Source organism: Nyctereutes procyonoides, unplaced genomic scaffold (assembly GCF_905146905.1).
Source record: "Nyctereutes procyonoides isolate TBG_1078 unplaced genomic scaffold, NYPRO_anot_genome, whole genome shotgun sequence".
NCBI lineage: Eukaryota > Metazoa > Chordata > Mammalia > Carnivora > Canidae > Nyctereutes > Nyctereutes procyonoides.
Window position 1 is genome coordinate 52,383,525 of NW_026575131.1, and position 118,669 is coordinate 52,502,193.

At 55.1% G+C, this 118,669-nt stretch overlaps 8 protein-coding genes and 1 non-coding gene across 29 annotated transcripts; 6 read left to right on the forward strand and 3 right to left on the reverse strand.

Moving 5' to 3' along the window:
- Positions 1 to 3,797: 3,797 nt before the first annotated feature.
- TEX45 (testis expressed 45) lies at positions 3,798 to 10,169 on the forward strand. The gene is made up of 9 exons (XM_055344354.1): positions 3,798 to 3,879; positions 5,481 to 6,054; positions 7,444 to 7,550; positions 7,637 to 7,737; positions 7,992 to 8,104; positions 8,197 to 8,306; positions 8,674 to 8,875; positions 9,370 to 9,455; positions 9,941 to 10,169. Exons 1-9 carry the CDS (start codon positions 3,865 to 3,867, stop codon positions 10,166 to 10,168), a joined length of 1,536 nt encoding a protein of 511 aa, XP_055200329.1. The 5' UTR covers positions 3,798 to 3,864; the 3' UTR covers position 10,169.
- A 6,967-nt stretch (positions 10,170 to 17,136) lies between these two features.
- Positions 17,137 to 22,103, forward strand: ZNF358 (zinc finger protein 358). Of its 8 annotated transcripts, XM_055343348.1 has the most exons (4): positions 18,275 to 18,292; positions 19,067 to 19,180; positions 19,942 to 20,050; positions 20,287 to 22,103. In XM_055343348.1, the coding sequence occupies exons 3-4, from the start codon at positions 19,978 to 19,980 to the stop codon at positions 22,023 to 22,025; spliced, it is 1,812 nt and encodes a 603-aa protein (XP_055199323.1). In that variant the 5' UTR covers positions 18,275 to 18,292; positions 19,067 to 19,180; positions 19,942 to 19,977; the 3' UTR covers positions 22,026 to 22,103. The 8 variants fall into 8 exon arrangements, with proteins under 8 accessions (XP_055199319.1, XP_055199326.1, XP_055199325.1 ...); XM_055343344.1 differs by lacking the exons at positions 18,275 to 18,292; positions 19,067 to 19,180 and adding an exon at positions 17,137 to 17,301; XM_055343351.1 differs by lacking the exons at positions 18,275 to 18,292; positions 19,067 to 19,180 and adding an exon at positions 17,425 to 17,815.
- Positions 22,104 to 22,705: 602 nt separating this feature from the next.
- LOC129522614 (small nucleolar RNA U13) lies at positions 22,706 to 22,808 on the reverse strand. The gene has a single exon (XR_008666922.1). It is a non-coding gene; the product is annotated as a small nucleolar RNA U13 (small nucleolar RNA).
- A 1,504-nt stretch (positions 22,809 to 24,312) lies between these two features.
- MCOLN1 (mucolipin TRP cation channel 1) lies at positions 24,313 to 33,261 on the forward strand. Of its 6 annotated transcripts, none has more exons than XM_055343154.1 (15): positions 24,313 to 24,470; positions 26,713 to 26,909; positions 27,605 to 27,772; positions 27,860 to 28,025; positions 28,422 to 28,530; positions 28,761 to 28,857; positions 29,275 to 29,374; positions 29,608 to 29,714; positions 29,817 to 29,966; positions 30,112 to 30,213; positions 30,632 to 30,754; positions 30,972 to 31,244; positions 32,403 to 32,514; positions 32,781 to 32,911; positions 33,032 to 33,261. In XM_055343154.1, the coding sequence occupies exons 1-15, from the start codon at positions 24,440 to 24,442 to the stop codon at positions 33,134 to 33,136; spliced, it is 1,971 nt and encodes a 656-aa protein (XP_055199129.1). In that variant the 5' UTR covers positions 24,313 to 24,439; the 3' UTR covers positions 33,137 to 33,261. The 6 variants fall into 6 exon arrangements, with proteins under 6 accessions (XP_055199129.1, XP_055199131.1, XP_055199132.1 ...); XM_055343156.1 differs by having other exon boundaries at positions 31,029 to 31,244; XM_055343157.1 differs by lacking the exon at positions 32,403 to 32,514 and having other exon boundaries at positions 33,032 to 33,210.
- A 169-nt stretch (positions 33,262 to 33,430) lies between these two features.
- On the forward strand, positions 33,431 to 55,011 carry PNPLA6 (patatin like phospholipase domain containing 6). 3 transcript variants are annotated; one of them, XM_055343151.1, is made up of 36 exons: positions 33,431 to 33,655; positions 34,479 to 34,543; positions 34,639 to 34,709; positions 35,038 to 35,125; positions 35,265 to 35,347; positions 35,514 to 35,611; positions 37,638 to 37,778; positions 37,868 to 38,027; positions 38,378 to 38,458; positions 38,676 to 38,804; positions 39,190 to 39,270; positions 39,359 to 39,521; positions 39,766 to 39,849; positions 40,136 to 40,245; positions 40,370 to 40,537; positions 40,623 to 40,700; positions 44,810 to 45,015; positions 45,244 to 45,375; positions 45,456 to 45,579; positions 46,020 to 46,133; positions 46,441 to 46,516; positions 48,173 to 48,313; positions 48,479 to 48,542; positions 48,816 to 48,984; positions 49,123 to 49,305; positions 49,464 to 49,582; positions 49,792 to 49,948; positions 50,167 to 50,283; positions 50,371 to 50,440; positions 50,878 to 50,994; positions 52,569 to 52,694; positions 52,823 to 53,124; positions 53,958 to 54,074; positions 54,284 to 54,383; positions 54,499 to 54,608; positions 54,719 to 55,011. In XM_055343151.1, the coding sequence occupies exons 1-36, from the start codon at positions 33,594 to 33,596 to the stop codon at positions 54,791 to 54,793; spliced, it is 4,281 nt and encodes a 1,426-aa protein (XP_055199126.1). In that variant the 5' UTR covers positions 33,431 to 33,593; the 3' UTR covers positions 54,794 to 55,011. The 3 variants fall into 3 exon arrangements, with proteins under 3 accessions (XP_055199126.1, XP_055199127.1, XP_055199128.1); XM_055343153.1 differs by having other exon boundaries at positions 33,461 to 33,480; XM_055343152.1 differs by lacking the exon at positions 52,569 to 52,694.
- Positions 55,012 to 82,327: 27,316 nt separating this feature from the next.
- On the forward strand, positions 82,328 to 97,870 carry CAMSAP3 (calmodulin regulated spectrin associated protein family member 3). 3 transcript variants are annotated; one of them, XM_055343828.1, is made up of 18 exons: positions 82,328 to 82,561; positions 88,092 to 88,345; positions 89,359 to 89,481; positions 89,561 to 89,656; positions 90,775 to 90,822; positions 91,074 to 91,212; positions 91,798 to 91,937; positions 92,022 to 92,115; positions 92,189 to 92,243; positions 92,409 to 92,482; positions 92,745 to 92,814; positions 92,911 to 94,366; positions 95,537 to 95,676; positions 95,759 to 96,066; positions 96,532 to 96,631; positions 96,919 to 97,031; positions 97,107 to 97,225; positions 97,317 to 97,870. In XM_055343828.1, exons 1-18 carry the CDS (start codon positions 82,414 to 82,416, stop codon positions 97,620 to 97,622), a joined length of 3,783 nt encoding a protein of 1,260 aa, XP_055199803.1. In that variant the 5' UTR covers positions 82,328 to 82,413; the 3' UTR covers positions 97,623 to 97,870. The 3 variants fall into 3 exon arrangements, with proteins under 3 accessions (XP_055199803.1, XP_055199805.1, XP_055199804.1); XM_055343830.1 differs by having other exon boundaries at positions 92,962 to 94,366; XM_055343829.1 differs by lacking the exon at positions 90,775 to 90,822.
- A 1,084-nt stretch (positions 97,871 to 98,954) lies between these two features.
- On the reverse strand, positions 98,955 to 112,023 carry XAB2 (XPA binding protein 2). The gene is made up of 19 exons (XM_055344828.1): positions 111,935 to 112,023; positions 106,641 to 106,789; positions 106,240 to 106,363; positions 105,801 to 105,998; positions 104,909 to 105,043; positions 104,660 to 104,824; positions 103,304 to 103,448; positions 102,823 to 102,974; positions 102,608 to 102,727; positions 102,348 to 102,479; positions 102,104 to 102,235; positions 101,899 to 102,012; positions 100,563 to 100,725; positions 100,293 to 100,483; positions 100,035 to 100,157; positions 99,781 to 99,952; positions 99,401 to 99,530; positions 99,174 to 99,283; positions 98,955 to 99,084 (listed from the first exon to the last, which is right to left on the reverse strand). Exons 1-19 carry the CDS (start codon positions 111,983 to 111,985, stop codon positions 99,023 to 99,025), a joined length of 2,568 nt encoding a protein of 855 aa, XP_055200803.1. The 5' UTR covers positions 111,986 to 112,023; the 3' UTR covers positions 98,955 to 99,022.
- Positions 112,024 to 112,242: 219 nt separating this feature from the next.
- Positions 112,243 to 113,773, forward strand: LOC129521379 (protein PET100 homolog, mitochondrial). The gene is made up of 4 exons (XM_055342731.1): positions 112,243 to 112,330; positions 113,025 to 113,111; positions 113,285 to 113,317; positions 113,645 to 113,773. The coding sequence occupies exons 1-4, from the start codon at positions 112,304 to 112,306 to the stop codon at positions 113,726 to 113,728; spliced, it is 231 nt and encodes a 76-aa protein (XP_055198706.1). The 5' UTR covers positions 112,243 to 112,303; the 3' UTR covers positions 113,729 to 113,773.
- A 55-nt stretch (positions 113,774 to 113,828) lies between these two features.
- PCP2 (Purkinje cell protein 2) lies at positions 113,829 to 116,808 on the reverse strand. Of its 5 annotated transcripts, none has more exons than XM_055342728.1 (4): positions 115,647 to 116,808; positions 114,999 to 115,113; positions 114,590 to 114,714; positions 113,829 to 113,959 (listed from the first exon to the last, which is right to left on the reverse strand). In XM_055342728.1, exons 1-4 carry the CDS (start codon positions 115,695 to 115,697, stop codon positions 113,840 to 113,842), a joined length of 411 nt encoding a protein of 136 aa, XP_055198703.1. In that variant the 5' UTR covers positions 115,698 to 116,808; the 3' UTR covers positions 113,829 to 113,839. The 5 variants fall into 5 exon arrangements, with proteins under 5 accessions (XP_055198703.1, XP_055198702.1, XP_055198701.1 ...); XM_055342727.1 differs by having other exon boundaries at positions 114,981 to 115,113; XM_055342726.1 differs by having other exon boundaries at positions 114,590 to 114,717; positions 114,981 to 115,113.
- Positions 116,809 to 118,669: the final 1,861 nt, after the last annotated feature.

The following is a 118,669-nucleotide window of genomic DNA, read 5'->3' on the forward strand; positions in this document are numbered from 1 at the left end:
CAGCTCAGCGGGAAGTCTGCTTCTCCCACTCCTGCTCGCCCTGCCCGTGAGTGGTGCCCTCTCTGTCAAATAGATAAATAAAATGTTTAAAAAGTCAAGTGAGATTTTTCAAGAAGTTAACATGACCCGTTCCCTTTTTTTTTTTTCCTTCCAAATCGTAAAATTCACATATGAGGCACCTTTCTAAGATGTACGGTGCAATGACATTTAGGACACCTGCAGGTAAGAACATCACCCCTTGCTAGCTTCAAAACATTTTCATCATCCTCGGAGAAGACCCTGTAACTCTGGCAAGCAGTAAATCTAGTCCTTCCTACCCGACCCCCATCTGCTTTGTCTCTGTGGGTTTACCTATTCTGGATATTTCATATAACGGGGATACTGCAATATGTGACCATTTGTGTCTGGCTTCTTTCGCTTAGCATCGTTTCTTTTTCTTTTTTCTTTTTTTTTTTTTAAGATTTTATTTATTTATTCATGAGAGATACACAGAGAGACTGGCAGAGACACAGGCAGAAGGAGAACCAGGCTCCCTGTGGGGAGCTGATGCAGGTCTTGATCCCAGGACCCCAGGATCACGACCTGAGTCAAAGGCAGATGCTCAACCACTGAGCCACCTGGGTGCCCCTAGCATCATGTTTCTGACGTTCATCCACATTGCAGCTTATATCAATACTTCATTTTTTTTGCAGCTGGATAATATTCCCTTGTATGGACCTACCGCATCTCGTTTATCCATTCAGCCATTGATGGATCCTTGGGCCGTTTCCACATTTTGGAGACTGAATGATGCTGCTATGAACATGGGTCTGTGTGTATCTTCCTTCAACTTCAGTTCCTTTGGGTAAACACCCAGGAGTGGAATGACTGAGTCATACAGTGGCTCTGTGTTTGATTTTTTGAGGAACTACCAGACTGTTTTCCACATTGGCTGCACCACTTTACATTCCCACCAGCAATGCTCAACATTCTCCACATTCTTGACACTTTTTTTTAAGTTTTTCATTTATTTATTTATTTGAGAGAGAGAGAGGGAGCAAGGGGGAGCAGCAGGTGGAGAGGGAGCAGCAGGCTCCCCCTGCTGAGCAGAGAATCTGACACAGGGCTTGATCCCAGGACCCCAGAATCATGACCTGAACTGAAGGCAGATGTTCAACCGACCGAGCCACCCAGGTGCCCCTCTTGCCAACACTTTTATTTTGCTTCGTTACTATTATTATGGCCATCCTGCTGGGTGGATATCTCCTATTGCCTTGCTTTTTATTTCCCTCATGACTAATGATGTTGACTGCTTGCCTTTTGGAAAATATTTCCCCTTTATTTCAACTTATATGACTCTTAGTGTCTCACTCCCTTCTTTCCAACCACACTGCCTTCCTCCTGGTCCTTAAAGTTATAGTACACTCCTGCCCCCAGGGCCTTTGCATTGGCTGTACCCTCTGCCTAGAATCTCTCCCTCCAGATTGCCACATGGCTCCCTCCCTCACCTCTTCCTCCTGTTTACTGGAACATCATCTTCTCATGGGACCGCCCCATCACACCCTCCTGGGCACTTCCCACATTTCCTGCTGCCTTATTTTTCTCCTTAGCTTGGAATATTATCTAACATTAACTATATTGCTTCTTTATCTACTTGCCTAGTTGTCTCTCATCAGAATGTGAGGACTTTGATATGTCTTGGTCACAGCTATGTTCCCACAGCCTGGCACAAGACAAGTTCTCAAGTTCTCAATCAGTGCCGTAGCCGGCAGAGCTCAGCTCCTCACCGAAAGCTCTGTGCTCACACTCCATCCGCACTATCCTGAGAAACCATCCACTCCTCCGACTTCCCTGGGCCCCTCGCCACTGGCCTCTCCCTCATGCCTCTTTAAATCGTGACCTGACTCCTAACCTACCTGCCCCCTGGACACTTTCCCTGCAAATCCCACCAACCCCATCCCCACCCTCAGCATGTCCCAGTGGACTTAAGCATCATCCTCAAACATCTTTCTCTCCCGTGTTCCCATCTCAGGGCAGCCCTGTCAGTCACTGAGCCACCCAGTCACAGATCTGGGCATGGTGCTCACCTCTTTGTCTCACCGTGCACCAAAATGTCGAATCTATCCACTACCTCCTGGCCCACAGCCCCTTCCATAGGCAGCCCGCTTCCTCTCTCCAAGTCCAGGACCCCAAACTCTGCCTCCCCCGGGTCTGCCTTCCTGACAACATCTCAAGAGACTCTTTAACCCCCACATCTGACCACAGCCCTCCTTGCTTAAGACTTGGGCACAGTTGTCTGTGTGCCCCCACCCCCTAACTAGGGACACTGTTCCTGCAGCAGAAAAAAGTCCAAGCCGAGCCCAAGGCCTGCAAAGGGAATGGGGGTCTTGGGCTGAAGAGCCTGCTGCTGCCGCAGGAGTGGCTAGATCCCTTCTTTTGAGCCCACGCTGCCCCTGACAGCTTGGTTAACAGCACAGCGCCTTTCTGCGTGACCACTGAGGGCCAGGTCCTGTGCCAGGCACCGAGCATGCAGCAGTGAGTCTTGCAAGCCCTGCCCAGCCCTCACAGTGTCCTCCGCCATCTGGTTAGGGTTGAACTTGACCTTTGAGAGAGAGACAGGAGCTAGCCTGGCGTTCCCAGCTGGCCCTGTTGTTGCTAGGAGCTGGCCTGGCAGTCCCAGCTAAGCCCTGGTGTTCTCCTGTTGGACATAAATAATTTTGCAGAATGCCAGCGGTGGTCAAGGCCGCTCCGTGACCGCGGTGGAACAAGACAAAACAAGCTCGCCCCGTAATCACGTCTGAATGCGGGCAAAACATGAGCACTGTCCAAACCACAGCAGCAACTGGACATTCAGTTTTCCTGGATAGTCTGACTGTTGTTCTTTTTACCAATGGCAGCTTTATTCTTACTTCATTCCTGAGACTTTCTGATAAAAATGAAGATCTTCGTGGCACCTGGGTGGCTCAGTGGTTGAGCAACTGCCTTCAGCTCAGGTCGTGATCCCGGGTCCTGGGATCAAGTTCCACATCAGGCCCCCTGCAGGGAGCCTGCTTCTCCCTCTGCCAATGTCTCTGTCTCTCTCTGTGTCTCTCATTAATAAATAAATAAACTCTAAAAAAAAAAAAAAAGGTACCTTGGAGATCTGTGAGCCTTAGAATGACATTAATCATTGTAGTGACCCAAAGACCAAAGACACTGGCTAGTCCTGTGTGGGAAATGTGAGGGAGCAGACAAGCAGGAAAACTTTGGAAAATGATAATAGTGAATACCAGCAGCCTGCGGCTTCAAATCTTCACTGCTGCTTTTTTTTTAATTCTATTTATTTATTCATGAGAGACACAGAGAGAGAGACACAGGCAGAGGGAGAAGCAGGCTCCATGCAGGGACCCGATGTGGGACTCGATCCCGGGACTTGATCCCAAGACTCGGGGATCAGGCCCCGGACTGAAGGTGGCGCTAAACCCCTGAGCCACCAGGCTGCCCCTCAATGCTGCTTTCTTTTTCTTTTTCTTTTTTCTTTTTCTTTTCTTTTTTTTTTTTTCAATGCTGCTTTCTGAAGTGGTTGCCATTCTCAGCCCCGTTTTCTAGATGACAAAACTGAGGCTCGGGGAAGTCTAGTCGCTTGCCAAGCTCTCCTGAGCTCTCAGGACGCAGGATCCCCTGGCCTCCCTCCAGATCTTCCTCCCAGCTGCCCTCAGGATTGCTGGGGGACCATTGTGACAGCACCATCTGAGGACAGCTCTTTGGTCACAATGGGCAGTTCTGGACCACAGCGGGACGCAGCCTTGGAAGGAACATGTGAGCATCCTCTGGGAGACTGGAGACAGAAGGAGTCTCAGGGTCAGGCCGGAGGCCAAGCGCATTTTCTAGGACTCATAAGTCCCCATGCCACCCCTTGAGGTAAGTAGCATGTGCTCATCCCTGCTATGGAAGCTGAAGTTCACAGGAGCCCAATCACTTATTCCAAGGTGACCTAGCTAGTAACTTCAGTTGTCAGATTCCCCATAAACTATTTGAGGACTTCTCAATGCTCAACTATTTTATTTTTTTTTTTAAGATTTTATTTATGAGAGACACAGAGAGAGAGAGAGAGGCAGAGACACAGGCAGAGGGAGAAGCAGGCTCCATGCAGGGAGCCTGATGTGAGCCTGATGTGGGACTTGATCCCGGGTCTCCAGGGTGAGGCCCTGGGCTGAAGGCGGCGCTAAACCGCTGAGCCACCCGGGCTGCCCCTGCTCAACTATTTTAGGTGCCAAAATGATCAGAAAAGCAAACACAGGTGCTGAAAAACTGTGGTGTTGTTAAAATGCTTGATGCCTGTTTTCTAAAGAGGTCAACATGAGCTAGTTGTGAGCTGATGGGATCCGGGCAGGGCTGGGCCGGCTCCCGGGATGCTGGTGGCACCCTAGGGGCTGGTCTCTGAGGCACTGGGAGGAGAGACTCCTCTGCTCTGACCAAAGGCAAGAAAGGCCCAGTCAGCTAAGCGGGCTCCTGGCAGCCGGGAGCTGGAGATGAGCGAAGTGCAGCGAGAGGTGTCTCAGCCTCAGAGAGTTTGAGGACTGGAAGAGATCCAGGAGAACAACTGCAGAGGGCAGGAGGGCCCATGAGGAAGTGTGTGGCAGAGATGGGACAGTGGCCAGGACTGAGCAGACATAGAGGGGAGAGCCATGGCCTTGACCCCTAAGTGAGGGTGAGGAGAGGGGGCTCCTGTAGCAGACAAACTAAAAAAACAATGGTTAATTCTCTCGGGCCCTTTTTTTTTTTTTCTTAAGATTTTATTTGTTCATGAGAGACACACAGAGAGGGGCAGAGACACAGGCAGAGGGAGAAGCAGGCTCCCTGCAGGGAGCCCGGTGGGGGTCTCAACCTCAGGACCCCGGGATCATGCCCTGTGCCAAAGGCAGACGCTCAACCACTGAGCCACCCGGGTGTCCCGTGTCTCAGCCCTTCCTGATGCTCATTTTGTAGTGGCCTCGAGAGGGGCCTTTGCACCTGCTGTTCCTTCTGCCTGGAATGCTGTTCCCTCAGGCACCCAGAAGCTCCTCTCCCCCCTTTCACAGCTCTTTGCTCCTCATTTCAGTGACACTATCCCATTTAAACCGGCAACCCTCCCACCCTCACCCCCCATCCTCCTACCCTGTGTCATGCTTTTACCCGCAGCACTTAGCCCCTTCTCCTAACTCTGCAATTTATGGGTGTGCACTTATTCAGTGTTGTCTGTTACCTCCACGCCCCATTATGAACCCCCAAGGGCACGGATCTCGGTCCGTTTTGTTATCTGACGGTCCCCCCTTCCAGGGGGCACACAGTAAGCGTCAATGAATGATGATACGCCTGCTTTTCCCCGGGCGGGGGGCAGGCACCGGGGCTGCGCCTGCTTTGTACGGCGTCCCCGGCGCTCCGCCGAGTGCCCCGCGCCTGGCACACTGCGAGGAGTCAAAGGCAGCATTGTCCTCGGGCGGCCGGGCCCTGGCTCACTCCCGGACCTCCGCCCCTCGCAGGTGGCGCCCTGTCCCGCGATGGCCGCGGTCGCCCCGCTGCCCTGCCCGCTGTCCCGGCGGGCCTTCCTCAAGGCCTCGCACTTTGCACTGGGGCCCGACCCGCGGCTGCACGCGGGCGCCATGCAATCCACGTCGCATCGGGACTTCCCGGCCCACCCGGGCGTCACCGGCGCGCCGCGGTGCCAGCAGCCGCCGCGAGGGTCCCTCTTGCCCCAGGACGCGCGCTCGCGGGGCGCCGAGCTCCGGTCCGAGACGCACTGCGCGTTCGCGCCCCCGCCGCCGTGCACGCGCCCCGAGACGCGGGAGCGCACCCCCGCCCTGCAGGGCAGCGGCCTGCGCGTGCACCCGTCCGCGCGCGTCCGCACCGGCGCCTCCACCGTGCGCGCCGACTTCGGCTGGCCCGAGGCGCCGGCGCGCGCCCGCGAGCAGATCCACGGCGCGCGTCTCATCTTCGACCGCGACTCGGTGGCGCCCGGCGACCCGGCCAAGCTGCGCATCCCGCCCACCACCTACCAGGACTTCTACGCGCTCCGCGCCCCGTGCCCGCAGCCCCGCGCGCCCTGCTGCCACCTCGGTGAGCGCGCCCCGGGCGCCGGCGCGATGTGGCAGCCCAGTGGTGGTGGTGGGGGGGATTCCGCGCCCTCCCCCAGGGGACGCGTGGCTAGATCTGGAGATTGTTTGTTTTTCTCTTAAGATTTTATGTATTTATTCATGAGAGAGGCAGAGACACAGGCAGAGGGAGAAGCGGGCTCCCTGTGGGGAGCCGTATGCCCGGACACTAACCCGGGACCCCGGAATCACAGCCTGAGTCAAAGGCAGATGCTCAACCGCTGAGCCACCCAGGTGCCCCTGGAGATCGCTTTGGTTGTCAAGGGGTGCCACTAGCAAGGAGTGAATGGAGGCCGAGGATGCTGGAAAACGTCCTACCGTGCACAGGACAGCTCCCCCTAGGCCAGGATTATCCAGCCCCAAAGGTCAATAGTACCCAGCCCAAGAAAACCTGGAACCTCCCTGAGCCTCGGTTTCTATATCCATCGAATGGCATAAGCTCCTGGATTTTTCTCAAGGGCCTGTGCCATGAGCAGAAGCCATGAATGGTGGTTTGGAATCAGACAAATCTAAGTCACCCCCACCCCAGCCCTGCCACCCTAGTAGATACGTGACTCTGAGCAAGTCGACCTCTCCAAGCCTGGATTTTCCTCATCTGCAAAATGGGTGCAACAATAGCACCCCACTTCATAGGAGCTGGGGAAGCCAAAAGAACCCAGAGTGCATGATGCACCTGGCATAGAGTGAGCACTCAAAAAAAAAAAAAAAAAAAAAGAGTAACTGCCACTTGTTGGATTTTCCAATTCTATCACTCTAAGGGACTGCTGGTGGACGTCACTAGTCCAAAGTCCCTCCAAGCTGGACTCAGGGATAGTCAGATCTGGGTTTGACTCGGTTCTGGTTTTGAATTTTCGTGACTTCTGGCAAGTCATTTGGCTTCTCTGAGGCTGTAAAGTGGGGAGAATAAGATGAACCCTGCAGATGAGGCTTGAAGCGCTTACCCTAGATTCCTAGTCCAATACTTGGTAGCTATTCTTGTATCATCCTTTGTATTATTTTTGGTGTTTTCTTTTTTTTAATGTTTTTAAAGATTTTCTTTATTTATTTGAAAGAAGATGCATACACATGAGTGGGGTGGAGGGCCAAGGGAGAGGGAGAAGCCAACACCCCGAGGAGCAGGGAGCCTCATGTGGGGCTTGATCCCAGATCCCTGGGATCATGATCTGAGCCAAAGGCAGATGCTTAACCCATTGAGCCACCCAGGAGCCCCTATTTTTGGTGTTTTCCACACAGCCCTCAGGCGAGGCTAGTCAGGGCGGCCCAGCTCCCCTTTCCAGGCAGGGAGTTGCATCCTAGTGGGCCTGGAGCTGCAGGGGCTCAGTGTCCTTTTCTGCTCATTCTTGTTCCTTCTCAGGGGGCCTGAACCCCCTCAGGTGGGACCACAGGAGACAGGACAATGGGACCTCCTACCAGAGACACTTCCAGGCTCTGCCGAGCCCACCTGCCTTGATGTGTAAGAGGGTAAATCGAGGTGGGGCTGGTGCTGCTGGGGAGGGCAGCAGGAGGGGCTGGCTGGTGTTGCCCTTTCCACCTCTGTCTGCCCCCAGGCCTCTTCCAGTGTGGAATTGGGAGACTTCAAGATTGGCTATGGGCCCATGTGTTCAGAGCAGAAACAAGCCTACAGACCTCAGGGTCTGCCCCCAGACAGGTAAAAAGGGATGGTGGCCTTCTACCAGGACAGGGCAAAGGGCTCTCAGTGACATGTGGAGTGTGCCGCCCAAGGCTCTAGGGCCAGTACTCTACCTCTGAGACCTCCATCCCCTACCAGCAAGGCTCTCTACTGTGTCAGGTCACCCACCATTAGCACCCCACGGCTTGGCCTTTGGGAAGTCTGCCCCTCTCCCATTTCCTCCGAGTTGCAAGGGCCCAGATCAGATGAATCCCATCCCCTCTTATCTGCAGGTATGACAAGGCTCAGGCCATAGCCCACATCCACCATGTGAATATTTGTCCTGGAGATGGCCTGTTCCGTGACAGGACCACCAAGGCTGAACACTTCTATGCCCGAGAGCCAGGTGAGCCTACTGTCCGTCCCACCACCCTCCCCTTGCCCCCTTCCCCACAGTGGCCTCCCAGGTCTGCTCAGCACCCGCTCTGCCACTGGCAGAGCGTTTTGTTCTTCACCATGACCAGACTCCAGCATCGCACATCCTGGAAGGAAACTGGTGCCCTGGTCCGGGCAGCCTCACCACCTCCATGCACTCTTTCCATGGCCAGGTCAGCAGGAAGGGGGAGGGAGACACCCCCCACCCCCCAGGCCCAGGCTCAGGCTCACCAGGTAAAAGGGTTTCCCCGGCAGTACCAATAGCAAGTGCAAAGGCCTTGAGGTGAGACTGAGCTTGACGTGTGTGTGTGGGGGGGGGGATCTCCTGGATCTATCTGCCGGTCTAGGGTTAAGGCACTCAACCACTCGGAGCCTCAGTGGCTCTGTCTGCAAAATGAGATACATAGCCTGCTCCCAGCGCCAGCGATGTGGGCCCCAGAGAGGGTGTGAGCTATCCAAGGCCGCAGGGCGCTGGCCTCTTCTCTCCCCGGGGGTTTTGGGAGACCCCGGGAGCTCCCCACATGCCACGTGGTCCTACAGCTGCCGGTGACCAAGCCACCCAGCCGCCACGTGCCTCACGATAAACTGAAGAGCCACGTGTGCCTCGGGGACTCCTCGCTGCTCGGGCAGTTCCTCCAGACCTCCATGGGCTCGGACTATTGCCCCCCCGAGAAGGCACAGAAGTCGCAGAAGGCGCCCAGTCTCCACTTGCTGCAGAGCAGCCTGCCCCAGGGCACCTACGGTGCGCGGGTTGCGGGGGGCGGGAGGGGGGGGCTCCCTTCCCGGCGCAGCTCTAGCCCCGCCCCGGCCGGCTTCGCCCCGCCCACTGCCCGACCCTGGCTCCGCCTCCTGAAGTGCCCGACCCTGGCTCCGCTTGGTGGGTGGGTCGCGATCGCAACTCTGCCCCTGGACGATCCGCCCCTTCGAGGACTTGACTCCCCCTTATCCCCCCACCTCCACCGAGGCATCACCCCCGGCCCTCTCCCGACTCTAAGCCCCGCTTTTCCATCAGACTCTGGCCCCGCCCCCTGGCCCTGGCCCCGCCCTCCAGCCAGTGCTTGCCACGCCCCCGGCCCCCCTCCTCCCCGCCTCCTTCTCCATCCTCCCCGCCAACTTCAGCGCGGGCTCTGGCTTCGCCAAGTCCTACCCCATCCCTAATCTCGCGCGTTCCCGCCCAGGGGCCAAGCCTCTCCTCCCTCCGCCCCTCAGCTCGACTACTCCCACCCAAATCTCCAGAAACAGATTTTTTAACCACGAACCAGAAGATGCTGAAGCCTCACAGAACAGCTCCGGCCTCCGTGACTGAGGACATGCTACAGCGGGTGAGGGCGGGGGAGGGGTATCTCCCTGACCCGGTGACCCCCCCCCACATCAGTGCAGCTTTATCTCAGGATGATAATACCATCTCCTCAGGCCCAGAATTAGTGTCAAGTCCGCTCAGGGTCTCTCTAGGGTGACCCCGGGCACAGGGTCATCTTAATGTCAGGGTCAGGGTCAGCTCAAGGACATCTTCGTATCACCAGCCACAGTTATTATACCCCCAGCTGAGGGTTAGCTCCCCGTTGCCTAGGGTCACCGGGGTCCTGAGGTCCTGCCGGGTGTCCCGGGTTTCTCTCCAGCTTCTCATCCAGCTCCTGGGTCAGCCAAAACTAGGCTCCAAACAGCCCACCTCCTCAGAACCCAATCATCAGCCTTTGTGCTCCCAGGATCCTATGGGGGGGACGATGTATGGGTCATATGGGGTGGGCCCAGGTAGGCCAGCCAAGCTCCAAGCTGTCTTGCCAGGCTGCCCACTCTGACTTCACAGTGCAAGTATGGCCACATTGAGCCCCCGCTGGGTGGACAGCGCTTCTTCTCAACCCAATACGAGGATGAGTTTGTCTCCAAGTTCCAGGGCCCAGCAGTGTTGAGATTGGTCAATCTTCAGGACAGCCATGTGCCTCTGGGCTCCCCTCGCCCCTGGGGCTGTGGGGCTGGGAACATAGACCCTCGGGCCCCCAAGACCCCTACCTACCCATGCCCTAGTCAGCAATAAACACTGCTTTGACAATATCCCACCCCTCCCCATCAGTCAGCCATGAAAGAGGATGCTTGGTGGGATGGGAGCTGTGCAGGAGAGAGTGATTCCATCAAACCACCCTGAACGGACACTTCTGTGGACCCAGAAGATCGCCCCACTCTGGGCGAGGAGGCCATCCCAGCTTGTGCAAAGGCCTGGTGATTGGACTCAATGTAAGGTGTTCAGGTGCACCAACAAGTATGAATGATGTGGAGGGAGTAGAATGTTGAACAGGGCAATGTGGTGAAGGGCTGAGAACACAGGCTGAATGGACAGAGTCCAAATCTTAACTCCTCTGTCCTGGACAGTAGTCTCGGGCAAGTCACTTAACCCCCCTGAGCCTCATCTATAAGGTGGAAATGAATGTTATAAATGAGAAATGTACACACTTGGTGTGTGTGGCTGGGGTCAAGGAGGAAGAGCACTTCCCTTCTGAACATGAAGGTACGGAGGAAAAGAGGAAGATGAGGGTATGGGAAGGAGCTTTCTATCGTTGAGAGAGTCGGGGGAGGGCTCAGAGGAGGGAGACTGAAGGGGTGGAGAAGCTGAGAGTGACCCAGAAATCTCTCCACCATTGTGGGTGAAGATTGGAAGGTCAGTGGTTTACTTGCTGGGTGGGTAACCGGTCTCCAGGTCAGAGCTGGGTCCAGGGACGAATCAATAAAAGCCATCAGATATGATCAAGTTCAAGGGAGTAGATGTCCAGCCAGGGATGAAATGAAAAGGTTGGAAAAGGGACGCCTGCCTGGGTGGCTCAGCGGTTGGGCGTCTGCCTTCCACCCAGCGCGTGGTCCCAGGGTTCCCGGATCGAGTCCCACATTGGGCTCCCTTCATGGAGCCTGCTTCTCTCCCTGCCTGTGTCTCTGCCTCTCTCTCTCTTTTTTTTTCTCTCTCTCTGTCTTTCATGAGTGGGTAAATAGAATCTTAAAAAGAGGGGGGGGGGGAATCCCTGGGTGGCTCAGCGGTTTAGTGCCTACCTTTGGTCCAGGGCGTGGTCCTGAGGTCCCGGGATCGAGTCCCACCTTGGGCTCCTTGCATGGGGCCTGCTTCCCCCTCTGCTTGTCTCTACCCACCCACCCCCTCTCTCTCATGAATAAATAAATCTGAAAGAAGGAAGGAAGGAAGGAAGGAAGGAAGGAAGGAAGGAAGGAAGGAAGGAAGGAAGGAAGGAAAAAGGAAAGGAAAGAAAGGAAAGGAAAGGAAAGGAAGGTTGGAAAGGAGGAAGAGGGGGTGGAGCCCTGAAGCCCATCAGGGACAAGGTTTGACAATCCTACCACGGTACCTTGGACAGCGCCCCCCCCCCCCCCGCCCCCGCCCCTTGAAGGTCTGGGGTGTGGTGAGATTGGGCCTGTCTGGGATAAAATGAGCCTTGGTGGCCATGCCCAGGGTCCGCTTCTGAAGGCTGTAGAGAATCTGGTTTCGGGGAATGAACATGGCTCCCTGACCCTGTAGTCAGACCTTCAAAGACCAAGACCTCCAATCCAATGAGCCACTAAGAGCCAAGCTCAAGCCTGGCCAGGAGTACTTTCCCCATGGGCAGCAATTCTGTAGAGCCCGGTTGTCATCTCCACAGAACAGGAGTCCAGCTTTGGGTCCCACAGTAAGATGGCCCTTTGGGTGCACTCATAGTATCTATGCAAGTATCTTCTAGCCGCAGAGGACCCCTCGTGTTTGCTTCCGCTAAAGATGTACATGACACACTTCTGAATTGCCTCCTGATAAACCAGGATTTCTCAACCCCGTACTATTGACATTTTCGATGGGATCCATCTTTATTGTCAGAGGCTCTTATGTGTGTTGTAGGATGTTTAGCATCATCCCTGACCTCTACCCACTACAGGCCAGTAGCATTCTCCTTTTAGCCCAGCCAATGATGACAACCAAAAATATCTCCAGGCATTGCCAAATGTCCCCTGGGTAGGGGTGATGGGGTGGTGGTGCAGAGAAAACAGTGGCCCTGGTTGAGAACTATGGCAATAAACCCATCCTGCAATTATCCCCAGGACAAAATCAGGCTCTCCTGATGAAGCTGGTCTGTTGACCAGATGAGTACTAACAAAAAGGTTTTTCTGGGCAGCCCGAGTGGCTCAGCGGTTTAGTGCCACCTTTGGTCCAGGGCGTGATCCTGGGGACCCAGGATCGAGTCCTACATTGGGCTCCCCGCAAGGAGCCTGCTTCTCCCTGTCTGTGTCTCTGCCTCTCTCTCTCTGTCTCTCATGAATAAACAAAATATTTTTTTTTAAAGAGTTTTTCCTTCATGCCTTGCCTGCCAGGAAGCTCAGAAAGCTTACATCAGTGTTCATTTCCATGTAGCTCTGGTTGCACGATTGTTTGTGCTCCTGCCTGGTTCTTGGAATGGTTTAAAGCAACCCAGACACCAGATGAAAGATAATGGGTAAGAGTTACAAGGAGACAGATTTCCATACAAATTGAAGCATTTTCTAACAATGGAACTGACTAACCCCGGGATGGGTAGCTAGAAAAGAACGGGAGCTTTACTAGAAATATTTTCAGTGTAGAAAGATGCTTCATCATGATTTGGGACGTGTTTTATGGATTTATGTTTCTCCCTCTGTATATTCCATTCACCCTTCCCCATGCCAAAAAAGCATTTCTTATCAACTACAAACCCCAAAAGGTTTATAAAATAAGATAAATAAAGTAGGTAGGATTGAACATGGGAGAACGGATTAATTTTTAAGAAAAATAGTGCAGCACTGAGGGGGGCACTTGATGGGATGAGCACTGGGTGTTATTCTGTATGTTGGCAAATTGAACACCAATAAAAAATAAATTTATTATTATTTTTAAAAAAAGAAAAATAGTGCATCACGGAGCAGCAGAATTCAGACCTGCCACTTCGCTGTCTTTTTGTCCCTCGGCAATGATGTCATGTTGTACCCTCACTTTCCTCGTGTGTCAAGTGGGTTGGCCATAGTTCTTCATAAAACGGGTACAAGATTTAAATAAAATATGCACATACCATTCTTAGAACAGGGCCTAGCATTTGGCTGCAGCGTGAAGACGGCTGCAGTACCCATATTTTTTTTTTAACATCTTAGTCATTTTTGTTGCAAGTGACAGAAACCCAGTTTGGTCTAGCTCAAGTAGAAAGGAATTTTATTGACTTTGTTGGAAAGGAAACCACAAGCCCAAAATGGTGTAACCTGGGCCAGGCTCAGTCACCAAACCAGGGATTAATACCTAACCTTATCGCAGTTTCAACCGCCCCAAGAAATGTCTTTTTTTTTTTTTTAAGATTTTATTTATTCATGAGAGACAGAAAGAGAGAGGCAGAGACACAGGCAGAGGGAGAAGCAGGCTCCATGCAAGAGCCCGTCGTGGAACTCAATCTCAGGTCTCCAGGATCACACCCCAGGCTGAAGGTGGCACTAAGCTGCTGGGCCACTGGGGCTGCCCCAGAAATGTTAAGTCTTAATTACCAATCGGGAATTTTTTGACAAGCACAAAGGTAATCTGTAACATGGACCTTCACCAGGGACAAAAGGTGAGGCAATCGATTTAATAAAATCCCCCCTGCCTTCCCCTAAGGGCAAGTGACTGTAACAATCCTTTGGCTTATAACTTTCTTTCCCTAACCCCCTTCCTATAAAAACCTTCCACATTGTACAACTCCTTGGAGTGTCCCTCTATGTGTTAGAAGGGATGCTGCCCAATTCATGAATCTTTTTAAGATTTTATTAGAGGGACGCCTTGGTGGCTCAGTGGTTGAACATCTGCCTTCGGCTTGGGTCGTGATCCCAGGGTCCTGGGATCGAGTCCCACGTCGGGCTCCCTGCAAGGAGCCTGCTTCTCCCTCTGCCTGTGTCTCTGCCCCCTTCTCTCTGTGTCTCACATGAATAAATAAATAATTTTTAAAAAGATTTTATTAGAGAACGAGGGGTGGTGGTGGAGGGAGAGCAGAGAGAGGGGGAGAAGCAGGCTGCCTGCTGAGCAGGAAGCTGAAAGTGGGACTTGATTGATCCCAGGACCCTGGGATCATGACCTGAGCTGAAGGCAGCTGCTTAACCAACTGAACCACCTGAGCGTCCCTCATGAATTATCTAATAAAGCCAATTAGACCTTCAAATTTATTTGGATGAATTTGCTTTTTACAATTTAGAAATAAGAAAATCCAGAAGCTCCCCGTCACCTCGCAATCCTATTATCCCTCTAAATGGTGGCAAAAGAGGATGCTAGCAACCCTCTAGATTAAAGCCTTAAAGAAAGAGGGGAGGTCTTGCCCTCAACTCCTCTTTTGGAATTTTTTTTTTGTTGTTAAAGATTTTATTTATTCATGAGAGACACACAGAGAGAGGCAGAGGGAGAAGGAGGCTCCCTGTGGGGAGCCCAGCGTGGGACTTGATCTCAGGACCCCGGGATCATGATCTGAGCCAAAGGCAGAAGGTCAACCACTGAGCCACCCAGGCATCCCCTCTTGTTGGAATTTAAAGGACATTTGAGTCACATGCCCAGCCCCGAGCCAATCACTGTGCCCAGGCGGATAGAATGCTATGATTGGATGGCCCAGCTCACAGGCCCACCCCTGGGTGACTTGGTTCCCCAAGCGCTACCACCACGTTTGAGCCTGGAGCCCAACCTTGCTGGACCCTGTCTCCTAGCAACAGACCAGCGTCTGCCTCTCCCCTTAGCATCTATATTGCCCCAGGTTACCACGCGGAGGGTGGAAAGGTAGCTAATAGGCACTTCCCAAAGGAGGGTAATTGCACGTTTATAGACAGGGAGTGCTCAGTGTTGCAAAATAGCCTGAGGCATCGAGTGGCCCCTGGTTCTCCGATAATCCCAGTCTTATCTTCCACGTTATTACTAATTTCCTCCTCTGGCTTGGGGCCGAGAATTCAACTCTGGCAGTCTCACAAAACCAAGGGGATGCTAGTCTCTGCTGCAAGAAGTGTATAGAGGCAGCTGGCGGCGTCTAAGGAGACCCTGCTGGAGGCTTTGTGAAGGCACCCACATATTTCAACACCCTGATATTTTTCTCAAATAGTTTTCTCAAGAGACATGTGACTAGAGTCCCAAAATAAAATAAGCAAGATTTTTTTTTAAGGATTTTATTTATTCTAGGGAGAGAGGAGAGAGAGAGGGAGCGGGGGAGGAGCAGAGGGAGAGAGATAAGCAGACTCCATGCTGAGCATGGAGCCTGAAGTAGGGTTCAATCTCAGGACCCTGAGATCATGACCTGAGCTGAAACCAAGAGTGGATGCTTAACTTTAACCAACCGAGCCACCCAGGCACTCCCAAATAGGCAAGATTTCAATCAGCTTATTTTTCTTCCACATAACAGGAATTTCTTGTTTCTCTTCTTAGGGCAGATTGTATGCACGGCAATAAATCTAGGGAGTCCCATTCAGTTTATAGTGAATATCTTGTCTGCGGTGGCCTCGTCCCTCTACCTCACCTTTGCTCCACCAATTCCACATTTTAGGTAGTCCCCTCAATATCCTTCCCTTTCCAGGTACTAATTCTAAATTAGTCAAGACTATCATGGATTCAAGGAACAGATACCCACTAAAACCAGCTCAATGCCCAGGAAATTTGTTGGCTCATGGTATTGGAAAAAATGAGGGCTTCTGGCTTCAGGTATGGCTATATCCAGGAGCTCAGCCAATATAGACAGAACTTTCTCTTCAACTCTCACCTGCACATCCTGGTATAGATTGGCTTCAATCTGTAGACTGTTCTTCCTGACATCTGGGGTTGGGGGGGAACTGTAGGTAGGATGAGGTCCTATCTACAGTTTCTAATCCTGGAGGAAGAATGAGACCCTCCAATATCATATCCTCCAACCTAATGGTTGTTGCCAGGAGATGGGATTCTCTGAGTGGTAAATTTAGTGATTGAGTGATACTGTGGGGCTGTGTTAGATTGGAGTAATGGAGAAGAATCCACAGAGGGATATAAGCAAGGTGCTGATAGAGCTACTTAGCAGACAGGGGTGCCTGGGTGGCTCAGTCAATGAAGCATCTGACCCTTTATTTCAGCCCAGGTCATGCTCAGGGTCATGAGATGGAACCCCACATTGAGCCCTGAGTAGGGTTCTGTGCTCAGTGGGGAGTCCACTTGAGAGTCTCTCTGTCTCTGCCCTCCCCACCCTCTAAAATAATAAATAAATCTTAAAAAAAAAAAAAAGATAGCAGACAGAAAAAAACAGCTGTCATTACAAGTATTATTTATTATGGAATCTTCCAGGAGGTGGTAAGATGAGGAACCAGTGACATAATCCAATTTCAGTTTCAGACCTCTCAGATCTGCCGTGGGCTTTTCCACAGAAAGGTGGAAAGCCAGTTTCAGACCTTGACTTCGGTACAGATCTAGAAGGTTCAGGAAAGAAAAGGGAAGAGACCTGGAGGCCTAATTTGCTTGAGGCTGTATTCAAGGGTAGTTGGTGTCAGAATTCACCAAAGACCATCAGAAATATACCTGTAAGTAAAAAAAAAAAAAAAAAAAAAAAAAAAAAAAGTTTTTTAGCTTGGTCCAGCAGGGAAGATCATAGGCCAGGAAGCGTGGGTGCCTCCATAAGAGGCTGTTGGAGAACAGGTGGGCACCACATAGGATTCAGGCATGTGCTGGGTAGTTTTATTTTTTTATTTTTTATTTATTTATGATAGTCACAGAGAGAGAGAGAGGCAGAGACACAGGCAGAGGGAGAAGCAGGCTCCATGCACCGGAAGCCCGACGTGGGATTCGATCCCGGGTCTCCAGGATCGCGCCCTGGGCCAAAGGCAGGCACCAAACCGCTGCGCCACCCAGGGATCCCCGCTGGGTAGTTTTAAAGAGAATTGCAAAGAGAAGAAGCAATTCTAGGTTGGTGCTGTTGGGAAGCAGGGAGCAGACTGGTGACTGGGTATTTGGATGATTTTTTTAAAAAATATTTTTATTTATTCATCAGAGACACAGAGAGGGAGGCAGAGACATAGGCAGAGGGAGAAGCAGGCTCCATGCAGGGCGCCTGATGTGGGACTTGATCCCGGGACTTCAGGACCACGACCTGAGCCGATGGCAGGCGCTCAACTGCTGAACCACCCAGGCTTCCCTATTTGGATGATTTTTATCTCAGAAGTGGGAGGATGGACGCGGAGCTGTCATTGGTAAGAAGCAGTAGTGGTTGTGTTAGTCTGGGAGACGAGGGCGTGTATTCGTTTCTGTGGTTGCAGAGTGTCCTTGTCTGTCGCTTGGTTCAGACGTGGTCACAGAGCGGCCTTGTGTGATCATTGTTTATACTCTGTGACCAGTGTTTATGCTCAGTGAAGAACATCAGGGCCCAGCTGCCAGCTGCCGGGGCTGGTGTTCGCTCCCTCTTTGCGGGGACCTGGGTCTCCAGGTAAAGTCTGCCCGGAGTCCTGCCCGGCTGTGTGGCCTAGGCCTCTCCAGAGATCGTCACTCCGGTGGGCAGCAGACACAGGCAGTCCACCAGTGACAGCAGTGAGTGACCCACCAGCCCGGTAGGAGGAGGAGGAGAACACTCAGGGACACTGCTCCCAACCCTTTTCCGTGGGGCGTCTTACAGGGAGCCGCCGGGCCAGCAAAGACTAACAACTTTGCGAACTGCAGGGCTCCTCGGGGCCGTGGCTTTGCTGATGAGCACGGCCAGCGACACAGAAGGTCTGGTCTTTCCGAACAAAGATTCGAGCCAGAGGCAGGGACAGAGACGGAGACGCAGGGGCAGGGGCAGAGGCGGGAAAAGTGACAGCAACTGAGGCCGAGAGGCCGAGGCGGGGAGGGCCGCAGGGACAGCGGGACCGGGGCGGAGGGGCGGAGGGGCCGAGAGGCCGAGAGGGAGGGCGAGGCGCGGCGGGCCGGCGCCCGGGCGCAGACAAAGGCGCGGCGGCGAGCGGGGCGGCCGGGCCGGGACAAAGGCCGGGCCGGGGGGCGGGGGCAGCGATGGCGACGGCCGCGGCGGGCGCGGGCGAACTACAAGTCCCAGCAGCTCCCGCTGCGGCCCTCGGCCGGCCCCTCTCGCTCCCCGGGAGCGCCTGGCGGGGCCGCTGGGCCGAGGGGGCCGCCGGCGGGGCTGGCGGGCGGGGGGCTTCCTGCGGGCCCCGGGGGCGCGGCGGGCCGGGCAGGGGCGAGGGGCGCCGGGTGAGTGTCCCCGCGAGCGGGCCGGGCGGGCGGGGGCCGGGGCCGGGGCGGCGGCGGGGGCGGGCGCGGGGCGCGGCCCGGGGCGACCTCTGTCCGCCGCTCCCCCCACGCCACCCCCCGCCCGCGCGCCGCCCGCCCGGCCCGGGAGCGCGGGGTCGCGGGCGGGAGGGGAGGGCGAGGGGCCCCCCGCGGCCCGCGGGCCTAGCGCGCCCTTAACGCCGCCGCGTCCCCGGGGGGAGGGCCCAGCCCGAGCTGGGCGCCTGAAATCGGGAGGTGTTGCGGGGGGCGGGGGGGCACCCCTCAGCTGGGGGGGCGGGAGCTGAGGACGCCCCCTCCCCTGGAGGCGATCCAGACCCCCTCCATCCCAGGAACCCTGGAAGACCCCCGAAGTATTGTTGTCCCCACCCTCCAGCCTGAGGTCGGGAGTTCAGGAGGCCCTTCCTCAGGAGGGGGATCCAGGGGCTCCCTCTGGCCCCCTGGAGCCCAGGTATTGTTCCCCTCACTCTCCAGTCTTGGGGCCCAGAGTTCTGGAAGCCCTTTCCCAGGAGGTGATCCAGGGGTCCACGTACCCCCCACCCCCAGGAACTCCGTCCTCCTCCCGTCTTCAGCTAAGAGGTGGGAATTTGCAAGGCCACTTCTCAGAAGGCAATCTAAAGGCGTCCCTGGCCCCCAGGAACCCAGGAAGGGACCCAGGCATTGTTCCCCCAAACCCTCCAAATGTGGTGTCTGGGTCCAGGAGGTGATCTAAGAACTCCACCCTCTCCGTTTGCTTAGCCACTTCCAGCTGTGGGATTGTGGTTGGAGATGTCCCTCCCCCCTCGGACAGATCTGTTTGCTCCCCACCCCCAGCCTTGGGGTGGATAGCTCGAGGCATCACCTCCCCATCAGGTAATCCTGAGCTCCTTTTGCTCCCCAGAAGGGCTCCCAGCTATTGTTTGTCCACCTGGCTTCCAACATCCAGGCATGAGGCTGGAATTCTGGATCTTTTCTCTAGGAGGGAACTAAAGGATCCTGACACCCATCCCCATACCTCAGCCTTGGGATCAGGAATCTCCCTTTCCTAGGACATGACCCAGGACCCCCCCCCCCCAGTAACCTAAGAGGGGCCCCAAGTATTATTTTGCTCCCTCCCTCCCCCAGGAGTTAGAATTCAGGATCTGCTATGCAGGTGGGCAAACAGGTATAACACCTGTCCCTACTCCCCTGGCTACGGGGTCTATGGGCCTCCCTGTGCCCCAATGTGTCCCACCATATTCCCTCAATCCCTCTAGCTTTAGGAACTGGCATTTGGATACACAAGTGTTTTGACAGTCACTCCCAACCCTGAAATGTGAGGTCTGGCATTTACGTGCCTCTTCCCCAGCAAACAGGCTAGAGGTGCACCTGCCCTCCCCCAGTGATGCAAGGGAATTACCAGGTGTTGTTTGCCCCCCACTCATCCCCCAGATACCAACTTCAGAGCTCAGGATGCTTCCTCTCCACAAGACAAGCCAGAGGTTGCCCTTGGTACTAGGAACTCCCAGATATGTCACCCCCAATGATGGGAATGGAATTTAGATCATGTACTTAGGACCGAGGCACTCGCCCTCTTCCCCCTGAGGGATCACCAGTCAAGGGGGTAGGAACCCTGGACTCTGTCTCCTCCACAGGACCCAAGCTTCGCACCAGAGGAGGAGGAGCCCAAGATGGAGAGAGGGGCAGAGCCCTGGAGCTGGGTACTGGAGACCTCTAGTGCTGGGTCCCCTGACTTCCATCCAGGTGTGCTGAGAAGGGAAGGTTCCCCCCATCCCCTCTCCGTGTCCCACCAGGTCCCTCTTCTCCCTGTCCTGGCTGGAGTGCACCACAAGTCTCCCTGCAATCTGAGACAAGAGAAGGATCCTGGAGTGGGTTCTGGGGCATGGCACGGCCCCCTCTCACTTCCCTGCCCAGACTCTGAAAGAGGCCCCCTGTCTTCCAGAACCTGCCTCCACCCACCCTCTGTCCTCACCCTGCAGATCCTGCCCCAGAAGCAGCCAGCACCTCCACACCAGGGATGCGGCGCTCGGTCCTGGTCAGGAACCCAGGCCACAAGGGCCCGAGGCCCACTTATGAAGAGCTCGACTCCGACTCAGAGGACCTGGACCCCAACCCTGAAGAGCTGGGCCCAGTTTGTGAAGACCCAGAGCCTGACCCAGAAGACCTCAACACTGTCTCTGAAGACGTGGACCCCAGCTATGAAGATCTGGAGCCTGTCTCTGAAGATCTGGACCCTGACGCTGACCCCGACGCGGAAGCTCCGAGCTCCATCTCAGCCACTCGAGACTCGGATCCCCAAGATCTCGACCCCATGTCTTCAAGTTTCGACCTCGATCCAGACGTCATCGGCCCTGTCCCCCTGGTTCTTGACCCTAACAACGAGCCCCTCAGCCCCACCGAATCCCCAGACCTGGACTCCCTCTCGTCCGGCCTCACTGCCACTCCCGAGGTCCTGACCCCCAGCCCCGCGGTGCTCCCGGCCCCTGCCAGCCCTCCCCGGCCCTTCTCCTGCCCCGACTGCGGGCGAGCCTTCCGCCGCAGCTCGGGGCTGAGCCAGCACCGCCGCACCCACAGCGGCGAGAAGCCCTACCGCTGCCCCGACTGCGGCAAGTCGTTCAGCCACGGCGCCACGCTGGCCCAGCACCGCGGCATCCACACGGGCGCGCGGCCCTACCAGTGCGCCGCCTGCGGCAAAGCGTTCGGCTGGCGCTCCACGCTGCTCAAGCACCGCAGCAGCCACAGCGGCGAGAAGCCGCACCACTGCCCGGTGTGCGGCAAGGCCTTCGGTCACGGCTCGCTGCTGGCGCAGCACCTGCGCACGCACGGCGGCCCGCGGCCCCACAAGTGCCCCGTGTGCGCCAAGGGCTTCGGGCAGGGCTCGGCGCTGCTGAAGCACCTGCGCACGCACACGGGCGAGCGGCCCTACCCGTGCCCGCAGTGCGGCAAGGCCTTCGGCCAGAGCTCGGCGCTGCTGCAGCACCAGCGCACGCACACGGCCGAGCGCCCGTACCGCTGTCCCCACTGCGGCAAGGCCTTCGGCCAGAGCTCCAACTTGCAGCACCACCTGCGCATCCACACGGGCGAGCGGCCGTACGCCTGCCCCCACTGCTCCAAGGCCTTCGGGCAGAGCTCGGCGCTGCTGCAGCACCTGCACGTGCATTCCGGGGAGCGCCCCTACCGCTGCCAGCTCTGCGGCAAGGCCTTTGGCCAAGCCTCCAGCCTCACCAAGCACAAGCGGGTGCACGAGGGCGCAGCGGCAGCCGCCGCCGCAGCTGCCGCTGCAGCCGCCGCCGCAGGCCTAGACCTCAGCCCTGCCTCGATGTTGAGGCCAGGGCAGGTCTCCCTCCTGGGTCCTGAGGCCGTATCTGTTCTCGGCTCTGGCCTGGGCCTCAGCCCTGGCCCCAGCTCTGGTCTTGGCTCTGACCCTGGCTCGGTGCTGGGCTCCCTCCCTAATCCCAGCCCCAGAGCTGTCTCCGGCTCTGAATCCACCCCCACCCCTGAGTCTGTTAAGTCTTCTGACCCTAAGCCTGGTCACAGCACCAATCCTGACCTTGTGGCGGGCCCTGACCAGGATCCAGTGCCCAGCCCCAGCCCCAACCCTGAGTCTCACCCTGAGCCCTGCTCTCCCGCCCATGACACTGCCAGCCCAGTGCTCCCTACTGGCGAGAGTCCCGAGTGGGTGCAGGAGCAAGGGGCACTGCTGGGGCCGGATGGCTGAAGTGGACGCCGACACTCACGGGGGCCTGGGGAAGTTGTGTGTCATGCAGTTTAGTAAAATCCTCCCACTGCCTCCTGGCTCTGTGTTGTGTGGTTTGCCTGTTTCTCTTTTTCCCCTGATGCATGGCCCCTTCCTCAGGAGATGGGAGGGTGTGGCCTGTGCCTGCCATAGCTGGAACCCCGATCTCCTGGCCCCCCCCTCAATCCTCCAGGCTTCCCAGTTCCCCCACAAGCTCTCACACGGATCCCTCCCAGCAGTCACCCCTCAGCTCCCCCAGGCCTGGCCAGCCTAGTCTAGGACAGTCTTTCCCTGCAGGTGGTCTGAGCAGGATCTCTTCCCTTTGGCTTTCCAACAAGTGGTGAAATTTCTGGCATGTCGACAGTCTAGTAGGCTGATAATGGAGGCTGATAGGAGACCCTGCAGGCAGACCTACCCCATCTGCTCCCATAGCCTTGCTCCTCTCAGCCCAGGTTATAGGCACGGTGCTGGACAGAAGTTGCTCATTGATGTGTTCAACAAAAATCTGTTGATTGCTGGGGTCCCAGCCGGGAGCAAGATAAGCATGGCCTTCACAGAACTCACAGATGCCAAATTCAGGAACGTTTCAGAAGCAGTTACAAGGTATAGTTCATATAAAAGAAGCATAACAAGACTTGGATCCGCCCCCCCACCCCACCCCCAATCAGACAGGTAATGTGCTGAGGACATAGCAAGGTTTGGAAGAGACAATCTCACACAACAGCATGAATACTCAGTCATCACGCTCATGATCCACAAAAGGATCAAGACTTTTTTTTCTTTTTAAGATTTTATTTATTTAATTTATTTATTCATAAGAGACACAGAGGCAGAGACATAGGCAGAGGGAGAAGCAGGCTCCCCACAGGTCCCCCAGAGGGAGCCTGATGCAGGACTCAATCCCAGGATCCCAGGATCATGCCCTGAGCCAAAGGCAAACAACCGCTGAGCCACCCAGGCGTTTTAGATCAAGACTTCTGATTTACGTGAGGGGACCGCTTTCCCGAGAAAGGATTCCATAATCCCAACAGCACCACTTTAATTGTCAGTACTGTTTGCCAGCCTTGTGCAGTGCTTTTGCACTTTAGGCTCTGGTGTTTTCTCATTTAATTCAACAGCTCTGTGAAGCAGGTAACTATAAGTATCCCCATTTTGCAAATGAGTAAACGGGCACATGGAGTTTAAGGGACTCTTTGGAAGATGTAGAAGTGGCAGTTGGCAGGGCCTAGATTTAGTCCAAACTGGACCTCAGAGCCTGGGTTCTTTACTTTTTTTTTTAAGATTTTATTTATTTATTCATGAGTGACAGAGGCAGAGACATAGGAAGAGGGAGGAGAAGCAGGCGCCATGCAGAGAGCCCAATGCGAGACTCAATCCCGGGACTCCAGGATCATGCCCTGAGTCAAAGGCAGACTCTGAACTGCTAAGCCACCCAGGCGTCCACTAGAGCCTGGGCTCTTACCCAGCATCCTTCAAAGCAAGAGTGCAAAGGCCCTGAGGCCGTTGAGCTATAAGCTAGACCAGATGGGGGCCAGAACAGAGGGCCCTGCTAGGCTGAGGTGGGAGTTTGCTTGTCATCCCAGAGCAACGGGAAGACATCGGCAGGTTGGGGCAGAGGACTGATATGAATTACTCTTGGAAAATGCTTCTGGCTGCTGCCTGGAGGGTGTAACGGGAGGGGGGTCAGGAGTGGGAGCCTCAGGCCAGGGAGGAGGTTGCTGCAGCGGTGCAGGCCAGGAATCTGGGGGGACTCTGGGCTGAGGGCCATACGAGTGCGTGCGGATAAGTGATCCTATTTGGGACATACTTAGGAAAGGAAGTGGGATTCGCTGGCAGTTCAGATGAGAGGAGCAGAAGCGCAAAGAGCTGAGAGTAACCGCGGGGTTTCTGGGAGGATGGGGTGGCAGCCATGAGACGGGACGCACGGTCATCGCCGGACTCTGCGGAGGGAAAGGGGTCAAGCACGGAACGTGGAGCTCAGGAACTCGGCACGGGACGCGGGCATGACAGGGAGCCAGGCCCGAGCCGGACCCACGGTGGCCCTCTCACAGCCAGCCCATCCCCCAGCACGCCGCGGCCGGTCGGCGTTAGGACCTCAAGGCCGCCCGCCGCCCGCCGCCCGCCGCCCGCCGCCCGCCAGGAGCCAGCTGAGGCACGCATGCGTGCTGCGGCCGCGGGGGCCTGCCGTGGCGCAGGGGGTGGGACGGGATCCGGTCACGTGCTTCCAGGAGGTGGGGGCGCCCGCTCCGGCCACGTGACCGCGGCGCGAGTCAGCTGACGCGACAGGGTTTGAAGCGGCACCGCGAGGGAGCGAGGCCGCAGCAGCGGCAGCGGCGGGCGCTCGGACCCTGGCTGCCCCGCCGCGCCCGCCGGCGTCCGGCGCTCCCCGCCGCGGCATGGCGGCCCCCGTGGGCCGGCGCGGCTCAGGTGAGGGCGCGCGCGCGGCCCCGCGGGACCCCGAGCGCGGGCGGCGGGGCTCCCGGGCTCCCTTGCCTCCCCTCCGGTGCTGGCCTCTCAGCTCCGCGGTGGTGGCGATCGGGACAGGTGGCTCCTGGAACCTGCGCGGCGGGGGCGGCGCCAGCTCCTCCGGCCCTGGAGTGCGGGGCTGCTGTGCTCCCCCCGGACCCAGGCTCTGCTCGAGTTCCGAGGCTCAGGCAGGGGGGGGGAGGGGGCCCGCGGAGGTGCCCGGGGTCTGCGTCCGTCCGGAGCGTAGTTCCGATTGCTCGGCTTTGCCAGAACCCAGAACGGGCACCAGCGTCTCCAGCCCTCACGTGAAACTCCCAGGATTCCCTTCCCCAATTCTGGAGGCAACGCTCTGCTCCTCTAAACTCAGACGGGGGGCGGGGTGGGGGGAGGGACCCTGCTTGAACCCGGCGCCTGACTCGATCTCCTAAGTCCAAAGCCGCGGAAGCTCAGCTTGCTTGAACTCAGGCGGTGAATGCCCAGCCTCCACTCTCTGCTTCTCAGGGGGGAGCCTTTGTGTTGGTCTTCCCTTCTTGAGCTAGTTGGAGATCCCTGAAAGCTGTCCCTGCTGGTAGGATAAGTCTGACCCCAGCTAGGGAGGCGGGCCCGCCCTCTGGCTTCGCATCCAACTATCTTGTAAACAACCACAGCAGCATCCAAGCTCCACAGGGACCCGCCAGGAGCTGGCCACCCTGCAGGACAGGTTCTGACGGTGCTCCCCATTCATCCCGGGGGCTGTGTCAGGCAGGCGGCCAGCCAAGCCCTGGAAAGAAGCAGGGTTCTCCCCGTGGGGGTGGTGGGGGTGTGTCAGGGATGGTCCTGGGCTGCTGTGACCGGCTGTGACCCCAGCAGTTTGAAACCTTGGACCTTTCTCTTAGGTTGATCAGGAGTGCAGAGAAACAGCAGTGCTCAGAATAGCCCCTGTTTGCTGAAGAATCACTGAGACTTGTGGGCTGAGCTGAGGCTTTTATCTGTTTTGTTTCACTTCATCCAGAGAACACTTTTCAGAGTTTCGATCTATCTCCGGGTAGACCTTTTATTTATTTATTTTTATTTTTTGTTTTTAAGAAATCTCTACACCCAACATAGGGCTTGAGGCTGAGAGTTGCATGCTCTTCCCACTGAGCCAGCCAGTTGCTCCCCTCAGTGTAGACTTTTTAAATTTCCACTTCTCTAAGATTTTATTTATTTGTTTGTTTATGTGAGCGAGAGTACACAAGTGGGGCGAGTGGCAGGCAGAGGGAGAGGGAGAAGCAGACTCCTCGCTGAGCAGAGAGCGGGATGTGGGGCTTGATTCCGGGACCCTGGGATCACAATCTGAGACAAAGGCAGACACTTCACCGAATGAGCCACCCAGGTGCCCCTATTTCCACTTTTCAAAAGAGAAGACGGAGGCTTTGAAGGACGTCCAGGATCCCCCAACTGGGAAGTGGCAGGTCTGGGATTCAGTCCTAGGGCTGGGAGAGTTCTAGAAGCTGATGCCTTTCATGAAGATGCTATGAACTGACATACAGGCAGTGCCATAATAACACCCATTGGCATGCATGGAGTGAGTCTTCACCAAGTGTGTTCTGTCATTGTTACTGTTCCTGTCAATCTCTGTTCCCTTGGGCCTGTGGCTTGTGAGCGTCAACTGGATGGGCCAGGTCATGAGGAATGGAAAAGTCCTTTGGCTGTTTGACCAGAAAAAACCTGGAATGTAGCTGAGCTCCATGCTCATGCCTGGAGGCTGGAGTGAGTTGGGATGAGCCCTGGAGCCTTGAGTGCCCTGTGAGAAGCCAGTGGGAGGAATTCATTCTCTTCCCACAAATCCACATCTGGAACAAAGATGGGATGTTCCTGACATTCCTATCACAAACCAGCTCCTGCGATTAATGCTTTGTAGGCATCAAATCCCCGGCCTCCGGGTGAGAGGCTTTGTCGCCCCATTCTGCAGATGAGAAGGCCGAGGCTCCGAGGCTGACTGCCCTGGCCAAGCCAGTGAGCAGCAGGATCAGGAATCAGCTCAGGCCCTTTGGAGCGCCAAATCTGAATTTGTAATCTCTGAGCAGTACTGCTGCATTTACCCATACAGTGTTGCAGATTTTCTGGGTTTTCTCAGATCTCTCAGAGTTGTTCTTTAGCTAGTGCTTGGGAACTGTTTCACCCTGTGGGCAGGTGGGCTTGCCTGGGTCTGGTCCCAACCATTTTTCCCCATTCCCCGCAGAGACTGAGCGCCTCTTAACCCCCAGTCCTGGGTATGGCACCCGGGCTGGGGCTTCCCCGCCCCCCCCGGAAGAGGAAGACCTCCGCCGCCGGCTCAAATACTTCTTCATGAGTCCCTGTGACAAATTTCGGGCCAAAGGCCGCAAGCCCTTCAAGCTGATGCTGCAAGTAGTGAAGATCTTGGTGGTCACGGTGCAGGTGAGTCCCACAGGGGCCCAGCAGAGCACCATCTGTGGTCGCTTCTGTTCCTGAAAGAGAAAGTCCTGGAGTCAGAACTCAGTCCTGAACCCACAGCAGCATCAGGACAGTGACAGTGGCTGTAATCAATCAAGAAACCCTCTAAGATCTGTGTGGGAACAGCTCCTTGTAACCTCACAGATGCCCTTTGAGATCCTGGCAACTGCTGTTGGTACTGTTTTATAGATGAGGCAGCTGAGGCTCAAGAAAACTTAAAGGTCTTGTCCAAAGTCACACAGCAACCAAGCCTGGGGAGCTGGCACTTCAACCCCAACAGGCTGATGCCATGTTGACTCTCAAAGAGAACTGACCCAGTGGCTGACAGTTGCCCTGTGGTGGGCTTTGTGGACCCCGAGATGAATCTGACCCAGCCCCTGCCCTAAGGAGCTTCTAGTCTGGTGCTGTGATTTAGGGTCTGTTACCACACTTCTGATTTCCTCCTGGTAAAAGGGCCCAACAGTGCTGCTTGCCCTGTAGGCTTGGGTTTAGCACAGAACCTGGCACACCTGGTAAGCATCTAACGAACATTGGCCTCTGTCACCATGAGATACACGAGTGCCTGCTGTGTGCTGCTCACTGGGAATTTATGGTGGGCATTCCTCATGCCCTGAGGGGAGCCCCATCCCATCATTGTCAATCCCCACTCCCCCCACCAGCTCATCCTGTTCGGGCTCAGCAACCAGCTGGCAGTGACATTCCGGGAGGAGAACACCATTGCCTTCCGGCACCTCTTCCTGCTGGGCTACTCGGATGGGGCGGATGACACCTTCGCGGCCTACACACGGGAGCAGCTCTATCAGGCCATCTTCCACGCTGTGGACCAGGTGCGGGCAGCCGGGGGCAGGCGGGGGCAGGCAGGCAGGCTGGGGAGAGTGGGCAGGGCTGACAGACCTCCTCCTCTCTGCCCACAGTACCTGATGCTCCCTGATGTGTCACTAGGCCGCTATGCCTACGTGCGGGGTGGGGGTGGCCCCTGGGCTAATGGCTCAGCCCTGGCCCTCTGCCAGCAGTACTACCACCGAGGCCACGTGGACCCAGCCAACGACACCTTTGACATTGATCCCATGGTTGTCACTGGTGAGTAGGTGCGCCAGGGTATAGCTGTTGGTAGCGCCGGCTGCTGGAGTTACAATCCCAGATCTGCTCCCCGTTCATCTAGAAGATAGGGTTGTCTTCCTCATTAATAATTTAATGCTTGCAGGGTCCTCGGTAGAGGGCTTGGTTTGCAGAAAAATGCAAGAGTTGTGTTTTAGTATCATTCACCAAATATTTGGGGGCTACTGAGTGCCAGGCCCTAAGGCCTGTGCAGGGAGTAAGACAAACTGGGCCCTGTGTAGGGGTGACGGTGGGGAAGGACGAATGTTCAGTTTGTAGTGGGAAGTGGAGGAGGGAAGGGGGCTGTTGGGGCCTCTGGGGAGACCTGCCTGTGCCTCTCCCGCCCCCAGTGTCCCTTCCCTGACTCCCTGTCCTCAGACTGCATCCGGGTGGACCCCCCTGAGAGACCCCTTGTGCCCCCCAGTGATGATCTCTCCCTCTCGGACGGCAGCGCCAGTTACAAGAACCTCACGCTCAAATTCCACAAGTACTGCCTGAGGGAGGGGGCCTCCAGGGCTGGGCCAAGGGTGGGAGGGGAGGCAGGATGCCAGGCATCCTTGGCCGCCCCCCACAGGCGAGAGGAAGGCTGTGCTGATGCCTGTGTGTGAGCACTTCCTCAGCAAGCTGCAGAGTCCGCATGGGGCAGGAGCGCTGGTGGTGGTGGGGCGGCAGGAGGGACCTCGGAGTCCCTCTCCCTCACTGAAGCCTCCCTCCCAGGCTGATCAACGTCACCATCCACTTCCAGCTGAAGACCATCAATCTCCAGAGCCTGATCAACAATGAAATTCCAGACTGCTACACTTTCAGTGTCCTGGTAAGCCCAGCGTCCAGGACAAGGGTGGCAGGCCTGCCAGTGATAGGAGTTGCCCACAGGGCTCCTGAGGCTGGGGTTGGGGACACTTGGCCTAGGGCAGCTTGGGGCTAATTAAGGGAGATGGGGGGTGATGCCTGGGTGGCTCAGCGGTTGAGCATCTGCCTTTGGCTCAGGGTGTGATCCCGGGTTCAGGGATCGAGTCCCACATCAGGCTCCCTGCATGGAGCCTGCTTCTCCCTCTGCTTATGTTTCTGCCTCTCTCTCTGTCTCTCGTGAATAAATAAATAAAGTCTTAAAAAAAAAAAAGGGGGGGAGATGGGGCCAGACCAGCCATCATGTGGGTCTGGGAGCCTAGGTGTGCCAGGGTGTAATCTGCCAAGAGTAATCTGGCTCCTCCTTCCCTGCATACCCCTGCAGATCACTTTTGACAATAAGGCGCACAGCGGGCGTATCCCCATCAGCCTGGAGACCCAGGCTCACATCCAGGAGTGTAAGCACCCCAGTGTCTTCAGGCACGGTGAGCCCCCACCCCCCAGACCGGTGCTAGCAGGGGCCCCAACCTGCCCAGGGATCCCCCAAGCCCCAGACTGGCATGGACCCAGTTCATGACTCACCCAGGTAACCCCTAAAGCCCACTGGGTGGGTAGCTACAACCAGGTCTGCAGCCCCCGCGGCCTGGCCCAGCCCCATCCCTTATCACCCCAGGCCCCAGGCCACTCCCAGGCCTACCCAGGTCCTCTCCCCCCCCAGGAGACAATAGCTTCCGGCTCCTGTTTGATGTGGTCGTGATCCTCATCTGCGCCTTCTCTTTCCTGCTGTGTGCCCGCTCGCTGCTCCGTGGCTTTCTGCTGCAGAATGTGAGAGCTGCAAGCCAGCCTCTCCCAGCTCTGGGGCCATAAGGGCTGAGGGAGAGAGGGTCACTTGTCTGGGCAGGCCCTCACCCCACCTGCCTCCTGCAGGAGTTCGTTGGGTTCATGTGGCGGCAGCGGGGACGGGTCATCAGCCTCTGGGAGCGGCTGGAATTTGTCAACGGCTGGTACATCCTGCTGGTCACCAGCGATGTGCTCACCATCTCGGGCACCATCATGAAGATTGGTATCGAAGCCAAGGTAGGGCCTGCCCCGGGCCTGATGTCTCCTTCCAGGCCCTGGTCCCTTATACTGCCTGCCCCCCACCCCCACCCCATGCCTGCCTGGAGCCACATGCCTCCGGGAAGAGCCAGGCCAGATGAGGTTGACACTGCTTCCCCCTTAGAACCTGGCAAGCTATGACGTCTGCAGCATCCTCTTGGGCACTTCCACGTTGCTCGTCTGGGTCGGCGTCATCCGCTATCTGACCTTCTTCCATAAGTACAATGTAAGCTTCATATGTGCAGGCTGGACCTTCTGGGTGGTGGCCATATGCTCCCCAATTCTCACTTCCTTCCCCCAGATAAATTCGTATACTTCCAGCATTCACCAGCCTCCATAGACGGCCATTCCCGTCTTCTTCCCCATACCCGCCCACTCCAGACATACCTGTCACTGCACCCCACCCAGAGCCACGGGAGTCTGCACCTTCATATCCCCACAGCTGAGTCCAGCCATGCGATGTCCTCAGGCCCCCCTCAGCCCCACCCCGCCCCTTCTAAACTATCTCCAGCTTTTGTGGCCACTCTGGTGTAACTACAGCCAGGCCTTGCCTGCTTCACCCCCTGTCGTCTCCCCATTGCAAGGCCAACCTAGGTTGTGGCCACACCCTCATTGTGGCCCCCTGCCCCATCTACCTGCCACAGATCCTCATTGCCACACTGCGGGTGGCACTGCCCAGCGTCATGCGTTTCTGCTGCTGTGTGGCTGTCATCTACTTGGGCTATTGCTTCTGTGGCTGGATCGTATTGGGGCCATACCATGTGAAGGTAGGGGCCGTCCGGGGCATGGTGCTTGTGACTCAGTCGAGGGGTTCCTGTCTCCCCTCTTGAAACCCACTTCTAAACACTCTGACCCCTGGTCTATCGATTGCTGATCTGGGGACACTGAATGACCCACCTTGACCTCTGGTGCCTTACCAGGAGGTCTGCAGAAGTTCTGTCCATTGTTCCCTCTGACCCCCCAGTGACCCTACCCTGTCCCCAGCCCCTAGTTATGCCCATGGCTCCTTCTGACCCCACCATCCCACTGCCCTGCTGGCAGTTTCGCTCGCTGTCCATGGTGTCGGAATGCCTGTTCTCACTCATCAACGGGGACGACATGTTCGTGACGTTCGCCGCAATGCAGGCACAGCAGGGCCGTAGCAGCCTCGTCTGGCTCTTCTCTCAGCTCTACCTCTACTCCTTCATCAGCCTCTTCATCTACATGGTGCTGAGCCTCTTCATCGCGCTCATCACTGGAGCTTATGACACCATCAAGGTCAGCGCCAGCCTGCCTGCCCTCCCCCAGCCTGTCTCCATGTGGAGCCAGCACGCACATAACGGCCTTGAATCTGGGGCTGCAGGTCCCTTGGAGTTGGCCCCAGCAGGGTCTCAGGGGGTGTGAGGGTGGGTGAAGAGGGAAGGCCTCGGGGAGAAAAGGTAGGAGACTGAGAAGCCAGAAGAGGGGTGGGGTTGGAGGTGCTGATCACAGCTGCCACATTCTCAGTTTTATCAAGGTGGGGGCTCTGGCCAGGTAAGGTTCCTATGTCTGCTTTGACCGAGGAAACCAGGCTGTAGAGTTTTAGTGACTTGCCTGAGGTCTGCTACTAAGTGGTGGAGCCAGGCTCAACCTAGGACTGTGTGATTCGAGAAACACTGCTCCTAACCCTTCTGTCCTGGAGGGTGGCCTGGGTGGGAGCTCTTGGGGTCCGGGAAATGGTGGTGGGTCCTGCAGGCTGCATGGGATGGAGGGAGAGGGGTTGGAGTAGAATGTGAGGATGGCAAGTAGATCTTTTAGCAGATGTGTCTGAGGGCCTACTGTAAGTCAAGCCCTGCGCTGGGTATCTAGGAAAGGTGGTGTATACAGACTATCCCCAGACCACTAGGCAAAGTGGGTGATACAGGAAGAGAAGTGTGACGACCAGCTGGCGAGAGGGATGAAGGTTACAGAGGGATCCCCTGCTTTTTAGACTGGTATTGGGGGTAAGTCCAGGAAAGTTTCTACGATGTGCTAATATTAGTCCTAGCCACATGATTATTTCAATTTTGACTTTAATTGAAGTGAAATACAATTCCATATTCAGTTCCTCACTCACACCATTCACCCATCAAGTGCCCAAAAGCTTAATGGCTAGTGGCTACCAGATTGGACAGCACAGATAGCGAACCTTTCTATCGTCTCAGAAACTTCTGGATCAACAAGATGAGAGAGCACCAGGGTGAAGGAACAGCCAAAACAAAGGCCCAGTAGCCCGAAAGGACTAGGGGACAGGATGATGGCTTCTCTACCAGGTTGGGAGGAGGGTGAAGGCTCTGCTGAAAGCTGGAGCTGTGGCTGGGGATGCAGATGGGTGCCCCCCCCCCAAGTGTGGATATAGTCGTCCCACAGATATTCCTGTCACTCGGGCCCAAGGAGCCTGCATGGGTCTTGCTCTAGCACGCAAACGTCACACATGGTGTATCAGCCCTGGAGATTCAAGCCCAGACATGCTCCCACTGTGTGCCACCACTCGGTAGATGTGTCCATCCAGGCACCCAGCGTGTGTCAGGTATGGTTCTGGGTGCTGGAGCAGCAACAGAGGGCACCAGCTGACGGAGATACGGGTTGTGCACATATTCAGGGGCCAGGGGATGTCTCCCGGTGAAGCAAACTCTGAGGAATGACAGGTGGAGGAGACCTCGAGTGTAAAGGCTCAGTGGGCTGGGGAGTTTGGTTGTGGCCCAGTCACCGGGAGATCTCCAGGGCTGGCAGACGAGGAAGAGGAGGCAGTGGGGAGGGCCGGCCTCAAAGGGGCCAACCTGCATTTCTCCCCAGCACCCCGGCGGCGCTGGCGCAGAGGAGAGCGAGCTCCAGGCCTACATCGCACAGTGCCAGGACAGCCCCACCTCCGGCAAGTTCCGCCGCGGGAGCGGCTCGGCCTGCAGCCTCCTCTGCTGCTGCGGCAGGTTCGAGCTGGGGACGGCGGGGCGGGCGGGGAGCCGGGGGCTGGGGGCAGGGGGCAGGGCGCGCGCCCCAGGGGACTGCTGCCCTCGCCGCCTGGCCGGCTGACACCGCGTCTCCTGCAGGGACGCCTCGGAGGAGCATTCGCTGCTGGTGAATTGAGTCGGCCCCGCCACTGCTGCTGGACATTAGCCCTTCGACTGCCGAGACTCACGCTTATTTATTTTTAGGGTTTGCTTTTAAGGACCGGTTCCCCGCCGCGCCCTGAGGACCTGGGCCCGTCGGGTGGGACGCGGGTGGGACGCGGGTGGGACGCGGGTGGGGTGGGCGTTAAATAAACGGGGAAATAAACTTGTTCTCATTTCTAGAGGGAGGGGCATTCCTTGCCCCGCGGGTTTCGGCCCCTTTAAGGCGTCGCGAAACAGCGTGGCGGCTGCGCGAGACCTTACACACATGGTGGGGGGCGGGGCTGCGGCGCGCCCTGCGGTGAATAATTTAAAGGGGCCGCGCCTGGGGCGCTGGGCGGAAAGCTACCGGTGTTGGCGCAGAGCGGACCCTGGTTGCTGGCCCCTGGGTGAGTCCGGGTCTTAGTCTCCCTCGCGGAGGAGTCCCTTCGGGGGATCGTTAGCGAGTCCTCGGCTCTCCCAAGATCTATCCTCCTCCGATGGCCGGTAGCCCCCGACTCTGATGCTCCCATCCCCCCAGTTCCCGGCAGGTGTTTCCGCGCCGGTAGCCAGGTGCGCGCTAGGGTGAGTTTTCCAGGTAATATCTCCAGGACTTAGGGACTCCCCCAAATTTCCGTTAGTACAGTAGCGGTGCCAGAAACATCCTCAGTCTTCCAACAAGTCCCGGTAATATTCCAGCATTCATCCCTAGGCCGGTTCTGTAGCTCAAACGACCCCAGGGGCGTGCCCACCCAGCTCCTAGTTTTCCCAATAATAGTCCTGTATTCCTGAGGTCTCCCAGTAACTTTACAGAGACCCCAGTAATTCCAGCGTCCCTAGTTACGTCCCCAGTAATGGCGCCAGCATCGTTGGTTCCCAGAGTCCCAGTGATGCTCCATACTGTCAGAGACCCCATAACTTTACTGAAGCGTGGCGGTAAGTCTAGCGTCAGCCAGTAACACCTTGCGAGGCCGCCCCACTCCGAGCGTCCCGGGATTCTTCCGAGACCTCTGCAACGCCCCAGGACCCCCTGTGTGGGAGCTTCCAGCAGCACTCCCGAGCGCCTCGGCCCGTGGGTCTCCCCAAGGGCAGGTTTGGGTCAGAAGCCAGGCGACCTCCATGGCTTGAAGGCCCCAGTTTCTCTGGGGTGGGGTCCTAGGGTCTGCTGGGTCAGGATTGAACAATCCTGCAGGGCTGAGGCTAGGAGGGGGCCGCTTGCGGGAGGAAGCCGGGCGCGTCGGGGACCCGTGCGAAGGTGCTGACTGTGGGCGTCCGGACGGCTGCCCTTTGGCCCCAGGGTGGGGCCGTATCCGTGGGGCGTCTGGTCCGCCCGGCGTGTGGGTGAAGGGAGTCAGGCCGGGAGCCAAGGGACTCGAGGTCAACCTGCACCACCCCCTCTGCTCCGCAGCGCCCCACCAGCCGTCCCCGGCCCAGAGAAGCCATCCCCGCGGCGAGTACGAAGGGTTGGGCAAGGTTCGTGGTAAGGGGCAGGCCCTCGACTCGGGGCAGGGGAGAGACGGGCCCAGAGCGACGACGTGCACCGGTTCCTCCTGCTGCTTATTCCCCAGGACTCCGGGCTGCACCGGACCTACCGCCCAGTCGGAAGCAACTGATGGAGGCTCCACTGCAAACGGGAATGGTAAAGGTTGGGATGTGTAGCGCCGCGGGGACTACAACTCCCGAAATGCTTAGCGCCCATCATTGCGGTCCCGCGAGAGCTGTGTAGACGGAACTACGTTTCCCGGCGTGCACCGCGGGCCGCGGAGCCGCCGGGAGGAGTCGCGCCCCCGGGGAGGGAGCAGCGGCGGCCCATTCTGCAGATGGGGACGTCGAGGCACGGGCCGACCGTGACCTCCTCGGGGGCGGAGGACTTGACCGAATGGGATGGGGACGGGGGCGCTCCGGCCTCCGGGGAGGGCTCGGCAGGCGGGGTATGCGATGCGCAGCCAGTGCCCTTCGTCCCGCAGGTGCTGGGCGTGATGATTGGGGCCGGAGTCGCGGTGCTGGTCACGGCCGTGCTCATCCTCCTGCTGGTGCGGAGGCTGCGAGTGCCGAGTGAGGACCCGGAGGGCCCCTCGGGGAGGCTGCGGCGTGGGCAGCGGAGATGGGACGTACGGGAGCCTGCACGCCACGTCCTCTCTGGCCGCGTGGAGTCCGCGCACAGCTGAGTGCTTCTCTCTCCGCTTACCCCCAGAAACGCCAGCCCCGGAGGGGCCCCGCTACCGATTCCGGAAGAGGGACAAAGTGCTCTTCTACGGTCGGAAGATTATGCGGAAGGTGAGTGTGGCCCCCCGCGGCCCCCGCCGAGCCCAGAGGCCTGGCCTTTCCTTTCTCCGCATCTCAGCAAGCCCACCCTCCTTGACGAGGGGGCCTCTGGTTCTGGCCCCTTCTCCCCTCGGTCTGAACTGGCAGTTCACCCATCCCCCATCCTCAATCCTCCTAGGTATCACAGTCCACTTCCTCCCTGGTGGACGCGTCTGTCTCCACCACTTCCCGGCCCCGCATGAAGAAGAAACTTAAGATGCTCAACATTGCCAAGAAGTAAGGCTGTACTGGGTGTGCCTGGCACTGGGGGCATCTCAGGGACCATTTGCGTAATCAGCCCCCACCAAAGGGTGTATCTAAGGGTCCTTTGAACCGCTCGGACTGTTTTTGGGAGTCTTCCCACCTCAGAGGGGCTATCTCAGAGCTCTCCCACACCGGACAGGCTGGCTCTGGGGTCTCTGTGCCCCGAGGCGATGAGGCGATGCACCTCGGGGCTGTTCCCCTAGCACAGGGGTGTCTGTGAGTCAGCTCTCTCCAGTGGGTCCTCAGATACTTCGTTTAGGGGTCTCCGTCTGGGTTCTCCCCGTAGGCTGGTTCGAGGGTCTCCCGACACAGGTGGTGATCCACTGGGGTTAACTCAGGTGTTTCCATGATGTACCGGAGGGGCTGTCTCTAGCTTTTGTCTTCTAGGGGTCATGTCAGCCATCTCTCTACATCAGAAAGCGTCTCTCTAGGTCACCCACCCTGCAGTTCTTCCTACACTAAGGAGGCTATCTTAGGCGTTTCTGTTCCCCAGGAGTTATTTCAAGAATCTTCCTGCTCTAAGAAGCATAGGAAGGACTTCTCAGGGCTCCATGCCATCAGCAAAGGGCCATCTCAGAGCCTCTGAGAAAGGCTCTCCCAGGGATCTTTCTAAGTTGGAAGCGGGCTGTGAGGTCGGTCACCTGACATCACGGAATATACCTGAAGGTCTGTCTCAAGGGTGTCTTCACACTAAGGGTTGTTCCACTAAGGTGTCATTCCAGGGCTGTCCACGATCAGCAGATGTGTCATTAGCGTGGCTTTTTATGACTTCAGTAGAAGGGCTGGCTCTAGGCTCTCCGTGATCAGTTGAGGGTCTGGTCTGCCCCTCCCATCTGTATGTCATGGGGGTTATCTCAGCGTGTGTTTACGCTACACTGATGTTGTCCTGTACTTCGGGGGGCTAGCTCAGCTTTCTGTGATCTGGGCAAGGGTCAGCCCAAGGTCTTTCTGATGAGAAGGGGAGCTACGTCTGGATTTCTTTACATCATGGAGTTTAATTCAGGGGTCTGCTCATACCAGAGAGTCTATCTCAGGGGGCTTGTGACCAGGGGACGGGCTCTCTCAGTAAATACCTGTGACCTGCAGGGGAGGGCTCTTTCGGGTCTGTGATTATTAGAAGAGCTGCATCTGTACTCTCCACATACAGAGAGAGCTATTTCAGGAATCTCTGTGATCCTCGAAGGGGTCATCTCAGGGTTCTCTGAGATCTAGAAGTAAAGGCTAGCTCAGGGAGCTTTACAAAGATCAGAGGAGCTGATGGGGTCTCCTGATATGACGGAAGCTACCCCAGAGCTCTGCTTGCAGTAGGGAGACTGTCTCCGGGTCTGGTCTGTGTTAGGAAGGAAGGTGTCAGGGGTCCCACGATGAATGGAGGAGCTATTTTTGGGGTCCGCCCATGTTTTTTTTTTTTTTAATTTTTTTTTTTTTTGTTTTATTTATTTATGATAGGCACACAGTGAGAGACAGAGAGGCAGAGACACAGGCAGAGGGAGAAGCAGGCTCCATACACCGGGAGCCGGACGTGGGATTTGATCCCGGGTCTCCAGGATCGCGCCCTGGGCCAAAGGCAGGCGCTAAACCGCTGCGCCACCCAGGGATCCCTCCGCCCATGTTTTATGTCAAAGGTCCGCTTCACTACAGTGTGTGTCTCAGGAATTTATGGTTAGCAAAGGGGCAATTTCGGGGTTTTACCTCAGAGGCTACATCAGAGCAAATTTTGTTGTAAGAGATCGGTGAACGTCTTAGGTTTTGCAGCTATTACAGTTGTGTTATTGTCATTCAGCTTTGTGGTTGAGTGAGAGCAGCCACGGGTAGCACGTAAACAAACGACCGTGGCTATGTGCTTTTTTAAGGAAGAAGGTAGTATGTCTGGTTTAGTTAGTGGGCCAGAGTCTGCCGACCCCCATTTTTTGTGATTTTGAGGAAAGGTTATGTGGGAGCCTCATGTCTGCCTGAGCCCTCTCCCTACCTGCCCCCTGCACCCCTCTCTTCCCACCAGGATCCTGCGTATCCAGAAGGAGGCACCAACGCTGCAGCGGAAGGAGCCCCCACCTGCAGTGCTGGAGGCTGACCTGACGGAGGGTGACCTGGCTAACTCCCACCTGCCCTCCGAGGTGCTCTACATGCTCAAGAATGTCCGGTCAGTGTTAGGGTGTAGGCGGGGAGGAGGACTGCAGATCTGGGGGCTCACCTGACTTGCATTCTCTTCATCTTTCTCCCACCCAACAGGGTGCTGGGCCACTTTGAGAAACCGCTCTTCTTGGAGCTCTGCCGACACATGGTCTTCCAGCGGCTCAGCCAGGGTGACTATGTCTTCCGGCCAGGCCAGCCAGATGCCAGTATCTATGTGGTGCAGGATGGGCTACTGGAGCTCTGTCTGCCAGGGCCTGTGAGTGGACCAACCACGGGCCGCCACAGGGAGATGGGCAGTGGGGATGGGCAGTGGCTATCGGGATAGGCATTGCTGTTGGTCAGCAGGGTTTGTGGATTTTTTTGAGACATGCAGGCAAGAGTTGGAAACAAACGCCCAGGGGTGTCGGGTTGGTCTACACAGTCAGCAGTTATGGTTAGTGATGGCCAGAAAATGGATGCTGGTCCAAGATTTGGTGGGTTTGGGGATCAAGGTGTCAGTGATCACTGGTTGGTGAGGTTGAGAGCTGGTGGCATGCTCAGGGGGTGGAATGGCAGTTGGCAGGGTGGGGACAGCTCTGGTCAGCACCCCCATCTTCTGTGTTTCAGGATGGGAAGGAGTGTGTGGTGAAGGAAGTGGTCCCTGGGGACAGTGTCAACAGCCTTCTGAGCATCCTGGATGTCATCACCGTGAGTGATCACTCTTAGGGGACGAAGAAGCTGGGTATGAGGACACAATCAGTGGGGCTGGTTTGCAGACAGTTGCCTGTGGGGGCTCCGATCCCCGCTTAATCCCCTCTGACGCTGCCAGTGGTCTCTCAAGGCATGGGTACTGGGGTGGGCTCGGGGAGCAGCGAGCAAGGCCCTCATCTTGATTCCCCCCGTTTCCTGCCCCATCCCCCTCCAGGGCCACCAGCACCCCCAGCGGACGGTGTCTGCCCGGGCAGCCCGCGACTCCACAGTGCTGCGGCTGCCAGTGGAGGCCTTCTCCGCCGTGTTCACCAAGTACCCCGAGAGCTTGGTGCGGGTTGTACAGGTCAGCATGCCTCCGGCCTCCCTCTACCTGCCCCAACCCATCCCCCCAGCCCCGGGCACCTGTGGGCTGGAGCTCAGCGGCCAGGAGGGGCTCGAGCTGTGCTTATCAGGCCTGAGCAGCCGGGTCTTGGGGGGGGAGTGTGCTGTCCCCTCCCTTGAGCTGCCTCCACCCCTTCTCCCCAGGCTTTTGCCACCTGACTGTGGGTTTCTCCCTGCCTCTGCCCCTGGCCAGCCCCTTACTGCTCCCAACCTTGACTTTCCCTACACCCCACCCCCTTGATGCCTAGACCTAATTTTCTCCCGCTTCCTGTCATCTGATTCTGGTCACCCCAGTATCTCTTCTCCTTTTCTCCCTGGCCCTGACCCCTCTGGCCACACCCCCGCAGATCATCATGGTGAGGCTGCAGCGGGTCACCTTTCTGGCACTTCACAACTACCTGGGTCTGACCAACGAGCTGTTTAGCCACGTGAGTTGCACAGGGAACTCGGGGCAGGAGGCTGGGGCTGTGACACAGGCTTCCCAGGACATACTACACGGGTACTCTCTGTCACCAGGAGATCCAGCCCCTGCGCCTCTTCCCCAGCCCTGGCCTTCCCTCCCGCACCAGCCCTGTGCGTGGCTCCAAGCGGGTGGTCAGTGCCTCAGCTGCTGAGGAGCCTCGGGAGACTCCTGGCCGGCCGCCTGACCCCACCGGGGCCCCACTGCCTGGACCTGCAGGTATCATAGATGACCTTGGCCATTTCCCAGGGACCCGTTAGCTAGGTACCCAGCTCTGACTCTGGTCCAGTACCCCAGAGAGCCCTGGCCTTGGCCCTGGGAACCATCAGAATCGCTTTCCCAGTCCCGCAGCCTCAGACACTGTGGGCTGAGCTCTCTCTAAACCCCACTCAGTTCCCCTGTAATCCTAGCTTTAGGCCTGGTGGCTCTGAGGGGCAGGAGCCTGTACACGTGTCTCTCCCAGGGGACCCGGTGAAGCCCACATCTCTGGAGGCTCCCTCTGCCCCCCTGCTGAGTCGCTGCATCTCCATGCCCGTGGACATCTCAGGTTTGGGGTGCCAGGTGGGAGGTGGGGGAGACAATCAGACTTTTGGGTTGAATGTAGGTGTACCAGCCATGATTTTTCCCATCTGTGAAGTGGGAATGCTGATGGTATTCTTGTGATTTTCTTTTGGTAATTGTTGAGATGGTGTCTTCCCAGCTGTGATTAAGAAGGATTCTGAGGGACAGTGCAGTGATAGAGTAGTCATGTCTGCACAGATATAAGCCAAATAAGTCAACTGGGATCAGTCTCATTTTTATCATTTATTACAAAATACCCTTGCCCACTGCAGGCTTGCAAGGTGGCCCCCGCTCAGACTTTGACATGGCGTATGAGCGTGGCCGGATCTCCGTGTCCCTGCAGGAAGAGGCTTCAGGGGGGCCCCAGGCAGCTCCTGCTCGGGTAAGGCCTTGCCCTCTCCGCCCCCCTCCCTAGTGCCCTCCCTGCACCCTGGCCTGGCCCACGGTGGCATCCCTGAAAGAAGGTCAGGTAGGAGCACAGAGGTCACAGGCCCTGCCCTATGCAGACCCCCACTCAGGAGCCCCGGGAGCAGCCAGCAGGTGCCTGTGAGCACAGCTACTGCGAGGACGAGTTGGCCACCGGTGGTTGCCCCTTCGGGCCCTACCAGGGACGCCAGACAAGCAGCATCTTCGAGGCAGCGAAGCGGGAGCTGGCAAAACTGATGCGTATTGAGGTGGGTTGCCACGGGGTCCTGGGGGACGTGGAGAGGAGGGCAAGGAGGCCTAGATGGGCCCATCTCAACCCCCCTTTCTCTTCAGGACCCATCCCTCCTGAACAGCCGGGTCTTGCTACATCATGCCAAAGCTGGCACCATCATCGCCCGCCAGGGGGACCAGGTGAGGCCGAGCCCTGGTCTCTAATATGAGTCTGACCCAAGACCTTATTCTGATCTCTGGTCCTTGCTCTTTGACCCTATGTGTACATCTCTCAACGTGTGATTTCCATCCCTGACCCTAAATGCTGTGACTCTGATCCCTACGTCCTCTGGACCTATTGACTTTTCTTCTCTAATCCTTGAACCTTTTACCTGAAGACCGCAACCCCTAGATCTCTCTTACTTGCCCTGGCCTTTCCTGTAACTTCTGTTTTCTGGCCTTTCAATTCTTCGGTATACTCTGACGTTGTATATGCTTCTCCTGGGCCCCTGCTGGGATGGGTGTGCGATAGGTGTGTATGGATCCGAATCTGGACCTGGAGGCTGTGAAACAGCCCCTGGGAGCTGGATTTCAGTGCTCCGTGGCAGCAGCCAGGAAGTGTAGGAAGTTGTATCCTACAAATCCCTCTATTGTCCATGTCGGGAAACTGAGACCTAGTCATGATTTCACAGGCCAGAATTATGGAGGAGGAGGGCTCTGGACTGTTTGCAGAGTCTGATTGCAAATCTGATTGCAACCGGGCCAGAGTTGCAGTCACACTCCACCCTAACTTCTTCTGTGACCTAGGCAAATCATTGAGAAAGTTCTCAGCTTCCTCATCCACGGGATAGGGTAATAACAGTAACTCTGCTAGAGTTGTCACGAGGATTAAAGAGTGCTTCTGACTAGCTAAGGTTTTCAGAGGTGACAGGTCCAGGGGAGGGCCTGGGCTTGGCGGGGGTGGTGGTGGTGTGGAATTGGGGGCAGCCCACCTGCTAGCTGCCTGGGATACCGTTATGTCACTTGATCTGTTGCTTGAGCTGTCACCTCGAGCTGCTCATTGCAGGAACGGGCTCCTGCCTATAGAGGAAGTTGGGTGAGGCTTTTGCCAGCTGATTGTGATAGCAGGGGCAGAGGAAGTGTAGTCAAACCGTGGCTCTTGTCATAGGGTCCCCGGCCCCTCCTTATCTGGGTGACTCTGTTGGACTCAACTCAGCCCAGACCGACTTGTTAACAGACTAGACTGGCTAGAAGGTTCCACAGTGGTCTGCAGCCACTCAAGTCTTCTGGGGGGGGGGGAGGCAGGGGTGGGGTTCAGATCTTTGTTAGGGGCATTAATGTGCTCTGCCTGCCTCCAGAATTTCACACCAGTAATTTTTCAATTGGAGGCAGTTTTACCCCTCACCTCCACCCCAGACCTTTTTTTATCGACTTGGGAGGATGCTACTGGCATCTAAGTGGGTAAAGCCAGAGGTGCAGGAATGCACAGGACAGCCCCTCACAGCAGAATTATCTAGTTCCAAATGTTAATAGTGCCAAGGTTGAGAAACTCTGCTTTACAGACATTTCCCAAAGTGTGCTTCATGGAACATCTGTATCACAAAGGATCCCTGCTCAAACAGATTTGGAAAACTTCGGCTATTTAGTCCCTTAGTGCAATCTTTTAGTGAACACCGTTTGTTATTCAAGGCTCGGACAAGTCCCACAGTGAAGAGACATATGATTCCCAATCTGATGACAAGTAGCAGCTTAATATTAGTGACTCCCACTCATATCCCGAACCGAGTCTGGAACTTCTGTCTTAGAAGGTTCCAGCACGCATGTGCATCTCCTGGGGCTGCAGAGGCAGGAGACACCAGCAAGGTCCCTGCCCTTGGGAGGCTCACAGTTCTGACCAACTCAAAGGATTACACTATTCTTGTAAACTAATATGTGCTTCATGCTTACATGTAAAAAGATGTTCTTGGCTTTACAAAATCTGGCTTAGGCAGGGTAGCACCTCTGAAGAAGTGGCCTCCAGCTAAGGAGGAAGGATGAAGAGGAATTAATTAGGTGTAAGGGGGAGAAAAGAGCTTTCTAGGTAGAGGGAAAGCTTGTGCAAATATCCTGTGGCAGAAACAGGATATTTGATCTCTGGAAACAAAAGGAAGTTACCAGGGATAGAGTGGAACAAGGAAACTGGGAGCAAAAAATGTGTGTGTGTGTATTTATATATTTATATTTATTTGTATTTTTTATGTTTGTATATATTTATTCATGTGTAACTTACATATAATATTTAGTGGGGTTTTTTTTTGTTTGTTTTTTGTTGTTGTTTTTAGTGGTATTTGGTACATTCGTTGTGTTTGCAACCATCACGACTATCACTTTTGAATTGAAAGAATACTTTCAGGAGGCCTGGGTGGCTCAGTCGGTTAAGTGTCTGCCTTCAGCTCAGGTTATGATCCCGGAGTCCTGGGACCGAGCCCTAAGTTGGGCTCCCTGCTCAGTGGGGAGTTTGCTGCTGCTTCTGCCTCTGCCTCTGCCTCTGACTTGTGCGTGTGCTCGAGTGTGGTCTCTCTCTCAAGTAAATGAGAAAAAACAAACAAACTTTCATCACCTTGAAAAGAAAGCTCATACCCTTTAGCTATCGCCCTCCTACCTCCTAATGCTGATTCTAGCTATGAGCAACTCATCTTATGTCTGTATAGATTTGCCCATTTGGGACATTTCGTATAAATGGAATCATCCATGATGTGGCCCTCTGTGTCTGAGGGCCCTTCTAAGACTTTTTTTAACTTAGGATCATGCTTTCAAGGTTCATCCACACTGCGCTGTGTCACTGTCACTCCTTTAGGACGAAATAATCAATTATGTAGGTCTCCCACATTTTGTTTATCTGATCATCCCTTGATGGACACTTGAGTGATTTCCACTTCTTGGCTATTGTGCATAATGCTGCCCTGAAGATTTCGGTACAAATTTCTGTGGGGGTGTAGGTTTCCATTTCTTTTGGGTTTATATCTAGGAGTCACATTGCTGGGTCTGGGCAATTCTACTTCTAACTGTTGGTGGACTGCTTCTAATTTTTGCTGGACTGTTTTCCAAAGCAGCTACACTATTTTACATTCTCACCAGCAGTGTATGAGGATTTTGGTTTCTCTGTATCCTCTCTAACATGTTTTAATGTTAGTCATTCTCGTGTATACAGGAGCATCTCATGGTTTGGATTTGAATTTCCTTAGTGATTGATGATTTAGAGCATCTTTTTTTTATTATCAATTTTGTTTATTTGAGAGAGAGAGAAAGCATGCGCAGGGAGGAGGGGCAGAGGGAGAGGGAGGAGAAGGCTCCCCACTGAGCAGGGAGCTCCATGTGGGGCCAGATCCCAAGATCCCGGGATCATGACCTGAGCCGAAGGCAGATGCTAAACTGACCGACTGAGCCACCCAAGTGCCCCTGATTTTGGGCATCTTTTCATTTGTTTATCGGACCTTTATCTTCTTTGGAGAAGTGTTTGTTCAGAGCCGTTGCCCATTTTTAAATTGAGTTATCTGGTTTTTTGTTTCTGAGTTGTAAGAATTCTTTATTCTAGATACAGGATCCTTAGCAGATACGTGATTTGCAAGTATTTCCTCCCAGTCTCTGGGTTGTCCTTTCGCTTTCTTGATAGTGTTCTTTGAAACTCAAAAAAAGTTTTTTTTTTTTTTCTCAAAAAAAGTTTTAACTTTGATAGAGTCCAATTTATCCATTTTTTTAAATCATTGTTGCCTAAACTTTTGGTGTCACATCCAAGAATCTGTAGCCAAATTCAAAGTCACAAAGATTGACTGCTATCTTTCCTTCAAAGAATTTTAGAGTTTTAGTTCTTACATCCATGTCTTTGCTCCATTTTGGTATGGTGTTAGGTAAGGGTCCAGCTTTATTCTTACATGGGCTAACTAGTTGCCAGCATAAGCAAAGAGGTTCCTGCACCCTCTTGCTGGCTATGCTGAAAAGAATTTATGGGCTTCATAGAGCACGTGACTCTTTATTTCAGGGTCGTGAGTTTGAGCATCATGTTGGGCATAGAGGTTACTTAAAAATAATTTTTTTTCTTTAAAAAAAGAGTTTATGGACCTTAGCCTGGGCTTAGATTTTGGTAACCCATTAGTACCAATTGCCCTGGGCGCTGAATGGGAATTAGATATATATGCTGTGCAGCCCAGAGCTATCTGAAGCCTTTACTCCCTCCTTCAACGTTTCCTTCCTTAGCCATTCCTCTGGGTGCACTGAACTGAATTGGGGCTGAGATTACTGCCCCTGTGCCCATCTCTGCCTCTGCCCCACAGGACGTGAGCCTGCACTTTGTGCTGTGGGGCTGCTTGCATGTCTACCAGCGCATGATTGACAAGGCAGAGGATGTATGCTTGTTCGTGGCACAACCTGGGGAGCTGGTGGGGCAGCTGGCAGTGCTCACGGGCGAGCCCCTCATCTTCACACTGAGAGCCCAGCGTGATTGCACCTTCCTGAGGATTTCTAAGTCCGACTTCTATGAGTATGGCTGGGCACCTCCACCCAGTGTTGGGGTGGGAGTGGCACTTGGAGGGTCCCCACTTGATTCCATTCTGCTGTGGTAGAGGTCATCCCTCTGGATGCCCAGCGCTTTTCCAGGGCAGCTTGATCCCTTCTGATCCCACCGCCAGGCCATCACCCACCCTCTCCACTTCCTAAGGAATGTCCCAGGGCACCCCCCAGCCCATGCACCCCTGACTTTCTCCTACAGGATCATGCGTGCACAGCCTAGTGTGGTTCTGAGTGCTGCGCACACCGTGGCCGCCAGGATGTCGCCCTTTGTGCGCCAGATGGATTTTGCCATCGACTGGACGGCGGTGGAGGCGGGCCGCGCTTTGTACAGGTACAGCCCTGCCCCTTCTTGCAGTGCAGACCTCACCTGAGGAAGGCCTAGTCCCAACCCTGGCCCTCTCCACACCCCAGGCAGGGTGACCGCTCCGACTGCACCTACATTGTGCTCAATGGGCGGCTGCGCAGTGTCATCCAGCGCGGCAGCGGCAAGAAGGAACTGGTGGGCGAGTACGGCCGCGGGGACCTCATTGGCGTGGTGAGTGCCGCCCCACCCACTGTCCTCTGATTACTCCCAGTACGGTTCCCCTCACTCCTCCCAGCAAACACATCATCCCGGGTAATCTGCTGGGTTGGTGATGGCAGCTCCCAGCCTTTGGCCTAGCCCAGTCCACTTGCTCAGCTCCTTTCCGAGGGCAGGAGGAGGGGGCAAATTCTTGGGGTGGTGAGTCTTAATCGGACTCCATCCCCAGACTTCTATTGGATGAGGAGACAGTCTTCCTCCTCCTGAGCATGGATCCCTGCTCTCAACCTTTCCCCGAAGCCTAATGATTAGTGGGGTTTGATCTCCACCTGTATGGGGAGTCTGTCGCGGTAGGGCAGTGGGTACCTCTTGTCTGCACCCGTGGTCGGCTCCCCCTTTTCTCTCCGGCCTCCCGGCTCAAGCAGCCCTGGTCATGCATGCACATGGCCCCCCAGGTGGAGGCGCTGACACGGCAGCCACGTGCCACAACGGTGCACGCGGTGCGGGACACGGAGCTGGCCAAACTCCCGGAGGGCACTCTGGGCCACATCAAACGTCGATACCCACAGGTGAGACTGGAAGCTGGGGCAGGGTTGGGGGCGGGGGGTGGGGAACGGGGCTTGAGGGGGCAGGGCCTAGTACAGAGTAGTGGAGACATGGAGACAGACAGGGGTGAGGGGGTTGGGGGGTGGATAGAACCCCAGGGAGGCAGCGAAACCCCTGAGTGTTTCAGCGAAACCCTGAGTGTTTCAGCAGGGCTCTTGGGGATGGGGCCCACGTGATGGGGACCCTGGCACCCCGGTAAGAGGAGAGAAAAGTAGGACTTGCACAGTTGTCCCTCTCGCCTCACTGGAATGCCGGCCTCCCACGCCTCAGGTCGTGACTCGCCTCATCCACCTGCTAAGCCAGAAAATTTTGGGGAATTTGCAGCAGCTGCAAGGACCCTTCCCAGGTGAGAGCCAGCTGGCCTTGGGCATGCTGGGGGATGTAGTCCGACGCCTGGGACACTCTGGGAAAGGGAGCCCTAAGCTCTGGGCATGCTGGGAAATGGGGTCTGGAGGATAAACCATGCTCTGGGCAGGCTTGAAGGAGGAGTGAGATCTGATTTCCGGTGCCTGCTGGCATGGGTGGGGGATGGATCTGGGGTCCTGGGCATGTGAGGAAACAGCCCAAGACCCAGGCCATGCTTCTCATGGAAGTATCTGTCATGCTGAGGGCAGAGTCTTTAGGCACGAGCTTGTGTCTGGGTGTCCGGGCCTGCAGGGCAGGATGGAGTCTACATCCTGAGCACACTGGGAGAGGTAGTCCTTAGAAGAATATGCTGGGAAATGAAGTCCGTGGGGTAGAGCCTTGGGGTGGGGGTGGGGGCAGGGACCAAATTGGGAAGTGGCTTCTGAAGCTACTGGCCAGCTGGAAGGTGTGGTTCGCTGAGTTAGGGTACATCGGGAATGGAGTCAGATTCTAGATGCCCGGAAATACGGGCCTGAGATTCTATGTAAAGGTGAGCCGACCCTGGACCAGCCCGACCTCTACACCTGCCCTTCTTACTCCCTTCAGCTTTGACACCTGGATGGTGGAGGGCAGTGGTGAGCCTTGGCTAAGGACCACCTCCCATGCTCAGGGTTTTGCCTGACAGATTTTTTTCCCTCAGTCTTGATCCATGTGTACAAATGCCCATTTATTTCTTTAAGGCCATTGGTCCACCCTTGTCACATTGTGGGGCAGCCTTTGGGGCAGAAACATTAAGATCTCTGACCCCTGAGTACCTCCCTGTTGTTGGGATACAGATAAGTTTTCCAGGGAACACTTAATATGTATTAGGTTCTGTGATGAGCATGGGGTGGGGAGAGGCAGACAAGACTCCTAGAAAGGTTTACAGGTCAGCATGCCAAGTATTTTAAAAATACAAAGAAAAACTGTGAGGTCACAAGCTGCTGGTACATACAGTGAAGAAAACATAAGAAGGTCTTGATGGAGTGTGACTGTGGGAGGGAGGTTTTTTTGGGGACAGTGAATTGAGACTTGACAAATGAGATAGGGTCTGGCATTTACGAGAAAGAGGAAGGCCCTGCGCACAGGGTTTGGTGGTTTTGAAGCACTGCAAGGAGGAAAGTGAGCATGGGCGAAGAAGAGGGGGATGGGGCTGGGAGCTCGGGACTTTATTGAGACTGTTACAGGAAGCAGCTGGAGGGGAGGAGGCAGCGAGAGGTCCAGGCAAGAGAAAGGGAGTAAGGCCTTGGTCTAGGATACTAGTGGAAAGGCTGGGAAGCAGTAAATGGGTGAAAAATACATTTGTTTCTGTCCCGTTTTGTGTTCAGGTCCCTTCAGTGGACAGAAGCACCAAGGGCAGATAGGGAAGGGGCACGAATCCATCCGTGCATAGAGTGGAGCGGTCATAGAGTTACGTGATGGATTCTTGTTGAGATTAGGCTCCGAACTGAAGGTCAGCTGGCTAGGTCTTACCAAGATGGGACAGTGAGGCCGTGGGTCCATAATCTCTTCATTAAACCTCCGTCAGATGATGAAGGGCAAGGGTTTATGGGGAGGAAGAGACAGGTCTACTGCTCCAGACTCAGGGTCACACACTCCTTCTTTGGGGTCTCTGCAGGCTCAGGACTAGGCGTTCCCCCTCACTCGGAGCTTACCAACCCAGCCAGCAACCTGGCAACAGTGGCCGTCCTGCCAGTGTGTGCCGAGGTGCCCATGGTGGCCTTCACTCTGGAGCTGCAGCATGCTCTGCAAGCGATTGGTTAGTTGGGGGAAGGGGTGTGGTGAGAACAGGCCATTGGTCTGTGTGGGGCAGTGGTCAGCGGGTGGGTCAGTGGGGATGGGGGTGGATTGCAAGACAGGCACCCCAGTTCTCTTGACCTGGGTTCCTAACTCTCCATCCCCACCCATCCCCACCCATCCCCAGGTCCCACGCTCCTCCTCAACAGTGACATCATCCGGGCCCGCCTGGGGGCCTCTGCTCTGGATAGGTATGTGGTCGGAGTTGAAGGAGTGGGGGCTAGACTTGAAGTCTAGAATCCCTTCAGATCTGGTTGAGTTCTGGGCTGTGAACCAAGGAGCACGTGCCCCGTCCATCCACTCAGTGGAAGAACATGGGTTGGGTCGCCCCTGGGGGCATGGACATGTTGTGGGGGCCTGGTGTCTTAAATTCCCCTCCTCCCAGTAGCGGAGCTACATGGTTTCTGGGAGGTGTGTGACCCCTGAGCAGCCCCCAGGATGACGCATCCCTACCCCTAACCCAGCATCCAGGAGTTCCGGCTCTCAGGGTGGCTTGCCCAGCAGGAGGATGCGCACCGCATAGTGCTTTACCAGACTGACGCGTCGCTGACGCCCTGGACAGTCCGCTGCTTACGCCAGGCCGACTGCATCCTCATCGTGGGCCTGGGCGACCAGGAGCCCACGCTTGGCCAGGTTGGGAGACTGCACAGTGACCTCACCCCCGGGACCTGATCCCTTGCCCTTGGGTGCCTGCACCCTGTGCACCCTCACTGTGGGCGTGGGGAGGAAAAGACCGAAGTTGAGTGACTTCCACCCTCCGTTCGCCTGCAGCTGGAGCAAATGCTGGAGAATACAGCAGTGCGTGCCCTCAAGCAGCTGGTGCTGCTACACCGTGAGGAGGGCCCAGGCCCTACGCGCACTGTGGAGTGGCTCAACATGCGCAGCTGGTGCTCGGGGCACTTGCATCTGCGCTGTCCACGCCGCCTCTTCTCTCGCCGCAGCCCTGCCAAGCTGGTGAGCGCAGCGCTGGGAGGAGGGGGCCTCTGAGGGCCTCTGGGACCTCTGTGGGGCGGGAAGCCTGTGGGGGCAAGAGCCGTGCTGGTCCAGACACTGCCTCCTGCACCCCCATTCTCATGCCTCTCTGTCTGTGTCCCCCGCACCCCGCATCCCAGCACGAGCTCTACGAGAAGGTTTTCTCGAGACGCGCGGACCGGCACAGCGACTTCTCCCGCTTGGCACGGGTGCTCACAGGCAACACCATCGCACTGGTGCTGGGTGGGGGCGGGGCCAGGTGAGAGGGGCGGGGCTTGCTCCGTGGGGGTCACCCTGAGGGGTGGGGTTAGGGGACCTGAGTGCCTAGGGGTGGAGCTTATTCCCTGGGTGGGGCTGGTACTTGTTCCTTGCCTCCTTGGGGGGAGATGGGAGGCGGAGGGGAAAGGAGGGAGAGGGGCAGTGTGGCAGAGGTCTTGGGTGGGTCCCTGAGTTTCCTTTCCCTTGCAGGGGCTGCTCACATATCGGGGTGCTAAAGGCATTGGAGGAGGCAGGCGTCCCTGTCGACCTGGTGGGTGGCACATCCATCGGCTCCTTCATTGGGGCCTTGTACGCAGAGGAGCGAAGCGCCAGTCGTACCAAGCAGCGGGCCCGGGAGTGGGCCAAGGTGTGCAGGGGTGGGAGAGGCCCACCTACTGCAGGAGCACCCTGGAACCCCATCCTGGAGGGTCCCCTGGGCTTTCTCTGCCTTTTCCTGACATAATCTGTGAACCCCACCTGGGTCCCGATGGCAGTAGCTCCAGGACCTTGCTTATCCCTTGTGACCTCCAGGTTAGTGACCCCGAGTCACTCCCGTTTGATCCCACCTGGCCTCCTTGCCCCTAGAGCATGACTTCGGTGATGGAGCCTGTGCTGGACCTCACGTACCCTGTCACCTCCATGTTCACCGGCTCGGCCTTCAACCGCAGCATCCATCGAGTCTTCCAGGACAAGCAGATCGAGGTGGGCCCTCCTCCCTGGCCTGCTCTGCCCCACCTGCCCCCCACAGGAGTCCCCACTCCCCTCCCACCATGGTCCCTGTCCCCACAGGACCTGTGGCTGCCGTATTTCAATGTGACCACGGACATCACCGCCTCAGCCATGCGTGTCCACAAAGATGGTGGGTGCCCCCAGGTGGCCCCACGACAACCTCTGTGGCTGTGTGGGGAGGGGGTGCAGGGAGGGCAGCTGAGCGGCTGGGACATTGTTAACATGAGTGACCGTCCACCCTGGCCTGATTGCCGAGCACTAACCATCACCCACTAATGCCCCAGAGGCCCCAGGTATGTCTCTCCTCAGGGGTGGGGGGCCGGCACACTAGTCAGGCGCCTCACCCCCTCACACCGTCCCCGCAGGCTGCGTGTGGCGCTACATCCGGGCCAGTGCTTCCTACTGCCCCTACCTGCCCCCACTCTGCGACCCCAAGGACGGGCACCTGCTGGTGGACGGGTGCTATGTCAACAACGTGCCAGGTCAGCGAGCCCACCGGGCTGGCCGGGCCTCCAGCATGTCTGAGCGTGTCTGTGCGTGTCTGTGTCTGTGTGTCCTGCCGGGCAGGCTCCCTGTGGCGGTACGTACGTGCCAGCATGACGCTCTCGGGCTACCTGCCCCCGCTGTGCGACCCGAAGGACGGGCACCTCCTCATGGACGGCGGCTACATCAACAACCTGCCAGGCAAGTGGCTGCCCGCTCCCCTGGTCCCCACTGTGCGTAAAGACGCACGGGTGAACTCATAAGCAGATGGGCCCACGTGCAGACGCACATGCAGACAGGTGCACGGGAGGCCACATGCGCACACTCGGGCACCAGCAGGTACGTGGGAGTGCCCACAGATGAACGTGTATGGAGTTGAGTGCATCCCTGTGCTGTGATCAGTGTGAATGAACACATGCAGACACGCATGCACACACGCAAAGGAGCGTATGGAGACCGTCGGACACCTGTATGGGTTCACCCCAGCCACACACGTGCTCACGCTGCAGGTAGCATAGTCATACACCTGCACGTGGCTAGACACACGTGTGCACGAAATAGGGCATGTGTCCATGCACACCAGTCTGTCCACATACGCACTGCACGCTGCCTTGAACGTGCACAGGAGTACACACACGGGTGGCAGGCACCTGTGCACTAGAGGTGAGCTTTCGGGTCTGCTGACCTCACACGTAGAGATGAGCAGGAGCTGGGTGTGCAGATGATTCCACATGCCCACAAGTGAGTGCGCACAAGTTGATGTATGTGCAAGCTACCCAAACACTCGGCCCTGGAGGCCGGGCCAGGGATCAGCCAACTGCAGCAAATCCAGCCCCGGGCCTGATTTTGTAAAGAAAGTTTTATTGGTTCGTGGCCACAGCCAGTCACTTATGCCTTGTCTCGTGGCTGCCTTTGTGCCCACAGCGGCAAAGTGAATAGTTGTGAAAGGGGCCACATAGCTGTCAAGCCAAAGTTATTTTCTCTCTGGCCCCTTACAGAAAAAGTTGGCAAAGTCCTGCCGTACATGCTCTGTACAGGTACACGCACTAACAGCCACACACATGTGGGTGTGTGTAGACAGGTGTACAGGCAGACTGGCCCTGGGAACTTGCAAGTGCTGATGTAGACGCACGGGGACTGGAAGGAACGCACGCCCGGGTGTGCGTGTAGAGATAGAGACAAGAAGTGTGCCTTCACACACACACACACTCACAGATGCATGCACATCTGGGGATCAGATGTGGACACATGTTCCTCGACAGACCAATAAGCTCATGAGGGACTTGTGCAAAGTCTGGTGGAGACTCAGATATCTCTCAGGGTCCTGGCTGCAGGACCCTGTCCCCCTCCCCCCAGACCCACTCAGGGACCCTCAGTGGGACACACGGACGTGCAGACATGGACCCACAGACACACCACCCTCCTTAGTAGGCCATCACCTATCCTTCACTCCTCTATCCTGGTTCCCTGAACCCCCTCGTTCTTGGTCATTGCCCCCTGTCCCCCTCTCAGCCCCGATTTCTTCCCTAGGCTCTCTCTCGTTCCGTATCTTTGATTTCTCTCTTTGATCCCTCTTTCCCTGTTGCTGTGTCTGCTTCTTTGTGCTTCTCTCCTGCGGCTTGACTTCCACACTTCTCCCTGTTTCCTTGCGCCTTGGACCCCCTGCCTCTCTGGCTCTATCTTCCTGTGTCTCTGTGTCCTGGTGGCCTTATGACTATGTCTCTCTGCCTCTCTGTCCCCCTCTCACGTGTTTAACCTGGTGTCTTTTTTCCCAGCAACTTTGTCCCTTTGCCTCCATCCCCTCCGTCCCGCTGGCTCCGGTCCCGCAGACTTACAAGCTCCACGGCCCGGCCCCACCTCCTCAGCGTCACGGGCATCCATGTCCATGCCCTTTGATACCGGCATGTTGTTTGCATGGGTTTTTTTGTGTGACCATTTGCATGATGGTGTTTGTGGGACTGGGTTGAACTTCCCTGCCCTGGGCCCTGGGGTGGGGGGCGCTGCCTGCTGACCCCCCCCGGCCCCACAGCGGACATCGCCCGCAGCATGGGTGCCAAGACGGTCATCGCCATCGACGTGGGAAGCCAGGATGAGACAGACCTCAGCACCTATGGGGACAGCCTGTCTGGCTGGTGGCTGCTGTGGAAGCGGCTGAACCCCTGGGCAGACAAGATCAAGGTTCCAGACATGGCCGAGATCCAGTCTCGCCTGGCCTACGTGTCCTGCGTGCGGCAGCTGGAGGTGGTTAAGTCCAGCTCCTACTGCGAGTACCTGCGCCCGCCCATCGACTGCTTCAAGACCATGGACTTCGGGAAGTTCGATCAGATCTATGTGAGCGGGTGGGAGTGGCATGGTGCCGGTGTGGTGGGCCACCAGAGCTTTACTACTTAAAGCCCAGAGCGACACGAGGGGAAGGATTGTAGGGCTCCCTTCCCAAGTGGGATCCGTGAGCAGCGCAATGGTAATTGATTTGTGATGTCTGCAGTGAGTGCGGCAGGGGCAGGTGGCTGTGCATGTGCCGTGTTAGTGCTAGCTCCCCAGTAGCTGCCCGCTGCACTGCCTGAAGCACAGGAGAGATTTTTCAACACCCTTTCTGCATTGACGGGACCAAGAGCTGTTGTCAGTTAGTCCTGTTTGCCATAAGCACGGGCGGGGTGTGCAGCCGTGTGTGTATATATGTCACATGCCACTGACCCGAACAGCACGGCTTAGCCCACGCTAGCTGAAATTGGTCGGGAGCTGCTGCCCAGAGCCCCGGGCCCACCGGGGAAGTGTGCCGTGATGGATTAGCGGTGTCTGTCATGAGCTTGGCGGATGGTGACGTCTGCAGATGTGATGCGTATCCGCAGACCTTGAAATTACACGCCATCGTCTTGTGCCGTGTGGTACTTGGCACACTGCGTGGGGCTGAGTGCAAAAGGTCGTAGAGCGATTGGTGGGTCATGTCTGGCAGGGGCACAGGATGAGGAAGACGGGGACAGGTGTGCCACACGCTGCCACCTCTGAAATAGGTTGAGTCTCGATTGCAGCTCCCCCAGAGCGTCAGGCTTTTGAGGGGCCAAGGTAGGGTCAACAGACTGGAGATGAGCAGAGGAGGTGAGGCAGGGAAAACGCCAGGGGAGTGGGGTTTGCAGGCACGGCTCCAGCCTCGTCGCTTCCTGCAGGATGTGGGCTACCAGTACGGGAAGGCGGTGTTCGGGGGCTGGAGCCGGGGCGACATCATTGAAAAGATGCTCACGGACCGGAGGTCTGCTGACCTTAACGAGAGCCGCCGTGCGGACGTAAGCCTGCGACCTGCCCCAGCGGGGCCACGCGTAGCAACAGACTCCCCCACCCCAGAACTCAGATGGCCCCAGACCTCCTTGGATTTAGCTAAGCCCCTCAGATCAGAGAGCTCCCCGAAGACACCACAGCCCCTGACACTCCAGGACCCCACAGACGACCCCCTACCCCCCCACCGTGCTAAGTCCCTCACTTGGTCACTCCACAGGTGCTGGCCTTCCCCAGCTCTGGCTTCACCGACTTGGCGGAGATTGTGTCTCGGATCGAGCCCCCTACAACCAGCTATGTTTCCGATGGCTGTGCCGATGGTGAGGCGCCAGGGCGCCTTGGGGGTGGGGGAGCTGGGCCCGGGATGCGTGGGTGATGGCTGGAGGGGCCAGGCCGGCCTGCACCCCCTCACTTCACACTGCTGCCTGGTTGCAGGGGAGGAGTCGGACTGCCTGACGGAGTATGAGGAGGACGCGGGCCCTGACTGCTCACGGGATGAAGGGGGGTCTCCCGAGGGCGCGAGCCCCAGCACTGCCTCTGAGATGGTGAGAGTGGGTGGCCTGGGCCCTCCACTGGGTAGGGTTACGTGGCCGATGCAGGTACGTGTACCAGTGTCCCGTGCTGGCTGCTATGTGTGGCACTCCGGTCCCTGCAGGAGGAGGAGAAGTCAGTTCTCCGGCACCGGCGCTGTGTGCCCCTGGAGCCTCCCACCACGGCTGCGGATGCCTGAGGACCTCGAGAGGGGTCCCCCTGGGGCTGGGCCGGGGCTGAGCCCTGTGAGGGTGGCTCACTCCTCTGCCTGCTGCTATTCCTGCGACCCTCCTGGGTCCCCCTTGAACCCAAGCCCCCAGGGCCCACACACTGGACTGCCCTGCCCCCAAGGGGAGGGGCAGCACTGCACTGATAGACCATGACCAGTCACTCCCAATAAACCTTCCTCTCTTGGAAGTGGCCTCGTGTCATCTTTGGACTCTGGGGGGGGGCACCTTGCCCCACCTTCCATGACTTGGATGGCTGGAGCTGGTGCCGAAACAGCCTTGAGCTTGTCCATGTACCCACGTGGCCAGGCCCGGTGTCAGGCCCGACTAGCTTCCCCCACTGTGAGTACAATTCCCCTGTAGTCCTACAGGACCTCTAAATGCCATGTGCACCCCTGGGGGGCGGTTTGCAGATATTCTTGGGGGCCCACCCTGGCACCCCCTCATTTGCCTAAGTTCCCACAGCCTCTGTGCTTAGCTGGTCCTACTGTATGCTAGAGCTTTGTGTATCCTCTATGTCCCTACTGTGTGCACTACAGAGCCTGGTTCCCAGGGCACCCCGTGTGCATGCACAGGCACGTGTGCGCACACACGCACACGGATGCACAGAGCTTAAGGACTTTCAGAAGTTCCAAGGCATTGGCTTTACCGTGTATGTAGCTGAGGTCACACAGAATCAGTGCAGTGCTCATTCTCCCTACAGTGGGCTGAGACCTGTCCCCAAGGCCTCGGTGTCTCTAGACTGTGGAGTCAAACTGCCTGGTGTGAAAATCCAGCCTTGTCTCTTCCTGGTCACCTCAGGCTTGTTACTGAAACTCTCTGAGCCTCCCTTGCTTCACTTGGGGAGGGAGGTGCAGGTAGTACATGACCAACCTGGACATTAGGACTCTAGCCTGGGCCCGGCTCCCGGCCACTGCCCCTACTATGTGCTGCAGGCCTCCTGGGGCTCCCAGTCCCTGCCTTTATCACGTGCTATTCTGCGTAAAGCTCACAGGCACTAAACACACACACACACACAAAAATAAATAAAACACACACACACACACACATTGTTGTGTTGCCATCCCCACCATACATCTCCAGAACTTTCTCACCTGAAACTGAAACTCTGCTCCAATTAACCATTGACTCCCCATCCCCTCCCCCAGCACCGGGCTCCCACCATCTACTTCCTGTCTCTATGGAGTGGCTTCCCATAGAAGTGGAATCCTACAGTATTTAACCCTTTGTGACTGGCTTAGTTCACTAAGTATTCATCCATGTTGTGGCTGGTGGCAGAACGTCCTTCCTTTTTAAGACTAAATGGTATTCCACGGTCCCGATGCACCATGTTGTGTTTATCCATTTATCTGTCAGCGGACACTTGGGTTGCTTCTGTCTTTGGGGCATTTTGAATAGTGGCTGCTGTAGACACAGATGTTATGTATCCAGTGATGAGTCCCTGCTTTCACTTCCTCTGGGTGCAGGCCCAGACGTGGAATTGCTGGGTCATAGGCTATCCTAATCACTTTTTTTTTATATTTTTATTTATTTATGATAGTCACAGAGAGAGAGAGAGAGAGGCAGAGCAGAGGGAGAAGCTGGCTCCATGCGCCGGGAGCCCGACGTGGGATTCGATCCCGGGTCTCCAGGATCACGCCCCGGGCCAAAGGCAGGCGCTAAACCGCTGCGCCACCCAGGGATCCCTCCTAATCACTTTTTGAGGAACTATCATTCTTCTTCGCCGTGGCTGCACCACCAGCAATGCAGCAACCTTGGGAGGATTTTGAGTGGGGCATAGTCAGATCCATGTTTCCAGGAGGGGACAGATTACAGGGGACCTCGGAGAGATGGGGAGATCTAGGTTGGGGCAGCGGACAGGGAGAGGTAAGGAGAGGACAGTGGTAAGGAGAGGACAGTGCCCGAGAGACATTTACAAGAAAATTTGTCGGAACCCAGAGATTGATGCGCGATACAGGGCATGGGGCAAGAGATGCCAAGGAGAACGAGGACACCTTGGTTGACACAGGTGGCCAGGGAGGGCATCTTTACCGAGATGGAATGTAGGGAAAGGAATAGGAGTGGGGGATGATGCTGGGCTCTGTGTTGACCATGTTCAATCTGAGGAGCTCCAGCTCCAGGGGCAATTGGAGGGGAGACAGCAGGGTCTCTGGATGTTCAGGAGGGGAACTTAAGAGATCTGGGAACCTCTGGAGGCACCAGGACAGTGGTGGAGATTGACGCCACGGGGATGGATGACATTGCCCAGAGAGGCTGTGCTCGGCGAGAACAGCCCTGGGCTCATGAATGTTCAGTCTCTAGACACTTATCTGAAGCTTCCCTCCTTGACTTGAACCATCCCAGAACCGACTGGGGTGGGTCGAGCGCCCCAACTGCGACTCGGCTAGGAGAGCACTAGTCTTCAAGGAGGACTCAGATCAGGCTGGAGATGGGCTGGAGCTCCCCACCCCCACCCCCACCCCGGTCCTCAGGTGTACTGCTTGGCTGTGGCTGCCAGAACAAAGTATCACAGCTACAGGGCTTCAGCACCAGACCTTTATTTCTCAATTCTGGAGTCGTAGAAGTCAAAGATCAAGGTGTTGGCAGGGTCGGTCCCTTTTAAAGACTCTCTCCTTGGCTTGCAGATGGCCATTCTCTCCCCATGTCCTCACGTGGCCTTCTTTTTCTCTCTCTCTCTTTGTGTTCTAATCTCATTTTATAAGGACGCCGGTCATATTGGATCAGGGCCCACCCTAATGACCTCATTTTCACTTAATTGCCTCCATGAAGTTGCCGTCTCCAAATATATTCACATTCTGAGGTCCTGGGTATCTTAGTTCAGGCAGCTATAAAAAGGACCAAGACCGGGCGGCTTGTAAACAAGCAGAAATTTATTTCTCGCCATTCTGCAAGCTGGAAATCTGAGAAGAAGGTGCCAACACGGCTGGGTGGTGAGGAAGGCCTTTTCTGCATTGCAGAGTGCTGACTTCTTGTACCCTCACTTGGCAGAGAGAGGGTGAGAGATGTCTCTGGGGTTTCTCTTAAGGGCACTCGCTAATCCTGCTCATGAGGACCCCACCCTCGTGACCTAATTACCTCCCAGAAGCTGCTTCGGCTCAGGATGTGACCCCAGGATCCAGGATTGAGTCCTGCATCGGGCTCCCTATGAGGAGCCTGCTTCTCCCTCTATGTCTCTGCCTCTCTCTGTGTGTCTCTTGTGAATAAATAAATAAAATCTTTTAAAAATAATAAAATAAAAAATAAAAGATGGAATTAATTATTTATTAAAGAGCACGAGCATGAGGCACAGAGGGAGAGGGAGAGAATCTCAAGCAGACTCCCCACTGAGTGCAGAGCCCAATGTGGGGCTTGATTCCACCACCCTGGGATCTGGACCCGAGCCCAAATCAAGAGTAGGACGCTTAACCGACTGCACTGCCCAGGCACCTCTTATTACTCATTTTTGACGTCCTGACTATTCGTATGTGGAACACCAGCACCTCCAGGGTAGGGAACTTCCTCTCTCATACCCCATTGGTGAATGATGGCTTCTCCCTTGTGGGAGCCGGGTCTCAGGGTGTCAGCACCATGGACAGCGAGAGAGCTGTCCCAGGTGCTGCCAAGGCCCCCGCACCGCCTTCCCCTCCTAGTCCGCCCCCCAAGAGGTCCCTAGGTTTTGAGGGGACACATTAGGTTGAAAATTCAGTCTCAGCTTTCCCCTTGTGGCCATCTCCACACTAGTGGAAGGCCTTCCCCTCCACCCTCACTCACGCTGTTCCAAATACACCAGATTTTTCCCTCAAACTCTCCACAGATTCCTGCCTTGAAGCCCTTTGCCCTTTACTGTTTGTGTAGCTGAATAAATCTATTCTCAAATATCACCTCTTCAGGCTGTCTGAAGCTACGGTCTAAAGTAGCGTCCCCACCCCCACCTGCCCTGTTTCCTTGCTTTTATTTTTATTTTTTAAAAAGATTTTACTTAGTCATGAGAGAGAGAGAGAGAGAGAGGCAGAGACACAGGCAGAGGAAGAAGCAGGCTCCATGCAGGAAGCCCGACGTGGGACTCGATCCCGGGACTCCAGGTTCCTGCCTTGAGCCAAAGGCAGACAGACGCTCACCTCCTGAGCCACCCAGACGTCCCTGTTTCCTTGCTTTTAAATCATGATCTCTATTCAGGGTTGTTTTACTTGCTCATTTAGTTATTTATATTTATCTAGGAGACGCGCTTGAATATAAGTTTCATCACTGGAGAAACCTTGCATAGAAGAGCTCTTGGCTCATAGTAGCTGCTCAGTAAATGCTTGTTTGCTGAATGAACTCAAACTCTGAAGATGAAGATGCTTGAGCTGTCTCCTCTCCAGGAATCTTGGAACCCCACCCTGAAATCACATAGTTTCCCCTTCCCTTTAAGCACAGATGGACACCATCATCAGCAATGACAATAACAACGATTTTATAAAAAAGATTTTTTCATAGAGAGAGAGGCAGAGACACAGGCAGAGGGAGAAGCAGGCTCCATGCAGGGAGCCCGACAGGGGACTCGATCCCGGGTCTCCAAGATCACACCCTGGGCTGCAGGCGGCACTAAACCGCTGCGCCACCAGGGCTGTCCAATAACAACGAATTTATGGAGAAATTGCTATGTATCAGGCCTTGTCTTGATGCATGTATGTTCTCTCAGAATTCTCACAGCCCTATGGAGAACATAGTATTATCATCCCGTTTTTTTTTTAAGATTTTATTTATTTACTCATAGAGACAGAGAGAGAGAGAGGCAGAGACACAGGCAGAGGAAGAAGCAGGCCCCATGCAGGGAGCCCGACGTGGGACTTGATCCAGGGTCTCCAGGATCATGCCCTGGGCTGCAGGCGGCGCTAAATCGCTGTGCCACCGGGGCTACCCCTATCATCCCGTTTTATAGAAGAGAAAACCAAGCCTCATGAGGGGGGGTTAAGTTACACAGTGTTAAGAGATGGAGCCAAGATTCATATTCATAAGCATCCTCACTACCCAGCACTATTACCCCAGGGGTGGACTTGCTGAAATTTCCATTACAGGCTGAAGTCCTAGGTCCAGCCCTCAACCCTCAGGAAAGAAGTGTTCCATGGACTTAGAAGGAGGCCGCTGATCACTAGAGCCTACCACTAGGGTCCCCCAAGCCTCACCAACTATACTGGCATCAACCTTTCCTGCCTCCTCTCATTGATTCTGGGCAGGATGGGACCCCTGACACCTTGAAACTGGAATGGAGCCTGTTATGGGCTAGATTGTGCCCCCCCTTCCAAATTTATATGTTGAAGTCCTACCCCCAGCACCACAGAATGTGACTCTCTTGGAAGGTAAGGTTTCTAAAGGGGGTAATTAAGTCAGAATCAATCTATTATGACTGATGTCCTTCCATAAGGTGGGTAATTCAGGCACTAAGATACACAGAGGGGAGACGATGTGAAGACACCTGGAGAACATTACTTACAAGGCCCAGGAATGCCTAAGGCCACCAGAAGCTGGGAACCAGGCACGGAACAGATTCTCCCTCACAACACCCAGAGGAATCAACCCTGTTCATACCTTGATCCCTGACTTCTAACCTCCAGAACTGCAAGGCAATAAATTTCTGTTGTTTAAGCCACCTTGTCTGTGGTCCTTTGTTATGGAAGCCCTGTCAAACTAATATAAAGCCCTTGGCTGGACCCAGGTGCCAAGATGTGGATGGGCTGGTGTACCGGTCAGGATAAATCAGATTATGCTGCTGTAACAAATGACTCCAAAGTCTTGGGAGCCTAAAACTATACAAAATTAATTTTTTGCTCTCAAGTTGTATCTATCATAGATTGTCTAAGGATTCCTCCCCCACGTGCCTCACTCCCCACCCCAGGTGATGAAGCAGCGACTATCTGGAATGTCTCAGATCACTGTAGCAGAGGAAAGAAATCCCTGGGGGGCCCTGCGTGGCAATTAAATACTCTGGCCCAGAAATGACACGTTTTTGCTCACTGCTTATTGGCCAGGGCAAGTCACATGGCCCTACTCAACCATGAGAGGGCAGGAAAGAGCAGCCCTACGTCCTTGCCCAAAAGACGGCATTGGAGGAGATATTTGATAAACATCATTCATCATTTAACAGAATTAGTTAGGCCTCCGCTGGAGCTTCTTGGGCTTCCCGGGCTACTTCTCCCTGGTTCTAGAGTTTTAAGACTCAGGTAAATCCTAAGAAATCTTAGGGTTCTGGTGAAGGCCTGGATTCTGGATCAGGGGCCCTGTAATCACAGGAGCTGACCGAGAGGAGTAAGATCAGAGGAGGCTGATGGAGCCAGGCTTACAGGAGGGTTTGCTTTTCATGTTTCTGGTGGGGTCTCCGAAAACAACCACATAGAGATCAGATAGGGAACCACCAACCAAGTCAGACCCCGGAACATCTGGAAAGTTGGTTAAAGGATCTCTCCTATATAGAACGGTCCTCTGGGTATCTCTCCCCACTGACACCAAATGGAAACAGATGTCCACCAAAATCTTGCACACAGTTCATAGCAGCATTACTCATAATAGTCAAATACCCCATCACTGGGGATCCCTGGGTGGCTCAGCGGTTTGGCGCCTGCCGTTGGCCCAGGCCAGGGTGCGATCCCGGAGTCCCGGGATCGAGTCCCACGTCAGGCTCCCAGCATGAAGCCTGCTTCTCCCTCCTCCTGTGTCTCTGTCTCTCTCTCTCTATGTCTATTATAAATAAATAAATAAATATTTTTAAAAAATACCCCATCACTGATGAATGAATGAACAAACTATTATATCCATGCAATGGAATATTATTTGGCCACAAAAAAGAAGTGCAGTACTGCCATACAATACAATGGGGATGGAACTTGAAATCATTATGTTAAAGGAAAGAATGTGTTGATGTGATGACTCGATATATATATATATATAGTGAAAGGATCCCATGTTGAGTTAAGTAGCATGTCTCTCACCTCACATATTTACTCTCTCTCTCTTTTTTTCTCTTTTGGTGAGTAGGTATAAGTCCTACTCTTAGCAAATTTCAATTATATGATACAGTGTTATCCTCAGATCCCCAGACCTTATTCATCTTATAACTGAACGTTTGTGCCCTCATAACAACGTATCCCTGTTTCTCCATCCCCCAGCCCTTGGCAACCACTTTTCTATTCTGTTTCTATGAATAGTCAACTTTCCCCCCAGATTCCACATGTAAGTGATGCCTTACGGTTCGTCTTTCTCTGACTTACTTGTCTTAAAATAATGCCCTGCAGTTTTATTCATGTTGTCGCAAAAGACACAATATCTTTCTTTTGAAAGGCCAAATAATATTTTTTTAAAGATTTTGGGATCCCTGGGTGGCGCAGCGGTTTGGCGCCTGCCTTTGGCCCAGGGCGCGATCCTGGAGACCCGGGATCGAATCCCACGTCGGGCTCCCGGTGCGTGGAGCCTGCTTCTCCCTCTGCCTGTGTCTCTGCCTCTCTCTCTCTGTGTGTGACTATCATAAAATAAAAATAAAAAACAAATTAAAAAATAAAAAATATATTTTTTAAAATATTTTATTTATTCATAGAGACAGAGAGAGAGAGAAGGGGGGGGCAGAGACATAGGCAGAGGGAGAAGCAGGCTCCATGCAGGGAGCCCGATGCGGGACTCGACCCCGGGTCTCCAGGATCACACCCCAGGCTGCAGGCGGCGCTAAACTGCCACACCATCGGGGCTGCCCCCAAATACTATTCCATTGTATGTATACACTACCTCTTCTTTCTCCATTCATCCACCGATGGGCACTTGGGTTGTTTCCATATCTTGGGTATTGTGAATAATGCTGCAGTGAACATGGGGGTGCAGATATCTCCTTGAGATAGTGATTTCCTGTTCTTTGGGAATATACCTAGAAGTGGAACTGCTGGGTCTTATGGTAGTTTTATTTTTAATGTTTAAAAAGATTTTATTTATTTATTTGAGAGAAAGAAAGAGAGCATGAGCAGGGGCAGAGGGAGAAGCAGATTCCCCGCACGGAGCAGGAAGCCCAACGCAGGGCTCGATCTCAGGACCCTGGGATCATGACCTCCGCCGAAGGCAGACGCTTAGCCGACTGAGCCATCCAGGTGCTCCTATTTTTAGTTTTTTGGGGAACCACCATAATGTTTCCTATAGTGGCTGCACCAATTTACATTCCTGCCAAACTGCACAAGGATTCCCTTTTCTCCACATCCTGTGATGGAAAAGTTTTCAAATCCATAGTGGTGATGGTTGCACAACTCTGTGAATACACTAAAGCCCACCGAATTGTACCTTTTCCAAGAGTGAATGGCATCGTATGTGCATTAGACCCACAGACTCGAGTGGGAACCCCGGGGAGTGGAAGAGTCAGGGTGACTAAAAACAGGGACATGGATTTTTCTCAGAGTTGGGGGAGAGTCTGCCTCTGGCCAGCCACGTAAAACCCTTTTCTCGCCTGGGTCTTTTACGTAATTTTAGTCCTTGACTCAGAGGGTTGCTTTGTGATTAAAATAAAATGAAACAGAGCTTCTTGCAAGAGGACACACGCGTGCACACACACTTTCCTGCAACGGCTTCTTATTTCTCTGCCACCAGGGGGCGATCTTGCAGTGATATTGGGGTGTCTGGCCCCCGCCGTGAAGATTTCAGGGGTGGAGATTTCTTCTGCGGACTGAGGCAATTTTGAGTGGGGAGCAGCAGTTGGTTAACTCCTTGCTTTTTTTTTTTTCTTGTCCTTGATGGTAAACAACGTGTACTGGGGAGGGGATGCTTTTTCTCATTATAAAACGATCACTGGTGTGTTTATTTTTTTATTTTTTAAAGATTATTTATTCATGAAAGAGAGAGAGAGAGAGAGAGAGAGGCAGAGACACAGGCAGAGGGAGAAGCAGGCTCCACGCAGGGAGCCCGACGCGGGACTCAATCCCAGGTCTCCAGAATCAGGCCCTGGGCTGAAGGCGGCGCTAAACTGCTGAGCCATCCAGGCTGCCCTCACTGGAGTGTTTAAAATAAATAAATAAATAAATAAATAAATAAATAAATAAATAAATAAATAAATAAATAAATAAATAAATAAATAAAGCATAAAAATAAAAGTAATGGGGATCCCTGGGTGGCTCAGCGGTTAAGCATCTGCCTTTGGCCCAGGACGTGATCCTGGAGTCTCAGGATCAAGTCCTATGTCGGGCTCCCTGCATGGGGCCTGCTTCTCCCTGTGCCTGTGTCTCTGCCTCTCTCTCTCTCATGAATAAATAAATAAAATCTTTAAAAAAAATAAATAAAATTAAAGTAATGTATGTTCATTTGGAAATATAAATATTCAGGTTATATGGGCCTTTAGGACATTCAGAACATTCAGAATATAGAAAGAAAAAATAAGGAGAAGTGATCTGCATTCCCCTCCCTAGATGCAAACACTGCTAATATTTTCTTCTCTTTTCCCGGTCTGTTACTCTATGATCAGTTTAAAGGACTCGGTTTCGCTTTTACTGAAACTCAGAGCCGTGAAAGAAAAGGTGGGTAGATTTGATGACGCGAAAACATGTCATCGTGAGCAAAGAGAAAGGACCAACCAAAGCAAGCGCCCTAAAGGAAATATTTGCAATATAAAGTATAGGAGAAGTGCAGGTAATCACTAATGTTTGTTGAGTGCTTCCTGCGCCCGCCCTGGGCACTATTCCAGGTGCTTTCTATGTACAAAGTAATTTAATCCTCAATCCTATGAGGTAGATACCTTCATTATCTCTATTTTACAAATGAGAACCAGAGACACAGAGAGGTTAAGTGACGCCCAAGATCACACAGCAGAGCCTGAATAAGAGCAGCTTGGTCTCAGAGTCCATACTCCTAACCTTACATCGATGAGCCTCCCTCCCTACGGAGTCCAGGTTGGCCCCCAGATCGTGTAAACAGGTGAGACACGTAAACAGCAAATGAATAGATAAGCAACAACATGCTCGGTCTCACTGGGAATGGGACAGATTTTAATTCTCATTCTTTCATTTGGCAAATGTTAAAAATATCAAAACCATCAAGTCTCACGGAGCCCAGGATGGGTAATGAGCACCGCCACACTGTTGGGCAGGGGAAGCGTAAACTGTTGAAAATGTTTTGGAAGGGATTTGGCCACGGTGGAACAAAATATTTAACCTTTGACCTGACCTTTGACCCAACCACTCTCCATCCCACAACAGCCCTTAAATGCATGTGCTCGGCACAGCCTGGCTTGCAGTGATGCCATCGCTTGTAAAAGTGAAATATGGCAAAGAGTCTCCATGACTGACAATGAAGGCATAGTTAGACCAATGAGGGCATGGCAAGCTCTGGGAACGCTCTGCAGCCATTAGAAAGAATGAGACGGGGGCAGCCCGGGTGGCTCAGCGGTTTGGCGCCGCCTTCGGTCCAGGGCCTGATCCTGGAGACCCGGGATCGAGTCCCACGTCGGGCTCCCTGCGTGGAGCCTGCTTCTCCCTCTGCCTGTGTCTATGCCTCTCTCTCCTCTCTGTGATTCTCATGAATAAATAAATAAAATCTTAAAAAAAAAAAAAAGAAAGAAAGAATGAGACAGACCTACAGACCTACCCACGGACATGGAAAAATCTCTCCCTACCTTGCTCCATGGGAAGGGGGAAAAAAATGTCACATGACACCGAGCACAGTATGAGTTAGAGAACTCTAACACTACGTTAGAGAACACGAAGATACACACAAGTCTGTACCAGACACCCTGGAAGTTTCTTCCAGACTATTGACAGTGGGTCCCTCTTAGGAAGAAGAGACAGGATGAGAGTTTCAGGGGGAAATTTCTGGATTTTTTACTTGTCTGTTATTTGAGCCTTTTACAATGAGGCTGTATTATTTTGATGATTTCTAAAGCCCCAGCAAAATATCTTGTTAGATATTCCTTTAAAGCATGACATACCTCTCCCTCTCCCTTGTCCCCGTGGCTGCATAATTATTTAACCTGTCCTTTCCTGCCGGGCAGTTTGCAACTTTTCACTGTTATACAGGAAATTGGAATGCATATCCTTGTATGCTAATCTCTGTGCCCCTGGGATGAATTCCTTATGCTACTTCCAATTCATTGGTGAAGAAATGAATGAACAGCACGTATTTATTGTTTCTCGGCTTGTGTTCTTCTTTTTTTTTTTTTTTTTAAGATTTTATTTATTTACTTAGTTGAGAGAGAGAGTAGGGGGAGGGAGAAGCAGGTTCCCCACTGAGCAGGGAGCCCAATGCAGGGCTCAATCCCAGGACGCTGGGATCATGACCCGAGCCAAAAGCAGGCTCTGAACCGAATGAGCCACCCAGGTGCCCTTCTGCTTGTGTTTTTAGAAAAATAATCTCAGGGGCAGCCCGGGTGGCTCAGTGGTTTAGCGCCACCTTCAGCCCAGGGCCTGATCCTGGAGACCAGGGATTGAGTCCCGCATTGGACTCCCTGCATGGAGCCTGCTTCTCCCTCTGCCTGGGTCTCTGCCTCTCTCTCTCTCTCTCTCTGTGTCTCTCATGAGTAAATAAATACAATCTTAAAAAAAAAAAGAAAGAAAAATAATCTCAGATGTAGAAATACTTGATCAAAAACATTGGTTTTGTTATAGTTCTTGATACATTTTGATAAGTTGCCCCAGAAAAAGTGATACACACCCCTGGGAATGGATGCAAAGTCTTGCTTCCTAGAACACTTGAAAATACAAGGCAGGATTGCAGTTTTAAAATATCTGTGAATGCAATTGGAAACAGAATGGCTCGCATCCACAGAGTGATACTATGTGCCAGGTTATTTTTTTTTTTTTAAGATTTTATTTATTTATTCATGGGAGACATAGAGAGAGGCAGGGGAAGAAGCAGGCTCCATGCAGGGAGCCCCATGCAGGACTCGATCTTGGGACTCTGCGATCACCCCCTGAGCTAAAGGCAGATGCTTAACTGCTGAGCCACCCAGGTGTCCCCATGTGTCAGGTTCTATCCTAAGTGTTACAATGTAACTTTTTTTTCCATTTAATGTCTTAATTTATTGTGTGCAACAATTCTATTTTGCTCTTTGTAAGTAGATTGAGGCACAGGATGATGAACTGACTTGGTCAGTGGTCTGACTTTTTAAGTAAGGCACCCAGAGCTGAAACTCTGTAGAATGTTTGAGACTCTGAGTTCATGGCCTGTCTAACATCAATGTGTTCTTAACTTTTTTCTTTTTTAAGATTTTATTTATTTAAGGATTTTATGTATTTATTCATGAGAGACAGAGAGACAGAGAAAGAGAGAGAGAGAGAGAGAGAGAGAGAGAGAGAGAGAGAGAGAGGCAGAGGGAGAAGCAGGCTCCATGCAGGGAGCCTGATGTGGGACTCGGTCCCGGATTGTGGGATCACACCCTGAGCTGAAGGCAGATGCTTAACCGCTGGGCCAGCCAGGCCTCCCTAAGATTTTATTTTAAAGTGATCTCTACACCCAATGTGGTGCTCAAACCTATAACCCCGAGATCAGGAGTCGCATGCTCTATCAACCGAGTCAGCCAGGTGCCTCCTTAACTTTTTCTAGAAAGGGTGAGTTAGTTAAATATTATTGGCTTTACAGACCATTCAGTCTGTGTCATGACTATCCAGCCCTGCCATCATCACTCAAAAGCAATCAGACATCATGTAAATCGGTGGGCATGCCTGTGCTCCAGTAGAGCTTTATTGATGGACACATGAAATTATTATTTATTTTTTAAAAGATTTTATTTATTTATTTGACAGAGAGAGAGCATAAGCAGCGGGGAGCGGTAGAAGGAGAGGGAGAAGCAGGCTCCCTGCTGAGCAAGGAGCCCAGTGCAATGTGGGGCTGCCTTCGGCTCAAGTCATGGTCCTGGGGTCCTGGGATGGTGTCCCACATTAGGCTCCCGGTGGGGAGCCTGCTTCTCCCTCTGCCTATGTCTCTGCCTCTCTCTGTGTCTCTCATGAATCAATAAATAAAATCTCTTTAAAAATCATTGTAAAATGTCAAAACCATTCTTAGCTCGCAGGCCAGATAAAAACAAGCAGTGAGCCATACTTTGCCCACCCCTGCTTTTAGATGTTTCCTATATATTAAAGATATTATGCCCATTGTCATTTGTGTGGCAAACATTTTTATATCAATTTATTTTATGGCTTTATCTTTTTACTCTTAATTCTTCCATCAATCTGGAATTTATTTTGTTCTATGATGTGTGGTAGAGTTTGAACCCATTATTCCCCCAAATGGTCAACCAGTTGTCCAAACCATACATAAAGAAGGTTGAACGAAAAAAAAAAAAAAGAAGGTTGAACGGAAAAAATAAAAAAAAATAATAATAATTTTAAAAAAAGAAGGTTGAACTGGCTGGCCCTTTCTAATGTGTACTGACAAGTGTGGTAGGTGAGCTGGGCAATCTGTTTGAACTCCAGGAAGGAAGTCTCCACTGCCCAGGGTCCCCTCACGGGTCATGGATTCTGAGAGAGGCCCTGTCTCTCTGTGACCAATTGGGGATTGTCACTCAGAATAGACTTAGATCAGCATTTCCCAAACTGAATCCCTTAAGTGCTTTCTAGGACTTAGGTAAAGAGGGTCTGCGGACCAGAAAATGCATCACACTCTTTTAATCAAAGAGTCAAACAGGCCTTTCCTTGTTCATCCAACAGATGTTTACACCAACTATGTACAAGCACCGTGTTGGAATCTGTAGCAACAGTGATGAGAAATACAAAAACACAGTCCCTGCCCTTACATTTATGTGGGAAAGTGAAACAGTTGTAGCGTATACAATGCGTGTATTTATTAACTTTATAAGAAGCTGCCAAACTCTTGTCAAAAGCAGCCACACCATTTCAGCAGCACGTGAGCATCCTAATTGCTCCACATACCTGCCAGCTTTTGGTATCATCATATCTTATCTTTGGTTTTTAATTTTAATTATTTACTTTTGCTCTTCTAGTGGGAGTGCCTCTCATTATAGTTTTAATTTGAATTTCTCTGATCATGAATGATACTGAACATACTTATTTGCTATCTGTCTAACTTCTTTGGTAAAGTGTTTGTTTAATCTTTTACCTACCCATGGGGGGAAAAAGCAAGTTGTTTGTTATATTCAGTTGTGAGAGTTTTTTTTTTTTTTTTAGTTGTGAGAGTTTTAAATATATTGTTGGATACAAGTCTTTTATCAGATATGTGATTTGAGAATGTTTCCTCCCAGTCTGTGGCTTGTATTTTCATTTTCCTAACAGTATCGTTGAAAGCCTGGAAGTTCTACATTTTAATTAAGTTCAATTTGTCATTTTTTGTATGATCTGGGGTTCTTTTGTGTCCCACCTAAGAAAGACTGGCCTAAACCAAGGGTGCATGTTCTCATTTAGAAATTTTATTTTATTTTATTTTTGTTGAAAGATTTTATTTATTTATTCATGAGAGACACACATAGGCAGAAGGGACATAGGCTCCTCAGAGGGAGCCGGACACTGGACTCCACCCCAGGACCCCGGGATCATGACCTGAGCCAAAGGCAGAGCTCAACCACTGAGCCACTCAGGTGCCCCTCATTTAGAAGTTTTATAGTTTTGGGGGATCCCTGGGTGGCTCAGCAGTTTGGCGCCTGCCTTTGGCCCAGGGTGTGATCCTGGAGTTCTGGGATCGAGTCCCACGTCGGGCTCCCGGCATGGAACCTGCTTCTCCCTCTGCCTGTGTCTCTGTCTCTTTCTCTGTGTGTCTCTCATTAATAAATAAATAAAATCTTTTAGAAATAGAAAGACAAGTTTTATAGTTTTAATTCTAGGTTTAGGTCTGTAATCTATTCTGAGTTACTTTTTCTATATGAGATAAGGATCAAGGTTTATTTATTTTTGCATATAGACGCGTAATTCTTCCAACCCATTTGTCAGACTCTCCTTTTCTCATCAAATTCCCTTGACAGCTTTATCAAGACCAACTGATCATGTATGTGTGGGTCTATATTTATGGGCTCTCTATTCCACTAATATATATGTTTATCCTTATACCAACATGATCTTGTTTTGTTTACTGTAACTTTACCTCTTGAGATCAAGTTAGCTTAAGTCCTACAATTTCATTCTTTATTATTATTATTATTATTATTATTATTACTGGGGAGTGCCCACCCAGGCACCCCAATTTTTCAAATTACTTAGGCTATTCTAGGTCCTTCACATTTCTATAATTTTATTTTTTTTAATATTATTTATTTGTTTATTCATTAGAATACACAGAGAGGAGAGAGAGAGAGGCAGAGACACAGGCAGAGGGAGAAGCAGGCTCCATGCAGGGAGCCCGACGTGGGACTCAATCCTGGGTCTTTAGGATCAGGCCCCGGGCCGAAGGCGGCGCTAAACCACTGAGCCATCCGGGCTGCCCCTATAATTTTAGAATCAGCACATCAACCTTAATGAAAAAAACCTCCTGGAATTTCAATAGGGATTGAATCAAATCTATGGATCATTTTAGGGAGAAATGACATATTATCAATATTGGATCTTCTAATCTATGAACATAGTGTATTTCTGTGTTTATTTTGGCTTTCTTTTATTTCCCTGAATAGCATTTTCTAGTTTTCCATGTACTCAGGTCTTACACACATCTTGTTAGATTTATCTCTAAGTCTTGTTTTTTAAAATTTTATTTATTTATTCATGAGAGCACACACAGAGAGGCTAAGACATAGGCAGAGGGAGAAGCAGGCTCCCTGCAGGGAGCCCGACGTGGGATTCGATCCCAGGACCCCAGGATCACGACCTGAGCCGAAGGCAGACGTTCAACTGCTGAGCCACCCAGGTGCCTCTGTAATTCATGTTTTTGATGATATTGAAAATAGTATTGATTTTTCACATTTCCATTTGCCAATACTCTACTGTTAGTATGTAGAGACAGAGTTCATTTTTATATACTGACCTCATATCCTCCAACTTTGCTAAACTCACAATAGGTCTAGTAGCCTTCTTGTCCATTCTTTATGATTTTCCTAAGTAGATGATTGTATTTTGCTGTTCTCCTTCTTTTCATTCACATTCATTATCATGTTTAACTTCTTTTTCCAATCTCTGTGCTTTTTTATATCTTTTCTTGCCTTATTACACTGGCCATGACTTCCAACACAATGTTGAATACAGGCAGTGAGAGCAGACACCTTTTGCCTTGTTTTCAGCCTTGGGGTAAAACCTCCCACCATTCACAATGAAGTATATTGTTTTAGCTGCAAGTTTTCATAGATGCTTTTTAGTATGTAGAACAAATCTTTTATTCCTACTTTGCTAAGAGTTTTTTTTTTTCAGTATCATGAATCTGTTAATTTTTGCTGAATGAGTTTTCTACATCTAGTAAGATGATGATTCTTATCTTATTTTTCCTTTCTAACATCTTGGTATGATGAAGAGATTGATTGATTTTCAAATGCTGAATCAACCTTGAATTCCTCAGATAAACCACCATGTGATCACAATATATCTTCCTTTTTATAAATTGCTGGACTCTATTAATATTTTGTTAAGGATTGCTTGTGTCCATATTCATGAAAGATATTGATCTGTGGTTTTGTTTTCTTGTAATGTCCTTATCTGGTTATGGTATCAGGATACTACAACCCTTATAGAATGATTTGGAAGGTGCACCCTCCTATTTCTGGAAGAATTTGTGTAGAATCAGTATTATTTCTTTCTTATATTTTTGTAAGATTTACCAGTGAAGCCATCCGGGAATGGAGTTGTCTTTGTGGGAAGGTTTTTCATCACAAATTCCATTTTTATTTATTTATTTATATATTTTTAAAAGATCTTATTTATTCATTCATGAGAGACACACACACACAGAGAGAGAGAGGCACAGACAGACAAAGGGAGAAGCCGACTCCATGCAGGGAGCCAGATGTGGGACTCAATCCAGGGCTGAAGGCTGTGCTAAATGCTGAGCCACCCGGGCTGCCCACAAATTCCATTTTTAAATAGAGGACTATTTAGGTTGTCCATTTTTTCTTAAGTAAGCTTTTGTAGTTTTGCATTTCAAGGGATTTGTCTGTGCCACGTGAGTTCTCAGATTTACCGACATAAAGTTGTTTATGGAATTCCCTCATAATCCTTTTAATGTCTGAGGGACCTATAGGGATCTCCTCTCTTTTATTCCGCTGTGCAAATGCTTTTCAAGCCTCTACTTCTGTCACATTTCCTACTGTCCCATTGGCCAAAATAAGTCACAGGGCTAAGCTCTGACTCAGTGTGGGAGGGGATCCCCCAAGTGGGTGGAGACAGGCAGAGGTGAACAAATCCGGAGCCATTACTTCAACAATCTGCCATGCACGCTACCTCCTTGTGGGAAGTTTCTGCCCCTAAGGAACAGATTTGTTCACATTACTTGTTTGGTGATTTTGTGAGACTAGTTTTATTCATACAAGTATAACAAGAGTATCGAGCATTCATTCAGACCACCTTATTGCACGGTCTACCTGTCTACAATTCCTCCTACATCCCTTTCTCCCAGAGCACTTGCCACAACTGTCATTAAATAGTTCTGTCTTTTGCTGTCCAGTGTCCATATTCCCACTAGAATATAAGCTCCATGAGGACGGAGACTGTGTCTGTCTATTCTGCTTGAATCCCCGGCTCCTAGCACACAGCAGATGCTCTATTAATTCATGTATTTGAAATGAACACCTGTAATCTACAAGCTATCCCACACCTTGGCAATTATCTTCATGTCTAGGATACATAATTTGATAGAAAAATTGAGAAATGAGGGGAGGGGAGTCTGTGAAACAGACTCCACACGCATGAACTGAGTACCTACTGCATGCATCTATGATTCTGCAAAAAGAATAGATCTGGGGCTGGCAGAGATGGAAGAGGCTGCTTCTCTCAGCAGTGAGTGCCCTTCTCATTTAAAGAATCAAAGTTTGGACAAGGGGAGACAGATGCTGTAGAGGGGGCTTGTGTTCGTTTTGGGGAAGGTTTGGACTAGTCAATGTTTACAGTTCCTTTCGTCTCCAGCATCCTACAATTCTACAGCAGGGAAGGAGTTTGGGGGAAAGATAGGATGTGGACAAGGGTCACAAAAGGAAGACTCCAGGAGGTGGGAGGATGGGGTCGTCAAGAAGAATAGTTTCAGAGAACAGCAGAAGAAAGTCACAGAAGGTGGTTGGAGATGCAGAGAGATTTCAGAGGAGAGATTTTAGACGAAGTTTCCACTCCCTCTCATCTCCCTTCTTTGAGTCCCTCCCTTGTACCTCCCACAGGCACTCTTGAAACTGCATTCCTCAAGGTCACTATTGAACGCTATGTTCCTGGGATGTCTCCTGTGAATGCTCAGTCCTTATCTCACAGACCCTCCAGGCCAGCCCCAAACACTGGGGAGCACTCCCACCTTCTAGAAACCCTTGACCTCTTTGGTTTTCCTGTCCAGGCTGCATCCTCAGCCTGTGTCTCATTTTCTATGGGGCTCCAATTTCTGACTTCTACACGGGCATCCCCCGTGTAGTCAGGCCTTGGCCATGACTCTTGAGGGACTCCTGAGCCATGGGGTCTCGGCAAACTGCAGCCTCACGGGACCTAAAATTTATATGTGCTTTGCTTTTTCCAAGTGTGTCCTTCAGCTGTGCTCTCAGGGTTGGCAAGGGCCAGTGGGCACAGCAATGAGCTTAGAGGATGATACGGAATCTTTATCTGTGTTGAGTCCCCGCAGGCTCCACCAATGTCAGAAAGGGCAGCTATATCCCCCTCCCCTCTCCACTTCTCCTTCCAACCTTAATCTCCTACAATCACATGGGTCTTCAGGTTTTATATCTGCAAAATCACTGCCTCACATCTGTTTGCCCAAAGACCTTGTCCTACCAGAGGGAGGGAAACAGAGATGAAACAGAGAGAAAATTTCTTCCCAACAAGGACATGCAAAGGACAGAAGGTGTCCTTGAGTTAATCTCTTTCCCTTGACCTGCGTCAGCACACACTATGTGCGTGAATTGCGTGTGTGTGTACGTGCACAGATATTTGTGTTCAATTGTGTGGGGATCATTTGGTGTATTTGTAATGTCCAAGCATGCATTTGTGGATATTTGTTTAGTATTTATTCATGTGTCCCATGGGAGGGGGTGTTTATTATAGACTATTTTATTTTTTAATTTTTTGAAAAGATTTTATTTATTCATGAGAAAGAGAGAGAGAGAGAGAGAGAGAGAGAGAGGCAGAAACACAGGCAGAGGGAGAAGCAGGCTTCATGCAGAGAGCCCAATGCGAGACCCAGTCCTGGGACTCCAGGATCACGCCCTGGGCCGAAGGCAGGCGCTCAACCACTGAGCCCCCCAGGCGTCCCTATTATAGACTATTTTAAAACATATTTTCAGGTTCATGGCAAAGTTGGGCAGAAAATATAGAGTTCCTATATACCCCCTGCCATCACAAAATCACAGCCTCCCCCACTATCAACATCCCCCCAGAGGGAGACATGTGTTACAATCGATGAACCCATATTGACACATCATCATCACTCAGAGTCCATAGTTTGTATCCGGGTTCACTCTTGGTGCCCTACATCCTGTGGGTTTTGACAAATGTGTAGTGACGTGGAATCATAATTATAGTCTCATACTGAGTAGTTTCACTGCCCTGAAACTGTGCTCCACCGATTCATCCCTCCCGCCCCCACTAAGCCCTGGCAATTGCTGATCCCTTTACTGTCTCCATGGTTTCACCTTTTCCAAGAGGTCCTAGAATGAGGATCTTACCATCTGTAACCTTCTCAGATAAGCTTCTTCTACTTAGTAATAAGCATTTAAGATTCTTCTGCGTCTTTCCATGGTTGGAAAGTTCATTCTTTAAAAATACATTTTTTAAAGATTTTATTTATTCATGAGAGACACAGAGAGAGAGAGATGCAGATTCACAGGCAGGGGGAGAAGCAGGCTCCCTGCGGGGGGACCTGATGTGGGACTCGATCCCAGGACCCCGGGATCATGACCTGAGCCGAAGGCAGACACTCAACCACTGAGCCACCCAGGCATCCTCTAAAGGTCATTCTTAAGAGCTTTGTGTTACTCTAGTGTCTGATAGACCACAGTTTGTGGATCCATTCACCTACTGAAGGACATCGTGGAGGCTCCCACGTCCCGTCGTATTTTTGTGTGAGAGAGGAGATGGGCCATGAAGGAGAGCAGAGGTTCACGATCTTGCACACGTCATGATGAGCGATTCCCAGGGGGCCGATGCCAGAAGTGCAGCAACGTGATTGTAGGTGACGGGATGGAGGGAGAAGTGGAGAGAGAAGGGGGAACTCTGGTTGGCTTCTGCCCTTGCCCCTCAGGGCCTGCTGTACATTTGAATGGACACATGGGGCTTCTCATCACCGTGTGCACAAGATCATGGACTTCTCCTCTCTCTCCTTCACGGCCCTACGGGACCTGAAACTCAACCCGTCCAAGACGAAACTCATCACCCTCCCCTCCCTAGCCCAACCTGGCCCCTCATCTCACGTTCCCATCTCGGCACATGACACCACCATCTACCCAGTTGCGAAAGGTAGCAGTAATCTGTGCATCTTCCAAAACTCCTCCCTTCCTCTCTTTGCCTCCTGACCCCGTGATCAGCAGGTGCTGTCAATTCTCTTTCCCCAACACATTCTGAATCTTTCCGTTCTCTCCAGCCCCAAAGCCACATCCAGGGATCGGCCTCCTGGGTGAAGCTTCCGTGCATCCCCTTACGCCAGTAGAGTTGTTTTGGAAACGTCAGGCCCCTCAACACAGCCCTGAGACTCACAAACATGCACTGGGCTTTCTGGCCCTCATTTCCAGATCGGACTTTGCTGCCGGCCTATGTGCATGGTCTTCGAGGGGAAAGCGGTTTGGCCTGCTGGGGGATGTTGGGCAATGTCCGGAGACATTGTTAATTATCACACTTGGGGGGGGGCGGTTTGCTACTGGCATCTAGTGCGTCGAGGTCAGGGATGCTGCGAAGCGCCCTACCATGCACAGGACAGCTCCTCCCTCCAAGAACCATCTGTCGTCAAATGTCAATAGAGCTGAAGATGAAGAATCCTTATCTAGAACTGTTCAAAGCCCTTCAGAGACCAGCGCTGGGCCCAGGCTGCTAATCACGTATCCAGATGAGTGGGTAGAGAAAGCTGTAAGTGTAGAGAAGCTTTACGGTCACTGGACATAGTAATTTTATGACCATTGGGCTCATGTATAGCCTGTATTTAAAATTCTTTTTTAATCCTTTTTTATTTTTATTTATTTATTTTTAAATATTTTATTTATTTATTTATTCATGAAAGACAGAGAGAGAGGGAGGCAGAGAGAGAAGCAGGCTCCATGCAGGGAGCCCAATATGAGACTTGATCCCAGGACGCCAGGATCATGCTCTGGGTGAAGGCAGGCGCTAAACCACTGAGCCATCCAGGGATCCCCTTAATCCTTTTTAAAAATCAACTTTTAGAACAATTTTCAGCTTAGAGAAAAATTGAGCAAATAGGTGTTTCTATATACTTCGTCTGCCAACACACACACACACACACACACACACACATAGTTTCCCCTGTTGGGAACATCTTACGCTAGTATAAGACATTTGTTACAATCAACGAACCCATTTTGATACATTAGTATTAACTAAAGTACATGCTTTACCCTAATGTCCTTTTTGTGGTTCAGGATCCCTTTTTATTTATTTATTTATTTATTTATTTATTTATTTATTTATTTATATTTTATTTATTCATGAGGGACACACAGAAAGAGGCAGAGACACAGGCAGAGGGACCCAGGACCCTGGGATCACGACCTGAACCAGAGGCAGAGACTCAACCACTGAGCCACCCAGATGCCCCTCCACATGACATTTAGTTGTCACATCGCTGTAGGCGCTTCTTGGCTGGGGTGGTTTCTTGAGCCTTCCTTGTCCTGGATGACCGGGACGGTTTTGAGGAGTATTGGTCAGGCCTACTGGAGGGCACCCACCTCTCTGTTGGAATTTTGCCCACCTCTTCCTCGCGGTTAGGCTAGGGTTATGAGTTTGGGGAAGAAAGATCACAGAGGCAAAGTGCCATTCTCCTCGCAATGTATCATGACAGTATGGACTCTCCACCTAATTATGACTGTTGATGGTGGTCTTGATCACGAGCCAGGTGACACTGTGGGTTTGTCAGCTTACTCCACCATGAAGCTACTCTTTGTCACCCTCTTTCCACACTGTACTTCCTGGAAGGAAGTCACACTGTATGCTCCACCTCCCGGAGAATGCAGTGTCTACATAAATGGGTTGGAATCCTTCTGCACATCAAGCTCTCTTGTCCTTCAACCATGAATGTATTTGATCATTTGTTTATATCAGGATGAACTCATGGATCTTTATTCTTGGGGTTATAATTCTGTATGACTTTTTATTTTTTTATTTTTTATTTTTATTATTTTTTTAAAGATTTTATTTATTTATTCATGAGAGACAGAGAGAGAGAGAGAGACACACACACACACAGGCAAAGGGAGAAGCAGGCTCCATGCAGGGAGCCCAAAGCCGGACTTGATCCCTGGTCTCCAGGATCACGCCCTGGGCTGAAGGTGGCGCTAAACTGCTGAGCCACCTGGGCTGCCTCTGTATGATTTTTTTAAAAAATATTGTATTTATTCATGAGAGATACACAGAGAGAGGCAGAGACTAGGCAGAGGGAGAAGCAGGCTCCCCACAGGGAGCCCAATGTGGGACTCGATCCCAGGACCCCAGGAGACAACCCGAGACAAAGTCAGATGCTCAACCACTGAGCCACCCAAGTCCTCTATAATCCCATATGACTTTAATTTTGATCCTCAACGCGCTCCAGTTTTGGACACTGGGTGGGCTTTTTCAGCCAGGCTCCTATGGCCTTTGACACGCCCCATCATTGTCAGATGTTCCTTGCTTCTAGCATCATGCATGTCTTTTTCTATTTTATTTTCCTAGAAACTATTTTTAAAAATATTTTATTTATTTATTCATGAGAGACTCAGAAAGGCAGAGACATAGGCAGAGGGAGAAGCAGGCTCCTTGAGGGGAGCCCGATGGGGACTCAATCCCAGGACCCAGGGATCACGACCTGAGCCCAAGGCAGATGCTCACCCACTGAACCACCCAGGCATCCCTCCTAGAAATTAATTTTTTAAAGATTATATTTATTTATTTGAAAGAGAGAGAGAGAGAGCGTGCATAAGGTGGGGGGGGGCAGGTGCAGAGGACAGAGGGAGAAACTGATTCCCCACTGAACAACATGGGGCTCGATCCCAGGACCCTGAGATCATGATCTGAGCTGAAGGCAGACGCTTAACTGACTGAGCCACCCAGGCACCCCTTAGAAATTAATTTTTATTGCATTTTATGGATTTGGGGGAAAAAAGTGGTTCTTCACTGGAGAGAATCTGAGAAGCACTTCAAGACCGTCTAGCAGCTTCCTCTGCACTCTCGGCTGCAGTGACCATCCCCTGAGCACGTGGGGCTTGCACCTGCCCTGGGACCCTTGCAGGTCTCTCTGCCTGTAATGCTTTTCCTTCAACTCTTCCTTTTCATCCTTCCTATCTCTGCCTATCTCCCAGCCTCAGAGAAGCCTCCTCCTCCCAGGCTGAAGCAGCCCCCACCCCAGCTGTCTCTAGCGGCGCTCTCGCTTTGTTTTCTTATCTTCCCAATATTTTGTTCCCTGCTGAAATAATCTGCTTGACGTGTTAACATCTCCTTCTAAACGTAAGCATCAGGGCGCCTGGCTGGCTCAGTTGGTGGAGCGTGTGACTCTTGAGCTTGAGCTTGAGAGTTCAAGTCCCATGTTGGGTGTGGGGATTAATTTTTTTAAAAAATCTTAAAAAAATAAAGGCAAGTGTCATGAGGATGGGGATAGGCCTTGGCATGCACAATATTTTTTTTTAAGTTTTTATTTATTTATTCATGAAAGACACACAGAGAGGCAGAGACATAGGTAGAGAGAGAAGCAGGCTCCCTGCAGGGAGCTTGATGGGGGACTGGATCCCAGGGCCCCGGGATCATGACCTGAGCCAAAGGCAGAAGCTCAACCACTGAGCCACCCAGGTGCCCCTGTTTGTTTGTTTGTTTGTTTGTTTGTTTGTTTTTTAAATTGTGTTTCAGAAAAGTGTCCTGAGATCCCTGGATGTGGTGGGGATCTGATAATAATTTCCTTCTACCGAGGCCAAACTTCAGAGAGGCCACCATGAAACACTGTGTGGGTGGAGAACAAAAACAGTGGCCAGGGGCGCCTGGGTGGCTCAGTCGGTTAAGCATCTGCCTTCGGCCCAGGTCATGATCCCGGGGTCCGGGGATCAAGCCCCGCACTGGGCTCCCTGCTCAGCGGGGAGTCTGCTTCTCTCTCTCCTTCTCTCTCTCTCAAATAAATACATGCTTAAAATGAAAAGAAAAGAAAAGAAAGAAGAAAAGAAAACCAGCGGCCACACTTGAATCCCCATACTATAGCTCAGTGTGGGTTAGAGGTACAGAGAGGGAATCCCAACCATCCTCTGATCTCAGACCAACTACTGGCCTCATCCAACCCCATTCGAGGGTCATGAATGGTTAGAGACGGTAGGCAGCCTCAGCATGGAAGAGCAGCATAGTGGGTCAGTGGGTGGATCCAGGGGCCTTGGCTCAAAGCCTCCTTCCATTCTCCTTGCCGTGTCACTTTGGGGCTCTGAGCCTCAGCATATCTGTCTGTAAAATGGGTGATACGCTCATGATACTCGGGACACGGTGAGGATGAAACGAGACTGTGCTGGCCATTAAAAGACTCTCAAAAGTTGTTACCTGTTGGTATGACCCCCAAAGGGCACACACGTGCAGAATTTTGCAGATGACTTTGGGGGGCTTCCTACACCTCCCCAAAACCTAGTCCTGAATCTCGACCTATGAACTCTCCAAGTCATCCCCACCCCCGGCTTAATAAACCAGAGCCTGTCTGATGAGCTAGGAGGTGTGAGAACCAAAGGAAGCCCCAGGTGAGGGAGGAGGCGGCAGCCCAGGACTAGGGGAGGGCCGGAGGGGGGCTGCAGGGAGGGGGCCACCTCCTGCATACAGGGGAGCCAGTGTGTCTGGAGCTGCCTGGGCCCCCGGAACAGGCCCTCCGGGGCAGGTGGGACCTCGGTTCCAGCCGGCTGTGTGTGGGTGGGGCGGTCTGGCCCAGCCAGGAGTTCCAGTTGGCCCAGTGTGGGGGCTGGGCCTGAGGAGGCCCCTGGTACCTGGGCCAAGGGCACTGTGCCCAGCTCCTGTAGACACCAGTGGACGCCCCCAGGCCTTCCAGCCCAGGACAGGTGGGGGCCTGCGGGTCCCCTCCCGGGGGGCCGGAAGCCTCTGCTTGTGTGTTTACAGAGCATCCCCCAGGAGTGCGGGCCAGTTCGTGTTTGTCCTTGGGGTCCACGGAGGTCATGAGAACCTTCCCAGAAAAGCAAACACACGTGTGAACTGGCAGGACACGCCACGCTCACAGGAGTGGCAGCCCATGACAGCACGTCCTTCCTTGCCAGGGTGCCTCCCCAGGCCAGGAGCCCCAGACCCCCCAACAGTGCCACAGATGGAGAAACCAAAGCCCAGTGTCGGGGGAAAGGACGCGTTCAGGTCTTTCGGGGGGATTGGGACAGGAGCTGAGGCACGTGCTTTGCACACGTCAATGTGTGTGTTCAAACACAGACACACTGGCCCCTTTGTGCGCCCACACCCACCTCCTGCATGGGCACATCCAGACAGGAGGGCCGACGCCCCAGCTCCCCTCCCTCAGGCACACCCACCCCCTCTCCAGTCACACGCTTGGGACCATGAGACCCACGCCTCGAACACGCAACGTGTATTAAGGGGACCCAGGAATTTCTACAAAGTGTGGGCTCAGGGATCACCATCTGGGAGGGGGGCTGTCTCAGGGAACTGACTTGCTGTAGTGCTTTCTCATATCATAGAACTTTTTAAAAGATTTTATTTATTTATTCATCAGAGACACAGAGAGAGGCAGACATAGGCCGAGGGAGAAGCAGGCTCCCTGCAGGGGGCCTGATGCTGGACTCGATCTCAGGACCCTGCGCTAAAGGCCGACACTCAAGTGCTGAGCCACCCAGACGCCCCATCTCACAGAATTTTTTACAGTCGGGAAAACACGGATTGTTCTGTGCCTGTGCGGGGTGTGTGCTCTGAATGAAACTCCCTCTGTAGTTCTAAAGGCAGAAACTCACACTTACATCCCCTCACGTGGAATTCACCCATTTGGTCTCCCTTAGACGTGACACACAAATGCACCTAGGTGCCCACAAACGCCTTTACACACCCATAGAGCCATTCAAAACACAACTGCTTACACATGCGTACCCACACACGGTCATAGATTCACCATCAGGCACACCCACAAATGCATTCACAGATAGAGGTAAGTTCAGATACTCAATTTACATTCAGGAAACAGATACACACGTGCCCCTTATCACCCTCATGCTCACACACAGATCCATGCAAATATCCCCAAATTCACGCAGATGTAAAGAGCAGCTTCACATACACACGCTCGAAAAGTTGTACACGTCAAGAGATAACATACAAACCCAATCACATACGTGTGCGTGTTATACACATGCAATCACACCCGACTACACACACTTAGACATACAGGCCCGCAAAGACAACACAGACCCAAACACGTGTGTATTCTCGATTGCACACGGGTCAGAGGCACATGGCAGATCTTCCCACACGAAACCACAACGGAACACACAACCAAATATCAAACAAATACCCACAAAGGGGGCTCAGACGTTTGCAAGTGTCCTCACTTCTCGCCATTCAGCCACATTCACAGATACAGGTAGTCACACTCCCGCATGGACACACGTGCCCTCAATTTCTTTCCTACGCTCCTTCACTGGCACTGATCACACCCTCACACAAAACACAAGAACATCTCGATGCTCACACACACTCAAATCTCATGGTCTCGCAAATCCACTGGCAAACCCCAACTACACACGCACGCGCACCACTCCTATGTCCTCTGGACACAGACACCCACGCAATCCAGATTCCTGTAGACACAACACACACGAACGACGTGGACACACACACACACGCAGACACCCTGGAATACACTCGTTCGCCACCCGAATACATTCGGAGACGCACACGCTGGTGAGAACACACACACTCTCGTACGCGCCCGAGACGCGATCGGACACAGGCGCCCCCACGCACCCGCTGCCTCCCGGCCGCGGAGGACAGGCCCGCATGGATGCTCACGCGCACACGTGAGGGGACACACTTGGGCCAGCACCCCCCCCCCCCGCACACGGAGGGTCCCTGCCCGCCCCGGCGCACGCGCGCCCCCGCGCCCCCGCATCCCCGCGCCCCTCCGCAGCCGCGCGCCGCCACCGCAGCCCGGGCCGCCCCACCTCGCGGCGGGGGCCAGGCGGGGCCCCGGGGACCGGGTCGGGGTCTGGGCCGGGGGCGGGGCGCACCTGGGCTCCGCCCCGGGGCGGGGCCGACGCTGCGTCGCGAGCGCGAGCGGCCGCACCTGGCTCGGCGGCGGCGGCGGCGGCGGCGGCGGCGGCGGCGGCAGCGGCGGGCCCGGTCCGGGTGCGAGCGCGGCGCAGCCCAGCCCGAGCGAGCGCGGAGCGGGCGCCCGCAGCCCCGGCGCCGCCATGGTGGAGGCGGCGCCCCCCGGGCCCGGGCCGCTGCGGAGGACCTTCCTGGTGCCCGAGATCAAGTCGCTGGACCAGTACGATTTCTCGCGGGCCAAGGCGGCGGCCAGCCTGGCGTGGGTGCTGCGGGCCGCGTTCGGGGGCGCAGGTACGGGGCCGGGGCCGGGGGCGGCAGGTGCGGGGGGCGGGGCGGCGGAGGCCGGGGCCGTGGGAACAATAGCGCCGGCCGCCGGGGGGCCCCGGGCTCCGGCCCCGCCGCGCCGGGCCTCCGGGCTTCCTGCTCGGCCCGGGCGGCGGACTTTGCCCGCCCGGCTGCGGGAGCGCGGTGGGGGTGGGGCCGGCGGCCCCGGTCGGCGCCGGGACCCCGGCGTCCGGGAGCCCAGGTGAGCGGGGCGGGGTCTCCCGGGCGGGCCTGCGCGCCGTGCCCCCCTTGCACACTCCCATCACGCCCCCGCGAGGACCGTGCCCCCCGCGCCGCCGCCGGGACCCACGCCCCGCGGCAGCCCTCCCTGCGCTGCGGGCGGCGGGGGCAGCCCCGGGAGCCCCTTCTTTCGCCTCCAGGGCCCCGGGCAGCGGCTGGCAGCTGTGACTTATTACCCCCATTTTGCCGAGGAGAAGGGAATCGGCGTGTCCGGGATCGGCGGGGGTGGGGGCCAGGTGGAGGGCCTTCTCCGCTGGGGCAGAGCCTCTACTCGGCCCGAGGCCCACACGGGTGAGGAAGTCAGGCCCCCCCAGAGGCAACGCTGCGGGTGGGTCCCCGGGTTCCAGGGCCTGAGCGCGCCAAACCAGGGCCCTAGGGCCGACCGGCCCCTCGGGCCAGAGCTGGGAGCCAGGGCCTGTTACCGGGCAGCCAGGGTTAATTAAGGTCCGGGCCTTCCCGGGAGTCCTGGGGGGACGCCTTGCTCTCCCCCCGGCCTGTCCACTGGTCTTGGCACCAGCTGGGCACAGCCCATCCCCCCTTCAGTGGCCTTCCCAGATCAACCTGTTCTGGGTGTGGGGCTCGGGGACAGCTGCCCATCTCCTGGGTCCGCCCAAGCCTGTGTCTTTCTCCCAGCACCCTCCCGTGCAGGGCCCACTCTGAGGCCTGCCTTTCCCCGAGGATCTGCTTGAGGAAGAAAGGAGGCTGGCAGGGAGAGACCCAGGTCTGCCCCAGCCTCTCACGGCCCGGGTTACGTGGCCCTAGAAGGCTTGACTTTGGGAATCAGAACTGGGTTTGAGTCCCGGCTCCACCAGGTTATGGACGAATTATCCCAGTTCTCTATAAAGCTTCTGTTTCCCCCTCTGTAAAAGAGGGGGGAACTTACCCATTTTGCAAATGACTGTGGGGCACCCACTAAGTGCCAGGGCAGGGCTTGGGTGATTGGGATCCCAGTACCCTCTTCACAGAGTTGCTGGAGGCAGACCTCAGATTTCTTCCCGTTGTGTCTGGCAGACAGTGCATTCTAAACGGCTGCTCGCTGTCACTGCTGCCGTGATCAGTAGCGGTATTTAAAATATATTATTTATTTATTTATTTATTTATTTATTTATTTATTTATTTATTTATTTATTTATTTATTTGAGATAGAATGAGAGAGAGAGAAAGGATGAGCAGCAGGGAGGGGCAGAGGGAGAGAGAGAAGCAGACTCCCCATTGAGCAGGGAGCCCAACGCGGGGCTTGGTCCCAGGGCCCCAGAATTATGACCTGAGCTGAAGGCAGATAGTTAACCAACTAAGCCACCCAGGTGCCCCAGTAGTGGCATTTTTATTAAGAATATTAAGATTACCGTGGAGCAGAAATCACTGTCCCATTTCACAGAAAGGAAAGTGAGGTCTCTTGGGATGCCCTGACTCACCCAGTTCTGTTCTCACTGAGCCAGCTCCCTGCACTGTCCAAGATCCTCCCTGAGGGTCAGGTGCAGTCCTCCTCCGACCCTCCTTCCCTAGACAGAGGGAGGGGCTGAGGAAGGTGGGACACCAGGCCCAGAGAGGGAAGTAGGGAACAGAGATCTGCTTGATTCATGAACTCTGGGACTTTTTACCCATGCCCGTTGGGTGCCAGGCTGGTGCTGGGTGCTCAGGACAGAGAGGATGGGGGTGGAGTTGGGAGAGAGGGGGATGGGACATGAAACCGGATCATTGCTGCTTAGGGTGATAAGGTCTGTGTTGTAGAGGAGTCTGTTAGGGGCAGGAGGAGGAAATCGTTGAGCTCTGCCTGGGAGGGAAGGAGAAAGGAAGTCTCCCCGAGGAGGAGGGAGGGTTTGAACCTTGAGGGATGCTTTTAGGAGTTCGCCAGAGGGAGGAGACCCGCATGCAGAAAGGCCTGGGGGTTTGGACCAGTGGGGAGTTCTCAGAGAAGACTGTGTAGGTCCCCGTGGTGGGGTGGTGGCTGAGGGAGGTGGGAGATGAGAGAGGCTGGTGGGACAGAGGAGGGCCTCTCAAGCTCTGTGTGTGTGGGGGGGGAGGGGGGAATCTGAGGGCACTGGGGAGCCATGGAACATGTTTGAGGACTTGACAAAATGAGATCCGATATGCAGTTGCCCAAAGGGAAGGCAGTTCTGGTGGCCGGGAGGCACAGGGGTGAGGAGGCTGTGGGAATGCAGGCAGGTGGGCTCCGGGACTCTAACTCAGAGATTCCAAAGGGTGCCGACTCTATGCAAGTTTGGGAAACACCGCACCAGAGTCCCTCATGCCAGAGCATCAGTGTGACCTCTGGGGAGACTGGGTTCATGTCAGCTGGGCCGTTTATTAGCTGTGTGATCCTGGGCAAGTTAGCTCTCTGGGCCTTGGTTTTCTCATTGGGACCGTGGGGCTAAGAGCAAGCGTCCTAAGGGTTACTCGAGCAAATGCATGCAAGGCGGCCGTGGTATGAGTACATGCTAGCTGTGTCGTAGAGCTGGGTGGTCCAGGGTGGTGGCCACAGCCACATGTGGCTGGTCTTCGTTGTGACGTGTTTTAAATGTAAGTGAACTACACTGTGGCCTGATATCTGAAGACTTGATATAAGAAAAAAAAAAGTGAAATATCTAATCCATAAGGCTTTTATATTATTTTTTTTAATTTTTTAAATTTTTTTTTTATTTATTTATGATAGTCACACAGAGAGAGAGAGAGAGAGGCAGAGACACAGGCAGAGGGAGAAGCAGGCTCCATGCACCGGGAACCCGACGTGGGATTCGATCCCGGGTCTCCAGGATCGCGCCCTGGGCCAAAGGCAGGCGCCAAACCGCTGCGCCACCCAGGGATCCCAAGGCTTTTATATTAATTACATGTTGAAATGATAGTATCAGATATGTATTGGGTTAAATATGTTCTTAGGGTTCCTCGTTTCTACTTTTCTAATGGGGCTACTACAAAGTTTAATAAAACGACGTATGTGGGCCAGACTGTATTTCTGTCAGACGGCACTACACTATGATAGATGCCTAATAAACATTTTTAGTAGAGAGCGGTGGCTCTCAAGCGGGGGTGGGGTGGTTTGCCTCTTAGACCTTTGATAGTGTCTGGAGACATTTTTCATTGTCACTACTTAGAGGAGGGTGCTCCTGGCATATAGTGAGTAGAGACCAGCGACTCTGCTGCTCATCTTACAAGGCCCTGGACAGCCTACCCCACCCCCTGCTGAACACAAAGAAGTATCCAGCTGCAATGCCAGTAGTGCCAGGTGTAGGCACACACACAGGTAGAGAGGAAGTGCTTGATGAGCATTAGCTATTGGTAGGCCTGGCTCACGTTTTTTTTCATCTTGAAGGTCCTGACATGTCCTGCAGGAAAGAAATTTGTTTAATTTTGCCTGTGGGTGCAGGAAATGAGCTGGGGCTGGGGAGGTAGGGAGCAGGGCTTGGGTTGGGGAGATGCCAGGAGGTTGAAACCCAAGGACTTTAGGTGTTGGGGGAGGTGGACAGGAGGAGAGATGGTGATTTCTCCCTGCAATTTCTCTCACATAGGGAAGGAACAGGTTTGGAGCAAGGTACTGAGCATCACGGGAGATGCCCAGAGGGCAGTGGGACACAAGGCCTGGGCTGCAGCAGGTGGCAGTGCTCAGATGGCCATGGAAGCCATCATGGGGTGGGGAGTACATATCCACTTACAGGGCTGCTCTGACCGAGCTGTCAGCAGCCTGGCATTGACCGGGCACGTGGGGAGGAGGCCTGGCTTGAGTGGCGGGACAGAGAAAAAGCCGGGAGATGCTGGGGGAGGAAGGTTTCCGGAATAAGGAGGTGCTGGGCAGAGCGCCCAGGCAAGATACGGCCCACAACTGTGCGTTGGAGGGCCGCTGCTGGCCTTGGGGAGGCTGGGAGCTGGGAGGGCAGGAGCCCGGATCAGGGAGGTTGGGATGGGGGTCAGGTGGAAGGAAGGAAGCCTGGAGAATTCTCGTCTTTCAAGGAGCTGCCCTGAGGGGGCAAGAGTGGGTACAACTCTCCACAGGAGTGGAGCATGAAGAGGGAAGGTCAAGTGTGATTTTAGGAGGCGGAGAAGGAGCCGGGGCAGGGAGGGACTGAAGGGGAAGATGCCTGGGTCCTTGTAGGTAAGGGCGGGGCGTCTCTGGGGAGCAGGGCTGTGAGACAGGCACCTGGGGAGGGTCTGGTAGGTCAGGCGCAAACATTTTTAAGCAGCAGAATCCTGCCTCCCATTCTTTCAGACACACAGAACCCCAAAAGACAAAACTGTTTGGATTGGAATTAAGAGTCGGGGCCTCCCTGGAAGACCCCCACGAGGGCAGACTTCCGGTGCTGGCCTCAATCACCTCCTCCCAGACCTCCCCAGAGAATCTTCCTAGTGGCTTATTCTGGTCTTTCTCCTCCCCACCCTTGGATCCTGCTTGGGGGCTCCCCCCCACCCTTCCCTCTGCATGGGGCTTCTTCGGACCTCCTCTTGCCCTGCCTGTCTCATTCAGTGTTTTCAGGGGGTTCTGTGGCTGCCTCTGCAAGGTGCTCTCACCTCTCTCCTAAGGCCCAGGCCCTCACAGTCAGCCTGTGCCGCCTCACCTGCTGTCCCTCCTATACCCCCACCTTAGCCCTCTTTCCAGTCACACCTGACGGGGCCCAGACGCCTCCCTCTGGCTCCCCCTCCCCTGCCTCCACCCTTCAGTCGCCAGGTGGAGACCAGTCACCCCCTCTCTCCCCAGAATGTCTGCAGCCTTGCTACCTCCCCCTTCCGTCCCCTGCCAGCCAGCCTTCCACCCCACAGCTCACCCCACCCCACCCCACCTCCAAGCTGAGAGAGGGCATAGAGTCTGCTAAAGGCCTGGCTTTGAATCCCAGTGTCGGCGTGGCCCAGCTGTGTGGCCTTAGGCAGGTTACTTTCCTTTTCTGTGCCTGTTTCTGGAGTTCCTGGTTGTGCCCTGGCTGCTGCTTCCCAGGCTTGTGAGGCGCCCGGGGAGATCGATTATGTGATCAAGTCATTGTTACCGTCCGAGGGTCTGCAAGCCCACCCACCTCCCGGCAAGCCGCTGCGCAGGTGGCCCCCACGCTGCCTCCTCTCCGGTCCCGGAGCCGCCCTCCCCCCGAGGCGCTGTGCTCTCCCACCTCTTGGCCTCTGCTGGTACAGGCCCCTCCAGCCCAGCCTCTTCCTCTGGCGAACTCCCGCACACCTGCACACCTGCGGGCCTCCGCCCAGGCCCCCTAGCCTCCATCCCGGCGCCGACCTCCCCACGGGTGCGTGGGCCCTGACCCGCCATCACCCCCTCGCCCCACAGAGCATGTGCCCTCGGAGCTGTGGGAGCCCTTCTACACCGACCAGTACGCGCAGGAGCACGTGAAGCCCCCCGTGACGCGGCTGCTGCTCTCGGCCGAGCTCTACTGCCGGGCCTGGCGCCAGGCGCTGCCGCAGCTCGAGCCCCCCCCCAGCCCCTCTGCGCTGCTGGCCCTGCTGGCGAGGAGGGGCACAGTGCCCGCGCTGCCGGAGCGCCCTGTGCAGGAGGCCGACCTGAGGCACCAGCCTATCCTCATGGTAGGCCCCGCCCCGCCCGCCAGGCCTGGCTCCTCCCCAGAGGCCCCGCCCACAGACTGGCTCCTCCCCAGAGGCTCCACCCACGGGGCTGGCTCCTCCCCATAGGCCCCGCCCACGGGCCTGGCTCCTCCCTAGGGGCTCTGCCCACCAGGCCTGGCTCCTCCCCCAGAGGCTCCACCCACAGGCCTGGCTCCTCCCCAGAGGTCCCACCCATAGGCCTGGCTCCTCCCTCAGGCTCCACTCACAGACCTGGCTCCTCCCCCAGAGGCTACACCCACAGGTCTGGCTCCTCCCCAGAGGTCCCACCCATAGGCCTGGCTCCTCCCTCAGGCTCCACCCACAGGCCTGGCTCCTCCCTCAGAGGCTCCACCCACAGGCCTGGCTCCTCCCCAGAGGCTCCACCCATAGGCCTGGCTCCTCCCTCAGAGGCTCCACCCACAGGCCTGGCTCCTCCCCAGAGGCTCCACCCATAGGCCTGGCTCCTCCCCAGAGGTCCCACCCACGGGCCAGGCTCCTCCCAGAGGCCCCGCCCACGGGCCTGGCTCCTCCCCCAGAGGCCCCACCCACAGGCCTGGCTCCTCCCCCAGAGGCTCCACCCACAGGCCTGGCTCCTCCCCACGGGTCCCACCCACAGGCCCATCTCCTCCCCAGTGTCTCCCCTCCAGGCCCGGCTCCTCCCTAGAGGCCCCGCCCACCCGACCTGGCTCCTCCCAGAGGTCCCGCCCACCAGGTCTGGCTTCCCCCCGAAGGCTCCGCCCACCCAGCCTGGCTTCTCCCCTGGCACTATCCTGGGCCCTTGACATGCTCTAATGGCCCGCCAGAAGTGGTTCTTCCAGCACCTTATCCTGGCTCCTTCCCTGAGGCCCCACCCACTAACCGTGGCCCATCCCAAGCCCCTCCTACTTCAGGAGCCCCGAACCCCCATACCTTGAGGTTCTTCTTCTCCTCCCTCAGAGGCGCGGGGAGCCCCCATCCCTCGCCCTGGCCTCACCCTTCAGCCCTTACCCCCACAGGGAGCCCACCTGGCTGTCATTGATGCCCTCATGGTTGCCTTTGCCTTCGAGTGGACAAAGACACTGCCCGGTCCTTTGGCCCTGGCCAGCTTGGAGCACAAGCTCCTTTTCTGGGTGGACACGGTAGGTGGGGTTAGGCTGGCATGGGCTGGGGGCCAGGACCGCACGGTGACCTGCGCACTGACCCCACCCTGCTCCCCAGACCATCCGGCGGCTGCAGGAGAAGACTGAGCAGGAAGCTGCCCAGAGAGCCTCTCCCGTGGCCCCTGCAGATGGGGTGGCCCCAGCACAGCCCTCGGTGAGGCTAGGGCGATGGCCGGATGGCCGGACGCGAGGACAGTTGGAGGGCTGGGTGGGCAGGGAAGGGGTGCCGTGGAGGAGGCCATTCCTGCACTGGGGGGGCTGGAGGTGACTCTTTCTCTCTGCCCTCTCCCCCCGCCTCTCCTGCTGCTCCCCCCTCTGCCTCTCTGGCATCAGTGCCCCACACGCTGGTACTGGAAGCTGGTTCCTGTAAGTGGGGCTGTGTCTCCGCCCCGTCTGCCTGCCTTGCTCGTCGCTTTGTCTCTCTGTGTGTCCGTTCTGCCTGCCTGTCCGCTCCCTCTCCTACTTCTTCCCAGCTGTGAGCAGAAGACGAGGGACCCCCGCCCTGGGGGACAGAGAGAACCCCTCTGTAGTCCGAGGGAAGAGCCGAATCTGCTATTAACTCACAGGGCAGACCCCCCCACCCCCCAGTTACTTTCTGGCAGTGAGTTGTCAGGAGGGCAGAGCTCCCCGGCTCGTCCATCTCGGCTGAGCTGGAAGCTGAGCTGCTAACACTCCTGAAGGGAGGGCTCTAACCCATCGGATGCGTGGATCCTCACCCCAGTGGGCAGGGCACATGGAGAAGACCCCCTTAGCCAACAGGAAGACCCTCCAACCCAGAAGAAGGTGGAAGTACCTTCCTAAGACCCCAGTTTCCTTAAGGACAAATCCCAGCTATGGTGGTGACAGTGGTGGGAGGGGCTGTCCATCCCCGAAGCACGAGGAGAAAGTGACCCCTACAAGGGGGAGGCCTTGGGCTGGAGAGGGTCCCCGCCTTTGCTCACTCTGGGGCCTCCTTCCTTCCACTCTTGGGCCTGGGTTGGGGGCTCCTCTCCTTCTGCCTACCTGCTTCCTCTGCATCCCCTCCCCAAGCTGGGGCCTGGGTCTTTTGTGGGGTGTGTGGGGGGAGATCCCCTGCATGGGAGGCTGCTCTGTGGGGTCCCTCCAGGCTGGGAGGAGCTGGGGTCCCCAAAGCCGGCCAGAGCGCAGTCAGAGCTGGATGGCCAGGGCTCACGACAGGGTCAGGGCTATCTCCCCCTCCCCTGGAGGTGTGCTTGGGGGCCCAGCAAGTCAGCACGCCTCCCGCCCCGCTGACGGCCGCTCCTCTCCCCCCAGCACGCAATTGCCTTCTGTTTGAAGGAGTCGGGGAGCAAACCCCCCATGGTAATGTATCCCCCGCCCCGGGGTCCCAGGAGTCCTGCCCCAGCCCTCGCTGCTGGCCTGGCTGCTCGCAGACACTTCCTTTGCCTCTTGCTGCTGCCCTTCCCCCGCTCCAGGCTGGCCCCACTCTGGCTCTGGGACCCCCAGCTTCACGCCCCCTCATGGCGGATACCCCAGGCCCCCCCCACCCAGCCTGCATGACTGCTCACCTAGGGCCAGCCTGACCTCTGACCTAACTTGGCTCCTGCCCACAGATCCGATACCGCAAGGACCGAGCTGTGGCCCGACGCGCCCCCTGCTTTCCAACCGTGACCACCCTCCAGGATCTGGCAAGTGGGGCCGCGCTGGCTGCCACAATCCACTGTTATTGTCCCCAGCTCTTGCGACTCGAGGGTGAGTGGGTGCGTGTGGGCCACACTTGTCCTTGGGAGCTTGGCACCCAGGCATCCGCCCCAGAGTGGTGCAGGAATTGTGAGTGCATTTTCCAGAACTGGAAGGCCGGGGGTGTGAGCATTTCTCCCCCCGCCCCCCACCCGCAAGTAGCTGTGTGACCTTGCACAAATGTCTAAACTTCTCTGTGCTTCCTATAATTCATTCCTGCTGCAAATGTTTATAGAACTCCAGTCCTGTTTTAGGTGCTGGAGGTCCAGTGAGAACAGTATAGACGTGCTCCTGACCTCAGGCAGCTCACGTCATAGTTGGGAGGGAAAGACACTAAGTGAATCCAGAACATTCTGGATGTTAGGTGCTCTGGTGGGGGCTGGGTGGTCGGGAAGAGCTTTCAGATTTGAGTTCTTGGGGGGACTAATTCTCCAGGTAGTGGGGAACAGATGCAAAGGCCTGAAGGAGCAGCTTGTCCTAGTACCTGTGTTGTGGAGGGCACCTAGCGTGAGGCCCGGCCTGTAGGAGGCCCTCGCTTCCCCGGGGCCCTGTCCTCCTTCCCATAGAGCTGGGGACCCAGGTCTCTTGTCCCCACAGAGGTGTGCCTCAAGGACCCCATGTCTGTGGCGGACAGCCTGTACAACCTCCAGCTGGTGCAGGATTTTTGTGCCTCCCGCCTTCCTCGCGGCTGCCCCCTGTCCCTGGAGGACCTGCTTTATGTCCCACCGCCCCTCAAGGTAAGGCCGTCCTGGGGCCTCGTGAGCTGAGGCCGGCGTCCTGGGCCGCGGGTCCCAGCGGCTGACCCTGCCTTCTGCCTCCAGATCAACCTGGTGGTGCTGCTCGCCGAGATGTTCATGTGCTTTGAGGTGCTGAAACCTGATTTTGTACAGGCCAAGGACCTGCCTGACGGTCATGGTGAGGCCTGGCCCCTGGGTGCGGGGCAGGGTAGGGAGGCCGGGCCCTTGCTCACCTGCTCTCTCTGCTGCAGCGGCCTCCCCCCGGGCCACGGAGGCCTCTCCCGCTCAGAACAGCAGTGGCTGCAGGTATAGTTTCCCTGTTGGGTGAGTCTCGGTGGCCGTGATGGGCCCTTCGTCCCGCTGGGCTCTGCGGCTGGGCTAGGGGAGGCTCTGTTCTCATTCCTGGGAGAGGTGAGCAGGTGCGGGCGGCGGGGCTGGGGGGTCCCTCTGCTGATGCCCGTCTCTTGGCAGTTCTCCGGTCTTCAACTTCCGCCACCCACTCCTGTCACCTGGCGGCCCCCAGTCCCCACTCCGTGGATCCACAGGTGAGGGCAGGGGTACGGCTTGTCCCTGGAGAGACCCCTACCCAGACACGGCCTCAGTAGACATCATGTCTCCTCCTGATCCCTCCACTGGGTCTCCCTCTGGCACCTCAACGGCCCCACGGTGACACTTGTTGACCCCCACAGTGACCCCCAGCTATCTGTCCACATAATGCCCCATCAGTGACACCTCTGACAGACCCCACTCAGGAACCCCAGTGACTCCATAGTGGCCACTGAGTGACCACTTGCCACCCCTCCCCAGGGTCCCTGAAGTCCTCCCCGTCCATGTCCCACATGGAGGCCCTCGGCAAGGCCTGGAACCGTCAGCTCAGGTGAGTGCATGTCCAGGGCCTGGCCGGTGGAGCAGGCTGGGCAGGGGTGGGGCTGGGGCTCGTCCCAGGGGCTGACCCCTCCCTCCTGCCGCCCAGCCGTCCACTCTCCCAGGCAGTGTCGTTCAGCACCCCCTTTGGCCTGGACAGCGATGTGGATGTCGTCATGGGAGACCCCGTCCTGCTCCGCTCCGTCAGCTCAGACAGCTTGGGCCCCCCGCGCCCTGTGCCAGCCCGGACCCCCGTCCAGCCACCCCCGGAGCCTGGCGACCTGCCTACCATCGAGGAGGCCCTGCAGATCATCCACAGTGCCGAGCCCCGGCTGCTCCCAGATGGGGCTGCCGACGGCAGCTTCTACCTCCACTCCCCTGAGGGCTCCTCCAAACTGCCGCTGGCTTCCTCCTACCCACTCGAGGGCGCCTCGAAGCCACTGCCCGATGGGCCCACCAAAGTACCCACCTACGTGCCCCACCCCGAGGGCCCCTTGAAACCATCTCCCTGCCCGGCCGGGGAGGTGTCGAAACCGCTGGCCCTATCCGAGGGCTCCCCGAAGGCAGCAGCCTCGTCCCCGGCGGCCGGCAACTCCGAAGTGAAGATGACCAGCTTTGCAGAACGCAAGAAGCAGCTGGTGAAGGCTGAGGCCGAGGCAGGGTCCCCGGCGGCCACCCCCACAGCACCGGAGGCCCTGAGCTCAGAGATGAGCGAGCTGGGAGCCCGGCTGGAGGAGAAACGGCGGGCCATCGAGGCTCAGAAGCGACGGATCGAGGCCATCTTCACCAAGCACCGCCAGCGACTGGGCAAGAGCGCTTTCCTGCAGGTGCAGCCACGGGAGGCCGGAGGGGACGCAGAGGCGGAGCCGGGCCTGGTCCCCGGTGGGGAGCGGCCGGCGGGTGAGGGCCAGGGTGAGCCATCCCCACGGCCCAAGGCAGTGACTTTCTCACCCGAACTGGGCCCGGTGCCCCCTGAGGGGCTGGGGGACTATAACCGGGCGGTCAGCAAGCTAAGCGCTGCACTGAGCTCCCTGCAGCGGGACATGCAGAGGCTCACGGACCAGCAGCAGCGGCTCCTGGCCCCGCCCGAAGCCCCCGGGCCCGCCCCGCCGCCCGCTGCCTGGGTCATCCCTGGTCCCACGGCGGGTCCCAAAGCCGCCTCTCCCAGCCCCGCTCGGCGAGCCCCAGCTGCCCGGCGCAGCCCCGGGCCCGGCCCCAGCCCGACGCCCCGAAGCCCGAAACACGCACGGCCGGCGGAGCTGCGGCTGGCGCCCCTGACCAGAGTGCTCACGCCTCCCCACGATGTAGACAGCCTCCCCCACCTGCGCAAGTTCTCGCCGAGCCAGGTGCCCGTGCAGACACGCTCCTCTATCCTCCTGGCGGAGGGGTCACCTCCGGAGGAGCCTGTGGCCCGGCCCGGCCTCATCGAGATCCCCCTGGGCAGCCTGGAAGAGCCCACAGCCGAGGACGAGGGAGATGGGAGCCCCCCCGGTGCTGAGGACTCCTTAGAGGAAGAGGCATCTTCAGAGGGAGAGCCCCGGGCCGGGCTGGGCTTCTTCTACAAGGTGAGAGGCCCCGGAGTGGGTGGGGAAGGGCCTGGGGGAGTGGGGTCGCTAGTGGATAATCAGGAGGACGATAGCCGGGTGGGGGTGGGCAGATGGATCGACTGATGGGTGGGTGGTGGTGGGTAGAGGTACACAGGTGGGTGACAGATGGGGCAGGAGTGGGTGGACAGACAGGGCCGGGGTCTGCCGTGGCACCTCCTCCCTCGTGTTCTCTCCTTCACATGATCTCCACCGCGGCCCTGCCAGTTCCCCATCCTACACCGCACAGCACCCCCAGCCCGGGCCAGTGGTGTTGCCTGGATGCTGGCAGTCACGTCCTGACTGGCCTCTACTATCCACCCCACCCCTCCATGCCTGGCTGTTTTCTTTCTTTTCTTTTCTTTTTTTTTTTTTTTTAAAGAGTTTATTTATTCATGATAGAGAAAGAGGCAGAGACAGGCAGAGGGAGAAGCAGGCTCCATGCCAGGAGCTGGACGCAGGACTCGATCCTGGGACTCTAGGATCGCGCCCTGGGCCAAAGGCGGTGCTAAATCGCTGAGCCCCCCAGGGATCCCCTGCCTGGCCATCTTCAACTGAGGAGCCAGACATCACTCTCACACGCACACACACACACACACACTTAAACCTTTCTGTAGTCCCCCTTGTTCCAGACTGTGGAACACAGTCCCCCTCCTGGCTCTGGGCTCTGCTCACCTCTCCCACCTGCCCTTTCCCCTTCCCAGCTCCACACCCCAGCCACCCTGGCCCCTGCTGTTCCAGGCCCGCAAGGCTTGTTCTAGCCTCAGGGCTCTTGCACTTGCTGTCCCCTCAGCCTGGAATATCCTCTTCCCCTCCCAACCCTCCCCAGTGAAGCCCGAGTCATTCTCCCGGGCTGCCTGCCGCCTCCTCCGAGAAGCCTCGCTTAGTGCCCCCAGGTGAGGACAGGTCCCTCCCCGTGCTGCAGCAGGCAGCTACTTCTGCTCGGTTAGGTGGCCTTCCTCACTGGGTTAATTCAGCGCTTGGTGTGAACAGCACCCAGTCTGCCCAGGCACCCAGCATGGGGCTGTGCACAAAGCAGGAACCGACTAAGCGCCTTCGGACCAGTTACAAAAGTGAAAGGGGTGAGTGGCAGGTGGGGTCGACAGAAGTACTAGGGGAGGGACAGCGGCTGGACTCAGTGCCTGTCCCCAGGATGAAGACAAGCCCGAGGACGAGATGGCCCAAAAGCGGGCCAGCCTGCTGGAGCGGCAGCAGCGGCGGGCAGAGGAGGCACGACGGCGGAAACAGTGGCAGGAGGCCGAGAAGGAGCAGCGGAGGGAAGAGGCCGCTCGGTGAGGCTGGGTGCTGCCTGGGACCTCTGCCACCAGTGAACCCGTGACCCACCTGACTGCGTGATTAACTCTTGACCTGCAGGCTGGCCCAGGAGGAGGTGACCTCAGGCCCCCCGGCCCCCCCAGCTCCCGTGGCCCCCTCAGCAACCCCACCCCCTGCTGCCAGGGCCCCAGTGGAGGAAGAGGTGGGCCCCAGGCGGGGGGACTTCACTCGGCTTGAGTATGAACGCAGGGCCCAACTGAAGCTGATGGATGACCTTGACAAAGTGCTGCGGCCGCGGGCTGCGGGGACCGGGGGGCCGGGCCGGGGCGGGCGGAGGGCCCCCCGGCCACGCTCCGGTTGCTGTGATGACTCGGCCCTGGCACGAAGCCCTGCCCGTGGCCTGCTGGGTAAGGACCCTGTAGGGCTGGGGCGTCAGGGATGGTGCCTGCCACACACCCCTTTTCCAGGGCTTATTGAGACCCCCCATGAGGACATGGGGGTGATGGGGGCCTTGGGGGGATGGCCCATGCCTGGTGGACTTCCAAAAGGATATGGGGGCTACAGCGGGGTAAGGTGTGCTGGACAGAACCGGCCCAGAGTCCTCTCTAGGGCTTAAGGAATGTGAGGCCCTCTCAGGGCTGTTCAGGAACGGCGCCTCCTGGGGTTGGGGGGGGAGGGGGCTTCCCCACAGCCGGCTGGGCACAGCCCTCTCCCCCGTGGGTGGGGGGAGATCCATCTCAATTGGAGTGTACAGGGTGAGGGTCTCGTGCGGGGCTGACCCCACGTTCCCTCCACAGCCTGCGGGTGAGCATACCCCTACAACCCCCCAGCCCAGTGGAGGGTAGGGATGACCCCGTGCCCTCTTCTCCCAGGCTCCCGGCTCAGCAAAGTCTACTCTCAGTCCACCCTGTCACTATCGACTGTGGCCAACGAGGCCCCCCATAACCTTGGCGTGAAGAGGTCCACGTCTCGGTGAGTTTGGTGCTGGCAGGTGGGTGCCCTCTCGGTCCGTGTGTCTTCCACTGAAGGGAGGAGAGGGCACAGTCCAGTGCATGTGTGCAAGGGGGGCTGCGGCCAGGCCTCAGGAACATGCCTGTGTGCCCGAGCGGGACCAGGTGTCTTACGGCCAGAGTATATACACGGATGTGCACGTCTCCCACTCTGCAGGGTCCTGGGCCCATCTCTCCCAGGTCCCTCTGCCTCTGGGGAGGCTTCCCCTGCCAGTGACCGCCTCCCTGTCCTCTCCTGTCCCCCCACAGGGCTCCGTCCCCATCCGGCCTCATGTCCCCCAGCCGCCTGCCTGGCAGCCGTGAGCGCGACTGGGAGAACGGCAGCAACGCCTCGTCCCCGGCGTCGGTGCCTGAGTACACAGGTAAGCGGGGCCGGAGCTGGCGAGCCCCGGGCCGGCCTGTGCCCCGTGGGTCCCGCTGACCGCCCTGCCCTCTAGGTCCGCGGCTGTACAAGGAGCCCAGCGCCAAGTCCAACAAGTTCATCATCCACAACGCCCTGTCTCACTGCTGCTTGGCGGGCAAGGTGAACGAACCGCAGAAGAACCGCATCCTTGAGGTGAGCCTGCGCCTGGGGCTGGGGGGCCAGCGGGTGGGCGGGGCAGGGGGGGTCCCTGCCGGCTGGCCAACCGCTTCCACCGCCCAACCAGGAAATTGAGAAGAGCAAGGCCAACCACTTCCTGATCCTCTTCCGCGACTCGAGCTGCCAGTTCCGAGCCCTGTACACGCTGTCTGGGGAGACAGAGGAGCTGACGCGGCTGGCAGGCTACGGCCCCCGTACGGTCACGCCCGCCATGGTTGAGGGCATCTACAAGTACAACTCAGATCGCAAGCGCTTTACCCAGATCCCTGCCAAGACCATGTCCATGAGTGTAGACGCCTTCACCATCCAGGGCCACCTCTGGCAGAGCAAGAAGCCCACTACTCCCAAGAAGGGCAGCAGCACCCCCAAGTAGCCTCATCCCAGAGGTACACAGGGCGGGTCCCAGCCGTCGCCCTCCCGGAGGACAGCCTGGAGGACAATCAGTTGATATTCCTGGGTCTCGTCTGTCCCCAACTTTGTCTGGGTAGGGCTGGAGTCCCTACCCCCTAACTTCTGTCCTGTCCTGCTGTGGGGGCTGAGCTGGGAGGTTCAGGGACTCAGGGCTCAGCTCAGTCTCCTGTCTGTCCTCCCCACCTTCTTGAATAAAATAATTTAGAAAGAGCTTGCGTGTTGGCATCTCCCCAAGGCTGGCTGGGGCGCCCGGTGACATCTCTACCCCGGTTTTCCTTTCTCAGTGGCCCTGATGCGCGGTGCCTGCCGAGGCTCCTTGGCCGCCTCTTTCTGACCTCCCTCCGTGGCCTCACCACCAGCCCCTCACTCCACTTTCCTCCCGAGTGTGGATGTTACTGGCCTCGTGGTATTTTACTGTGGCCAAGTGCTAAGCTCGACCTTCTCTCCTTCCACTGCCTGCCTCCGTTTCTAGGCTTGGTTACCATGGCTAGAGGATTCCCATGTTTCCCTCCTACGAGCTCTACATCCAAGGGTCTGGGCCCATCCTTGGCACGGCCGTGGATGGCTCAGATCGAGGAGCTCCGCCCTGAGCTCCTGGTCTCCCTGTGGCTCAGGCCCAGAACCAGCTTCCCCCACCCCACTTCATACCTAATGGCCTCTTTGGTCTCAAGCTTCTCTCCACCCCCATCCCCCCAGTCCAGGCCAACGACCTGCCCCTCTCCCTCCCCTTCCCACCACAAGACAATCCCTCACAGCCCACATGGCCTGCTCAGGGCACAAATCTGATTACATCCCATGATGCTTAAAATCCCTTAATAGTTTAGAGCCCACTAATGGCTTCCCAGAGCTTAGGCCTAACGACCACGCCCTGGCCCAGGGCTGAGGTCTAGCTTCTGGCTGCTGTCCAGGATGAGGAGTACCTTGCTAAGCTCGCTGACCTGCCTTCCCTTGGGAGGAGGTCAGCGCCCTGGCTCAGGAAGAAACAGTCTGGAGAGCAGAGGCTGGGTGTATCCACCTGCTTCTGTGGGGAAGGGCTGGCAAGACTGGGCAGTCGGGGGCCAGGCCAACCAAGAGGCCTCAGGTGGCAAAGACTGGCCTCTGAGTCCAGAACTGGCTCTGCAGGGTGAGGGTGGGGCATGTGTCCTGGCCTGGAGCCCAACAGTCCCACCTCCTGCGCCAGCCAATCTGGGGCCGGGGTGGGGGGGTGCAGGGAAGGGGGACTGGGCCCAGGGCCAGAGCACTACAGAGCACACAGACCTACAGGCACCTGGGCAGCAGGAAGAAGGCTCAGACGGTGACATACAAATACAGGCTGTATTGGAGGATGGGGGCGGGGGGGCACAAGGGCCATCAGGGGTCACGTCAGTCCTCTTTCAGGCTCCCGAACACGGCGGCCGGCACACTCTGCTGCTCCAGCCGCACCTCTGGGGGAGGGGGGAGGACATGGTCACTCCAGGAGGAGGTCCTGCCCCGGCCACCTCCGAACCACCCTGGCGTCCAGCTGGTCCCTTACCGTTGGGCTCCAGGTCCATCTCGTCCTCATCCTCATCCTCGCCCAGCTCAATCTCCTCGGGGTTGGCTTGCTGCGCCAGCTCAGCCAGCTCCTCCCGGGAGGCATCGCTCCTGTGGGGGGCAGGTCAGGGATAAGGGAGGGGGGTCCCACTGCTCGGCCTTCCTGGAACCTCCCCTCTTGAAGTGCCGCCTCACTCCCTCTCCTAGGCTCCTGCTGTGCCCCCTTACCTCACAAACAGGATCTTGCTCTGGGCCCGTGAGGGCTGATCCCGCTCAGCTTCAGCTGCCAGCTGCTCTGCCCGTTGTTCCAGAAGCTTCATGTCATCCATGCCACTCTGCCCGGGGGCCAGGTCCGACACTGGGGTGGGGAATGTGGGAGTCAGACACCATAAGTGGATCCTGCCCTCCCTACAGCCCCTGGGTCCACCTTGCTCTGAGTACCCCAACCTGTGTGAGGACCCAGCCCTCAAGGAGTTCCCAGTCTCCAGTAGGGGAGGCAGAGGTGGACCCCAATGCTCCCAGACCGGAAGGTCAGGCTGGGCAGAGGGCAGAGGCCAGGCCTACCGTTAAGGCTGGGCCGGGGTGAGGGGTAGCCTGCAGCTGCTCACCGGTGCCCGTGGCGCTGCCTGACACCTTGAGCATCTGGGAGGCCATGAAATTGACCTGAGTGTTGTACGTGGCCTGCACGCTGCGGCGGATCCGCAGCATCTCCCGGATGGTGTCCTCGTTGCCGTGCCGGACCTCGAAGTCCTTCCACGTTTGCCAGAAAGCGCCAGTGGTCTGTGGAGTGTGAGGGAGCCTGTGTATGAGCTGGCTGGCCTGTGTAGCCTCCCACTGCCCACTCACCAGGTGCTTCCCCTACCCTGGGGTCGCAGATCTGGGAGCAGAAGCTGTAGATGGCACGTGCACGGTCAATCTCGCCAAGCCTGCACTCCATGTCCGCGAACCGCAAGCACATCTCCCGGGCGTGTTCGTCTGACAGCACCTGCGTGGTGGCGGGGTAGAGGAGGTGGGCGTCAGTGGGGCCCCCACACTCAGGGACTCCAGTACGCCCCGTCTGAGTTCCCTTGCACAGGCACGCTCCGATCCTCTATCCACCCCCATCGCCCCCACGGGGCACCTCGATGGCCTTCTGGTAGATGCCGCGGGTGTGGGTAACTCCGTAGATCTCGGCTGCACGCTTGATGTAGATGTTGAACATGTCATACTGCTGCGCGGGCTCCACGGCCCTGGTGGCACGCTCATACACGGCCATGGCGTGCCGGGCCAAGCCCCACTCCTCCTCCAGCTGTGCGTACAGCAGGTACAATGCTGTGACGGGAGGAGAGCGGGTCAGAGGCTGGTGCCTGGCCCCGAACGTCCTTCCCCTCACCCGCCCTGCCCGTCTTACTCTTCGCATATTTGGGAGGGCAGCCGTCCAGCGCCTGTTCAAAGAGGTCCCGTGCTCGCTCCAGCTTGCGGCCCCCATAGCGGGCGATGAATTTGGTCAGGTAGGTGCTCCAGATGTCAGACACATTGGGCCACTTGAACAATGAGATGCCACGCTCATACGCCTGCCCCGAAAGAGGGAGTTGTGTGTGGAGATGCACAGCGAGAACACCTGGTGCTCAGAGTGCCAGGAGCTTGCCCACTTCTCCCCTGAGCTGACCAAGGTGGCCTCTTCCCTACTCACCCTTCCCTATAATCACAGCACAGTCAAAAGCTTCTATATGCCTCCCTTAGGCTCCCGGTGACAGGGTAGGACTAGGACTTACCAACACCAGGAGGTGATGTTATGGGCAAAGAGGTGGGAGTCGGGAGTTGGGGAGGGGTGGAGGAGAGGGGACCCTCAGCTCTGCAGATACTGGAGCCCACAGCCCTGTGAGGAGGCTCACATGCCCAGGCCAAGAGGCACGGCCTGCATTACTCAGGCAGGGGGTGGCACATGTGTATGCTGCGAACAACCTCGCCATCTGTATCCGTATCACACATCACCAAAGCTGCCCAAGCAGCGAGGGCCTCACGACATGTGCATGTGCAACAGACCTGCAACCCACAGCCTGAGTGGCAGAGCAGGGGCCTGCACACACCCACACCAGCCCTCCCTCCCCCATACACACAGAAGCTGGACTCAGGCTTCTACACCATTGAAACCATAACCTCAGGACCTCAGAATGGAACTGTACGTAGAGATGAGGTCTTTAAAAAGGAAATGAAGGTGGAGGCCCTGGGTGGTTCAGTCTGTTAAGCATCTGCCTTTGGCTCAGCGGTCATGATCCCAGGGTCCTGGGACGGAGCCCCCTTTGGGCTCTCTGCTCAGCAGGGAACCTACTTCTCCCTCTGCCTGGCCTGCCTATGTGCACTTTCTCAAATAAATAAACTCCTCTATAAAAAATAGAATAAAAAGGAAATGAAAGTGAGCTCATTACAATGGACCCTAATCCAATGACTGGAGTCATTATGAGGAGAGTAACACATACACACACACGCGCGCGCGCGCAGGGATGACGGTGGGAAGACAAGGGGACAAGACGGCCGTCAGCACACCAAGGAGAGGTTCCTCAGGAAAAACCAGCCCCGCCAACCCCATGATCTACTTCCAATCTCCAGGACTAAGACGTGTCTACGTTGTTGAGGCTCCCTGATCTGTGACACTTCTTCAGGGTACCCAGAGCACACTAACACAGCGACTGCGGCACTAAACACAAGACTCTGCTGTCTGGGATCTCAGGATCAGCCCCCCTCACCTTGAAGCTCTCCTCAAAGTACTTATGCTCCTCCAGGAACATGGCATAGTTGATGACGATCTGGGGTGTGGCGATGCGTAGGTCCAGGATGCGGTCGTATACAGCCTTGGTGGACTGTGGGGCAGGGGTGGGTCGGAGTATGTCCTGGGCAGAGTCTGCAGCCCCATCCTACCCCCTGCCATAGGCCCTTGGCCATGCAGCTCACCTGGAAGGTGCCTAGGCTCTCCTCCAGGTCGGCAAGCATTGACCACACCTTCAGTGACTTGTACACACGGTTTTGCACAGGCTCCGAGCCATCGAAGTACTCGGCTCGTCGGGCGGGCAGTGCAGTGGCCTTCTGTGGGGAGTCGGCAGCGGAGGGAGAGGCTCAGGGACTTCCCAGGCCTGGCCAGCCACACAGCACAGCGCACACACACCCCCACCCTGCCCCAAACCCGGGCTGTGTTTACCCGCAGCAACCGCAAGGCCTGATCGTAGTTTTCGTGCCGGAGCTCCAGCTCGCCACACTCACACCACACGCTGGCCAGGTCATCCACCTGTTTGAAGCTCACCTTGGTGGCCTTCTCCAGGATGATGCGGGCCTACCGAGTGGAGAGAGGGCAGGCTAAGACCCTGCCTGCCTGCCCCTCCTCTGGCCAAGGACGCATCTGTGCTCTCAAACACACACACACACACGCACACACAAATGCACAAATGGCACAGCACTCACATCGTCCAGCTGCCCATTGTCTTCATAAAACTTGGCAAATGCAACCCACAGTGTGTGGGGCTTGCCTGTAGCCTTGAAAGGGTCCACCGTCTGCACAGCCTCCGTGTATGTGTTGATGATCTGAGTGGGAGGAACGGAGTCAGGCTGGGCAACCGGGGCCCTGGCAGATGGGGGGGAGGGGTTTGCACGGCTGAAGGGGTGGGGCCATCACACACCTCCCGGGGGCGCCCCTGGTGCAGGGCCACACGCTTGTGCCACTCGTGTACATGGTGCGGGTTCTGGCGCAGCAAGACGCTGTTGAGGAGCAGGGGCCGCCGGCCAATGAGCTGCTCGAAGCGGGCCAGGCGCAGCTCCAGGTCCACATCATCTGGGCTCCAAGAGGGGGGCCGGGGAGCAGAAGTAAGGGCCTTGGCACACAGCCACCTCTGCCCCTCCGCCCTCTCCAACCCCCACTGAGTGCTCTGGCCTTTGCAGAATCACCCCACTGGACACCCGAGGCCACAGGTGTACCCCCAGTCCTAGTTACTCACTGAGGTTCCACCGGCACTGGCCACTCGGCCGGCCTTCCTCCCTGCTGGCCCCCAAGTGACCTGGAGACATGCCTCTCCCCTGCCCCAGCCACTCAGGACCCTCTGTACCCTGCCAGCCTGCCTAGTCGTCTCTCCTCACCAGCCCAGGACTGCCCTGGCAGCTCACCTTCCTCCTCACGCCCCAGTTCTGAGGCTGTCTCCATCTTGGCTGCAATCATGCTCTCCTCAAACTGGGCATAGCTGTCGAACACCTGGGTGAAGTCCCGCACGGTCATCACGGTCCGGATGGCCTCCTCATACACATCTCGAGCCTGTGGGCACAGAAAGAGTGAAAGAAATGTGCTGGCAGGAGGAGGCACACGTGCCCACCCGCCGAAACACAGGGAACCTAACAGCACCGCCCCGGCAGCAGTCCAGACCCGGGGTCACCCAGCTCCATCAGGCTCTGAGCAGTGACACTCAGCAGAGCCATGACTGGAGCCGTTCCCTGCCCCGGCCCCGCTGCAGTGATCTGGGACCCCAGCTCCTCCCCAGTAAACTGACAGTGACAGTCCCTTGCAGAGAGTGAATGAGGCTCAAGGGAAATGCAAGGTGCCTGACACCCAGTTAAGACTCATGAGGTGACCAACCCTAAGCCCCTACAGGTGCACACTGCAGGGACCCTAACCTCAGCTCAGCCATGGAGGACTCCACAGGTGCTGTGGAGCACCCCTCCTGCCTGCCAGACGCCACTTTTGAAGCTCATATTCTCCTAGTCACTCCCCACCTAAGCCTGGGCCCCATCTTTCCACCCATCCCTGGCTGGTCATGCCCCACTGCTCCCCATCTGGCCACTGGCTCTAGCAGTCTCCTGGCTGGTCTCCGGCCACCAGCCTCAGCCTGTGGTGGCTCCAGGGTACAAAATGCATAGCTGGTCCTGCCTCTGTCCCGTCACACTTGGCTGGCAGATCCCCTCAGCAGGCACAGCCAGCCCCTCCTTGGCCTTCACCAGCCCCCTCTCTACTCCAGCTCTATTCCCTTCTGCTCCCACTTCCCCCAGGCTCCAGCAGCCCCAGCCAGCCCCTCTGGGGACCTCTTGGAGCCCGAGGCACTCCTCGACCCCTGGGCTTGCCATTACATTGCCCGATGACCAGCAAGCTAACACAGACACTGACAGTAACACTAACAATTCAGGAGTGGCCCTCGTGTCAAGCACCTGCATGGCATCACATTCCTCTAAGGTGAGGGGAACTGTTACTCTCATTTTGCAAGTGAGGACACCCAGGCTTAGCGGATCCAAGGCCACACAGCCAGGAAGAACTCCGGTCTGGCCAACCTGAGGTGGGCATGCTTGCCAGGAGGGATGGACCACGTCTCCTCACCTTCAGGAAGGCAGGCAGATGTGTGCAGGGCATGCACCTGTGTGCACCAACAGCACATCTGCATGTGTTGTCTGCTCCCACACTTGTCCACACGTGCCCCCGGAATGCCCTGCACTGGAGGGACCGCCCCCCAACCCTCATCGGCTCCCGTGCCTGCACACCTTCTCGAAGTGGCCACTGCGGATGTAGTAGTCAGCCAGCGAGCACCAGAGCTTGCCTAGCTGGTCAGTGAAGCGAGTGAGGCCTCCGCGGATGATGGCATCCACGTTGAGTGACTGCACCTTGTCTGGGTTCTGGGAGATGAGGTCACAGAGCTCGTGCCACAGCTGCAGAGCCAGGAGGACAGGTCTCAGCCTTGTGCCCCCGCGGGCAAGCCTTCCCGCCCCACCCCCACCTCCCCACAGGCCCACCTGGTAGTTGGACTTGCCGGCCTTGGACACAAAATGCTCATCATTCACCACAGTGGCCAGGCGCTGCGCAGCTTCGTCCAGCCGGTCACTGGATTTGAGGTACTCGATGTACTCCTCTGCACTCTCAGGGCTGAGCTGCGCAGTGACCAGCCCCATTAGCAGTCAGGGGGGCCGGGGAGCCATACCACTACACCCCCTCCCACTCGGCAGCTCTAGGGCAGTCACTCCCGCACTGTCCTGATCAAGATCGAGCCCGGCCAACCCTGCCTTAGCCACACCTGTCCAACCTGGGTCCCACTGGTCTGGTTTCAGCCCTGCAGGTCCAGCCTAGGCCCCAGCGATCCAGTCTGGGCCCCAATGGTCCAAGCCCAGCCCTGACTGGTCTGGCTTAGACGACAATGTACATTCCAGGCCCTGCTTTTACCACAAGTCCCCCAGCCGGAGAGCACTGTGTTAAGAGTTTTAAAATGTTATGACAGTTGCTACAAGTTTAAGAAAGCTGCACATCACCTGCACCTTGTTTCCACCTGGAACTACTCCCACAGCCATTTGTCTTACATTACCTGCCCTCCTGTGGCAGCAGTTTTACTGGTTTATGTGGTCAGCTCAGGGGCACCTGTCTGTCCAGTTAGACCAAAAGCTTCATGTGGGCAGAGATGGTCTCTGTCGCATTGTCCCACTACCTGTCTCAATACTGGGCTTGCGGCAGATGCTAGTAAATTGTGTGGAGAATAAACAAATCACAGGCAAAAGCCTGTCTCAGGAAGCCTTTTCCCCACTTTCTGTCAGGTAACATCCTGCCAGGGCTAGTGTCTGTTAAGCCAGTTCTGGGGACCTCTTGACGCGAGGAAGCGGCCATTCTGCAGCCCCACCTTGCCCCCCATAAGCTTACTTTGAGAAAGCGACGGTAGCCCCGCACAGCCGTCTCAGGCAGTGGGTGTGAGCGGAGGAAGCGCAGGTACAGGGGCCAGATGCGAGAGTGCTGTGTAATGGGCAGCGCCCGGAGGGCACGGTCAAACGTACGGCGGGTGTGTGTGACGCGGCCCTGGTCCATCAGGAATTGGCAATAGTCTAGCCACAGACGTGGCATCTGGAGGTGTGGGGGAGAGGCATGCTGTGAGCTGCTGGCACCATGGCCCAGCCACAAAGACACTGGATGTCCTATGGCCAAGAATGCAGCAAGACCCAGAATCCCCCCGACCCCAGGACTTAGTAACAGCTGTACAACTGCAAATATGTAACAGCAGCAGGACTCCAATCCCCCAACTTCGTCCATTTCCACGGGGGGGGGGGGGCACCTCCCACTCACCCCCAGCCTCTGCCCTCCCCACCTTATGCATGAACACAAAGGCCCTCTCGTGGCAGTTGTTGACATCTTCATAGGCGGGGTCAGTCACACAGCGATGCTTCACCTGTGCCCGGCGTGCCTTTAGGTACCGGTACCAGAGTTTGTAGCTGGGGAATGCAGGAGGGGGCAGACAAAGACTGGTCAGCTTTACAGCCCCCTAGAATGCTTTGCCCTGCCCCACAAAGCAACTGTTGGGAGAAGGGGCCTGGGGAAGGATGATAAGTCTCAGCATTGGGCAGGGGAGGGCTGGGACATCAGGGAAAGTGTGCTGACCCGTCAGGGGACAGATGCTTAGTGCCAGAACAACAGCAATCACCTGGGACCTCCTGGCCAGTTCTGTTAGAACAGAATTAGCCGGGGTGGGGTAGCTGGAATGGTTCCCACCTGCAGGGCAGCAGCTTTAGTGCCCGCTCATACAGCTGATTGAGCCTGGGCTTCGGGGCACCTTGCTTGAACTCAATGTAGCGAAGCCAGCACTTGACGGAGAACTGGTTCCGCATGATTTCCTCCTCATAGGGGAGGTCCTCTTCTTCCTGCAGGAGCCAGGGAATGAGGAGAAGAGAGACCTGCCCTCAGAGCATAGTCCCAGATCCAGGTCCCACTCTTCATCAGAGCCAGGTCAAGAGACACCAAGATACTAGGACTCAGGCTTGGATTTTACTCCTTAGAATTCTACTGCTCACGATCTGACCCAGATCATCAGATTCCTCAATCAAGGTTCTAGGCCAGACTTGAGATTGTCACCCAGACACCAAATCAAGCCATCCAGTCTCTAGTCCAAATCACCAGATTCCTTCGACTCCCTGGTCCAATGCCAGGCCTTGCTGGGACCTGGACCCCAAGCTGTAACTCCGCACAACATGCCTCTTCCTGAACACCAGGCCTTTGGCATCTTAGGCTCCCGCTAGCCAGAGCGTAGTTCAACTCTGCCCCAGAACTTGACAAATGAGTAAAGAAACCTCATTTGAAATGCAGTCAGGTAGCCCCAAAGGGGTAACACTCATGCTCTATCATCTGTCAACTGCAGACCCCAAAGGACGACAGGTACTTTGCATCCCCAACAGAAAGCAGCTTACTTTTCTACCCCAGCAGGAAGATTATCTCCTCGCCTGCCAACAGCCAAGCCAATGAGAAACTGCCTGAACTATCACCTTCTTCTCATAGACTTTCCTTCAAAGGAGCCCCTGCTAGCTCACTCCTTTTTCTGTCAAGTGACATTCCTCTCCTTCGTTCTCCAGACTTGCCTCTGGTTTTACCAAAGCTTGCATATCCCGATTTAAAATTCCTCTGCTGCTCCTGAATAAGCCCGCTTTGCTAGTAAAATTACTAGCAGTTTTATTTTCAGGGTCAACAGAAGCTAAACCTTTACCTCAGGAAAGGCATGGACCAACACCAAGCCTCACCAATACTAAACACCAAAAACCTGGTGAATAGGCCAGACTTCAACAGGCATACTTCACGGATACCGCAGGATCAGTTCCAGACCACCACAATAAAATATCACAATACAACAAGTTAAATGATTTTTTTCCTTTCCTAGCACATGTAAAAGTTACGTTCACACTATACTGTAGTCTATTAAGTGTGCAGTGGCATCATATCTAAAAAACTGACGTACCTCGATGAAAAAAATACTTTATTGCTAAAAAATGCTAACCACCACCTGAGCCTTCAATGCATTGTAATCTTTTTGCTGGTGAAGGATCTAGCCTCCATGGTGATGGCTGCTGACTGATCGGAATAGTGGCTGCTCGAAGATGGGGTGGATGGAGCAATTTAAAAAAAAAAAAAAAAGACAAAATGAAGTTTGCCACGTCAATGGAATCTTCCCTTCATGAATGACTTCTCTGAAGTCATGTGGTTTGGTTTGATAGCATTTTACCCACAGTAGGACTTCTTTCCAAACTGGAATCAATCCTCTCAAACCCTGCTGCTGCTTACTCAAATAAATTTATGTAATATTCTAAAAGCTTTGTTTCATTTCAATAATCTTCACAGCATCTTCACTGGTAGATTCCATCTCAAGAAACTCCTTTCTTTCCTCATCCATAAGAAGCAACTCCTCCTCCATTCCAATTTTATCATGAGATTATAGCAATACAGTCCCATCTTCAGGCTCTAGTTCTTTTAAAAAAAATTTAAAGATTTTTATTTACTTGAGAGAGAGAGAGAGAGAGAGAGAGAGAGAGAGAGAGAGAGAAGCAGGCTCTCTGCTGAGCAGGGAGCCTGAAGTGGGGCTCAATCCCAAGACCCTGGGATCATGACCTGAGCTGAAAGCAGACGCTTAACCGACTGAGTAGGTTACACTTCTAATTCTGATGCTCTTGCTGTCTTCACCACATCTGTGGTTACTTCCTCCAATGAACTCTGGAACCCCTCGATGTCAGCCATGAGGGCTGGGATCAATTTCTTGCAAAACCATGTTGATATTTTTACCTCTTCTCAGGAATCAGAATGTTCTTAATGGTATCTTAAATGGTGACTCCTTCCCAGGAGATTTTCAATTTGCTTTTCCCAGATCAGAGTAATCGCTACCTATGGCTGGCTGCTATAACCTTATAAAATGTATTTATTAAATAATAAGACTTGAAAACTGAAATTACTCTTTGGCCTGTGGACTGCAGAATGGATGTTATGTCAGAAGACATGAAAACAACATTAATCTCATTGTACATCTCTGCCAGAGCTTGCTGGTGACCAAGTGCATTGTCAACAAACAGTCATATTTTGAAAGGAACTTTTTTTCCTGAGCAGGTCTCAACACTGGACTCAAAATATCTAGTAAACAGTGTTGTAAACAGATGGGCCATCCTCCAAGCTTTGTTGTTCCACTTATACAGCACAAAGTAGATTTGGTGTAATTCTTAAGGGCCCTAGGATTTTTAGAATGGTAAATGAGCACTGGCTTCAACCTAAAGTCACCAGCTGCATTCGCCTCTGACAATACAGTCAGCCTGTCCTTTGAAGTGCTGAAGTGAGGCACTCACTTCTCCCTGGCTATGAACATCCTAGATGGTATCTTCTTCCAAGAGAAGGCTTTTCCATTTATATTAAAAGTCTGTTTGGGGCGCCTGGGTGGCTGGGTCGGTTAGGCGTTTGATTCTTGATCTCAAGGTTGTGAGAAATAATTTTTAAAAAATGTTTTTAAAGTCTGTTTTGTGTAATCACCTTCATTAATTATTTTTTTAAAAGATTTTATTTATTTATTCATGAGAGGCACAGAGAGAGAGGCAGAGACACAGGCAGAGGGAGAAGCAGGCTCCATGCAGGGAGCCTGATGTGGAACTCGATCCTGGGTCTCCAGATCATGCCCTGGGCTGAAGGCGGCGCTAAACCGCTGAGCCACCCAGGCTGCCCTGCATTAATTATCTTAACTAAATCTTCAATCAGCTTGCTACAGATTCTACATCAGCACTTGCAGTTGCACTTTATGCTTTTGTTATAAAGGTGGCTTCTCTCCTTAAACCTCATGAATCAGCCTTTGTTCGCTTCAGACTCATCTCCTGCAGCTTCCTCACCTCTCTCAGCCTTTGTAGAACCACGAGTTACTGACTTGCTCTGAGTTAGACTCTGGCTTACAGGGATGTTGTGGCTGGTTTGATCTCCTACCCAGACCACTAAAACTTTCTCTTATAACAGTAATAAGGCTGTTTGTTTAGCTTTTTTATCATTCATATCTTCACTGAAGTCGCATTTCTAATTTTCTTCAAGAAGGCAACACGCCTTCATTAAGCTTAATCATTTCTAGCTTGTGATTTATTTATTTATTTATTTATTTATTTAGGAAAGATGACAAACCTATTTATTATTTTTTTAAATAAGTATTTTTTTTAATTTATTTATTCAGAGAGAGAGAGAGAGACTGAGAGGCAGAGACACAGGCAGAGGGAGAAACAGGCTCCATGCAGGGAGCCTGACGCGGGACTCGATCCTGGGTCTCCAGGATCAGACCCCGGGCTGCAGGCGGCGCTAAACCGCTGCGCCACTGGGGGTGCCCTATTTTTTATTTTTAAAGATTTTACTTATTTATTCACAGAGACACACAGGGAGAGAGGTAGAGACACAGGCAGAGAGAGAAGCAGGCCCCATGCAGGGAGCCCGATGTGGGACTCCATGATCCTGGGTCTCCAGGGTAACACCCTGGGCCAAAGGTGGCGCTAAACCACTGAGACACCCGCGCTGCCCTAGCTTGTGATTTAAAGTGAGACCTGTGGAACTCACTGTGGAGGGTATTATGCTGAGTGAAGTAAAAGTCAATCGGAGAAGGACAAACAGTGTATGTTCTCATTCATTTGGAGAATACGAATAATAGTGAAAGGGAATATAAGGGAAGGGAGGAGAAATGTGTGGGAAATATCAGAAAGGGAGACAGAACACAAAGACTCCTAACTCTGGGAAATGAACTAGGGGTGGTGGAAGGGGAGGAGGGCGGGGGGTGGGAGTGAATGGGCGACAGGCACTGAGGGGGACACTTGACGGGATGAGCACTGGGTGTTATTCTGTATGTTGGTAAATTGAACACCAATAAAAAATTAACTTATTAAAAAAAATTGAAAAAAAAAAATAAAGTGAGACCTGGGCAGCCCGGGTGGCTCAGCGGTTTAGCACCTCCTTCAGCCCAGGGCGTGATCCTGGAGTCCCGGGATCGAGTCCCGCGTCGGGCTCCCTGCATGGAGCCTGCTTGTTCCTCTGTGTCTCTGCCTCTCTCTCTCTCTCCCTCTCTCTCTCATGAATAAATAAATAAAATCTTAAAAAAAATAAAGTGAGAGACGTATGACTTTTCCCTTCACTTGACCACTTAGAGGCCACTGTAAGGGTACTAATTGGTCTAACTGTAATATTGTTATGTCTGGGGGAGAAGGGAGGCCCAAGGTCAGAGGTGGGCAATAACCCAGGAAGCAGTCCTGAACACAGTCCACAACATTTATTAACTTCCCCTTTTATATGGGCGTGGCTCCTGGTGCCCCCAAAGCAAAAGTAACAGAAAAGTTTGAAATACTGTGAGAATTACCAAAACGTGCCACAGAGGCATGAACTGAGCAAATGCTGTTGGAAAAAGGTGCCAACACGCTTGCTTGATGCAGGGTTGCCCAAAATCTCCAATTTGTCGAAAGAAAAGAAAAGAAAGAAAAACAAAAAGAAAAAAACCCCTGCAATATCTGTGAAACGAAATCCAAGGACATGTATGCCTGTGCTGCAGATACCAAGACACCAAGTCTCGGACTCTTCAAGATCCCACCGGCGATCGCCCGACCAGCTCCACATCCGACTCCGGAGCTCTCCTAGTCCACACACCAAGCCCTGTATCCATAAACGATAACGCTCGGTACCAGACCTAGGCTGTTACTCAAAACATTCAAAGACTTTACCACGGAAACCAGAGCCCTGGCCCTGGGTCACTAGCCTTTACTTCAGACGCAGACCTCTACGAGATTTAGCCTGACGATCCTCCCCTCTCCCCGCGAGTCCCCATTCCCGCCCGAGGCCCGGGCCTCCTGGCCCTTAACCTCGACATCAGCTCTTCACTCGGACCACCTGGACTCCGGCACCAGAACTTTGCTCCTGGCCAGCCTGGTCCGCACGTCCCGCCCTCGGGTGGACACAGTTTTGCTCCAGTCACCCCAGGCGGCCAAGCCCCGAACCCGGGAAGCATCCAAGGTCGGTGCCCCCACACTCACGAAAACTAGGTCCGGCCGCTCGGGCCGGGACAGACGCGCCATCACCACCATTTTCCGGGAACTCCAGGTACGGGCAGGAGTCGCGCTATAATGACGCCTCCCTCTGAAGGCCCGCTCCCCCCCCCCCCGGGGCCAGACTTGTTTCCTATTGGTTGAGCCCTTTCCAACCCCGCGGACCGCGTTTGTTGATTTTCGCTTAGAAGGGGGCCAGGGACCGGAAGCAGAGACGAGGCTCCCGAAGATGACGTCATCACGAAGCCCCTCTACCAATCAGCGTCAGTAGTGGAGCCCGCGAACGTCCAATGAGCTGCCGTTTTGCTGGAGGGTCGACTTTGGGCGGAAGCGGCTTTGTAGCCTAGGAGAAGCGAGATGGGGGTGAAGCTGGAGGTGTTTCGGGTCAGTGAGCTTCGGAGCTGGGCGGCGTTTGGGCTCCTCTGGGATCTGGGGAGGAGGCTCTGAGAGGGGGGACTCCAAGAGAGAGGGCCATGTCGGGGGGAGAAGGCGTCTGTGTTTGGAGAGGGATCTTCCGGGTTGGAAGCCCCAGCGGCGGGGCGCTGGGTTAGGGGAGGGCTGTTGCGAGGGAGGGCCTCGGAGAGGAGTGGTCCGGGGACGGGGGCTCCGAGAAGGAGGCTCCGGACCCTGGGGGAGATCTGGGGAAGCTCAGGGGCTCCGTGTGGTTGTGTGTTTCTGAGAGGGAGACCCCTACGTTTAGGGGAATAGACTCCAAATAATGAGGCCTCCTGGGCTTGGGGGTGCTCCAGGGATCTGACGAGCGGGTGGGGAATGAGGTTTCACGAGGAGGCTTTTGATTTTAGTACGAGGATTTGTACCCTGAGTCAGGGAGTGTGTGTGTGTGCGTGAGTGTGCGCGTGTGTGTTTGAGAGGGAGTTTCCCAGATTTGGGGGAGACTTGAGGTCTCTTGAATTATTATTATTACCGGGTTGGTGGGAGTTGTGCGGTTCTTGGGGGGCCCTGAAGAGGCACTCCTGGCACTGCGGGAGGATGGTCCTCCAGGCTCTGAGCAACATACGCGTATCGTGGAAGGGGTTTTAATCCCTGGCTCTGCCCATTTATCCCCCGCCCCTTCTAGATGACACTCTACCTCACCTTCCCTGTCGCTATGTTCTGGATTGCCAATCAGGCCGAGTGGTTTGAGGACTATGTCATACAGCGCAAGGTGGGCACAGGGAGAGTATTCATGGGTTCTTTCCAGGGGGTGGGGGAGAGATTGGAGCACCCAGCTGCTGGGGACCAATGTCCCCTTTCCACCAGCCAGCCCTGCCTTACGGGGAAGGGGGTGTGTCTGGAGGCTCCTGGCTCATGCTTCCAGCCGTTATTTTGTTCCCACAGAGGGAGCTGTGGCCACCTGAGAAGGAGGACCAAGTAAGTATCATACTCTTCTTCCCCCTAAAGGGATGGAAGTGCCTGGATCCCCGTGGCCATGATGAGTTTGAATGAAAATTTTGCTCTCAGTCGTGAGGAGAGAACCGAGAGCAGAGGGGCATATGGTTTCCCTATTGCCCTCTTCCTGAAACTTGAAGCTGGCCCCACTCGGGCCCTCGCTGAATTGGCACGGGGTCTCCAGTGTAGGCGCTGAACTCTGAAGCTGTGTCCTGGGGGAATAAGGGACAGGGTGGTGGGAAGGGGGTCCGGGCCCCTGAGGTGTGTGACCTCCTCCCTTCCTGTTCCACCCTCCTTCTACACCCCCAGCGCCGGGAGCTAGAAGAATTCAAAGAGAGGATACGGAAGCAGCGGGAGGAGAAGCTCCTTCGCGCTGCCCAGCAGAGCTCCTGAGTCCTAGCCCCTTCACCCAGGAAATAACATACACACAGTTTCTTATTTCTTGTGGAAGTGTTTTATTGTCTGCTTTCAGGGGCCAAGGAGGGCCCAGGATGGTTCAGGCCCTCAGGGGGCTTGTGTCTGGGGTTGGGGGCTGCTGTTCCGACGGAAGCTGAGAGCAGTCGGGTCTTGAGGGGTGAGGAGGGGTTGTGGGCTGAGCGTCCCAGCTCGTTTCTGGACTCCGTCCTGTGGATGAAGAGGGGTCAGCCAGAGGGAGGGACCAAGGGCAGTGCCAGCTGGAGGTGACCCAAACATTGGGGGAGGGTGCAGGTGTCCCACCTCCTGCCGTTTGCCTCCCTCCTACCATCCCCCAGCTTCTGTGTACCATAGTTATTCAACATTTAGGGTGGTATTTGGGGCCTTGATCAGAATCCAGGCTACGCATGCATATGTGTGTCATACACACACGAGTGCATGGATGCGTGTGTCCTGTGTATAAACTAATGTGCCCTCTTCCTTGGAAGTGTCTTCCTTCATTGTCTTCCCTGAAACCCTGAGACAGGGAGGCAAGAGCCATGACTTCCAGCAGCGGCTCTGACATTGACATGCCCCCAGCCTGACCTTGAGCCCCTCTCAGCCCTGCCTAAGAAAGGGTGGGCGTTGGTCCTACAACCCAAAGCTGGGTATTGGATGGGCCAGGATCCTGTGACTGGCAGGGACCCAGGGTTGCACTCTTACCAGGCACTCATCCGTAGGGGGCAAGTCATGGATAGATGGGATAGTGAGGCCCCATTTACTCCTGGCCGGGGGTGGGAGGCAGAGTCAGAGGGCTCAGCCCCACAGGTCTCTGCTCAGCCCCAGCAGAATGTCACCTACCTTGGGGCCTATGGGCTGGAAGCCAGGCAGGGTGCTGACTGTCACACGCTGGTCATCCATACGGCGGCCCTGGGTACTGGCCAGCATGTCCATGAGGCTGTCCATCTCGGGTGCAGGGCCACTCTCTGCTTTAAGCAGAGGCATGTGGGGATGAATATATACACAGACTCCAGGGGACACAGCCCAAGCTGGAGCCCCCAACTCGCTCCTTCGCCCCCACTCAAGTTCTCTAGGAGGCACTCCCTGTCTCTTTACCTCCCATCCCTTGCCCAGTGTTCCCATTTGCAGCTCTGTTTCAGACTTGCCCCCCAGCCCCCCAGATGGCCACTCTCCCTGGATCCCCATGCCCTGCCCCGTTCATGCCCCCAGATATCACACCGATCCCACATACCCCCCTGCCCGCTCTCACGGCTCTCGGAGGTCGGACCGGGCCCCGCCTGCAGTGAGCACCGCTGCTCCTCCATCCGGTCACCCTGCACGTGGCTCAGCAGGTTGAAGAAGCCCTCCTGGTCTGGAGAGCCAGCCTGAGAGACAGACACACTCAGTCCAGCTGGCCTCTCAGCTGGGGAACCCCTCCCCTCCCCTCCGCGGCTCTCACCATAGTCTCCGTCAATGTGCTGCTCTGCAGAGCTGCTCAGAATGAGACCTGAGCTTCTTTCCCAATCCCGGCCCCTGCCCCAGGGGCCGGGGCAGCAGGGCCACTTCACGTGGTGCTGCCTCAAGGGAGAGGCTGCTGGTGCCAGCATCCTGATGTTCTAAATTGGGGCCCTGGCTGCAGGGTGGCCTGGGGGCTGTGACATGAGCCAGGGAAACATACCAGGGGCCACCCCCAAATCCCAGCATCCCCCACCTGACAGGGGTCAGCACTGAGAGCCCTGACCTCTGCCCCGGGGCTGGGTTAGGCGCTTGGACCCTCATGCCCACCAGCACTTCCTTGGGCGGCAACTGGGTCAGGGGTCCCAGGAGACTTGCTTGCTAATTAGGTGCCCTACAAACTAATTAGTCTTGTCATTCACAGGCCCTTGAGTTGGGGATGTGTGGGGTGGGATCTGCTTACCTTAATGCAGGGGGCTGAGCTCCCATCCACCTTCTCTTCCTGGTCCATCATTGTCCCCGCTCCCCTCCCCTGGGTCCCGTCCACTTCTCTGCTGGCCTCTGTCCCTGCCCTGTGCCAGAGAAGGCTTTTTAAAAGACTGGGTTGTGTGTGTGTGTGGGGGGAGTGGATACCCAGCCCCAAATCCCCAGCTCACGCCCCATCTGCTCCCACCCACGCTTAAGCCCCATAAAGATGATCCAGATAATTGTTTTTGTAGCAGGATGCCGGTGCTGCTGCAGGGGTAGGACACCGGGTGACCTGGGTTTGGACCTTGCCCAGCAGGACTCACTGGGCCCCAAGAACTCTCAGGTGGGGCTCAACAGCAGGCCAGAGCTGCATCCCCACAATGGGGAACAGGGGCTGGCTGGTCCCACCGGGAGAGGACAGGCCATTGGACAGCTCGGGTGGGATCTGTAGCCCACCAGTGGGAGGCTGCAGGATGACCTCACCCTGCTAGAGAGGCAGTTGCCATCTGCAGGTAGTAGGGGAAGAAGCTGGACCTGAGGGCCACTGAGGCACCACCAGGCCAACTAGCTCCATCTCTGTCTCCTGACCTCCCCTCCTACTCACCGTCCCTGGGTCTGGTTGCTTGCCATGGGCCCTAACATAAGAAGATCTTGGATTTCCCTTTTTCTTTTCTTTCTTTTTTTTTTTTTTTTTTTAAGATTTTATTTAGTTCAGAGAATGAGCAGTAGGGGCAGGGGGAGACAGAGGGAGAAACGGACTGTGGTGAGCAGGGAGTCCACTCAGGAGCTCTATCCCAGGACTGCAGGATCATGACCTGAACCAAGTGCAGACACTTAACCAACTGAGCCACCCAGGCGCCGCGAGAAGGTCTGGGATTTCCTGTCCTGCCACCAGTGCCATGTTGAGCTTTCTCCTGAGATCTGTCATCTGAGTGCATGGGTATGGGAGGCAAGGAGGAAAGTCCCTGGCCCTGCCCCCTTCCCCTCCCCCAAGCAGCTATGCCCTTCTTTCAGTGCCTTGGGAGAGGGTGCCACCAGGAGGATCCCACTTGTACCCCATCCCCTACCCAAGATGCCTTCCTGGAAACCAGTTAAAACCTCAGAATAAATGGACTGCACTATCGCCACACCTGCATAAGTGCAAAGCTTGGTCCTTCTCCCCAGGCAAGCGTCCCCCCCACCCAGGGCCCCCAGCCACACCCTGCCCACGCCCCCAAGTTCTTGATGCCAGTGAGATGCCCTGCTCTTCCACAGGTGTACTAATTTCCTGGAGCTGCCGTAGCAAAGTCACAAACTGGCTTAGAGCAGCAGACACCGTCACAGTTCTGGAGGCCAGAGCCTGAAGTCAAGGTGTTGGCAGTGCCAGCTCCCGAGTCCCATGGGGGAAGGTCCTTCCTTTCCTCCCCCTGGCTCCTCCAGGTTGCAGGCAGTCCTCAGTGCTCCTTGGCTGGTCGCTGCAGTTTTTCGATCTCTGCGTCTGTCATCACGTGACATTCCTGTGTGTCCTTGTCTTCACATGGCTGTCACAAGACATGGACACCAGTCGCATTGCGTTAGAGCCCCATGCTACTGCAGCGTGACCTCTTAACTAACTGCATCTGCAATGACTCTGTTTACAAATAAGGTCACAATCTCAGGTACCAGAGCTTAGGGCTTCAACCTGTCTTGGGGGAGGGTGGGCAGGATACCATTCAGTCCATAACAGCAGAAGATCCCATCGCCCTCACAGTATGGTGGGCAGTGGCCAGCCCTCCGGACTTTCACCTCCAGGGGACAGGCGGAGAAGCTAAAGGGGGGTCTCATGGCCTCCCAGTTCCTCCCTTTGCCCCTGCAGTCCATCCTTCCCCTCCTTCCCCTGCTCAGAACTCTCCCTTGGCCCCCACTGCCCTCAGGAGACAACTCAACCACTGTGGAGTATAATGGGATGTTCTAAAATTGGAGATGGAAGCACACCTCTCGACATGCTAAAAGGCATTGAATTGCACAGTGAGTGAACTGTATGGTACGTGAAGTATATCTCAATAAAGCTATAAAAGAAAAAAAAAACAAGAAAGGAAAAGGAGGGAGGAAAAAAATGGAAGAAACCCTCCAAATCCTACCTAGAGTAGCCAGCTATCCTCGTTTGCCCAAGACTGTCTCAGTTTTAGCACTGGATGCCCTGTGTCCTGGGAACCTCTCAATCCCCGGCAAATTAGACTGAGTCAGTCCTACCCTGTTCCACAGAGGTCTGGCCTCTGCAGCCCCTCCAAGCTCCCCTCACTCCCTGCGCTCCTCCAGCCACAACTCTTGCTTCTCTCTGCCTGGATCGCTGCGTGGCTGCTTTTTGATGTCGTTCAGGTTAAATCTAAAGTCCACCCTATCAGGGTCCCCCTGTGGGATCACACACAATAGATCCCTCGCAACGTGGCACATGCTATCACATCACTGGTTATTTCCTCTAGAGCAGAATCGATCATTTTCTCTCTCCCTTCCATTTAACTGCCCACCACCCCAGCCCCACCTCCGGAGCAACCGTAGCCCCTCCTGCCCACTTACCTGTCCATCAGCCCCTCTGTCCATCCATCCGGACAGGTACTCATCGTGGAGCATCCGAGCATGCGCATCTTGGCCTCCTGCTGCAAGATGGCAAACCTAGTCTTACTCGCTCTTGCCTGTCCCAGGTAAGTGGCAACGGGCCAGGCACCAGACCCACTCTTAATAAAGATGGCCAAATGAAGGAACCAGTTCCGGACTCCGCATTCACACCTGTGCATCACCCTTGAAATATGGGACCTCTTTTGAATGGGCCGTGCCCTCCTTGTGACAACGCCAGCGCACAGCAGGAGCGGGCCATGAAATTTCAAGTCAAACGTGAATCGAGCGTGTATGTAAGTGTGCGAGGGGTTGAGCACGCCGCTAAGCCCACGGATTCACCAGAAGACGAACGCGATTATCAGCCCGGGAGGGGTGTGTGCACCTGGTGAGGGCAAGGCTTTGACAAGCGGCCCTCCAGGGACGGAGACCCGGCTCAGATCCCAG

What these genes read in the sequence shown, in the direction of transcription:
- TEX45 (XM_055344354.1), top strand. An exon ending in CGCGCCCTGCTGCCACCTCG is followed by an intron (nt 6,055 to 7,443) that starts GTGAGCGCGCCC and finishes GTTCCTTCTCAG; the next exon opens with GGGGCCTGAACCCCCTCAGG. An exon ending in CTGAGGACATGCTACAGCGG is followed by an intron (nt 9,456 to 9,940) that starts GTGAGGGCGGGG and finishes CTGACTTCACAG; the next exon opens with TGCAAGTATGGCCACATTGA.
- XAB2 (XM_055344828.1), bottom strand. Translation starts at nt 111,985, where the DNA reads ATGGTGGTGATGGCGCGTCTGTCCCGGCCCGAGCGGCCGGACCTAGTT. An exon ending in AGCGGCCGGACCTAGTTTTC is followed by an intron (nt 106,790 to 111,934) that starts GTGAGTGTGGGG and finishes TGGCTCCTGCAG; the next exon opens with GAAGAAGAGGACCTCCCCTA. An exon ending in AGAGCCTAGGCACCTTCCAG is followed by an intron (nt 102,013 to 102,103) that starts GTGAGCTGCATG and finishes CCTGCCCCACAG; the next exon opens with TCCACCAAGGCTGTATACGA.
- PNPLA6 (XM_055343151.1), top strand. Translation starts at nt 33,594, where the DNA reads ATGCTCCCATCCCCCCAGTTCCCGGCAGGTGTTTCCGCGCCGGTAGCC. An exon ending in GCGGAGGCTGCGAGTGCCGA is followed by an intron (nt 35,126 to 35,264) that starts GTGAGGACCCGG and finishes GCTTACCCCCAG; the next exon opens with AAACGCCAGCCCCGGAGGGG. An exon ending in ATGCTCAACATTGCCAAGAA is followed by an intron (nt 35,612 to 37,637) that starts GTAAGGCTGTAC and finishes TCTTCCCACCAG; the next exon opens with GATCCTGCGTATCCAGAAGG.
- LOC129521379 (XM_055342731.1), top strand. Translation starts at nt 112,304, where the DNA reads ATGGGGGTGAAGCTGGAGGTGTTTCGG. An exon ending in TGAAGCTGGAGGTGTTTCGG is followed by an intron (nt 112,331 to 113,024) that starts GTCAGTGAGCTT and finishes CGCCCCTTCTAG; the next exon opens with ATGACACTCTACCTCACCTT. An exon ending in ACTATGTCATACAGCGCAAG is followed by an intron (nt 113,112 to 113,284) that starts GTGGGCACAGGG and finishes TTGTTCCCACAG; the next exon opens with AGGGAGCTGTGGCCACCTGA.
- PCP2 (XM_055342726.1), bottom strand. Translation starts at nt 115,697, where the DNA reads ATGATGGACCAGGAAGAGAAGGTGGATGGGAGCTCAGCCCCCTGCATT. An exon ending in CCGTGAGAGCGGGCAGGGGG is followed by an intron (nt 114,718 to 114,980) that starts GTATGTGGGATC and finishes CTCTGCTTAAAG; the next exon opens with CAGAGAGTGGCCCTGCACCC. An exon ending in TCCAGCCCATAGGCCCCAAG is followed by an intron (nt 113,960 to 114,589) that starts GTAGGTGACATT and finishes CTTCATCCACAG; the next exon opens with GACGGAGTCCAGAAACGAGC.
- ZNF358 (XM_055343344.1), top strand. Translation starts at nt 17,281, where the DNA reads ATGGACGCGGAGCTGTCATTG. An exon ending in TGGACGCGGAGCTGTCATTG is followed by an intron (nt 17,302 to 19,941) that starts GTAAGAAGCAGT and finishes TCTCCTCCACAG; the next exon opens with GACCCAAGCTTCGCACCAGA. An exon ending in GTCCCCTGACTTCCATCCAG is followed by an intron (nt 20,051 to 20,286) that starts GTGTGCTGAGAA and finishes CTCACCCTGCAG; the next exon opens with ATCCTGCCCCAGAAGCAGCC.
- MCOLN1 (XM_055343154.1), top strand. Translation starts at nt 24,440, where the DNA reads ATGGCGGCCCCCGTGGGCCGGCGCGGCTCAG. An exon ending in AGATTGGTATCGAAGCCAAG is followed by an intron (nt 29,967 to 30,111) that starts GTAGGGCCTGCC and finishes CTTCCCCCTTAG; the next exon opens with AACCTGGCAAGCTATGACGT. An exon ending in TGGGGCCATACCATGTGAAG is followed by an intron (nt 30,755 to 30,971) that starts GTAGGGGCCGTC and finishes CCCTGTCCCCAG; the next exon opens with CCCCTAGTTATGCCCATGGC.
- CAMSAP3 (XM_055343828.1), top strand. Translation starts at nt 82,414, where the DNA reads ATGGTGGAGGCGGCGCCCCCCGGGCCCGGGCCGCTGCGGAGGACCTTC. An exon ending in CGGAGGGAAGAGGCCGCTCG is followed by an intron (nt 95,677 to 95,758) that starts GTGAGGCTGGGT and finishes CTTGACCTGCAG; the next exon opens with GCTGGCCCAGGAGGAGGTGA. An exon ending in AGAAGAACCGCATCCTTGAG is followed by an intron (nt 97,226 to 97,316) that starts GTGAGCCTGCGC and finishes CCGCCCAACCAG; the next exon opens with GAAATTGAGAAGAGCAAGGC.